At 32.6% G+C, this 144179-nt stretch overlaps 1 protein-coding gene across 6 annotated transcripts; it reads left to right on the top strand.

The window, feature by feature from the left end:
* Positions 1-49324: 49324 nt before the first annotated feature.
* LOC115891524 (sodium- and chloride-dependent glycine transporter 1-like) lies at positions 49325-142875 on the top strand. Of its 6 annotated transcripts, none has more exons than XM_030912007.1 (12): positions 85154-85285; positions 101825-101956; positions 102488-102642; positions 106176-106267; positions 112775-113042; positions 118045-118148; positions 139505-139742; positions 140580-140708; positions 141431-141631; positions 141693-141863; positions 141921-142017; positions 142073-142875. In XM_030912007.1, exons 2-12 carry the CDS (start codon positions 101851-101853, stop codon positions 142138-142140), a joined length of 1629 nt encoding a protein of 542 aa, XP_030767867.1. In that variant the 5' UTR covers positions 85154-85285; positions 101825-101850; the 3' UTR covers positions 142141-142875. The 6 variants fall into 6 exon arrangements, with proteins under 6 accessions (XP_030767863.1, XP_030767862.1, XP_030767867.1 ...); XM_030912006.1 differs by lacking the exon at positions 85154-85285 and adding an exon at positions 96664-96919 and having other exon boundaries at positions 142076-142875; XM_030912004.1 differs by lacking the exon at positions 85154-85285 and adding an exon at positions 96664-96919.
* The last annotated feature ends 1304 nt before the right edge of the window (positions 142876-144179 follow it).

The following is a 144179-nucleotide window of genomic DNA, read 5'->3' as shown; positions in this document are numbered from 1 at the left end:
TGAGCCACTCTGTAGAAGTTAAAATATTTTCCTGGAATACATCCTAATACATGGTTTAGGTTTACACTTAAACAAAATTCCTAAGTTTTTTTTATTAAAGTAAGAGCTACTTATTTCCAACGCACTATTGCCGAGGCCTCTATGATACGCCTCAAATGTATAGGGTGTACCATTTAAAAAATTTGGTTATAATAACTGTAGCATTTGACGAGATATACCATTACTTAAACTGAAGATCCGTAAATATTGTTAATAACACAGCAACCATTCAAATTATTTTTTAAACATGTTTTCCAATTAAAATCATACCACCCTATATACGAATTCAAATATTTTTATTTCCGAAGGACGTATCATTAAAATATAAAATCAAATTGCTTTTCCGCAAATTACGTTTAAAAGCCGGTAAAACCGAGGCGACAATTACGAAAGAGGGAGAATTTTAAAAAAAGAGCGATTTTTCGATTCCTTTTTCGAAGCCGAAGACGATCTTCGTCGCCGGTGTCAATTATTCCTCGCAGCCACCAGCCAAGAGCAATTTTATCAATAAAGCGCAGCGCAAGAAGAATAAGGCAGCCTCATTTGAAGGAAAGTCCTCGGAATAACAGGGAGTAAGAGTCTCCTTTTTAACGGATAAGGATCTTGTACGTAGTTCACTTATAATGATCTGCCCGTGATTCATTAACCGCGCACAGCTCATTAATATGGGCTAAAGGCGCGAAGGAGACGGAGAGAGGAAAAGAGCGAGATAGGGAGTCGCTGGAAGTCAGTAGCGGTGCAAAAACATCAGTTTAGATTTTCAGGTTTTTTCAATTAAAAAAAATTAATAGTGTTCCCATAGATATTTATTATAATTATTAGTAATATCCGATTTATTAAAAAAGTATCAAAATAATACATTACAAACATATTAAGCAGAACCGTTGAAAGGAGATTACTGGTAGATTAAAGATGGAACATCAACTAGTTTATATTCTTCGAGGTAGCTATCGGTCTGATCCAATGCCACCTTTTCAGATGTATTGTGGTCCTCTTCTGATCCTTAGGTTACATTCTCCAGTCTTTTCCTTTTCAAAGTTTAGCAACTTGAAGACATCCGTATAGCTCTCTGTCAATGGCCTATCATTGCCTATTACCGGGAACCGCACATTTACCAGGTTGTCGCAACGACATAAAATGCGTTCTGTCGTTTCTTCTCAGATTGACAGAACTTGCACATGGCTTTGTCCGTCAATCTCATTAGCTTTAGATACCTTTAGCTTACAATGCCTTGTTAGAAGACCCTTATACAACTTTGACTATCTTTCTGTCTTTGCTTATCAGGTCTGACGTCAATTTTGGAGAATGTTCTACTATGAACTTTTTTGGCTATCTCTGACCTTATGAATTTTTACAACTTTCGAGAGATTTGTTGGCCATCCATCGGTTTGTTTCCATTCTCGTGACTAGTCTTGCAACACCGTTGAAGGGTTCTGGTCCTATAAATGTCATTGATGAGCTTTGTTTGACCATTTCATCTACCTTTTGAGCATCAACTAACTACATGAGTAGTTTTTTTTTCACTTTAAACCCACTCTTTGATTGAATTTACAGAGATTTGATAACATCCCTTATCCACTGCACGTTAAACACGTTAAATATACAGTATTGTTCTTAAAATACTATAATTATTTACATAAAGCAAACAAATAAGTTTGAAGTTGTGCTTCGTATCAGCATCGGAGTCGCCATAGAGACATCTCTCGCTTTCAATTAACTTTATTTTATGTAGGTAAAACCTGAAACAACCGTGGCCAGAAAGAAATTGACTCATGGCATAGCTCAGTTCTTCATATTCTCTGTTTATCCAACACTCTAGGTACTTTATAAGTGTACTAGTTCATTTACTTTTCCCATTTCTGTTTTCACTCCATCTTTTACACCATATTTCCAAAACTCTATTTCGACTATCTTCCGCCGTTCTTCCTGAATGTTCTTGCCTTTCCATTCTTTGTTCAATTTACTATATCTATTGGGACCAAAGAAGGAATAAAAGGAAGATTGAGAAGCAAAGGCTCAGAATTTGCAGCCTCCTCAGATATTGTCCTGTATCCGGAACATACCCTTATGGCCAATCTTTGTTGTACTGCAAGAATTTGGCCTCTATGACTCCAAATCTTGTCTAAATATCTTTTTCAGTTATGTCCGAAAAGAACGTTTTCTTAACGAATTATATATCTATTTATGACTCTATTTGCTATGGCCCATTTTATATACTGTTTATCCAATAGATATATTCCAAAAACAAAAATTTTTTTGACAAGAGGCATAAAAAAGATTCCACAGTTGCATTATGCATCGTTAGCTAAATAGTAATAAAGTAATGAATAAACGAATTAGAATTAAATTATAACCTCCCGAAAAATGTATATACTTTAAATTGTTTTAAACTGGTTTGATAGTGAGTCTCACCATGTAAAACAGCACATATTTATTTATCATTGAAAATATGGCTGATACTTGTTCAGCCAGTTTATAAAATGCCTAGAAGTACCTACATAGTACATATTTTACAATTTTGCCAAGACATATACACTACATTGTCATTTTAAAATTGAAGCAAAGGCATAGAGCAAAGGTCAGTTTCTATAGAGACTACATTCCGAAACCTATAAATATTTATCAACTAATTACGGCCACTTGGAAAAATGACGAAATTGCAAATTGAATTGTTGTCGGGTCATTGTAAAGAATGGATTCGTCAAGCCGGAGCCGTGCGCGCCGTCCGTCTCGGTATCCCGAGGGCGAGAATGTCCACCGCTTTGTTAGTGCGCCCGATGAAAAACTTTTTCGCCGAGCAAACAGAGAGGCCCGCATACACAAAACCCTCTCGATAAAATGCCAAGCTCTCTTTTTACCGGTCGCTCCCACTTCAATTAGTTATAATGTGATTTGGTCCCTCGAAAGGACTTCGTTATATTTTGATGAGGCTGGCCATTCTTTTCCGCGTGGGGTAGAGACGTTTAGCAGACCGAGTACCGGGTTACGTCGAGTGCGTTGCCGCAGTTTTCGTATTTCTATAAGAATGTATAAACTGTATTTAACTAGGAGTTAACCTAACTTGGGAGTACCGAAAAATATAAACTATATTTTTCAAATTTCGAACAAAAATGTCCTAACAAAAACAAAACCGGAATTACCTAACCCTATTTCTACATGCAGGGCTTTGTAGAAATGGACCGAGAGAGAGAACGTCTCACCTCTGCTCCGGCAAGAAGAGAAAGCCAGAATGGAAAGCCCTACAACACCGAGAGGCAAGCAATGACGTATACCAGCTTTTCCAGAACCCCAGTGTAAGGACATCGTGTTAGCAAGTCATCAACTCCAGGGAGAAGCGCCATGGTCAGGTTCTCACAATAGGAATTGACCTCAAATGCAAGGAGGCAATAGAGAAGGAGAGATATATCCTCTAGTATAGATTCGGAACAACACTGGTATCAGGTCTAAGGAGAGATTAAGTTAAAGAGGTGGAGAAAATGGAGACAGATTCTCCAGCCTCCACCTTACGGATACTTAGCCGGAGACAAGCTTTTCCGCTGTGAAGGACACTGAGGGCCAAACCCTAACCGTAGGGTATGCACGCGTATACCCTCGGAGGAGGTCTACCTGGTATCTATGTCCACTTCTCGGACTAAGAACATGAGTACATTCATTCTACATTCTACATCCATTTTTACTATGAATATTTATTATCGATTTTTTTATGTTTGTAGTAAAAACCAAACTGTTTTTCAACATTGTATTTGGCTCGTTGCTCGTTGAGTTGATTTTTATGTCTATCTATAGATTCGGGTGTCAATAAAATTTTTAAATATTAATATTTTTAGAAAATCAAATAGCACATCATATAAAACTTTTAGGGTGCTATTCAGAACTCTAACCAGAATTGCTTTTCAACATTGCATTTCCTTCGTAAAGTCGATTTTTATGTCTATCTATAGAGTCGGGCATCAATGAAATTTTTAATTAAAGATATTTTTAAAAATCAAATAGTACGTCTTATAGAATTTTTGTGTGCTATTCAGAACTCTAACCTAAACTGTTTTTCAACATTGCATTTCCTTCGTAAAGTCGACTTTTATATCTATCTATAGAGTCAGGGGTAATAAATTTGATTATTTGAGCTAACCGTTCAAAAATAAATGATTTCCAAACAAATACAAGAAAAAGATAATACAAATATGTATTACGCTGCTGTTAGGATAGCAACTAAAAATCTATAATTATTTGCTTAAAAAAGACATTTATTTTGAAATGAAAACTAAACTGTGTAATAACAGAAACTAGAGAATACAAAGCCAGAAACTAATGTTCAATGGCAAACCCGAATAATATCATTAAAAGCTAAACAATCCTCTTGGAACATTCGTCTCTCGGTAGGGCAATTTCGACGAGCCACTTGACTTCGACAAACAACGGCAACCATTAATTATTAATCGTAATAAAAGAGTTTGTCACTGGCACAAGTTCAAACAGGTTTAAGCTTAATAAACGTAGGTACACAGTGGCTCCGGTCCCATAATACGCGCCTATCCTTGACTTAAAACTAGTAATTAAATTTAATGTAATCCAAACAGCAGTTGATTAGGTAAACATTTAAACCTAAAATAAATAGAAGAAAACTAAATTGCGTGTATTATTCTCGAAAAGGTAACGTTCCAAGTTTGTTTTCCCTTTCTCTCTCGTTCACATTCTATCAGTGTGTCGTTCTCATTCTAGCTCTGGTATAAAATCTATTGTTTCTGAATCATTTTGTTTAAGGGAAATTGGAAAAGATTCTCTAAATCAATGAGAATGACATGTCCTATGTATTTAATACAACAATTTTTAACTGTCATACACAAAAAAAATTGTGTGTGCATTATGTGCTCAGATTAGAAATGAAACTCGTTACTAACAGCTATTAAATTGAATGATTTGAAGGGCATGTTTGAAAAGTTTGAAATGTTGAAAAAGTGAAAAATTAAAAAATTGTAAATTAAAATTAATTTGATTCACTTTTACAAAATTTGTATTAAGGTGTCCATCTGTCCGTCTGAGGACTCCATTCGGGTATCTTGATCCACGTACCGAGTTTGGTTCCAATCGACCCATAATTAAGGAAAATCCTAATGATTTCGTCCATTTAGGGGCATCGGTTCGAAACTTCGAGGACGTCATCCTGTAGCCCGTCTCCAATTATACCGAAATCGACACCCATTTTTCTTCAATATCAAATCCTTAGTTCAACCCTGTTGAAAACGTACACGGAACATCGCGCGTCGTATCCAACTTTGCAGGGTGGCACCGTGTGCACCGGCGCTTTATCTATCGACTCTATCGACTTTTGACGTTTCTTTCGTCAAAACTAACTGTCACAGTGATACGTGTCGTATACGGTCAAGTTGGTCTCGGTCCAATCTATCGACATACTAATTTCATTTAAATCGGTCGATTTTTTCAAAGCCGTAGGCTGTCCTTACTCGTGTGTCGTGTCGCGGCCTTGAATTTTTACTCCCAGCGCGCGTAAGGACGTTTCAGTTCAATAAATTGTACTCGTACGTCATGGAGATTTATCAACACATACGAATAATTTGATAGCCATAGACATCGACTTGACGTCGAACTAATATCTAAAGTTGTTTTGTAATTAAAAATAAAAATAATAAGAAGATTCTTTAAAAGAGTCTGGGCCACTTTTGAAGGAAGGGAAATCTACAAAATAAAGAAAATATTTTTGGAAAACACGACAGCGTCCAGACCAAACGACAATTTAAGCGGCAAGATTGGCTGGCTCCATTTTAGTCGTGAAATACCCCTAGTTTTTGAACCAAGTTCAATGATAAGAAGTCATTGAAGCACCTACCTAAATTCTAAACTTGATTTAAATCTGAATTTACCCTGAACCGAGTATAAAAAACCGGGCTTAAGAAGTTTACATCCATGGATTAGGATTAGATACTCAATAGCATTATAGAAAAATATACGTTTGTTGTATAAGTCGTCTTCTTCTTCTTCTTGCAATACGGTTATCCCTGTATAAACCAACTACTTAAGCCTCCTGTGAACTGGATGTCCAACTCCCGTACCTCTTCATCTTTTTGATGACCTGCCAGGTGATCTGGGTGTGTTGGGTATTTGTGTTCGCGGCCATTTTGCTGTTCAATCGTGGTTATTCTTTCAACGTAGTCTTCCCAATGACACCTTCTTCATCTTCTCCACCCCACTATGTCTACTCTCAATTCCTCTATGATGTCGTGGTTTTGCATTCTACGTCTTAGTGTGGCTCCGCGTATTTTTCTTAACACTTTCATTTCTGTTCAGTGCATTGTCTTAGTTTTTGATGTTTTGACTAAGGTCTCTCTAGCATAGGTATGAACTGGTTTAACACAGGTCTTGTATATGCGAACTTTACTTTCCCTTGACATTAATTTATATTTCTCCATATGGTATCTCTTAATTAACCAGATATTCATACTGTTTGGTTTGCTTGAATATTTGCTTCGTGTGAGAGACATTCACAACCCCTGTTACGAGAGATATTCACGCCCAATTAATTAAATTGGGACACTTGGTTAGAGGAGAGGGTGGTAATATGGAACCCCATTTTGTTTTTCCTATACAATATTTTTATTTTTTCTATTGACAACAAAAACTATACATGAAGAAGTTTGTTGTTTAATGGTTGTTAATTACTGAATATGAAAATTAACATAAAAAAAGCTACTTTGGGAAAAAGTACCAGTTTTAATCAAAGTGCAATTTTCGCGCGGAAAAAAATATGCTGATAATATGAACCCCCAAAAATTTATCAGGATTTTTATAAAAATGATTGAAAATGACTACTAACATAGTTTTAGTTAGTACGTACAGATGACATCTGTAGTTTCATAATATAAGCAGGTTGTAGCCATATTGCCACCCTTTCCTCTAATTGTTCGGTTGTTAACTACGAGTTTGCATCTGATTAGTTCTTTCGCTTTCGATATCTGTATGTTAAGAAATTCGTTTTATAGATATTACGTTAGACGATTTGTTTTATAAGTGTTATGTTTTATTAATTCGAATTCCAACAACTTATACTATGGTGGTAAAAATAGCGTACGCTATTCTTTCCTTAATCTGGTGCTAATCTTCTCCATTTTCCGTTCGTTTGCTGCCGCCTTATTCCGAGTCCGTGCGACAGACAAGAAGACGAGACTGTCCGGTCTCGTGTCCACCTTGTTAGTTGTTCCTGCGTCGGGTTGCAATAACGAAAGGAAATAAGTTAAATTTGTAAGCTCGTTAGCGTATAGCCAAAGTCGGAATATTTAATGAGGCCTTTTTTACGAGAGCTACGAGATTTTTCAGTGTCTTCTTTTTTTCGGGAGGGTTCCGTGGGTCAGTTGATTTTAGTTTGTATGTCCAATAATTAAGATGTTTTGTATTGAGTTAGTTTTCTAGCTAAAAAAACTTTAGTCCGAACTAAAACACTAAATGATAATGAATATGTTTTAATTTATATTACCGGTATAATAAATATTTAAGATCCATTTGCTTGATCACTTTATTTTTAATGAGTTCAAGCTGACTATAATTTTCGTTAATACTTGAAATTTTGAAAACTTGATTAGTAATAAGAATGAACCAGCCAGCATCATTGAAAAAGAGAATAAAGGAACAGGACCTATATTTTTTAGATGTACGAGAACACAGACAACACATAACGTGATTTTTGTTCCCCGCGACACTCCAGCACTTGTTTCACACTCGTGCACCATTTGTTTCCACCACTTTCAATGTATGTGTTTGTGCAGCTGGAGTGGGTCTTCGAATATCGTAAACTACCAAAATAACATTAGGATGCATTGTTTAAAGACAGTAAATTTTTGTTGACAGGGTTTTTGGTTTATAATAAAATAAGATCCTTTAATATGCAACTTTAGATTGACAATTTGAAAGTCCAAAAACAGTTATTATCGGGCGTAGTCAATTGACAATTTTTTTAAGGATGTGTCCCCTAAAATATTGACTTACGCGTAATAGTATATAGTATGCCACTTCCCACTGTTAGCGTTCTAAACAGTACATGGAATTGGAAGTAGTGCAATCTAAAAGAACTGTCGCACTTACACCTTTAGATTCTTTGTGCATCACAATGGATATTATCTTGAATCAAGATTTCAACCATAAATATATCGGTACCAAGGACATAGTCCGAAACCTCGAGAGAGTGCTACTAATTCGGGGTATAAGATTTGTACCAGAAAGGGACTGGACAAAACAGAAGTATTTGCTAGAATAGAACAAGGGCGGAAGATTATAGGAGCACTGAATGGCATCTGGTGGGACAAAAACATAAGACCAGACACAAAAGTACATATTGGAAGATCCCTAGTGGAGTCCGTAGTAACTTATAGATGTGAAGTTTGGACCTTAAAAGCTGAACAAAAGCGTGCTTTGAATGCACTAGAACTCTTTCGAAAATCGACATCTATGAAACTATGAACCCTTCCTGGTCACAAACGGTACATTGCGAGACAGGAAATTGTAGAGAGAAACAAGCCCTATAACATAGGATACAACATTCTAATGAACAGTGCTTTCCATAAAATCAATAAAATGAAGTATATACGAAATAATGTACATGTTCTGATTTCTTTCGAAAATCGACATCTATGAAACTATAAACCCTTCCTGGTCACCAATAGGAAATATAATATAGAAAATAAGAATAGGAAAGGAAATGGTGGAGCAGTATAATGGTCAGCGAGGTTCCTTGACCTGTCGCCAAGGGATATTTTCCTTCGGGGGGCATTACTTGGCGTCATTTGTAAAAGTGAAATCAATACACCTCAATATTTACAACAAAGAGTACAAAATGCATTCGAAAGAATGAGAAGATCTGTTGAAAGATAGAAATAAAATTGACCGAAACATAAATTTCAGCATTTGGGAGGGTAGTAATCCTCTCGAACATGTACAACATTAGAAACTGGTTTGTAGAAGTTGATTTGTTTATAATAATTACGATTAATTTTACTTATATTACTAGACTGTTACATATTCATAATACAAAATGGTAAAAATAATATCTTTAACATACTGATCTGGATATTACTTATTTGAATCTTCCATTTGGCTAGATTTTCCTTATTCAATGTTAATTAGGCTTCTCAAAATTGTTTCGATTATTATAAAAAGGTTAAATAATTTAAAAAAAAACAGAGCCGCACTTAAAAGTAGTTTAAATAGTGTTGTTGAAGTGCCCAAAACAAAAGAAAATATTAAGTGTTAGGTTATCGTTGTACTCAGGAGACTGAATTATTTCAAAACCTGAAATAAAAAATGGAAGTCCGTATTTAAACAAAACAAGTTGGTCTATAAATCTTAGAAACTATTAGGTAGGTAATTGGAAAATTTGAAAATACGATCAGATATTTTCTCAAAAGTAAAGACAGGAAAAAATTAAATTGATTTTCCAAAAAATCAGACTTTTTCAAGAAACTCAGCAATCCTTGAAAATTTGGAAACTTTTTTGATGACATTTTGGAGAACATCCCAAGGCGCAACTTTGTCCTAATTTAACCATGTTCGTATCTATTACCGTTTCCGAGGTACCAAGACTCGTACCACGAATTTGTAGCACCCTGTATATAAGGGCAAAACATCTGCAATTCCAAAGAATCAGGATCACAGGAAATGATGAGTATAAGAAACCTTATATTATATTGAAGACTTTTAAATAAGTTTTAATTTTGGATTTCTATGTCACTTTTTAAAAACTTTAAAAATGTACTTATTAAAAAGTATATCAATTGTTGCCTGTGTATCCATTCACAATATATCCAAGTATGAAATTTGATATAGAACTTGTTATTACTGTTATGTTATGTTACTTATCTACCATAATCTACAAATAAAAAGAAAATTGTAATGCAACTTTCATTGCTATTTATTTTTTTTTGTATTTTCTAGATGGGCCAATTAAAATCCAAAAAGAGAAAAGACGAGTAGGTACATAACGACCGTTCAGAAGAATAACAATTTTCGTCGATTTTCCTGCCGTATTGAAATTTTCGGCCAATGAAAAGGTCAATGCGTTTAAAGTAGAAATAAGTGGACGCAATAGGCGATACAAAATAACGAGCATCTGAATATCTGCCCCCTCGTCTGGAAGTTTACGTAGCAGTAGTCCTTTTTAAAAAGACATATTATTTAGAAATGGCAGAATGGTCATAACTGGACTCCTAGAAATCATAGACGGAGGTAGGAACTCAGTCAGATTCATCCAATTTATATTTTTTAGTATTTTTTCTTTCTTTATAATATTTTTCTCTTTGCAAATAAATAACAAAATCATTGTCGTTCAAAGAATTAATGATGCGTCTCTTATATAAATAATCAACTTCATAATGACTTCGAATAAAATTGCATTCTAACTTATTGGCCATACAATTAATGAAAACTCAACCAAATCATACATTTAAAAGATTAAAAAGACAAGCCTCTTAAGATTTTCTGTAAAAAAGGGTGATGAAAATGTTTATATGGCCATATCAATGCCATACACTCCCATAACCAAAAATACGTAAAATCTAGTTAAATGTTGACAAGTCAACTCGCTAGAACAAGAGCATTTAAAAAATATTTTACATAGAATTTAAAAGAGTTGGGTTAATTTAAATTTAGTGCCTGTGTGAAACTTCTCATTTAAATGTTCGAATATTGATCGATAATCGAGGAAGCAAAAAATAATTAGCATTTTGAAACTATTCTATGGTAGACGATAAATTATCGATGGTTTTTACTAAACTAAAATATATAAATTTGAAAATAATTAATAATTTATTGAAAATACGGTTTAAAATAATTTATGTAGCTTTATTAATAAAAGCGGTAAATTTTATATTATGTTCATAAAATTTCGTCAATATATAGATCATTAAAAAAATATATATTCTTTTATTTTAATTTGTATTGATAAAGAAAACTGAGATATTATTTAATATTAATAAATACATAATACTTAAATATTAATTTTACTATTCCTCCGTAAACTCTTGTTAATAAAAGAACATTTGAAATTAGAAGACAAAACGTTTTCCAATGACAATTTTTCACCTTAATAATCTTCTAAATTTGAGATTATACCTTATGATTGAAAAAAAACGGCGTGTATATGAATTTACGTATATAATGACAGCGCCCTTAATTTTCAAGCCATCTCTGACGCAATTTCTCTGGCGCAATTCTTTTTTAGTATGGTATTTTGAAAAATATAATTTATTATATTTAAAAAAAGTAATTGTCTCTGATATACAAAGTTTATTTACACGTTTACGAGACGCCCTTCAGCTATACATTTGTTGAAAAAATCTATGGTACTGGGCCACTGTAACAAAAAAAAATAATATATTGTTTTATCAGGAGTAAAAATGATACCCTTTCTGATACGCTTATGATGATTAAAATATATATTTATGCCCTATTCTTTTTGATAACTGTTCCGCAATAGAAATGGTCAAGTGAAGTTAGAAGGACTTTCGTGTAAAGTGGACTTATATTTTTCCCTGCGCGTACTAGGTAATTCAACTTTTATTCATGTACATATAAAAATAAAGTTGCTTTTTCCTTAATGCCCACTTATATTTACACTGAAATTTTAGAAAACCATGATCTTCAAACTTTAACAGATTTGATTCCTGCCACTCATATATTTTTTACCAAATTATTTATTCTATTCTATTTTTGAAATATTTTTTGTGCTATTTTCAATTATTAATTTAAAGATTTTTCGAAAATTTATAAAAAAGCTAAAATTAACATATTCAATTAATTATTAACTTTTCTAAACTTAAATGCATTTTCATTAGAATTAAACATATTTTGTTTGGAAAAGTAAATCGTTTATAATAGCAATTTTTGGAGATCTCTTTTTTAGAAGGAAAGCTTGGCCGAAGAGCCTCACAGATTTAGAACAGCCGCAAATAAGAAAAAAATAGCCATGACGATAGACAACCTCCGTTAGGAGACTGTACTTCTTCTTCGTATGTTAGGATTAAGTCCTGTGTTCCTTCAAAGGCTCCCTAAGAACAGTTTTGATGATGAAGACCAGCATTCATACAATCGGTGGTCGTCCAGGTGGTAGAGGTGTGTTAGATCGCAAGAGAAACATGTGAAATACAGGATGCAGTGAGATGGTCAACAAACAGGAGAAGAGAGTGGAGAGACAGGAGAAGGAAGTGGATGTGGATAGAATGGCAAATAACCGGTTAGCGAAAATTGCTAAGGCGACTGTACTCGAAGAAAAATAAAATGATTCTTAGTTAAAATCCTTTACTGAAGGGCCTCAAACTCATGAAGGGACTCAAACTCATAGTCTTATGAGTTTGAGGCTCCTGCCCCTCACTAGAGGATTTTAACTAATTATTATGTACTCACATTGGGTCGCTGAACGCTTACTGATAAAATTATATTTTCAAACGTCAAAAAAGTATTAGTTTTTAGTTTCAATTTAACGCCTAGGCAAAAATACGAAAATATATTATTAAACTGACAAATTTAAAAAGTGTAACCATGGTTTCTCGATATATTGTCAAGACTTTATAGATGTCAACTTGGGTTTATATCAAATTGGGGAAAAATCATGTAAAATATAATTATTCTAGTAAATCAATTTGATGTCGGCCCGGGAGATCGGTTTGGTTTGGTTTGGTTTGGCATGCCATCGACCCAGGTATGGCTGTTGCCATCGACCCAGGTATGGCTGTTATGTTATTAAATAACATTAATAATCTACATATATATAAAATGCTAATGTTTATCTGTGTCGTCTTTACTGAAGTAACGACTTGCTCTAGAAAGTTGCTTTTTTTACTAAAAGATAGCTAATTGGCTCTTCTAAAAACTGTCGTCGCTGGATTTTTTGTTTTTCATTTAATTAAAAAAAATAAAAAGGTTTTTTTTCCTGATGTCGTGGCGGATGCGCCAGGCTTCAACTAGTTAAAATATAACAATCTCGGGTCGATAATCAAACGCAGGTCACCGAAGTTCGATTTCCTCATGGTCATAGCCGGGTTAGTGTAATCAGACTGTAAACTATTTTTTGAAGAATATAAAAAGACAATACTGAAGAGAGCGGAGTTAGTTGAGAGTCAGTTCAAGTGTTGCATTATGAGTTCATACTTAGTTCATACTAAGTTAATAGTTACCTCATAGTGAGTTGATAGTTCATAGTAAGTTGATAGTCAAATGATTAGTCAGAAGACAGTGAAGACGTTGAAGATATCCCTGTAAGTACTCCTTTCAGCATACCCTTAGCAAATCTTAGCATTTCCTGAAATTCTTCTTCTGATATTTTTATCCACACTGTGCATTTTTATTTAATAAATGTATATTTTTCTTTTGGTTGTTTTAATATGAAGAGAGAACCTGGTCTAGTGATCCTAGCGAACAACCCCCAAGCTAGGTCGCGACAATATAATAATTACTTACAAGATGTTACTTTTAAATTTTTTTATACTATTTGGAACATTTTAAAAATCTTTAAAATAACTTCATTGTTTTTACTCCTAACAAAACAATAATATACTATTGTATTGACTATAATTTCAACTATCTGAAATGCATCCCAATATCTAAATTTAATGAAATATCAGTATGGAATAACAGTTATTTTTTATACAAGACGATAAAATGGTATTTTATCGTCGACCGAAAAGATTAATTCACGAGCGATGAAATCGCGAGTGAATTAATTTCGGGACACGATAATGCAATTTTATCGTCGTGTATAAAACAATATTCTTTTCCATAGCGAGGTACGTTTTAAAAAATATTCAGAAATTTTTATTTCAAGGAATTTATTACGAGTAGAAAAAATATTGTGCTGAATTGGCGTTGGTTTCTATTTAATTTGACAAATAAATAAAACCGTCTCTTTAGTTATCAGTTTGGAGTCAATATTTTTTAATTCTCTTTCGTGTCGATTGCTGATTGAATTAGAGCCAGAAATGGCTCAAAACGAAATAAGTAAATTACCAGATATTCAGGCTGAGGCGACAAACGCCATATCCAAACTACTTCCATTTAAATCCCGAATAACTTATGAAAAGGAATACAAAAATTTTCAAAAATGGAAGCAATTAAAATACGTGCGAGAAGAAATAAAGTTTTTAACATTTCCTCGCTGTAAAGTATCATTTAATCTACCCTTGCGGTTAAAGTACTATTTTATCTACTATTTTTGATAGATATAAGGCAATTTTAACAGTTGCTATGGAAAAATGATTATAATTATCATAGTCGACTAAACTGGCAAAATAAAAAAGCGATTCGTTTAGAATCGGACGTAAACCGTCGATCGACCTCAAAGGTCCCCGCCCCCGGCCGGGTCGTCTTTCGGCAATCATCAGCTCCCATTCAAATAAAACTCTGCACTCCTCCCTTCCGCTGTTCAATCTAAACCGATTCAAGCCGATCCAATCGGCCTCGTTAGCCGATGCCGCCCCGAATTGTCGACGACAACGTTTAAACTCATCACCTCCCCTTGTCCTCCTACCCGTCGTGTCACCCCTTCATGTCTTAAATGCTCTCTGATCAACCCCTAATTTGCGTCTTGTCTCTCTTAAACAAACCGGATTAAGCGGCACAAAACGCTCACGTCACATAAATGTGCCAAATTCGCGGCAAATCTAATTTCCCTCTTCCCGGTGTTCGCCCGAAGGAGGGAACACTTGCTTGTCTTGTCGCTCGAATACTTAAATATTCAATTCGACGCGGTATTTCACCGGAATTTTATTAGATAAACGTATGGCGGGCGAATTTACGGGCTTTTTGTTTTACGGGTGAGGAAGACGATGCGATGAAATTCTAAATGAAATGATTGGCGAGCGGCGGTTGTTGTAAAATCGTCGGCCACATTGTAGCAGTGGTACTTTCTCAATACTGGTTGAATAATCAGATAATAAGATTTTGTATTTTTCGGATGTTTAAAATATTTTATAGTCTGGAAACTTCCATTCATACAACTCTAATTCCACAAATGTCAAATTCAAGTTAAAATTAGTGTTATTTAAATATCATTATTTTATTTATTCGTGTCAAAAGCGCTCCGTATAAAAAAAGATATAAAAATACTAATATATATAAAAAAAAATATACAAAATGTATTAAGACAAACAGAAGAAATGCAAAGATAAAATTCAAGACAGCTAGAAAAATAGAATTGTAAAAAATTAAAAATGTTATCAGATAAACAATTAGAGACATCGACGGAATTTCCTGTGGGCTGCAACAGGTCGTCGAGCGTACAAGGAACTGGACTCTAGGGGCAGCTATATAGATGTCTGGTGGTTTGTTCAATACCACATTAACATAATGTTGATAGATCTCTACGAAAATTCCACTTGGCCATCTTATCGTTCTGCCAATCCCACTTCTTAGTCTGTTGAGGGACTTTCATGTTTTCCATTGCAGCTCCATACCTGGCGGAAGGGATTCAGAAGGTGGGATCCATGATGCGATATGTGCATTTCTCAGTGTCCACAAGTTTTGTCGCGCCATCAATGGAGGTGCACCATCATCGACAGTAGTTTTTAGGAAGCTCTTTCTAGATTTCAATCTATTTAGGGGAGGTTGATGACCATGCAACGGATGAGCAGCGTTTACTTCCTTCTTATGTCTCTCTGTTATTGTTAGTGTTAATCCCTGCCAAATTGTAAAGTTTGTAGGTAGGCGTAGCCTTCAGGCATCATGATATTTGACATGTCTCGTTCAGGAAAATATCCACATGACTGGCATGAGCAGATCTGTACCAAACCGGGCAGGCATATTCTGCAGCAGTATAGCATAATGCAAGTGCCGATGTTCTAAATATTGTTGGTTGAGTACCCCATCCTTATTAATATTATTGCTGGCAGATACTTTGTTTTGTATTTAAACAGTGCTTCCTAAATGTCAGCGAACAATCCATCTCGTGTCATTCCATAGAACTTTTAATTTTCTATTGGCATATTTGTTACGTAAATGAAAAGCACATACTTCCATTTTAGCGGGATTCCGTTTTAGATGGCTATCTTGATAATAATATGCCGTGGGAGTGTGAAGTCCATTTGTTAGATGCCTTTCTATTGTTTCGAAATCTTTGACTTGAGATATCAGCGCCAGATCGTCAGCATAAATAAAGCTATTTTTGTATTAAGGGGATATGGCTGGTCGTTGCTGTAGATGTTGAACAAAGTTGGCGACAGAACACTACCTTGGGGTAGGCCACTTTTTTGTATTCTCAGCCGACTCTTCTTGCCATTTAGTTCTACAAAGAATCTAAGATTCTGGGGAAGAACTCTTACGAGGCTGGTCAAGCTGTAATCTTTCGTCAGTTGGTATAGTGTATCCAAGAATTATCGAATTAAATAATAATTAGATGGTATAAAATGGTAAGTGACAAGAACATAGCTAGATTGTAGATTGTATGGGAGGGGGCAAGTTAATCACCGACAGTGTCAGGGCTTTGACAAAATCCAGTACCTGAGACGGGTTTACAGAGGTTAGTTCTACATCTCCGAAATTAATCGCACCAAAGTTTATGGCACGAATAGTAGTCTTCTCTGTGTACTCAATGATGAGGTATTCTAGTGTTTTCCCATTCCATTGAGTTTTTAGAATACAGAATATGTATTCGCCGTTGTTTCTTAGCTTCAATCTACTGAGGTAGAAAAATGTGGGTCCATTTCGGTATAATTAAGGACGGGTTACAGGATAGCGCTCTAAATATTTCAAATCGATGCGATGCCTCTAAATGGACGAAATTATCAGGATTTTTCTTAAATATGGGTCGATTGGAACTAAACTCGGCACACGGATAGAGGTACCCGAATGGAGTTCTCAGACGGACAGGCAGGCAGACAGACAGACGGTAGTAAGAAGTTTCACTTTAAATATGCACGCACAGTTTTTATTATTGTGCGCCGCGTCGCGCCGCGCGCCGTGCCGTGTGTCCGTGGATGTCCACCTCACCCATTTTAAGAATAATTGTTCTATATCCTTATTCATGGTATTAGTCATTATTACACTCAATATATATAAGCGGAAATAACGTTTTCATTTTTTTGCTATGTAAGATTCTTGTCAAAATAAAACAGAGTTGTCCTTTATGGCAATGTCAACAAATAATGTGTAATTCTCAAATTCGTATTTACAAGTAAATTGAACACAAAAGAACTGATTTTAAAAACGCCAGATGTGTACCAAAACATAAAAAAAATAAGTTCAAAACGGGGCGTTTTAATAAACTTTTAAAATATGTTGATTAAAGAAAACGCTGCCGACCTCGGCTCGACTGGATTCAATTTGGGCTCTAAATTTATTATCAAACTTTGAACGGCTCACCGTTTCAAATCACTTTGGCCAAATTGTATGCATTCTCTTTATTTAAGTACGCGGGCTCGGTTTAATCCCTTCGAAATGTTATTGGTTAAATTTAGTAGAAACGCTTTAACATATTCCGGATGTCCGGGCTGAATTATTTTGCTTTAAATATGTCTGAACCGGTCTGAAGAATTATGTTGGTCGGGGCGCGCACACAGTTAGCATACCTTTAGTGCGTACACGTTTTACGAGGAGAGATTTAGTGCATAGTCGCGAAATTATTTCGACGTTTGCATTTCGGTGCGGTTTTGCCCGGTTTTAACTACAATAGGGTTATGCATAATGCGGTCGGTGTATTTGAGATGTGAATTAAAGAACAGCAAGCGAAACTATTCCAATCTTCTGGCGTAAATCGAGGAATTTGGTACTGTAGTACATTGTATTCTGAAAGTTATATATTACATTTTGCTTTCTGGAATTCTGTTAAACTGGTGAGATATTTAATGAACTGTACATAAATGCCTGTAGAAATAACAGATATTTCTACAGGCAAAAAGAAATTTGGTCTGTCGATAGAATGGACCAAGACCAACTTAACCGTGTACAAAACGTGTCAATGTGACAGTTAGTGTTGACTTAAGACATGTGAGCGACGGTGCACACGGTCCCACCCTGCAAAGTTGGATACGACGACGTTTCGTTTACATCTTCATCAAGGTAGGACTAAGGATTTGATATTGAAGGAAAATGTGGGTCGATTTCGGCAAAATTGGGAACGGGCTACAGAATAAGAACGATGCCTCTAAATGGACGAAATTATCAGAATTTTTCTTAATTATGGGTCGATTGAAACCAAACTCGGCACGTGGATAGAAGTACCCGAATGGAGTCCTCAGACGGAGAGATGGTTATTTTAATATAAATTTTGTGAAAGCGAATCAAATTGTTCATTAATTTTTAATTTATTACTTTTTCAACATTTCAAACTGTACTTTTTCAAACATGTCCTTCAAATCCTTCAATTTAATAGCTGTTAGTAAGCAGTTTCACTACAAATATGCACACGTAGCACACACACACAATTTTTATTTTATTCTCTCTAAAATGGCATGGAAATTCTGAAAAGGATAAACGGGATTAACCATTTTAGAACAAGCCAACATTTTATGAAGAATACATTTTTTTTTAAATTTCAATAAGAAAAGTATTTCCTCTTAGATAAGACAGAAAGCAGTAAATAGATAAATAAAACGTCTCTCTTATTTGACAAATTTTACTTACAAACCCTCAAAAGCATTAACTCCACTTAGTACAAAGCAACACAAAGCTCTCCGGAACATACGTTCGCTATTGTCATAATTATGAAGAACATCGAACCATTAGGACAATGCTATTTGTGACGAGCCGCTGGTTGGCAAATCCCGGCGCAGATAATGGGTCAGCCTTACGTTTAATTAATACTAATTGGTGTCGGTAATTAGTATTAGAAGTAAGTCTTTACAAAGCGCTTGGGAAATCCCGTCGGCGCGGGTCCGGGCTCTTCGTTAGTTCGCGGCGGCGCCACTTTGTCTCTGCCCCGTCCTTAATTTGCTAATACCTTTCAGTTTCCGATAGAGAACACACGCAATTAGGGAGTTTCGCTTCTGAAACTGTCCCGAAAACGTCGCTATTTTCCTCTTAATCCCAGCCGATAAAAGGGCTCAGAGAATAACGGGGCCTGCTCGATATTTCGCACAGTCGGTTGATTCGGCATCGTTTGGGATGATTTCGTTTAATTATTATTGTTAATTTTACGATATAGTTTTTTTGGCGTTGAAGAAGAACAAGTGTCGATCTTTTTCCAGCTATCACTTTTGACATACTTTTTCTTCAAACATTCTTCCATTTCCTTTTATCCATTACCGCGGTAAGATGTTTTGGAAAAGGTGCAGCAAATTGAACTATAACCATCATTACTGTTACCATCTTAGCGGGGTTTTCGAGAAATCTAGCTTTTTCTTTCAGTTTAGCGGAGAAGAAATAATTTAGCGGCTAGTGGTTTCTAAGCGTTTTCAATTTTTAATAAGAAATAAGTAAAACTGACGTATAAATTACTATTTACATTTTAAAGAACGATTTTTTTTAAAATTTGCACCAATACTCGCGTAATTATCAAACTAGCATAGAATCTTAAAGTACCTAAGACTAGAATCTGTAAATACATCTTATCACGCGATGAGAGCCTATCCAAAACTGTAAGAAATGAGAAACCATGGCAAAATTTCAATTGCAATATCACTCTTAACGGATTCTAGCTGTTATAGTATGGGGAAATTAAAATAACTTTGGTTGCACATCATAATACGACCACCAGCAAACTCCATAAGACGACGCATGGTGTCATTGATGACGTGCAACCAAAGTTGTTTTAATTTCCCTTTAAACGAATCTAGCGGGTAATCAACATCGAGAGTTAGCTAATCTGAAGTGTATTTGTTTCAGTTGGCGATTATCCTTTGCTATTATTAATATGTTGTTTTTTTGCCCTATAGTAGCCTAAAAAACTTCCCTTTTGTTTGTTTATTTTTAATTTTGTTGATCAAAGAAATTAATTTCCTTTGCATATCCCTTACAACTTTATTTCACCTTAAAGCTCTGTGTGTTGTGATATTTTTAGGCGAGTTTGAACCATGCAAAAAGTTGGCATCCTGTTATTTTGTACCTGTTGTCTTTTGCCACTTCATTTTATTACTAAGCCGTAAACTACCTAAAGCATCCTCTTCGAGTAAATTTGAGTAAATCTTCCTAGTAACTTTCCTTTTTATTGATGTATATGATCTGATCCATAGAAAAAGGGAAATCAAAAACTATAGCAGATATATCCATTGTCCAACATTGGCACACATTGTCCAAATTACTAACTAATATAATTTATCTCAGATAACTTAAAATGTAAAAAATCAGATATTGAAGGATTCAACTATCATGGGAAGCATTTGGTAAATTTATATTGAAGAACAAAATTATACCGATAAACCTAAAACATGGGGTGCATGGCATCTGCATATTCTCAGTGACTACACATAGACTGGAACCGCTAGCCTTAAATGAGTTAATGTAATGGTAGCAACTATGGCAGAATACGTAGTCTTTCCAACTTCCAATTATATTTGTTTAGGCTTATGTTCGACAGCAAAGCTTGTGCCTTTCAGACAAAAGGCTAAATATGGTAAATGTCTGTCATTCTTTTGTCCTCATCTTAACTGTCTTTAGCCTGCTAATAACGATAGTATATAACGGCCCTTCTGCCGATGAGCAAAGGGAAAGACACCACCTACCTGCTGAGCCCTATCCAGACTGAAACTCCAATGTAAGGACAACAAGTTGGCGAGTCATCCACTCGAGGAGGGTCATGGACAGGTCCTCACAATAGGAATTGACCTGAAATCCAAGGAGGCAAAAGAGAAAGAGGGATATATTCTCTACTATAGATTGAGGACAACATCGGTATCAGGTCTCAGGAGAGACCAAGTTAAAGAGAGGAGAAAATGGAGACATATGCTCCAGCCTCCACCTCACGGGTCCCTCAGCCGGAGACAAGCTCCTCGACTGTAAAGAACACTGAGGGCCAAACCCTAACCGTGGAAAGTTGTATACCCTCGGAGGAAGAACATCCGTTGTCAGAGGAGGATGGGAAACACTCTGTCCCCTCTAAAACGGAAAAATCCTTACGTATGATAAGTTATAGACTGTATAATGAGTTATAACTCAAGAAAGGGGACACAATAGATCCTTAAGGTTACAGTGATTATCCCCCTCTCCCACTAGTTCTACATTCTACAAGTATATAAAACTAAAATAAGTTTTAAATTTGTTTAATCTTTAATATATCAATGTCTAAAAATAATTCGAAAAATTCTGCAATTTATGATGAAAGCTAAACATATCGATTTCATGTACATGTTTAATTTGATTTAATTTATGAAATTTTAATTTATTTTATTCCACAAATATATCGAATTGTCATAAAAGTTCAAAAAAAAAGTAAACAACAATTATTTATTTTCAGTCTCCCTCGTAAATAGTAGGAGCGCACGCTAATACCGCTTCGAAAGCTCCGAAACTTTTTCCAAATTAATTTAATTAAAGTAAAACCCTAATTAAACCGAACGAGAGAGGGCTGGGGGCGGGGGGACAGGGGACCGTCGCTAATTAAATCCAAAAACAAAGCAAATTTCAAAAGGCAAAACAGACTCTTTGAATAATATAAAGTGAGAAAACCTACGACTAATTACGGTGAATGGCGAAACTATAAGAGCGGAGGAGAATGGGATACCTTAGATGTACGACGGACAGTGGTGGAGGAACCGAAAGTTAGTTAATAAAAAGATAAAAGGAATGAAAAAAAAAATTAACTTTATTACTGTTTTCTTTCTTATATATTCTTAATATATTGATTGTTTACGACAATAATTTTATTTGATTACAAATAGAAAATAGCGTAAAATTGAAGTTCCTTACCATGAATTTTGTCCCAATTAATTTATGGTAATATGTTTTATTATCCTTGTTTAGAAAAATTTACTTAAATTAGATTAGAAAGGACACAGAACACGTGTGTTCGTCTTGTATATCATATTGGACGTTACAGCCATGTACCTAACTACATCAAGAATTTAAAACAGCTAAAAATTAATAAAAAAAATTTCGAATCTTTTACTAACGTTTTTCCATCCATCAAGCAATAAAAAGGGCTCAATACTTAAGGTAAAAGTTGATTAGTCACAAAATGAACTCAAAAAAATATTATATTTCCGGATAAGTTTAGGGTTGCCAACTATTCCAGAGGACAGTGCTCTTTCTGATCTCACTGTCCTCTTTTCTCTCACGTATTGAAAAAGTCCACACCATAGACTTAAAATAAAATATAGACTACACTATTTACATCTCAACGCGGACAAACAACCTTTTTTGTACACATGTTTACTTCTGGGTACAGTCGACCGAGCCTTCCTCATCCAGCCTATGTTGTCACGTCTTTAATATTATCAATATTTTTTTTCTTGTTATACACATATATTGAGATATTAATACATTTTAATAAAGTAGGTTTTAATATTCCATAGATGTATTAAATATGTTTCCTTATACTACTAAAGTATAAGTCGGATACTGTTTAATAAGGATAAGTTCTTTACAATATGACAACACCGATTAGAGGCGAGGGAGCCTATTCATTCATTTATTACCTTGTAGTACGTGTCGCACGTGTGCGGTAAAGCTTTGTTGCCGCTATCTCCCCGGCTGTATTAACGCATTTTCTTAGCTTGTAGTCCTTAAGTGTTTATTTTATTGACTTTTCTGTTCAAAAACTATAAAATATGGTTCGCCAGTGCCAAATTTGCAAAGAAATTTGACTTAAATAATCCATTTAAGTCTTGAAACGACTTTTGACCGGTAGGCAACTCTCAATTTACCCATTGGGAGTCAGTGGCGTTGTTGTAGAAAGGCGCTTATTTAGATAATATTTTAGTAAAATGTAAAATCTGAATTTTTTCTTTTACATTACTTTATTTACTTACTTACATTGTAACAAAATCGTAATTATAACCCTGTTAATAATTAATAATGTTTTTATTAAAAATACATTCCGGTTTATTCTAAAATTATCTTCAGAATCTAAAATAACATACAAGAATTTTAAAATGATATTACATTATGAAACAATATTTTTTAATATACCGGGTCGTCTCAAAAGTGGCTCACCCCTATAATTTTTTTATTTTTTCAGATAAAAAAACAGATTTGTATGTTAGTAGGTATATAACATAAATTAGGATTTATTGACGTATTCAATTGTTTTTGGTCTCTTCCTGTTTCACAGAAATGATTACATCTTTTGATTTTTAAAGGCACCCTCGGTATATTGCTACTTTATTCGATAAAAAATGACACTCTGAATAGAATGACATATCATATGTCAACTTTTGACATTGTCGCTTAAAAACATATCCTATTTTAAATTTCAATCCAGTTTTTTTTCAATCCACTAAGTTAATCAAGGAGCCTTGCAAAAATAGTTTTGATCGTCTAATAGGTTTCGTGTCTTGTCTAGGCCGGTTAAAAGATGTACAAATCGTATTTTTAATCATACATATGTCAATTTTTTCAAATGGAACAAGGGTGACTCATTAGCATATTTGAAAAAAGCATTTTTTATGAATATATTGATACCACACACTTGGTATTTCGAGTCAAATTGTCGTTATGAACCGCGTGTTACAATTACAATTAAACCATATGCGAAAATGTCAAAAGTTGACATATGGTATCTCATTCTATTCAGAGTGTCATTTTCTATCGAATAAAGTAGAAATATACCGAGGGTGCCGTTTAAAAATTAAAAGTTATAGTCATTTCCGGTGAAACAGGAAGTGACCAAAAACAATTGAATGCGTCAATCAATCCTAATTTATGTCATATACTAACATACTAAATCTTGTTTTTTTATTTGAAAATATAAAAAAATTATGGAGATGAGCCACTTTTGAGACGCACCCGGTATAATAAAGACAGTACCGAGTTAAATAAATGTAGTTTTTATTTTCTCCACTTCCTATCACCTTCCTTGCTTTAATGGAACAGATTTATGTTTTCTTTAATTTACATAATAAGACATCACTTAACCAGAAAAAAAAAAATTACAACAATCATATTTTTTTCTCTCCCTGTCGCCGATTCTATTATATCTGTGGAATAGATCCTGTTTTGATTAATATTAGGGGTTGTAAATGTTTGACTAAAATTAATAATTTATTATTAATTTCAAAAATTACCTAATTTCGATTATAAAATTTCTTCTATAACGTGTATTTTATTATTTTTATCCTTTTTGGACTCTAAATTGTTTTTTCTAAACTTTTATTTAAAAAACCTGTCCTAAATCTTAATAAAATATAAAAAAGTTTAAATACGATATATTTTTAATTTAATTATAACTTCATTAAAATAAAAAAATTAACCGGCTATGATACGGAGAGTTCAGGTGTACTTGAGAAACGACAAACAGTGTTGTGTTTCTCGGCAGAGTCGTCAGGGAACGACCGTTACGACAGAGACAACCTATCTATCGCTCGTGTCGCACTCGTTATAACCTAAAACAATAACACAACAATAACAAGACAGTGTCTGACCGCATGTTCCAGCTATTTATGAATGAGATGCTCAGTCTATATTTTATTTTAAGTCTATGGTCCACACTATAGTCTGTCTAACAACAGGATTCCTCAGAGTGACAATTGTTTCTGTCTTTTAAATTCACAGTCAAATAGCATTTTCTCTCATTTTTTTATGTCTTCTGTCGAAATTCCCCGATTCGTAAGATTACATCATCATTGTTCAAGCGTTACTTTACTTACAATGCTAAGTTACCTATATTATCTTTTAAAATTCAGTTAAAAATATTTTCTGCTTAATTCAAATTAATTAAATTTCTGAACTTAATTAAATCGCTTACTTTATAGCTCTCTATTTTCCATTTTTTTTTTAATTTAAATTTTGCCCTCTCAGGGTAGCCCTATCTGTATTCCGCAACCTTTGGCAGTGTAGAAGTTTTATTTTTATTTCGATTTTTCCCAAATAATTTCTGAAAATATTGACATTACGAATATTTGGATGAAAATTGGTATTTGAGAGTTTTTTCACATGAGAAATTTGATATTGATGTCAATATGACTCCTATTTGTAGGGGGTACCACCCATATGTGTTTTAACTGTTTCGAAGAGTAATAACTTTTCGTTCATACCTGTATAAAACTACCGAGTGAAAAAATGTAATATAAAATAATTTCCGTGTTTTTTTACGTGAAAAATCTCTTGGTAGAAATCGCTACGAGCAACCGTTCTCAAGATATTTAGAATGGAAATAGTCAATATATGCCATTATTGACAAAAATAAACAATTTGAGTAGATAGTTATTTGACCGAAATTATAAATTTGGGAAATTTTTATTTTCTTAAATTAATCATCAATTTAGCTATTTTATCAAGAAACTACTTTTTTACGTAAAAATCGTCGTAAATGTCGTAAATTTATATTTTTTACACAGTAGTTTTATGCAGATATGGACGAAAATTAAACTATGTAGGTGGCGCCCTCTACAAGTAGGAAACATATTGACATCTAAATCAAATTTCTCATCATCTCGTTCTATTTGTAATTTTAATGACGTAATTTTTTTTTTTGAATTGTATGATTTGTATTGTACGATATTTTTTTTATTATCTGTATATTTTTTGTGCTTTTGTTTGTTTTGTAAATGCGTTGTCGATAGGGTTCCCAACTTGAGCATCGGCGATTATTATTTTTAAGCTTTTAAATAATTGAAACAAAACATTAAATATTAGAAATTAAAATATATTATGTGTAAATGTGATTTTTAGATCCCGGCCAAGGCAAAACTTTCGCCGGGACAAACTTTCTGATTCCTGGTTAATCCCGGCCAAACCGGGACGGTTGGGAACCCTATTTGTCGATGAAGCTATTTTGGCTTTTTCTACAATAAAGCGTTATTTATTAAAAAAATCTTCTAAATTTGACAGCCATTGGGAGCCAATAAACGACACCCTTAAAATTTATTTTGAATTTCCTATCTGCGATGAACCGATGCATAACCCTGTATAGATTTAAAGCATAATGATAATTACAGTTGAGGGTTGGAACCTTTGGTGTTACACAGCAAAATAAAAACACTAAATCACCACAATACACCAAAACACTTTTACTTTTACACTGGACGCGCGTTTCGCTAACCATGTTAGCATCATCAGCAGATGATTATAAACTAAATCAGTTTATAATCATCTGCTGATGATGCTAACATGGTTAGCGAAACGCGCGTCCAGTGTAAAAGTAAAAGTGTTTTGGTGTATTGTGGTGATTTAGTGTTTTTATTTTGCCATAATGATAATATTCACTATGACTGCTTTTGTTTCTCTTACAGATTATTCGTGAACATTGACTTTTATTCCATCAACTGTTTTATTCAGGTCATTTTTCCTTTGCCCCAAAATACGGTCAGGACAAGCGGCATTACCAAAGTCCGCGAGATTAAAATCCTCCGACAATCTAAGTACTGCTAAATTTTCGCTAGGTTTTTATTGGTTTTGGAGCTAAATCCGTTTAATTCTCTTATTTTACACGGACTTTCCGTATGTAAATCTGAAACAATAAGGCCTAATCCCGTCCTCAAGTGTAAAATAAACACCGAAAGTCGGCAACTTTTTCGGACGAGGAATTAATACGATTTGCGTAGCGGTGGAGAGGAGGAATTTCGAGAATTAGTTAATATTTAGAATACTTAATTAGATTAAGAGAGTTAGTTAATAAACCCGATTTAATTAGAGCTTTCGTTTTACATATAATTTATTATGTAAATTTTAGTCCACTGAAATAGGACATCCGTCGGCTGTAGCTTTGTTAATGACAGATCATAGGAAGAAAAATATTACCAGAAATCAAAGTTAGCCAGTGTGAAACATAACAGGAACACAAAATACCAATTTTTCTTTAAATTTTCCTAACTTAGGTAGGTATGTTAATAAGCATTGTATTTTTCATCTAATTGCGCACTTTTTTGCTTTGGACTATTTTTTTCGGTTTTCAAAAATAAAGTGGTCCAGGTGGAAGTATGAGTTCAATCTTCAGTTACCTGCGTTTCATTTCGTCAATCTGTGATTGTTATTATTATTGATATTAAAGGCAATCAAGGTCGACGTCATACAGGTAAATGATCCCTTCTTATCATAGAAATTCAATACGATGATGACTGCGCTCTAGTGGCAAACACGTTACAGCAATTACAAGAAATGTTGAACACATATACCTGGGCATACGAGGCTTTGGGTCTTAAGCTGAACATCGATAAAACTAAAATCATGTGCACTCCCCCGGGAGATCACAACAATGCTACAAAAATCAGAAAAGAACTATTGGAATATGTTGCGGAATTCAATTACCTCGGCAGTTTCATTTCGGAAAAGGCCAATATCAACTCTGTAATTCATCAAGGGTTAGCAGCGCCTCAACAGCATTCTGGAAATTAAAAGACAGGATTTTCTACAATCATGACTCGAGCACGAAAAACGAAACTTGCAGTATACCGAGCAATAATAATCCCCACCATATTATATGGTGCCGTACAGCCGACACACGAATGTATTAAACAAGTTGCAACAGAGACACCTTAGACGACTCTTAAGAATCAAATGGTTTCACTATGTCTCAAACATATCGATCCTTGATAAAGCTAGCTGCGAGAGCGTTGAGTTCATGATTACCAAATCCCGCTCAAGTTGGGCTGGTCATGTATGCGGAATGCAAGAAAACCGCCTACCAAAATATCTGCTTTATGGTGAGCTTGTAGACGGTAAGAAGAAATCGGGTGGACAACTCAAAAGGTACAAGGATATTTTCCACGATAAACATACAAAATCAGTGGGAAGAAGCAGCACACAATGGAACGCAATGGAGAAGAGTGGTAAACTCAGTGTACAGAAACAACCAAAAAGGAAAGAGGCAACAAAAGCAATGATATTTTTGAATGGCCGGAGCGTGGAAGAAAGATAACATCACGTATCGGGCTTAGCAGTCACAGAAAAGCTCATTTTTCTTTTTTGCCTTGCGTAACCATCTTTTTTTTACATCCATCGTTTACTGAAATTATATTTTACATAATTTTTTTTTCAAATTGATATAAACCTAAGTCAACAGAAGTCTTGAAAATATTATTAGCCTCAGCCAAAAAAAAATTGTAACTACTTTTAAAAAAATAATCTGAAATTAAGATCATAAAAGCAAGAAAAATATTCTTAATATTAAAGATATTTAGAATTCTTGTTCAGAAGATTAAATCAAATTAATCCCAGTTCTTTAATGAACAAAGCAAGAATATTGAGCAAACATTTCATGTATTTTTTTATTGAAGATACTTATAATTCTTGTCCACAACACACCACGCCAAACAAACTACGGCCTTCTAATAAAATCTCAAAAGAAATTAGCTCGCGATTGACCGACCTAATTCGGCTCCAATCAGTCTCGAATTTTCTCCCAATCAGCGAACCGCCCTCTCTCGTTATGTGACGAACATGTGAAAGAAGCGCACCCGCTCCAGCCCCCTGCGATAATTACACACGACGACGGCCACCCCACGACGAGATGAACGTCTCGTTAGAGCGAGATTAGCGCTGTGCGTGCCGCTGCTGTCTAATTTGGACACCCACCCACTACGCCCTCTATCCAGTGTGACCGGATTGTAGAAACGTACGGAAGAAATTAAGGATTCGGCCCTTCAATCGGAACATTTTTATAGTAAATAGAAATATACCTCTTTTAAATGCAGCTCATTCCAGTATTTAAGAGTTTATTATGCTGTACTGTTCGGGTCGCTCTCAGGGGTCGGGTAAAGCGGATGTGTGGCCGAAGGAAATATGTATTATACTTCAGAAATCTGTCTAAAGCTTGATTTTCATGCATCCGTTGTCCGACGATACGATGATGCGATATTAATTTTATTGATTGAATTTAATGACTTCGATTGCTTACGAAGTGTTGAGGATAGGCCTCTGTGGAGCCGTGTCAGATACTGGCTTTAGTTAAAGCCCCGAGACTGTATGATGAGTTATAACACGTTATAACTCAAGAAAGGGGAACACACAATTGATCTGTAAGGTCGCGGTGATGGTAAGGTCTGTAAGGTCCCCTCCTAAACATTCTACATTCTACGACAAATATTACATAAGGATATCATTTAATAATCTCATTTAATAACTCTGTGACTGACGTTGTTTACATATCTATTAAAGTAGTTGGCTATCTTAGGCATATCGCTATTTAGAACAATATGACCTTTCACTGTTGTTCTAAAGTCAGTAAACTCTCATCATAGGGTCAAAAGCTTCAACAAAAGACCATTAGAGACAATAATACATTTTCTGTTGGTTTATGTAATTATTGAGTACATGGGACTTCAGAGATAAAATACCCAATCATACAATACGAAATCAAACAGGAGCAAGAGATGTGGTGATATCTGTCTTACATCTTAAATGGAATTGGGCAGGACATGTGGTTAGGATGACAGATGGATGGTGGACAAAGAGACTTGTGGAATGGAGACCGAGACACGAGGCCTATAGAAGCAGAGGACGACCTCCTAGTCGATGGACAGATGAAATTAAGAGGGTGGCTGGAAACTGGATTCGAGTGGCACAAAATAGAAGGAAATGGCTAGAGTTAAGGGAGCCTTTTGTTCAGCAGTGTACGGTATAAGCTAAATGATGGGACTTTGGGAATTTATTAACCAAAAATAATAGTTATTCAAATATTAATTATTATTTAAGAAGTTATTCTTTATAACTCCCTTAAACAACAATTTAAAGTGCTTATAAATCGATATGTTTCAATACTTTCTTTGTCCCCTTATCCATATCCGTAATTAGGGTTGGCAGAAGCTCGTGGTCCCGTCGTCGATCTTACCAGATATTTATTTCTAATGCCTTCGTTAGTGTTTCGCATTGTCTGCCGCAAAACTTTATAATTGCTGGAATAATGAATCGGGGGATGGGGTCGCCGGTGATCGCCGGGAGGAGGTGGCATTAGCGATAGGAGGGCGGCACAAGATCAAAGAAATATAGATCCGAAGAGTCTGAGTAGGGAAGGGCGCGGGCATAAGGTAAAATCTCGTTTAAAGATTTCAGCTCGCTAGTAAAAATGACGGTTATGTTTTGCCGTTGCGGTTGAATTAAACGGTGCAGAATAAAAGAGGTTTGGTTGAAAACGGAATATTTGTTCCTGAAATATGTACAGTGATTTTTTAATAATCTCTCTTAAGCACTTGTTAAGAAATGTACACCGGGTGTTTCTCAGAAGTGGCTCGCCCACTATGACTTCTTTATATTTTCAGATAAAAAAACGAGATTTGGTATGTTACCTTTAAATAAAGACAACCAGAATTCAATTTAAGTACCTTTTTTAAATTTTAATATTAATTTTCTTGTATCACCAATTAGCGATTTTCTTGGTAAGTAGGTATCATAATATATTAGTAATTTATTGTAGGTGCAGATGAAACTAAAACCACATAAAATAAAAGGGTTAATTTTCAGAACAATTATAAACACAATAATATGTTTTTTTTTTATAAAATTTAACCGATTATATTACATATTATACAGGGTATCATTGAAATGGTGTAAAAGTCGGGGAATGATAGTGCTCCTAAAAAGAGTAAAAAAAGTTCCTATAAGTATAGGGCGGAAAATACATATTAAGGGTGTTAGGGACACTGAAATGGTGAATTTAAAAAACGGTTGTTTTAAAATTGTACGCTTAAAGAACGAGATAAAATTTCGAAAAAAAGTCCTCTGCCATAAATTTTGACCCCAAATTAAATGGTGATACTGAAAAATTATTTGGTTAAGCGGAAAGGGTAGTTTTTGCAAGGGTAGGGGGTTGTTTCGTGAATAACTTTTTTGAGGTTATTTTTTTTGCAACGTGGGTTCATTTTTTGAAAACTACATGCTTTTTCCTACAAAAAAGATACTCTTGTTGCACATCGAGAGAGATGGTTTTCGAGAAAATTGAAGGCAAAAGGTTTGCTATGACGGGTTGCTAACTGAGTAATCAACATAAACTTATGAAAGTTATGGCGGTTCAAAAGTAACCAAGTAGTTATTAAATAATTAATTGCAAAATCAAAATTTCATGGTTTTTCACCATATTAAACTATGGATTTTCAGACACATATTTATAGAAAATATTTTCCATATTTTTTAAATGAGGAATCATACTCTTAAATTTGGTCGTACACTTTTTATGCTCCCTGTATACTTCTCCATCTAGGAACAAAACCAGGTTTGAGTTGTTCATTAAAGTTGTTTTTAACGTGCACCTGTATCTTAGTAATAAACCCGGTGCCACCAGCGTAGAATCTATAATTACATCTTGTAAAGAATGCATATGTCATTAAAATAATAAAAATACGCTCAGCTACGTCGAAGCATTGGCTCCCGAAAGGTCACCTAAGTTAAGCGACGTCAAAAGATGCGACTGAATGGACAGGGACTCTCTGGAAACTTTGCCGAGCTGTTTTCCATTGCAATAATGTAAAATATATTGCAAAAAAATACACCGCCCATTCACGCCAGTTCGAGGCCGGATATTTCGTGAGTAAAAGTCGATTTAGACACTTGTCTAGTCGGTCAACTATTGACAATTATATGGCCGAGGACCGTGGTTCGGATTCCGCGTAAACAAAGTAGGCCTCGTCCATATTATCCCTAACAGCAAAAAGAAAACGTTCACTTAAAATACTTTTTGTAACAATGAAAATAACCGTAATATACAGTAAAACTGGTTGTTAGTTTCAGGCGCCATTACAGTTTACCCTGTAACAAATAAAACAAATTCGCCCTAGGTTGTTTCAAACAGCCGCATCGATACAAATGATTCGGTAAACGCAATAGTAGCAAAGTGCCCGTTAGCTCTTCGCTAAATGAAGACACGTACCTACACCACCTACCCCGGCGTCGGCAGTATGCAGATTTCGATCCGCCGATGATAATGACTTGGCGCGACGCGTGGACTACTTCTTATTGAACTAATTTGACCGCGGTTACTAAACCACCACCAGCATCGCTGCCGTCGCCGCTTCAGCTTTTGCAGTTATATTTTGAGCACGCCGCCGCGCGACCCTTAACGGGGAACTAAGTAAGGTTGCCGGCACTTAGGAAGCGCACCCCTACGTATGCTAACGAAAGCAGATCGCTTGTAAAGGCTGTGTTCAGAAGGGCTTAAGAAAATGACGCAATTGTTATTTAAGGATTGAATATTGTGTGACATTTACTTTCAAATCATACAAAAATATAGCATTAAAGAAATTTAAATACGCAATATATAACATATACACAAATTGCAGATATAGTACATACCGGGTATGTCTTAAATAAGTGCAAATATTTGAGTAGTATAGGGTGCTACAAATTCGAGGTACGATGCATTGGTATCCCCGTAACCGTAATAGATACGAATATGGTTAAATTAGACCAAAGTTGCGCTTTGGGATGTTCACCAAGATGCCATCAAAAAAGTTTTAAAAATTTCAAGGATTGCTGGATTTCAATCTCTATAGTCCAACTGTAGATGCTGGTGCCAATAAAGCTGCGATGCGTAGCCCATCTGATGTTGTGTGTGCCTGTCTTCTGACGTGTGCCCCCTGTTAGTTCTAATCACTAAAAAAAATAATACGCAAATTTTAACAAAACAGTGTAGTAATTTATAATATAATAATGTATTATTATTAATTTACAAATTAGGAAAATATGTAAGTGAACTTTTAAAACACCATTATTTTTTAGTTTAAAAATCAAGCAACAAAAATAATACTGTAACGTTTTTAGTTCGCTACATGTCTTTTTTATATATATATATATATATATATATATATATATATATATATATATATATATATATATATATATATATATATATATATATATATATATATATATATATATATATATATATATATGATATATGATGTCTGGCGTATCGTCACCGGATTCCGTATCGTTCAGGCCTGATAATTTATTTGGTACGCTTGGCGTAATTTTTACGTTCTCTAGTCTACAACCCTGTTATCGTTTCACTGCTCTGTGGAGGGCTGTCAAGATCGTTTCAAGGCGCCTCTCTGCGCTTTAACCTCACTTTTGGTTACTCGGCTTTGAGAAATGGCAGTTATTTAAATCTTGCTGTATAATCTGAATCAGCTGCTATTTCGAAGCTACAGGTAAAGATGAGCTATTATCTTTTATAGATTTGTTATTATTACTGAGTATTTTTAGGGTAGAGTTTTGGATTGGCCCACCTTAACTCGTATTTGCTTTTTGCTGGCACATTGGTGTTCTTTCGTTTTGTCCTCCAGAATGTTACATGGAAGAAAGGACAGTTTCTTTGTTTATTATTGAGCCCTCGGAAGTATTTCGAGGTAGGTTTATTGTGTTTATTATACCTGGGCAGGTTTTAAACACGAGTTTCATGTTTTTAGGGTCCAAGGTACAGACTGATTCCAAGGTTATGGTCCAAGTTACGGACTGTATCCTATGGTTGGATGTCCAAGGTACGGACTGTGTCCGGGGTACGGGCATTATCCAAGGTCTTAGTAGTGTTCCAAGGTACGGGTAGTGTTCCCATGTACAGATTTCCTATGGACAGGTGTCCGATGGACGAGTGTCCACTATACGGATAGTTTATCCCATGTATAGAGTGCCCCAGCGTGGATGTGGCGTAGGCCCTATGCTGCTTCGTTCCTGTTTTTAAGCCTAATCGATAGTTACGGCTGTATTAGTTCATGATGTCCTCATCCTGGCCCCTTTTGTTGCATTGGCCGAGAGACAGTACAGAGATGCAAGCCCACCTCAAGCTGTGTTGTTTGAAGCAGGATTGCCTTAAGAACGAACAGCTAAGTTTAGATTTAAGTTCTAGTTTTTATGTTTTAGATTTTCTATATTTTCAGCCTTAAAACAATAACATATATCTTATCGTACAGACTTTACCTTTAGTGGTTAAATTCCTTATGTCTGTTTAGTATTTAAAATATGATTTAGTTCTTAGGTTTCATTACGAACATATCTTGTTATAGTATTACTTTCTGTATATATCTAATGCGTGATTTTAAAGATGAATAACCGAAAAGATTCTAGAATCTGCGCTTGAAACATTTCAGATTTAACATCGTATAAAATATAACAATTTAAATAAAGTAATGCTACTTTTTATATATTTTCTATAGCTTTATCTATATTGTACTTTTCCATAGATGTTTCATTGAACATATTTAATATTATTTCTAACGTAACTTTCTTTGACATATAACCTCTATGATTATTAAAATTTTACAATGTTATTTACCATCACAGTCCATCGTGAATAAATATATAGTCAATAGTTTTAAGTAATATACAACTGTGTTTTCTTTCTCTGTACATGTCTGACGCCCAATATCTATTTTTTTTTTGTTTATTGTTATTAATTAGTTTTCTTTCCAGTGAAATATCTTATTCACGACTACTCTCCGATGAAAAGCTGCCATTCGCAGTGGTAGTGGTTTAAAAAACGCTATAATACATTTTAGATTATTACACATATTCTCAAATATTATGTAGGTAGGTAAAATTATATTTTCAGAAGTATCGTACAATAAAGTTCATAAGAAAGTTTCTTCTAAAGTATAAAGTAGTTTTAGTTCAGAAGTTAAAAGTTTTCAGTGCAAAGTGAATCAATAAAGTTAAAATTATAATTTTATGTAATACACCCATGTACGAAATAACATATCACAAGTTCTATTCATTACATATTTCAGATTTGTACTAGTTAATAATTTTATTACTATATTTGTGTTATAGACCATACCCTCAATATTTTTTTTTCTAGCTCTTGAATTTATACTAATTTTGGTGAAAGTTATGTTTGAATATTTGTTAAATTGGAACGACAATAAAACTTATTTTGTTAAAAATTATAATTTGCCGCTCCATTTACCGAGTTCTTTGTGTTCTGGTAATTTTTCGTGTTTATTTGTAATATAATATCCTGCCTTTACCTCAGTAAACATTTATATTTTGCATGTTACAATTTGGATTTGATTTTGATTCTTATCCACTGGTTGGTTTTACGATCACTGAGTGTTATATCTAATACCCTTCTATTCATATACTTTTGATGTACTTTCATCTAGTTAACAGTATCATTACTACATCTTTTTTTATTTATTTACAGTACATCTGTATAACAGCATTTTAAAATCATGCACCAATGTAGCATTCGATATTTTTATCGATTCGAAAAAACAATCGAAACCATACCGTGTGAACAGGCAGTCACTAATCGTTGACTTTACCAAATTATCTAAATACCTCTTTCTTAAAAAATAGAATTCTATTTTTCTCCAAAGGAAAGACAAGTTACATAATCCGCTTATTCAGATTTATTAGTTCCTCGGCTTGATCCTGGCCAAATATATATCTATATATAAATCCGTCACCTCCTCGCACTGATTAGGCCAAATCCCTTTATATTGACGTGCTCAGTTAAAGAAATTATCCCGAAGGATAGACGGCGTATGCCGGGCGACAATGTAATAGACCTCGGGATTATTTGTTCGACATCAGATTTTATCTTTTAAAAGACTCTGTCTCAGCTTTTCCTCTTTGGTAATCCTGGCGGTTTATCGCACTGCGGCGTACCGAAAATCGACGCCCAGGAAAAACTCGGACCTATCGGGGGAAACGAAGACACGAGAAGATAAATAAAAAGTGTTTTCATGTAATTTTCTTAAACTTCTTTTTTGTCAGATACATTTTTGCAGATGGCCACGCAACGCGTTTTCTTTCATCAGCTTTTCTGTGACTGAAAAGCTCGATACGTGATCTGTCTACCGCATTCCGGACATTCGATTAATTCGACGCCCTGTGTGAAGCCACATGGTCAAGAAGTGTATACTTAAAAATAATTCAGAAAATAACACCACCTGAGGAGTTTGGCAGAGATGCAGATGATTTTTAAGATGGTGTTATTATTACACAAAATAAAATAAAAGAAAAAACTTACCCACAATATTAAAAAAAGATACTTATGATAGATCGATGTAACTGTGACAGTTCTCTTTTTCGATACACACTTAACAAAAATACACTCCACTGTGCTGCTTGTACATGCTATTATAATAACTGCTTTTGTAAATACCTCTTCGTTGAATCCAAACGGAAACTAGCTTTCAGTGGTATTTCACTAGTAGTATTAAAAGATTTGCCTAACCGACAAAAATGCTTCAAGTTTCAGGAGGTATATATCTCGTCAGAAGCGAGAAAACACAAAGAACAAAGAAAAAAACTATTTAAAATATACAGGGTGTCTCAGAAATAAGTGCAGATATTTTAAGTGGTAATATATTTCGACTCCAGATATACGCCTGAGTTTTTTTTGCAAAAAAACTGTTGAAAATTTTAATTTTTTTTACATTTTCGGGGTAATTTTAAAAAACTTTTTGGTGCCACTTGTTTATTCACCTGATATTTCCCTACGGTGTATCTAAACCTTGCAGTGTTGCCACCTCCTACGTTATCCACATTCTATATATTTCTATATTTTTAAATGACAGTAATTTTAAATTTCTTTACAAAATATTGGAAATGTTAATTTTAATTTTTTATCATATCATTGCCCATTATTAATAGTTCTAGGAAAAAACACATTAATTATTTTTAGTGCGTGCCCTTTCAATGATTCAAAACACCTAACGGTAACCACCGAATATTATTTAAAGCATTAATTTTATGAGATTTACGAAAATGTTTGTTATCTGCAAAATAATTTTATTTCGAACTAATTGCAACGGCCTCGACAAGCGTCTTGATTGCTTTGGTTTCAACCTTTTTGTTTGTTTCCTTTCTTATTTCTTTGTTTTATCTTTAAAATTAAATACGAATTTGATTGCCATTATTTCTATCTGAAAATAATGTGTTAGAAATGAAGACTAAGACGATTATTAATAAGAAGAATTAAGAAGATTATTTTAGCAGTTATTATAATAGCACGTACAAGCAGCACAGTTGTTAAACTTGTAATGCATCTCTGTTAAACTCTTCAGGTAGTGTGATTTTCTGAATTAGTTTTAAGTATATAGGTACTTCTTAACCATGTGGCAACATAGGGCGTCGAATTACCTAAAATCTGGGCAACTACAAAGTAGTTGCTGATATCTGCCGGCGGTTCTGAAAATGTTGCCATTATTTTTTTATTAATTTTCGAAGTTAAATAACTCGGCTATTTTTAATTTATTTTAAAAATGGCGGAGAGAAAATATGTTTATTTTAACCAGACCTACCATCCCTTAAAATATCTGCACTTATTTCTGGGATACCCTGTATAAAAACAACTAATTGTTTAAGAACACTTGGATTGACGTCCTGTCAAAATGATGTTATATAACAAAGATATTATATAAATAATAAAAAATACATTTCCGCATTATTTTCACATGTTTGTAGGAACTTTTTTCATATTTTTTGATGAGGAATCAATAAGTATTTAATTAGAACTTTGGCCAGTTTATAACATTAGAAAATATTTAAAGGTTGCTATTAGATTTGGATTGGAGCAAATTAATTAAATTGATTTTTATCTCGTCAATGAGACCAAAATGAACAAAATATCAACAGGTAACTTTTAATCGGCATCATTAAACGGTTTACACAATTTTGCTAATTAGAGAAAAAAGTTAGTAGTGTACAGATTTTTTTTAGAAAAATATTCCAGTGATAACTCATATGCACGTGAATCTGTTGACACTTTTTAGCATTAAAATATGTCGCTATTATAGTAACCCTTGTCCTCAAAATGTCAATCTAATCACTAAAAGCACACGGAAGAAAATTTTAATAATTAGATTAATTATAATAAATCGGGAAAAAAATGAAGAACAACGAAACAAAGCAGAATCGGGCCTATGCTGAGGTAAAAAATAAATCTCATTTTTACGTGAGGAATCTCTCAACGAGAGGGCACATGTTTTGAAATAATAATACAATTTCACAAAGACATAGAGAGTACGTACAAATAGGGGCATATTTATATATTTAGGTTATTCTATATTATATTATTTTGTACTACAGAACGATAAAAATAATGATCCTACCACAAGGATACAGGTAGATGGTACTTAAACTAATTAAGGAAATATAAAATTTAAATCCGTTGTATTTGAATAATATTATATTGTCCTTGGATGGCTAGGGCCTTGTAATTGGCGGAGAAAAAGTCGCATCTATCCCAATCTGCCCCAAGGGCAGCATCTTCTATTTCCAGTCGCCTCGTGCTTGACTGGCCAATGCCGGACCAGCAGCTCGTTATACATACAATAAATATGGACTAATAGAGCACTACGGTACGTAAACATCGTTATTTCTGCCAGATATCTCCTCCAGGTGATCCGGACAAGTTTATCAGCCAGTGGCGTGCCCTTGTAATAAATTTTTCATAACCATATTATAACATATTCTAAAAATAAAGCTAAATATCTAAAAAAAAATCAAGTAATACAAAACATTTTGTATGTTTATATGTGGAACTACTTCAATGTTTATTAACATTTGTGAGTTTTCGATTTATAAGATATTTACACATTTAGAAAAATTTAATATTATGTTTTGAAAAAGCTTCATATATTCTAGAATATATGTTTCTTAGAATATATTATTTTGGAAAACACTTTAAAAACACTAAAGTTTATTAAAAGAGAATCATATATATTTTATATCTCTAGTAATATTTTTTTAAAATATTCTAATAAAATAATAAACCCTTAAAATATGCAGGGTGGTCCGAACTGTATTCCGAAAACTTCGGCAGCATATTCTGTAGATAAAAAAAGTCAAAAACTTCCTATAAATGTATGTCCTAAAATGGCTTAGTTTCGGAGATACAGGGTGTGGAAATTATTTTTTATTTCGATTTTTTCCATATAATTTCTGAAGTAACGTCAATATTTGGATGAAAATTTGCTGTCTGGGAGTTTTTTGAAATAAGAAATTTTATTTTGATGTCAATATGACTCCTACTTGTAGAGGGCGCCACCTACATATTTTTTAACTGGTTTGAAGAGTAATAACTTTTTGTCCGTACCTCTATAAAACTACTGAGTAAAAAAATATACATTTGCGACGGTTTTTAGGTAAAAAAGGTCTCTTGCTAAAAATCGCTACGAGTAATGGTTCTCGAGATATTTGGAACCGAAATTATCAATACCTGTCATCATTGACATAAATAATTAAACATATTGACTAAATAGTTATTAGAATGAAATATTAAATTTGAATTGTTTTTGTGCCAAAAGTTCAGCAGAAACTGTTTTATCATTATTTTTCGAAGAAAAAATTATAATTAATTTAAGAAAATAAAAAGTTCCCAAATTTATTATTTCATTCAAATAACTATCTACTTATGTTTATTTTTTGTCAATTGCTCGTAGCGATTTTTACCAAGAAATATTTTTTATGTAAAAAATCACCGGAATGTAAATTTTTTCACTCAGTAGTTTTATGCATGTACGAACGAAAAGTTATTACATTTCAAAACAGTTAAAACACATGTAGGTGGCGCCCCTACAAATAGGAGTCATGTTGATATCAAAATCAAATTTCTCATGTCAAAAAGCTCCCATACACCAATTTTCATGCAAGTATTGACTTTACTTCAGAAAATATTTGAAAAAAATCGAAATAAAACTGAAACTTCTACACCCTCTATCTTCGAAACTAAGCATTTAAGGACATACATTTATACGAACTTTTTTACTTATTTTTATCTGTAGAATATACTCCGGAATACAGTCCGGACCACCCTGTATATGACCAGCTTTATCATCTCAAGCAGGGAAAACATTCTATGCTATTATTTATTTAGTAATTAATATATTTAATTAATTTAAAAAATCAGATATAATTTTCCCTCATATATTATGATCATATTTTCTTGTATATACAGTATGTCCCCGGATTGTCTTTACAAGAGGGAGAAAACTTTTTTATTATTGACATTTTGAGTAAAATGCATTCTTCATAAACATGTTTGCTTGTTCAAAATTGTTCTAAAATGGTTGTAAAAAAAAACCATGAAGAAATCATGAAAATATGGTTTAAGTTTTTCTAAATCCTAAGAATCAAAAACCGTTTCTGTGGTAATATCAATACGATTTCATTCTTTGATAGATGATTATTATTTATTTTGATTGATGTCATATTCTTTGCTGTTGTTAAAGTATCATATTTTCTGATAACTATTATGACCCTTTCCGCAGCATTGAAATTAATAAATTTTGTGCTTCTCTAACATTTTAAAACAACAAAAAACATGACGTTAATTAAAATTCTATGAATAAAAATCTATCAAAGAATGAAAACGAAGTAATATTACCATAGAGACGCGAAATTCAACCATATTTTCATGCTTTTCTTAATTTTCTCTAAAACAGTATGGGAAGTATAGGAGTATAATGGGGTCCTAAAATAAAAATATGTTACATTTTCTCCGACAAGCTATACAGCACAATTTGTATTATAAAGGTCGCATCTAAAGGAAAGACAAGGGGCGTCATCAATATTTTGTCGGTAAGAGCGAGTAAATACTAACCACAAAATATGAACTGGTTGGAAATAAATAATGAAAAACTTTGTTAAATATTAAAATTAATTACCTACAAAATGTTTATAGTTTTATATAACTACCTCTGTAAAAATAATATTTTAATATTTTATGTTGTATTTAAAAACGAACAAAATAAAATACTAATTCTCCACAATATACCAAAACACTTTACTTTTGCACTGGACTCGCGTTTCGCTAACCACGTTAGCATCATCAGCAAATGATTAGAAAAGCTTTAGTCACCTGCTGATGATGCTAATATGGTTAGCAAACTTAAAACTCTTTTAATCGCCTGCTGAAGATGCTAACATGGTTAGCAAACTTGGGATGGTGCTAACATGGGTAGCGAAACGCGCGTCCAGTGCAAAAGTAAAGTGTTTTGGTGTATTGTGATGATTCAGTGTTCTATTTTTCTATTTAATACCAAAGGTTCAAACCTTCAACTGTAATAATTTAAAAATCAACTTTGTCCCACAGTCTGCACTTCCACAATTTTCAAATATATGATACGCCGCTGCCCTAACGTATGTAGACTTTATTTGCTTTAGTTAGCAGGGACTTTTATTGCCAATTATCTGCTTCAATACGTTAACTGGGCTGAAGGAAAAAAGTTTACACAGCATTATGATATAATTATTGCGTATCTATATTTGGAAAAAATAAGAACTTAAATATTACAATAATGTAGTAACGTATGATGTATAATGCAGTTAAAGCTATTGATAGCGTACATTAAAAGTAAACTTTTCAATAGCAGCTGTTAAAATTGCCTTATATCTATCAAAAATAGTAGATAAAATAGTACATTAACCGCAAGGGTAGATTAAATAATACTTTAACAGCGAGGATGGGTTAAAAACTTTATTTCTTCTCGCACGCTTTTTAATTGCTTCCATTTTTGAAAATTTCTGTATTCCTTTTCATAAGTTATTTGGGATTTAAATGGAAGTATAGTTTGGATATGGCGTTTGTCGCCTCAGCCTGAAAATCTGTTGGTAATTTACTTATTTCGTTTTGAGCAATTTCTGGTTCCAATTCAATTAGCAATCGACACGAAAGAGAATTAAAAAATATTGATTCAAAACACAAAACATCCCCCTTTAGAACTTCGTCTATCATGTTAAGAAATGAAAGTAAATAATATAGCGCCTCTCGTGTTTGTTCGCACTCAAAAAATTTCAATTAATGCCTGTATATATTTTTAATATATTTTTTAAATGTACATTTTTTTAATTGTAAAGTAATATATTACATTTAAATGGAATATATTACATAACAATTATGTCAATTACAGGATTACAAGCTTGTTTTCTAACATTTTTTAAATAAAACGAACTATAAAATTTCAATATGTTTATGTATATTTGTCGTAGGTATGAAAAAGTAAAATATAAAATGGACAAACGCTTACTTACATTGCAATAAAACTTCCACTTTTAATTTTGCAATCCAAACGCAATATTTCTATTTCGCAAATAAAAATATCCGACAACACTAAAATCACTGAAACTTCCGCGGCTGACAACGAAAACAATGAAAAATATAACGGCACTTTTTGTTTTGGACCTGCATATTAACATTACGCTGTACTATTATGTGTTTGTTGTTGAAATAATATAAAATATCTAATTATAACTTGTAAATTTTAATATTTTAACATGATTTTAACTACTTTTGACAATAACTAACTTTTTATCAAGATGACATTTTAGACGGTAACTGACATATATGTCATAATATTTGAATCTTAAATATGTATGTCAGAGATGTCTGTAATATAATTTAAATTACTATAATGCAACTTTATACTAAGAAAACATTTATACATTTACAAAATACAACAAAGTCTAATAATATAGTTTGAAAACAATGAATATTGAATTAAAATTGAAAAAGTTAAGCGCGACCCCTTGTGTCAAAATTAGATAATTAAATTTTCGCAATTTTTACACCATTTGATGACCGGTGGCGCCTCTAGTGTTTGTTCGGGCGGTTGGTCTTTTACTCCCGCTTATGGCCATTAAAGAAAAAGTTCTAAAGGGGGATGTTTTGTGACTCAAAACTAACAACTAAAGAGACAGCTTTATTTATTTGTCAAATTACATAGAAACCAACGCCAACCCAGCACTATATTTTTTCTACTCGTAATAAATTCTTTGAAACAATAATTTCTGAATATTTTTTAAAACGTAACTCGCTATAGAAAAAAATATTGTTTTATACACGACGATAAAATTGCATTATCTTCTCCCGAAATTAATTCACTCGCGATTTCATCGCTCGTGAATTAATCTTTTCGGTCGACGATACATACTATTTTATCGTCTTGTATAAAAAAATAACTATTAACTATTATCCAAAAGAAGCAAAAAACCAACAGAACCAGAGAAACACTTTTTGTAACAATTTTAATTTATTTCTATTTATTATCTCCATTCTTTAGCCGGTTAGAACCAAAATCCAAAACTACACCAATTGAGACTAATTAATCGTTCGGAATAAACAAGAATTTCTCGTTGACGAATAAATTTTATTCGAAATAATGGCGACGGCTTGACGACGGCAGAGGAGGCTGAACAAAACACAAGAGGACAGCTCTAACGAGTGTTAGTCGGTCTTTTGTCTGATTAGATAAAGGCATGCTTAAAACAACAACGGATACCTCGGACTAATGAAAGCCTTCCCTATCGTCTCGTCTCCTTCACCCTTCACGTTGTCTTTCAGGGGTGGCTCGTCTAAGCTCCCCTTTTATTGGTCTTTTTTTATTTCTTCCGTGTTCTATCTGCATTATTGATATCGCACTGGGAATTAGAACAGCTGCTCGTTCGGGTATTTAGCATAATTATTTGATTTGTGTGACATAGTATAGGTTTATTTATTTTTTTTAAGTTTATCTTTTATTATATGAGCCGATAAATCCATTTGTAAATATCTGTATGTAAAAAACTGTATATTTGTCTATATATTCGTTTTTATTATTATAAAAAAATAAAATATAAATAAAATAAACGAACGCTTGTCAATATACTCGTAATTAGCTAACGAAGTCCAAAACTATACTATGTATAATTAATATAGATAATGCCAAATGGCTAATGTTCATTTTTTTGGGTGCCTAATTTGTTTAAGCTTCACATTTATTTTATTTTATTTCTTCCGTTTTCTGTCTGCATTATTGTTATTGAACTGGGAATTTGGACAGCTGTTGATCCCATTATTATGAAATTGTCGAATTTATGTGACGATATCGTTTTTTAGTTAACGTTTAAGTGAATTTTGTAAATGAAAGTAAAATAAACCTTCAAATTAAAACTTTGTATGTTATTGGACAAAAACTGTTCGCGGTCAATAAACAAATCAGTCAAACAAGTAAGAAACATCGTTCGTGAATTCCAAAGTAAATCTGGAAATCAAAAACGCGCAAACTTACACCGGAAAATCGGGCAAAGTTAAAGGCCTCTCGGACCATCCGGGCCCGATATCCATCAAGTCTCGATAAAAATAAAAGCATTTCCGCAAAAAAATCGTCTTCCTTCGGGCAATGGCCATTACAAAACGCTCGCCAAGCAAGAAATGCGACTTAGCTTCCAATAGTCGCCGAAATCTGCTTGTAATACGGGCTCTAACATCCGACTCCGTACCGTGGAGAAAAACAAACGGATAGGAAGTCGTATTGGGGGGCGGGACGACCAATGATTGAATCCAGATTATCTAGGGAAAAAGTCAATAGCTTTTTATCGTTTATTTTATTGCCAGAAAAAAAATTGACCCAGTTTGTACCAAATGTACAAAATAACATATATTTTTATGCTAATAATCTTCTGAAAGTTTCAATTATGGTAATCATCAGTGAAGCTGATGACTACCTTACTAAATAATTGTTTGTTGATTTATACAGGGTGTTCCAGAAATAAGTGTGTAAGTAATTTAGCTGGTATTAGAGAGATATGGTAACGATGTGCGGTATTAACGGAGGCGTTATTTTGGCAACTATGATAGTTAAAGTGTCATAATAAGCGTTTGTGTGCCGCGCCGTGCGGTAATTTGACAGTTTCGGAACGTTATTTTATCAGTTGAGATACTATATTTTTTTATAAAAATTGGGATAACTCTTTATTGGGTTAAATTGTACTCTTTTTTAGACACACTTTCTTTTAGACGCTAATTAAAACTTGTGATATATTTAATAGCTGTTTTGTTTATAAAAATAAAGAAAAATTATGAATATAGATGCCCTTTTGATTGACAAAATCGGAAAACTAGGTTAAGGCTAAATTTTTAAAAATGTTTGAGCACAATCGTGAAAATCAATCAACGCTATTTTGTGTCGCCATAACTCAAAGTTCGACACGCAAATGTCAAAATAATGTCAGTGCTAATAGCGGAATTGCGGCAGTATTGGACTTTGCCATATCTCTATTATAGTTCGACACCAGAAACACGCCCATGAGTTTTTTGAAATGTTGAAAATTTTATATTTTTCGAATAATATTGAAAAACTTTTGAGTGCCGCTTGTTCAATTTCTGGAATTTTGTTTATAGTGCCTCGAGAGAATGCAATGTTGCCACCTCCTATGCTACCTACATTCTCTATGTTTATACGTTATAAGGTTACAAATTCACATTTTTAAATTTCTTCAATAAAATACTTCAATTAATTTTATTCACTGTAGTATTTTTAATCATTGCAGATTACTATTAAGTATAGTGCCACATTTACTATGTTTTAAATATCTGTTTTAGAGTTTAGTAAAGTGAAATAATAAAACTAAATAATGAACTATTATAGCAGCTTTTCAACAGTTCAGAATCAACGCGCCCTCTATTAGTTTGGTTAACTATTTTAGACAGTTTTCTAATGCTGTGGGAATGAACCTATTAGCTATTTTATTACACACCCACCTTGTCTAATGTATCTGTTTTTTTACATTAGGCATATTAGTGTGTGAGTAACCAAGTTATATGGTAAGACTAGTCAGTTGTTGATGTTTTTGAACTAGATTTATTATAAAGTTTAAGGAAGTATTGGATATACATCTACTTGAGAATAGAGTCATGTACTTTATGCTACTATTCTGACATTTACTCAAACTCTCTTGGTTTCAGATCTGACTATGATTGATATTTTGGATGGATCATGATTGCTGTGCTTGGTCTGGTTTGTGCCATCTGTTCCCTACAAGTGAAGAAGCAGAAATTAGCATACAGGGGTTAAGGCCTTTTTACGCTTCTGTGTACTATTATTATTTTATATAGAAAATCCTTGTTGGTCGTTTACATTATTGTCGTATTTCTACGCATATTTTTTATTACACCTATTGTAAACTCCCTGAACCCACCGCCCGCGCCGCGGCGCGCCGTAGCAAATATACGAGTTACAGTGCAATCAGACGGTTAGTTTTTAGAAAACCTTGAAAAACGCATAACAAGCCGAAGTATATTGTAGAGACAAAATTACTCTCATTAAACTTAACAGAATCTGATGTTTCAAGTTTAATGCCTGTTAACTAATAAAAATAAATGTTTAATAATAATTATAAAGCCCGTTTTATTAAAATACGAATATTTTAACGTTGTTTCACAAAGAACTAATCACAGACTCAGTACTATTATTTATAATAAATCATGATATGATTCGAACTTTAATTGTAACACTGTAGGGTACATCTAATAAAAAATTGTGGTTGGATTTCCAAGTTGGAATATCGTATCTATAATTAGTCAAGAAAACGATCAGACACGTTGATGGACTCCGAGATAAATCAGGAAACCGAGAGCCGTGTAAAAATTACTCGGAAAATCCGGATGGAGCGAGAACATCCGGGTCGGTCAGGCTCAAATATCCGTTCGGTCCCTATAAAAATAAAGATCGTTTCCGCAAAAAATCGCCTTCCTTCTGACATTGGCCATTATTAAGCGCTTGCCATGCAAGAAATGCGACTTAGCTCCCAATAGTTTGGGTTTCGAAGAGAAAAAAACGGATAGGGAACCGTATTTTGGGGCGGGACGACCAATGATTGAATCTAGATTATCTAAGGAAAAACATCAGTGACTTTTTCTTCTTTATTTTATTATGTCGCAGTAGATGTTTTGACTCGATTTTCTTGATATTGGAATAAGATTATAGGAGAACTAATAGTCTGAAGTTCTTTAGGATATTTATTTTCAATCGGAATTGCAATCCATGTAGTTTCTTTTGACAAAATACATTAATAAAGAAATTTTATATACTTATTGCTATATTACTACGAGTATCTACAGTATGTCACCAGATTGTCTTTACAAGAGGAAAAAATTTCTTATTATTAACTTTTTGAGAAAAAAACATTCTTCATAAAAAATATCACGTTTTGATTTTCACCCCAAGAAGTGTTCTGATGTTTTCCCATTTTCTCCACAGAATCTACATTTGCCGCTATTTCTTAGCTTCATCCTACTAAAGTGTTCATTGAGGAGATAATCTCCTGTGACAATGCGAAGATTGTTCATATTTACACTTATTTTATGTTATTTATTATTTATTCTACTACTGATAGTTGTATAAAGGTAGTAAATCTAGAAAAAAAATGTGGCAGAACTTCAATTAACAGTGAAATTATTGCGATTGATCGAAAAAGACTGTAAAATAATTGGTTGTGTAGTATGCGGTAGATCTCGGTCAAAAATCGAGTGAAATAATGGAATAAATTTTCGGTAAACCAATCATTTATGAAATTCACTTAAAATTAACTAATTATATATTTTTGCTTGTTTTCCTGCTTTTATTTTCTACTCGTCAAAGATTAGATGTCAAAGAATTTAGATAGGTCAATTTGCCTTACCTGCTTCAGTAGCATATCGTATCGTTTGTATTCAAAGATGTATACCATGACTGACCAAAAACTAGCTTGTGTTCATAACACATGTATGAACACCAGCTAGTCTGTGGTCAGTCTACGTATCTACCCTAGATCATGTATACTTACGTGGAAACTGTCGTAAACGTATTAACGACTTATTTTATCTTCTTTCTTTGTTGCACACGCGGTGCTTCTACTCTATCTATCAAGGAACTATCATCCAGACGCCAAATTTGAATATTAATTTTAAAAATTCATATTCGTAAAATGCATATATTTAAACAAGAAATTGAATGTTTACTGTCAAAAAAAACATAAAATTATATAAAAAATAAATTTAGCCACTCCGAACGAATATCAATATTCTTAGGAAATCTAATCAGAAAATATGCCCGTGTGCTATATTGTAAATAAAGTAGAACTGAATACTTTACTTGTCTATGAAAAGATAATTCGGGGTCCTTTATATTAGAACTTCTACACACCAAACATAGTCATTTTTACGAGTATTTAAAAAGTACAACAAAAAAAATAGAAATATAATTGCACAAACTTAAAATTAACTTCTTACTGAACACACTTGCATCTTTTACTATATAAAAGCGATGGATAAAAGAGTAATCAATAACATTTTTAAAATAAAAAACGCAAAAAACAAGCGTTTTTACAAAATGAAAATAAGATTATGACAAGATTATGACAATATGATGACAATGCAAAGTTGGTTTCCATTCTGGTTTGCATAATAATGTAAAATTTATAATTTTTATACCGTATGGAATTGTGATTATTTTGGAAATACGTGCAAATTTTAAAGCATGATTATCCGGAAAGACAAACCTACTGAACGTTTCATAAGTGATATAAAGAAGGTTTGAAAATAGTATGTCGTGATGTTGGAGACATCGTTTTTAATGCTAATCGTATTGCGTTTATGCATCCACGTAAGTATATATGATCTAGAGTACCTACTTTTTTGATAAAATGATTAAGAAAACTCAGTGTGCTGTTAAATTATTCTAATATATCAAAGCACATTTCTATGGGCAGTTTGAGGGTAGTAACGCATATGGTTTCGTGACTTGTATGGTATTTGTTTCTTACTGACTAAGGGTGTATTCCGTTGATTACCTTGGTTATGGTTTTATGTTATCGGTTTCCTGAAAGTTTTCTTATTACGGAACACGGTTCCTGAAAAATTCGGTTATAACTGTCACCAAACTGACCAGCGCGAGAAGGGGTTTTCTGGTTTTGTTTGTCAATCATTGTCATTTATGTGACAGAAATCAAGCAAGTATTGGAAGTTCGAGTGAAATTCTCATGTAATTTCTAAAATTTGTAATATTTTGTATTTGCATCCAAAAGCATTAACTAAATAGAATGACTTTTTAGGACCATTTAAACTTATCATGCAGCCATTGTTTCTTAAATTCAGGAACATTTAAAGAAAACATGAAAAACAAGACGACAAGTAATCGTGAATGTTGTGTAAGCTATAAAAATATAAATATTGATTAGATTTGTTTATTTATTATTGATCTGTTTTAATATTGGACCTGCAAATCTTCACTTGAGCTGTCTAACGAGTTTAACAGTATATTAATAGAGAACTTTTCAGTATTAAACTCCATTGAAAAGAAGAAGCAAACGTAAAAGTATCAGAGAATAGGTACATTAAAAATGCATAAAAGGTAAATTTTATAACAGAGTTATTGACATTTAGAAAACGTTAATATTTTGACGTTTCCAGTATTTTACCAAACCGTTCCGATGTTTTTCAGGAACCGTTCTTTACCGTAGTTTACCGGTCTGGTTCGCCTGGTTTTGCAACGCAACACAGCCTAAATAAACCACCCATGACACTTATATGTGTCAATTCGGAAATCCGTTTGATTGATGTATTGTCAAAATTTATGTCATAACTATTTCCAGGAAATAATTATACACGCATATTTAAAATTCCCAGTATTAATCACCCAAAATGGACTCAAGCACGAAATTAATTCAATTCCCGCCAGCCAAAAACCTTAACATACAACGCTGGGCTCCGGAAGAGATTGTTTTCAAACGCAAAAAAAGGATCTTAGAAGAAATTCGACAATATCATATATCGTTGCAAGATGCTTTACTGTTTAAACTTCGAAAATCGGTGTTTGGTGTTTTTTTGGAAGAACTCAATTCGCAGCAAAATCAGGATGCTCTTTTAAACCACGTTAAATTTGAAATATTAAATTATCAACTAAAGAACTATAACAAACATGATACGGATATTATTCAAGATAGGAATAAAATGTTAGGTGACTTTCGAGAGCTGATAAACCATGCAGTACAGACTTGCGATGTTATCGACATGAGTTACTTGGAGAAGAATCTTAAAATCCTACATTTAGATGTGTGTTTTGTATGTCTCTTTTTCGTCTATATATTTAAATCTAAGTAAATATCAATTTTAGATTAAAACTTTTGATTTCACAATTAAGAATTTCCGAAATATTCAAGTTTTAACACTTTGTGGTAATTACATTAATGATATTCGTGGAACAATGTTACCGAGAAATTTAAAATTTCTTGAGCTGTATGATAATTTTATAAGTAATATAACAAATTTGGTAAAAGGTGCTCCAAAATCGATATGGCACTTAGGATTGGGAAGGAACCGACTTACCAATGGTAAGTAAATTGTTTTAAATTTGTCTATGTCATATATTCGTTTTTTACTCAAATATATTAGAAGAGTTTTATTTTTTCAAATAATATCAACAAGCTAGTAGATTTTTAAAAATAATTGTTAATAGACCTACAAGGTGGTTCAAAGATATTTTAAAATTAAACTTTTATATTTTTAAATGGCATAATATATTTATTTTTACTCAGCAGATTTGCCATTAAATTCCATTTCAGAAATATCATGTCATTTTTGTTTCATATAAAACAGTAACTCAGATGAATTATTAGATAAATAGTGCAAAAATTATAATTTGTGTTTTATGCTATGTTTGGAATTCATATGATGTTTCTATACCGGGTGCGTCTCAAAAGTGGCTCACCCTTATAACTTTTTTATTTTTTCAGATAAAAAAACGAGCTTTGGTATGTTAGTATACGACACAAATTAGGACTTTTGATTTTTAAGTAGCACCCTCGGTATTATTTTTTATTTTATTCGATAGAAAATGACACTCTGAATCGAATGACATATATCATATGTCATATGTCAACTTTTGACATATTCGCTCAAAAACAAATTGTATTTTAAATCTCAATCTAGAGTACCATGGCTGTGTTAAAAACACAAATTTTTAATCAAGGAGCCTTGGAAAAATAGATTTGATCGTCTAATGTTTTTAGTGTCTTGTCTTGGCCGGTTAAAAGATTCCCAAATCGTATTTTTAACCATATCTCATTTTTGTCAAATGGAACGAGGGTGGCTCTTTAGCATATCTAGAAAAAGCATTTTTTTGCGAATAATTTGGTACTACACACTTGGTATTTCGAGTCAAATTGTCGTTATCAATGGCATGTTCCAATTTCAAATAAACCATATTCGAAAATGTCTAAAGTTGACAGGCTATGTCATTTTAATCAGCCTAACCTAACCTAACCTAAACAAATAGTATTTTTAATCATATATGAATTTTTTCAAATGGAACGAGGGTGGCTCATTAGCATATTTGGAAAAAGCAGATTTTACGAATAATTTGATACCACACACTTGGTATTTCGAGACAAATTGTCGTTATGAACTGCAGGTTACAATTTGAAATAATTCTATTCAAAGTGTCATTTTCTATCGAATAAAGTTAAAAAAAAAACGAGGGTGTCATTTAAAAACCAAAAGTTGTAGTCATTTCCGGTGAAACCGGAAGTGACCGAATTGAATATGTCAATCAATCCTAATTTATGTCATATACTAACATACCAAATCTCGTTGTTTTAAAAGATTACAGGAAATGAAGTTTGTCCATCAATTACTTTACTGAATTTTTCAAACGGCGACATTAAAATTATTGAAATGAACTTAAAAAATGTTATTTAAAAAAATAAAAATGTCATTGTTGGTGGTAATATTATTCTGTGAACTACTGTCAATTCGATCGTGGAAAAATGTTGTGTGCAACATGTGCAAAAGGCATATTTGTTGCACTCAGCGTGATTGCAGCTCTCGAGCTCATGCGTCGTGCAACAAATATGTCCTTTTTGCACTAGTTACACAAATTTACACGCCTTTATTATTAACTTTAACTATTTTACACGCCTTTATTCCTGAGACAGGTTTCCTGTATAGGACAGTTAACAAATTATATCCCTATTATTAATAGTGAGATTCTAGTATGTTTTGTTTTAATATTAATTACTGTTATAATTGAAGAATTAATTTCCAACTCATAATAGGAGAAAATTACGTGTGCATTTACCGACGATGCGAAAGGAAGACACAAATTAAAAGATGCGAACGCGAAGGTGCAGCCTCGACGGCCGGCTCTAATCTCGCTGTCGGGAGAGGCGAAATTAATAAAAGACTAATAGCAAAAACACAAAAGATAATTAATATTTTAAAATTCAAATTAGTGTCGAGACTGTTCGAGAGCAAGTGGTAAACAGTTTTGTTTGCCCGAAAGCTAGGTCATTAATCAAGGGAGAGAAAGAGCGAGAGAGAGGCTATAGGGCCGAAATATTAGAGGCATCGCTCTTAAGCTTTGTGTCAAGTCTAAACAGGCCCATATTGCTTTTCCGGTCAAACTTCAGTGATTTATATAGCGTCAGGGGCTCCGACACAATTAGAAACATATTAGAACCTCCACGTATGGGCGGTGGCCCTGTCAGGATTGTTTCTGCACGGAAGGGTGGGGACTTGCGAGCAAAGTCATTGTTTGCAAGTTTGCGGTCCTATTGTGAGCACTGTTTCTATACGCCACTTAAAAATGAAAAATGTTTTTTTTTTCTTTCTAGGTTAATGATGATTCCTGTATTTCATATTATATTAAACTCAGAAATTGATTGATAAATTAATTAATTTGATACATCGTTTAACCATTTAAATATTACAGGGGGTAGGGGTTCAAATTAATCATGGTCATGACCTGATCATAATTTGAAAATACTTAGATAATAAGTGAAAATAAAGTGATCTCTCTTGAAAACTCTTCTACAACTTATTTTTCTAGCTACCAAAGACGCATCACATAGGATTTCTTGTAATTACATGCTCTGATGAGAGAGTAGGCGACTTCTCGATATATATTAGGATTATTCAAAGTACAGTTTTAATAATTTGCTGATGATGCTAACTTAGTTAGCAGAACGCGCGTCCAGTGCAAAAGTAATATGTTTTCCTGTATTGCTGTGAATTCGTGTTTTATTTTCCAGTTGTAACACCAAATGTTCCAAACCCGAACTGTAATCTTGTACTAGATGAATAAACTTAATGTGATTTATAATTGCCTTAATAATAAAAAACAAAAACTATAATAATTTTCCTACACTGGTAACGTTTTTCTTCTTTAACGAGACCTCAGTGCGGAACTCAGAACTCGAATGACCAGATGCTACGTCTTCTCTGTGTTACTCTATGGATGTGAGAGGTGGACACTGGATTCACAGACCGAAAAGAGAATAGAAGCCTTCGAAATGTACGGGTACAGACGGATGCTGCGAATCTCATGGGTACAAAGGATCACCAACGATGAAGTACTCCAGCGCATGCAGAAACAAAAAGGGATAATGAATACCATCAAGGAAAGAAAAATGCAATACTTGGGTCATGTGATGAGAGGTGATAGATACGAAATACTGCGCCTCATAATAGAGGGCAAAGTGCAAGGGAAAAGATCAGTAGGAAGACGCCAGAACTCATGGCTAAAAGATTTAAGGAGATGGTTTGAATGCTCGTCTGCGGAAATCTTTCGGACTGCAGTTTCCAGGGCCACAATTGCCATTTGAATCGCCAACCTTCGACAGGAGAGGGCGTGATAAGAAGAAGAAGGTAACGTTTTTGGAATCGTCTGGTGAGGAAATGTAGAAAACGAAATGATCAAACACCTCTGCAGTTTGAGGTCATCTTTTGGGGAATAATTTTCAGAACCCGACAGAAATAAACACTGGATAGCAAACCCTTTCAACGCAAATGTTTCAGATATCAAAGGCTTGATAACAGTATAGGAAAATCAATTAATATATTCAGCTTTAAAATATAATTTAAAAGAAACTTCTTTATCAAATTTTTGGGTGAATTTAAATTAAGTTTAGAAAGAAATATCAGAAGAAGCACTGAAACATTTACTGCTTTTCTCATCCACACCTCTGTGAAAAGACATTCTCTACTCTTGTATACATTAAAAATAAATAATACAGAAACAGATTACAATTGGAATACGATTTGAGATTGCATCTAAGTAACCCGAATTTTACTAATTTAGTTGCAAGGAAGCAGCACCAACCTTCACATTAATACAGTACTTTTAATTTTTATAAAAATGTAATTATTTTTTTGTACTAAAATAATTGGTCCTAAAATTTCTGTTTTTTTTTAATTAGGAGGGTCCTTGAAATTGTGCTTGATTTTTTAGGGCTCTGTGAACTAAACAAGATTAAAAAACGCTAACTGATTCTAACTGATTTACTCCTCTAAACTGTCTGACTTATTAACGCATTAACTAACCGCTCCCTCTTCAACATACTCCTTTATATTCCTCTTCTCGTCGCAGTCATCTACGGGTGAGTCATCAAAAAATGTACTGTATATTTCCACTGCTGATACCTGCGACAAACTTCGCCTTGAATTTCTCATGTTATGTCCACCTTGTTTAATTAATAATGGTTATAAAAAGAAGCATGTCTAGATCGACGTTACGCAAACGATTTCCTTGGGTTTATATCGAATTGGCTAACTGACACATGATCTTTTCCCATATTGATATAAATCGAAGTTGGTCTGGATTAGTTATTTTAAATCCTTTTTATCACTACTTGATTTAAGATATTTATGATGTTTTTTTAATAGCCATTTAGCACTAAACACTCGGCATTTAAAGTAACTAAGTGTTTTAGTGTTCTAAAGCTGCGTATAAATATGTCGAGACGAGTGCGAGAGACACCCGAGACGAGTCAACCTCAAGCGGATTTGAGGTTGACTCGTCATATTGGGACGGGGTCTGAGCTTCGAGCCGAGCCTATGCCCAGCCGGACGGCGTTGTCTCCGTTTTTTCCGGAGCCTTTGGCGAACCATCAAAAGGATTGGGGCGTCTATTTAACCAGTGGCGTATACACCGCGGCTCCGCGGAACAATTGCGTCGAGTCTCAAGGGTCTCGGATTCCACATCCCATTTTTATATAAATATAAATATTCTTTCCTTTATTTGTAATAATGTTAATAATGCATCCTAACTAGAAAGATGCAATTTTGTCTTCTCTAAAATAGTATAGGTAAGTTAGCCAAAGTAGGTAAATCTCATATACAAAGATTTATTAGTGATTTCTTTTATAAAAACATGAAAATTTTGTGAAAAATGAATAAACGTAATGAACTTTTCGTCGAGTTATTAACGGCTCAAACGTAAATTATGCGCTATTTCTGCTGAACGGAATTAAAGATGTAAAACAAGCTTCTTTACATATAGGATGCATAGAAGATAAGAGAGGCAAATCGAGTGTGTTGAAAAAGGTGGCCATGCTCTCAGAAGTTCCTTACGGTACTTTCATAAATAAAGGGAATCGACAAAGAAAGGAACGATTCGATATAGAAAAATTCAGAAATTTGAACTATCCAGACTACTAAGAAACTTAATTTAAGGCAAATATGAAAATAATAAAGTTCCCGCCATAGAAATAATTAAAAAATACTCTCCGAGCTTTAAAAAAACCCTGTTCAGAAAGCACATTACGGCGAAGGTTTAAAAAACTGGGAATTAGATTTAAAATTATATACATAATAATATTTTAAAAATTATTAATAAGCGTGCTGCAATGATGGAAAGCCATAGAATAATAATGTAGCGAATTGAATACCTTGAAAAAATATACAACTTTAGAAATGAAGAAATGCAGATATATTATTTACAATATATGTTAGTTATTGGCATTTAAATGTAGATTTAAATTAATAATTTAAATCTTAATTACTTAAATTTCTAATTTTTCAAATAAATAAAGTCGAATTAGGTCTTATCTTACAGCGCTTTCAAATGGAACGGAGCGTCCGCGACTTCGAGCAAGTACCATGGGCTTATATGAACAATTTCACCTGGGTCGCGTATGCTCCGTCCGGATGAGCTATCTTGAAAAAACATCCGGGCGGACGCTCTGCGCGTACGGTCCGCTCCATCTGAAAGCGCTGTTACTCTATTTAAAAATTTTATAGATATACAAACCACATACAAAATATATTATTGAATAAAATAATTAAAGACTCAAAAAAACGGCACTGGCAGAAGGCTCCGCCGCCGCCGCTGCCGTGCCGTTATCTCAGTCGGCGTTCTCCAGTTTTTTTAATGTAAACAGTTCGAATATAATTTAAATTTATCATGAATTCCTTTAATTTATCTAGCTTGTTTTTTTACCTATTTTGAAATTAAACAAACATATACAGGGTGTTTCAAAAAACATGTTCCATCTCTCGTGGGGAAGTTCCTCACGTAAAAATAAGATTTATTTTTTATATCAACCAATCCAATTCTGCTTTGATTCGTAGCTACAGGGGGTTAAAATAGGATTCCCAACCGTCCTCTATTCCAGAAACAGTCCTCTTTTTGATCTGATTGTCCTCTTTTCTCTCACGTATTGAAAACTTTACATACCAACTTCAAAATCTAAAAAATATTCGTTTATCGCCACAATGCTTTAAAGAATTGTTAATCTGTGTCTTTTATGTAATTTTATGTTTACTTTTTGGTAAATTCTCGACATTTGAGCGACGTTTCAAAAATGTTTCACCTGTGCCTTTTTTTATCCTCTCGCCCCTATTTTTTATTTTCAAAGTTGCCAACCCTAGGTTAAGTGTTTTATCATTTTCTTCCAAGTGCTTTTAGTAATTTGAGATCGTTTGATGACTGATTTAGTTCTGATCCGGGTAGTTTTTTGTATAAAACAGTGCCAGTCGATTTTTTTCGTTAAATGCGAATAAGAAAATATCCTGATTATATTTTGGCCTTATCCCTTATTATTTTTATTTACAAGCGATCTTAAGTTTATAACATATACATATATTTTATTTAATTGTTAACATTAGGGTAGTTTTACCAATTGTGTATGTGTGGAATTCCACTGATATGTGTTTTAAGTTGTTTGTTAAATTTTTAAAATTTTTTGATTGTATTTTGCTCTCTTAACTTTGTAGTGTCCTGAAGATGCAAATAAATTTTGCGAAACGTCGACAAATTTAAAACATAGTACTTCTGTTGATTTTTTTCGATCCTAATCCAATTAAAAAACACATTATACCTACTTAAATTTATTAATTAATTTTTTAAAATATTCAATGGTATCGAATAATACTTTAATATATTTATCAATATTTTAAAGTATCGATACTTTATATTCAATACAACCGATACCAAAATATCAATACTGCCTCAGTATCGCATAGCCCTATGAAGAATTTTGTGGGTTCGTCAAAGGCTCCACTGAAAATGGATAGCCGCGAGACAACGCCGTTCGACTGGGCAGGGACTCTGCTCGAGGCTAAATCGCTCGGCTCGAGGCTATAATATGACGAATTCCGCTTGAGGTTGACTCGTCTCGTCCTCGTCTCGGCATATTAGTACGCCTTTTGGAAAGAATTTGCTATAGCCTCGTTTCATACTCGTTTCGGGTTTGTCTCGTACTTGCCTCGGCATATTTATACGCGGCTTAATATAATAAAATAAAAACTGATTAATTTAAAGTAATATTAAGGTGCGTATTCATTATCCGCACGAACGAACGAACGAACGAACGAATGTTCGCTAGTGGTATGGACGGGGACCGCACGATAGAACCGCACGAGAAGACCGCACGCATTTCTTCATTCGCGCGCCAGTTCAAATCGTCAAGATATTGTTATAAACCTGTTTTTTTTTTGTTTATATACCGTCATTGAATTATCGCTAAGCAAGTTACTATGGAGCAGTGCATAAGAGTCGGGCTAGGAAGCGAGAGACCGGAGTTCGAATCTCGGCCGGAACATCACTTTTTATTTTTTTAAATACTGTTGTATTCTATAGTTTATTTTTGTAGTATAAGAAAAAGAATTATTTATTCTGTTATTTTTAATCTCCGTTATTAATATAAATTGATTGTTAGTACAATACCTCATTTAATATAAAATAATATTCTACTTTTTGAAATGTATCGGGCCCTAATTGTACCTAAAAGTAATATATTTTTAGTGATATACCATATTGTAAACTATTTAATATTTTAGTCACTTAAAAAGTTAATTTGCATTGAATAATTGCCTACCATTAAAGGAAATTTGAGCTATATAATCCTTGATGGGCATATTCTGGGTATGCAAATACTTCCTTTAAATTTTGGGTGTCGTTCAACCGATTTATTCTCAAAACCAGAAACTTCTACATATAAAAAGAAGCAGAGGTCACTAATTATAATAAACTTCACCCTTGGTATTACTTCCACTAATTATAATAAACTTCACCCTTAGAATTACTTCTATCACAATTACAATACGTTCATCTGCATTGGCATTTTCTACTTTTCGATGGGAAACAATAAACTTCCCAATATTTTTTAAATGATGTAACAATTCCTCTTGTGGTTACTTTTCCATAGATATCCTCAACTCTGTCCTCATGTGAATTCAGAGGCAATGAAAATGAAAATTATTTACCATAAACATCGCAAACTAAAAACCTAATAAACAATTTTATACCGAATATAGAAATAAATTCAGTATTCTTACCTATCGTCCAAATCCATGTTAATAGATAATTATTATTTTTAAATATATTTTTGGAACTGCTGGTTTTAGTAATTATTAAATTAAACGAACTAAAAAGTCTTAAAATAAACAATTCTTAACCATAACCCCAAAAATTGCAGATCTCCTGTCAACTTTCTTTATTTTTTATTTATTCATTATTTTCCTAGTGACGTCACAGGTGGTATGCGCGAACTGAACGAAATTGGAGCCGCTATCGATCATACCTTGTATTCTTTGTACCATGACGTCTAAACGCCTTTGATGTACCGACTCGAAGCGGATGGTCGAGCGCACGAACGAACGAACGGCCGCATGCGTTCGGTCCCCATCTAAATATACCGCACGTTCATTCGTTCGTTCGTTCGGATAATGAATACGCACCTTAAATCTGAAAGCGCACGCAGGCGAACGCCTTTGATGTAGCGACTCGAAGCGGATGGTCGAGCGCACGACCGAACGAACGGCCGCATGCGTTCGGTCCCCGTCTAAATATACCGCACTTTCATTCGTTCGTTCGTTCGTTCGTTCGTTCGTTCGGATAATGAATACGCACCTTTAGTCACAAGGAGTTTTTATATAATTAAATAAAAAATTATCAGCACTAATTAATAAAGGAAAATATACGGCAACAAACGAATAAGCTCGAATTACGAACTGACGCTAACAACAACAATAATAAAAGGAATATTAAAAACAGAAAACGTATCCGTCCCATTAGAGAGCTAACGAACAAAAAGCAAAAATCCGTAGCGCGGACATTGCCGTGTATATATGCACACACGCGGCACGGCTGTATAAATATTAATTATAAAAAGCCGCGAATGTAAACACCGTCATTATATCAAATGTCAGCCGGGGACGGTGGACAGTTGGGACAAAAAATCGCGCGGCCATTCGGTTTTATGCACCGTCGCGTCGTCGACCGGGCCCCAGAAACAAGGCTCGCGGGGCTGACAAAACGAGATAAAAGTCGCCCCTTTGGGGGGCGCGTAAGGGGGCCGGTAATTAATAACGCGCGGGCCGCGGCGCCATTAAATCACCCCACCCGGTCCGTTTATATACCGGTTGTTGGGGTAGAAAAGGGGGCTAATAGTCCAGCGGATTTCCTCACGTCGAGCAAATGCATTTCTCTCGTTCCGATGACGCGGTCGTGCTTGGACTGTATTTTTTGGAATATTTGGTTAAGATAGTTAATTTAGATAGAAAAACACGTACAGGATGAATCAAACTTGGCGCTTTTGGTTAATACCAGGAAAATGCTAAAAAATGCAAATTTCGTTGATTAAATACGAAAGGAACTTACTAGGGATTTATTTATTTAGAACAACACCGGGCAGAGTTTTTAAATACCCAATATTTACGTTACTATCAAAACCTGAAAAGAATATTTTGTGTTCACATACAACCTTTTTATAAAAAGAATTGGAGTGGTCAGAATTAATGGATCAAGTTCAATTTCCTACTATTTTAAGATAATCGTCTTTATACGTTTATAAAATATTGTTTTTTCCAGTAGAGAAATGAATATACTTCACGTATTAAGAATTCAGAGCTGTAGCCTGTTTTTGTTTGGTTTCTGAATATTCTGTTGACTAGTTTCAGAAATGGACTGGATTAAGCCCATAAAATTTATCGCTGTGCGCGATTTTAACCCACGAAACAAAGTCTGAACCAATGAATTTGCACCAAGTGAATCAGATTATCAGCCATGTCAAACGTCTGATTCTATCGTTTCTGAAAGTAGAGTTTGATTTATCATTATGTTATCAATAAGCTTTTTTTCTTACAAATACTTTTTGGAAGTTTTTTTTTTATTTTTCGTATATATAGAAGAAAAATTTTATCATTTCGTATAGACGTAACGTAACACACTCTAAAATGCAACACATGAAAGATCTTCTTTATCTCGTTTATATACCATAATCTTTATAAAAATCGAAGAAAACATTATTAATAGGCAATGTGAAGTCAACAAATCCCTTAATGACGAAGAAGAATATACCGATAAACCAATTTATATCTAAAATTTCAAATATTTTCAGAGATAAAATGCTTCAAGTTCAGAAAAGTATAAAAAAACATTCTTAAAAATGATCACAGTTGTATTTTGAGTTACTTTAGTTTGCAATTATACAATTTAAAATATATTTGTGTCAAATTTTCTTCTCCAGCTTGTTTTATTTTAATTAACTAACATCAAAAAACTTTAACTCTTATTTGCTCCATATTTATCTTCTAGGACATCATCCAGTTCACTCCTGGCTGGTGAACCCTTCAAGTATATCTGCTTGTTGAATAAGGTAGTTCCGTATGATCGAGAAAAAACGGTGTCAACGATGGCTATGAAATGAACATCGATGACATTTCCCATATAAATTTTCATATAAAATGACAGCGATCTCCATTTTATAGCCATCGCTGAGGCCGTTATTTCTCGATCATACGGTAGAATTTAGAATGTAGAATATACGGGGGGGGAGGGTTAATGAGAGCGACCTTGCCGATCTATTGTGGCCTCCTTTCTTGAGTTATAGCTCATAATAGATTCTCAGACCTTTGTCAGAACTTACTGTTCTCACGGAAAAAATCAAGGAAAATCTTTGTTTTTTCTCGGTCATAAATTCTGAGAAATTTCTTCGAATGCCTTAGACCGTTGAAAGATTCCCATTCCAGGTTACGGATGGAGTGTTCCAGGTTCTTGAGGTCCTCTTTAAGTTAGCTCCTTATCTATATAAATTGTTTGCTTTGTCATTGCCTTCTATCCCTTAGTGGCATCCGGTAGTTTCTTTGGCTAATTTATTCAGCTTCACTAGGCATTCTCTGACCATCTTCGACTTCATGGTTACTAATTTGATCGCTTTTAATGCTGTTTGACTATTGGATAACATGGTTATTTCTTGTTTCCAATATTTCCTATCTAAGATAAATTGTACGTATTTTTCGAGCATAAATTTCTGCCTGAGGGATGTTGGGGTAGGTGCCCATTGGCTTGGAATATTTAGTTTCAGGCCTAAATACTTCTATCCCTGTTCCTGCTTCTATCTCTATTCCTGCTTTGGTTTCATCAGTATACCACGTTACGGTATAGTCATTTACCTGCTGATTAAACATTTCTCTGTTCCAATCCTTTTTAATGATCAATACTATAGTGAGATGGTTTTCAAAGTTGTACGTAAGAATGTACATGTTAAATAAGTTACTACAATAAAAGTAGACCATTTTTTTACATTTGACATTCACTGCTCCAATACACAATTGTTTTGTATTTCCTAGTAACTGTTAATATTAACAGGAAACACAAAATTAACTGGATTTTCGATTTTCACTGTAATATATATAAATATTTTTCTTATAATAATAATCTGACAATTAGCAGTCAACAATAATTAGATTTGACAGGTGTTTTTGAGGATTCTGTCGCTCTTTAGAAAGAAGAAATAGCCACATTTTTGCAGCTTTCATCATTTTCTAACTGCTTACCGATACGCAAAAATACACCCCGCAAAGCTCTCTCCCTAGCGGGTCGCGGGGTTGGCCTTTTGTCCGACAAAAAACACAAGAACTCAATCAACGCTAATTCACCCCATCGACGACGGGCGCGATACGGCTGTCTTATATATTAAATAATAGAGGGGGTTGCACGGGGAGCTTTAATATGGAACACCGGCCAAACACCGTTTTCGTTTCAGTCCGCTAATGACACACACACGCGCGCACCAACACACGGATACGCTGCGCCGTCATTACTCATCATTTCTCAATTACGCTAATTACGACGGACCGGGCTCCATCTCGCGGCCGCCCATAAATTTTAGAACGGCATCAGTCGCTACAGGTAACAACTCAGAGTAACAAAAATACTAACCAGAAACTGCTCCTAACCACAGTTTTGGGTAATACACTACAATTTTCCAAGCTGGACTAGGTACATTAGAACTTCGATAATTCTGACATATCGGAATAACAAGTGTATAAGATGCCGAAGCAGCTTAACTGGCATTGCAAAAAACTCATCGCAACGTTCTTAGAATATTTTGAACGGGAAAGCGGTAATAATAGCTCTTTATGTCCATTAAGTGCTGTTGAGGAGTTTTGTTGATGTAAATAGTAACTCTTTATACAGTTATTCACAAAAACCAAGAAAATATACGGGAAGGGTGTAAACTACCTCCACCCTACATAAATTTGAGTATAAATATTTGGCAATACCACTGATGGCAAATTTTCTTTTCGTAAAATGGACCATCTAGTATTTACTATATTTTTTGTCTCTTGTAAAAAACGCTATATCGCATATTTTTTTTAAAAAAAAAATTTGGAGAATTTATTTTTTCAAAAAGCAGACCTACCAAATATACAGGGACTCCCAATATTCCTTGGACATAAAACAACTACGTATTTTTTGGATCAAAATAAGTTAATTGCAAATAATTTACTTTCATACAAAAGTGCTGCATTTGTCCGTTAGAGAACATCAATCAAAAATAAACCCGAACGTTAGTTAATTTAAAAATTATTATTTTATTAAGGTTTTTATGAAGCTTATTGTCAAATATAATTTGAGATACTAATATAAAATTCCATATTTTTGCCAACTAGATTATTAGATTATAATATATTTTATGCTCCTCCATAGCTTGATGTGACAAAAAGCATTTTTTGGAAGTCAGCTTTGGGAAAATAATTTTTTTCCTCAAAAATTATGCACAATCTACAAAGATTTTTTATGAATTATACTATTACAAAGCTACCCTAAACATTAACCTAAGAGATCTATTTATCACTCTGCGGGTTCATATGCGGATTCATATGAGGCCTTTTGGCATTGACCTTTTTTTAGAAAAGAAAAGTGTATAGAGTCGCGGATACGTATGCGTTTTCATGCTAATATATCCCTTTCAACACGGCTTTAAAAAGCAACTGTCACGAATAACAGTAGCATCAAAATTTATAACTGAAAATTTTAGCTGTTTAAAAAAACAAACCAAAAAATATATCCCAACTTACTAAAAAAGGATTAATTCTTTTGAATATACCTTCCACATATAAAAAAAGTTAAAAAAGTAAGGAACTTTTTAAAAATAAAAAATAACTAGAAATAACACAATTAAAGCAAATTGTCACCATTATAACGTTATATGTAGTATTTCTGGCTTATTAATTGTTACGTTTTTTAATTTATTTTATAAAATTATCAAAATAATGAGAAAATAATATAACATATTTAAATTTTTATTTTATTAATTATAAACTGGTATTTTAAAGTCAATTATGACAGACAGCTGGTCAATTAAAAAGCATCATATAAAGGCGCTAGCATTTTTCGCAAATATTTTTATATGCTTATTATTTTGCATATTTTGTATTAAAATTTTAGATAAAATAATTGGATTTTGGATTCCATTCTTTTTCCATTTTTAGTTGATATAACATTTTATTTCATAATATATTTAATACTAGAATTTATCATGAATAATTTCTGATCTTTATTAATTTCTGGTTACAGAACCAAATAATAATGAATTACGGTATACTAAGGCTCGGCATTTCTGGTCTTGGGTGCCGATTTTCGTGTGTATGAAGAGTACGGTCAACACGCTTAATAAAATAAGATACTACTGAATATACAGGGTAGTCCGAACTGTATTCCTATATTAAGTTCGTATAAATGTATGTCCTAATATGCTTACTTTCAGAGATACAGGGTGTGGAAGTTTCATTTTTATTTCGATTATTTCTAAATAATTTTTGAAGTAACGTCAATAGGTATTTGGATGAAAATTGGTGTCTGGTAGTATTTTGACATGAGAATTTTGATTTTGGTGTCACTATACTCCTACTACTACTACTACTTGTAGAGGGCGGCACCTACATGTGTTTTAACTGTTTTGAAGCGTAATAACTTTTTGTCTGTACCTGTATAAAACTGCCGAGCGAAAAAATATACATCTTTGTGACTTTTTACGTAAAAAATATCTCTGTAAAAACCGCTACGAGCAACCCTTCTTAAGATATTTAGAATGGAAATTGACAATACATGTCATTATTGACGAAAAATAATATATACATTGAGTAGATAGTTATTTCACTGAAATAATAAATTTGGGAAATTTTTATTTTTTTAAATTAATCATAAATTTTTCTGCAAAAATGATGATAAAACAGTTTCTGTTGAACTTTTGTCACAAAAACTAACTTCAAATTTATGATTTCAGTCTAATAACTATTTAGTCAACATGTTTAATTTATGTCAATGATGACAGGTATTGATAATTTTGATTCCAAATATCTGGAAAACCATTACTTGTAGCGACTTTTACCAAGTGATCTTTTTCACGTAAAAAACGTCGTGAATGTATATTCTTTTACTCAGTAGTTTTATACATGTACGGACGAAAAGTTATTACTCTTCAAACCAGTTAAAACATATGTAGGTGGCGCCCTCTACTAGTAGGAGTCATATTGACATCAAAATCAAATTTCTCATGCCAAAGAACTCCCAAACACCAATTTTCATCCAAATATTGACGTTACTTCTGAAATTATTTGGAAAAAATCGAAATAAAAATGACATTTCTACACCCTGTATCTCCGAAACTAAGCATTTTAGGACATACATTTATACGAACTTATTTTTATCTGCAGAATATGCTGCCGAAGTTTCCGGAATACAGTTCGGACCACCCTGTAGACAGAAAGCAAGTATTTTTCCAGGCGCTTGGAATCTAGCGTCAAATTAAGTGATTATGTAATAAATACTTCTTATTTTTGCTCTTTTCGACTTACTAGAATCGTATTTTAAATTTCAATTTTTCAATTTTTAATCAAGGAACCTTGGAAAAATACACTTCATCGTCTAATGTTTTTCGTGTCTTGTCCTGGCCCGTTAAAAATGCCCAAATCGTATTATTAATCATATCTAAATTTTCTTCAAATGAAACGAGGGTGGCATATTTAGCAAAAGCATTTTTTTACGATTAATTGGGTACCATACACTTGGTATTTCGAGTCAAATTGTCGTTATATTTATGGCTATGGCACTCTAAATTTAAATTAAAATTTAAAATGCCATTTTTTAAATGAACATGTCAAAAGTTGACATATGCTATGCCATTCTATTCAGAATGTCATTTTCTATCAAATGAAATAAAAAATACTAAGGGTGTAATTTAAAAATTAAAAGTTGTTTGACTTGGTGTTCTAATAATAACTCAGTCGATTTCCTTATGGCAACTCAGGACTCAGACGACTATACACTACGACTGGATATCTGTTTATGAGACGGATCAGCCCATTTTTTTTGTGTTGTGTATGTGATTGGCGATAACAGCTGCCTGACGACGCGACGGATATATCTCGTCATATTAGTAGCAAACCAAACCAAACCTTTGGTAATCAAGTGCTATTTCGAGTTTTGTTTGTCAGATCGAAGAATCCAGCAAAATCGGCCTAATGATGGAAATAATTTCCCCGAAACCGGTCGTCAGATTGTTGTCTAATGAACTTAATGCAGAAATTACCACACTTGCCTTTCAATTATTTTTTTAACTTATCTATTTTTTACTTCCAATTTCTTTTTTCTCTGTGTACTATTTTATTTTACATAGAACCCCAATTTGTTTGCTCTTAGCTCCATCTACGGCTACGTAGATAAAGCAAGCTTATTAATTTAATTAATTTCCAAATGAAATTTGTACGAACTGATTTTACATTTATACATTTTAGCTGAAAATATGTTAATAATCATAAATTCTCAAATTTTACTAGACACGTGCAAGCGGCCCATTGCTCTCGAATTATTTGAATAATCTCATTATTATTTAAGAACTACTCTGTATAATTATTGCATTAAAACATCGACATGTTACTGTAAAACTTCCTGGAAGTAAGCGGAATTCCGCATAACGCCAACGTTAATTCGAATTTTCCACCAATTATGCAGTACACTGCCGCCGACCGCCACGAGACACGTCTCTAACTTTAAATCATTCCAGGGGCGTCCAAAGGGGACGCGAGAGGGGGTCCGAGGGAAAGGGGGGCGGTAGCTACGGTGTGGCCCTTCCCGAAATCCAATTTCTAATTAATCAATAACTCACACACATACACCACCTCCACCTTAGGGTTAAGCCCTGGCGCTTTAATTAGAATATAACTTTGATTTATTATGTATGCCGAAACCACAGTTAAATGATTAAAATTTAATTAACGCTACCTACTTACGGAGCAGCAGTATCGGGATAGAGATGATATATTATTATCTATTTCGACTTGGTGTTCTAATTAAAGAGACGGGCTCTCAAAGGACCGCCGGTATACACAGATAGGATGTCGTCGGGACGAAAATTAAGATAAAACAAGCGGGATAGGGATAGAAGAAAGATAATTAGTATGGGGGTGTTCTTCTTGGAAGTTCTACGAATGTTATATAAACAAAACAGGTCTTTTCTAAATGTATAGATATTAAATTAATGATAATTGTTTACGTCTAATCCTTCATACCGTATGATCGAGAAATAAACACGGACTATAGTGCGAGGCGGACTCCGTACAAATTTATGGGTACATATTATAAAGAGTTCCGGAATCGCATTTTTTCCGAGGTTTAGTTTTCAAAACGTATAATTACTTATAGAAAATTGTAGTTATACTAACAGTTCATACTTAAATTCCCACACGGTTAAATTAATTCAAAATTTGGACCGCTATCGATTTATTCAGATAAATACAGACTTTATTTGTGTTGGTGTTTTTTTGGAGTAGAAATAACTTAATAATTTTTGTTTATAATGCAGGTTAACAACAAAGGTATGAACTGTGAAATATTATATAATTTTTTTATATTTAATTTTCACTATTGAAACACAGATTTAAAAAAAAATAAATTTAAACTTAAGCAGGCTTTAAAAAAATATATACCCTTATATACCTGTCATTTTTTGTATATCACTTGTAAAATTATCCTAGTTTACGTTACCATTTCCATTCTTTGCCCTAAAGTGCCCGTTTCTCAAAAATATATTTTTTTCTAGATACGTTACCTGCAATTCAGAACAAAATCTTATTTGAAGAATGGGCTGCTAATAAAGATAATAAAATCAGTCAAATAATATCGAAAATAAAAGTCCTACTTAATTTGGAAAACTTTTCCAATGATCTAGACCAACAACTGCAAGTAAAATTAACTTTTTTTGTATGAAAGTTGAGAGGTGGTGGAAAGAATGCAATTGAACTCGCAGTAATTTCGAAAGAAGACATGCAGAATGGTTAGAAAACAAAACGTATTTTGAAATTCCATCCTTTTCAAAAAACGCTGTGAATCTAAAGCCGCAACCAGGTTCTAGCCGTTGCAAAGCCACAAAAATCGTTTTTTTCAATAATACCGATAATACTGTAGACCCTTCTTTTTCTTTAGATTTTCCTGATATATCTTTAATTGATGAATCAAGTTCCGATTCAGAATAGTTTCTTAGCTTTTAACTTTAAATGCGTTTGTGCAACTTTTTTAATTGTGTAAAGGCTGTATTCCCCAAACTCCTTTTCGATAAATTAAAAAACTTAACAAATGAGGATATTGTTAGTTACTTACTTCCTATTTTTTTTTTTCAATAAATTTTATAAAAATCCAGGCCATTCCATCATAAGTTATTTTTTTATACCTACCCTTATACTAGATACTTTTGGGTTCAAGTTAAAATTCATGTGTAGATCATATACCTAAATTCAACTGAATAATCGATCAATTTGATTAACTGCTAAATCCATACGATTTAGTTTAGAGGGGAATGGTTTATTTTTATCTTAACTTTTTGTGAACTATCTATAATATCAAACTACCTTAATATTGAACAAAAAATCGACGGGCACAACCATTTTTTTATGAAACAAAAACCTGAACTTCTAAAAAAATTATGCATTACTTTACGGACACACTGTATACTCCAGCCGTCGCACCAAAACTTAGAACCCCCTTTGGAAAATATAAGCCACAGACAATTATTAACAACTATTACTATTTGTTTTTAAATTCCACTTGATGTAACCAGAGTTATGATTTTTGTCCTGCCGTGCTATACCTATAATCGGAAGACTGTCGTCGTTCCTTGCATAAAGATCCTGTTGTTATAAATTTTGATTCCCTTGAAAGTGTCAAAATATAGATTTTTGTGGCATAAACAGCCTTATTAATTTCCGTTATAATGGTACCCTATATCTAGTATTAAAGTTCCGTTTGTTCCTTTTTAGGTACGAAACTCTAAAAAATGACGTCAAAGACGGCTGGGGAATGACGATCGATAGTAATTTTTGCCGAGGTTAATTTCTAGACGTTATTTACTAAAAATTGGCAAAAAACTTAACACAAACTTATTAACTTTTGTTAACACAAAAATTAACACTAATCATAAAAATATTAAAGAAGAATAGAACGTTTCCGGACACATAAATCTATTTCCAAATAGTTATTTATGTAACTAAACTGCCCGTCAAATTAAATACCACACCGATTTTTTTACTCATTTTCAACTAGTTGTAACTTTGAAAAAAATGACCCGCTTTTGTTGTTTTTTTTTAGCATATTAAAGATCGTTTTTCGTAGATTGACTTGATTTTTCTAAATTTTGTATGATATTTAGTTTTTTATGACATACAGGGTGTGAAAAAAAGGAATGCAATTTTTCTAATTTTTGTGTTGCTGCCATTTTGGCAAAAAAAATTAACTATAATTATAAGTTCTGGGTATAGCTAAGGCTAATATCTCGGGACGTATTTGGAATTTTTCCGATAACTCATCTGGAATAAAAGATAATCAATTTTTACTATAACTTGTATTTTTTCTACCTTTCTTAAGAGATATGCTAACAAAACTGAAATTAACTTTAAAATTGTAGGATATTCGTTACATTTACAATGTGAAATTAAAAAAAATGATTCAACTAACGCAGTTTAATACAGGATCTCGTAAAAATACGACCAGCAAAAAAGTAAAATTATTTTTTTAACCTCATGGGCTGTTAAGTTCAGAATATTTTTACTATATTAAGCTCTTAAGTCACGCATTTTGAGTGAGTTAAGAACTTCTTAACTCACTGACGTAGATAAATATGATATGGACAATTATTTTATTTAGAAATGTTTATCCTTAACATTTTAAAAATGCTATTATTCGTACAACAAAACAGAGGCAACCGTATGTATATATTATCCCGTTCATTCTTAAATAACGAGAGAATCGAAAACGTACGACACGAACAAGCGAACGCGCACTCTTTCGCTGCCCCATCGAATGCAAAAGCAATTTAAATTTACGACGCAGCATCTGTCCTTTCGGCAATTGAATGTCGTCTTTATTATTTCAGTATCAATTGCGGCCAACCTTCTTCCAGCGACGGTAATTTTTCCCCGAGGTCTCGGACTGTCCGTCCTCCCCCGGTCTCTGGAAGACGCTCAATAATGCAGGACAAAGTCCAGGCAGTGCTGGACAGGGGTTCTCAAGTCAGACGCGGTCCCTCAGTTTTTTTTTCTGTTTCCATTGTTTTGTAAGAAAGAAATAATAGTATGTATACAAATAAAAACAAAATCAGAATCTGATAAGTATCTATAGTTCTTATGATATACTTACTCATCATGGCTGAGCACTGTCCATAGAATTGATCAATATTAGTAATCTATCTTTATACAAAAATAAGATGATACAAGAGATACGTGACGCAGTCCGTCCCAATCATAGTTCATGAACCGACCTAGTTATTATTTTACTATTATATATTGCAAACAATTAATTTGCTGACATTACATTACATGTTATTGAATATTAGATATACCTATTCACTTTATGATTAACTTTCGTACAGTACGCAGTTACTTTATATTGTCAAATTATTAAATTGTAATTTTCTTGAATAAAATAATTTTTTTAAAAACAAGTTAGTTACAATAAAATACATAACTCAAGTAACAGTAAGGCCATCTTCCGGAATCATATTTTTAAGAAAAAATATAATTTATAATTTAAAGTTATTTTTTTCTAAATGCCCTTAAAACATATCTGACTTCATCTGATTTTAGGAAGGGGATTTTAGGGGTATTTTTCTTTACTGCTAAAATCCTGCAGGTCAGAGACCCCGTTCAGATGACTCCCTGGAAATACTCAATGTTTTATTAACTCAACTAACTCAAACTCCGCTAACTCACTTGATTCTGAGTATTTGTAGCTTCTTTAACAAAACACTTTTCAATAAATACTGGAATGAATCAATCAATTGCATATGAAGTAAAGAATCCTTGCAGTACTTCAATTATGTATTTGTGTTCACTACCTGTACATTTATATCAGCTTCAGTGATAATATCATCATCATCATCCTCAGCTTATTCAACCATTTCCAATTATGGTGTAGCCACCCTCACATATTTAGATACTCTCTTTGTAGTTGGGCCCATTGTTGTCTCTTGTTGGCTATGCTGGCCCAAGTTATATCTGCTAATTTTCTAATATTATGGTCCCATCTCAAGTTTGGTCTTCTTCTAGGCCTCTTAATTCCTTGTAAATGCTGTAATTTTTGTAGTCCATCGGTTTTCCGTCCTTATTGCTAAGTATCCTGCCCATTGCCACTTGAGGGATTTGATTCCATTCTGTGGATGATTCTGTCATTTGATTCTGTGGATGACATCAATTACCTGGGTCCTTTTGTCGTATCCACTATATTCTTCTACGATCTCTCTTGGTTAATCCCAACATATATCATTCCAATGAAGATTGTGCGACTTGCACTTTCCTTATAGTGTCCAGATTTCGCATGCATACATCACTAGTAGTACACCATGGTCGAATGTTTTCTTATTGATAAAGTGGCATTACATATTTGAATATGATTGAGTTTCTTCCATAAGTACTCCATGGTAACTTAATTTTTCTGTTGATTTCTGGTGCCTACCATTTTTTGCAATTGATGGCTAACGTCACGCACGCTTATTGCTTATTTGTAATAATTGATGTCACCTGCAAATCATTATAGAAATCTCTACCTACTCAGCCTACTCAGCATTATAGAAATTCAAAGGAAAATAGTGGGAAAAAGGCATATTAATCAGTAATAGCAGTCTCAGAATTAAGACCAGCAGATTTATAAAAGGCAAACAATTCTTACTTTTGGGTTGGTATTTACATGCATGAAAGTATATCACATAGGGATATTATTAAGAGTGAGAGAAATGGGACGGTGTGCTGTGGCAGCGTTGCCACATTTCTCCGACACGCCTTTCCCTATCAGGTAAAGTAAAATCACGATCGCAAACCGCTTATTAGATTCTCTACTGATATGTTGTTCAATGAACTAAAAATATTGGATATTCGACAGATATATTTCTATAACCTTATGTCCTTCTTGTTTCATAATAAAGATCTCATCAATAATTTAGAACATAATTATAATACACGATTTAAAGCAAATTTTTCAATAAAAACAACTAGATCAAATAAGACGATTGGTCAAAGGAGTTCTTGCTATCTTCTGTCGAGAGATCTTATTGTTATTCTGCTGATTTGTGTTGTTCTTTAGAAGTTCTACTTGAATTATTATTTTTAATATTTACTTTATTATTTTTATTTGAAATATAATTTAGACAGATTACTGATCAAAATTACCTTCTAGACGAGCCGCGCCTGTCCAACCCAAAACACTACCGGCCGAGAGAAACCGAACCGGTCAATTTTTACACCACGGGGGCGCTCCTTAATGTTTCAAGAGAGGGAGGCGGGGGCGACCCCAACGGGGGGACGTCGCGGCGACGGGCACCGTTTCTCAACGTCCGACGTCCATCGATTATGCATATGGAACTAATAGGGCGGGCCGGCGACGGACCGTTTTAGGAAATTGCGGCGTTAAAGTTTCATGTCGCTGTTTTTATTTGGCCTCGGGGCGGACGAGAATGATGAGGTCCGTAGGGGTGGCGGTAGGTGACGGGAGCTATGACCGAAGAAGTCACGCTGGAAATTTCGAATCGAAGAAATGTAGATTTGTGGGTATGAGATGATTTAAATTCTAATATCCATATACAAGATACGTGTTGTATAATATTGATAGGTTCCATATACTGTGAGGAAAAGTTGCACAGGTGAACGTTGGAGTAGAATCAACAGTTGCTTGTGGGTCCGACATGGCTAGAAGGTATAGATGAATCTCCAGTTTTGTGTAATTTAGTCTCAGTTTTAATTCGAATTTCATGATAATTGGGTTATTAAGTAGTAACAAGAATTTAATTAATTAGGAAAGAATATGTCTGAGCATCCTAGAAGTACTAACTATTAGTTTCATATATTTTATTATTATATTACACTATGTCAAATTTACCCATTGTATTGTATTTGACTAAGAGTGGGTCCCATAGGGGACCCTCCACTGAGGCCGCGAGGGCCTATTGTGACTCAGTTTCTACAAGCTCTAATTTACAAGAGCGTCAAAGTTCATCCTCAAGACCCAGCCTCTTAATATAAGCCGTTATGTCTGAGGGCGATATGTCTCCTAGGTCTGATAGGTTTAGCATGGGTTTGCCAAACATCTCAAACCTGGTCCTGCTCCCAGCGGGGCAGGTACACATAACGTGCTTCATTGTTTCATCATCTTCCATACAGAGTCGGCATTCGGCGTCTTCCACCAGTCCCGTCCTCTGTAGGTGAGATCTCAGCCGGCAGTGGCCCGTGTACACTGCAGTGAGCACACGCGTGCCATTCCTACCGGCCTTTAGGAGTTCTCCTGTTCTATGTTTGGATGGCCCTGCTAGGATTTTCTTGGCATGTTCCATTCCGGGACTGTCATTCCAGTCTGTTCCATCTTATGATATCCGTCTGTTCCATCTTATGATACTGTCATTCCATCTTATGATATCCGTTTTAAGTGTCCAGGTTTCGCACGCATAGGTCATGACTGGTAACACTCATTGGTCGAATGTTTTCTTCTTTAGATAGAGTGGTATTCTAGATTTAAATACGACTGAGATTCTTCCTTAAGTACTCCAAGCTAACTTAATTTTTCTGTTGATTTCTGGTAATAGAGATCCCGAGTTGTGTATTAGTTGTTCCAAATATATCTATTCTTCTAATATTTCTTCTTCTAGCATAGTGTTATTTATTAGATTTTCGTTGTAAATTACTTAAGTTTCTGCTAAATTCATTTTTAGACCCACTTTATTGCTGGCTGTATTTAGTTGATAAATTTGTGTTTGTAGTTCTTCAGGGCTATTGGCAATTAGGACTATAAATAAACAATATAAGAAGATATTCTCCATCAATTTTTAATCGGTTGTTGGTCCATTCCAGGTGAAGGAAGATTTCTTCTAGTGCTGCTGTAAACAGTTTTGAGGATATCGCGCCTCCCTGTCGTACTTCTTTCCCAGTGGGAAAGTTTATATTTTAAAAATATTTAATTGGTTGAAAATATAAATTAAAATTGGATCTTGGCAATAGAATTAGACAAAAAGAACCAAAAATAATAAAAATTAACTTAATCATTTTAAAGGTATACTCTTTTATACATTATAATTGTTGAGAAATTGAAAAAAATAGACCAAACGTGTATTTTAATTAAATGCCGTATTCTAAAAAATCGATACTTCACGATGAGTTTCGAAAAAAAAAAATAGTAGAACGCAATTAAAAAAACTTTTGTTTCAAACAACAAGTAATTATAAAATATCGAAAAAAAAACTAATTTCTGAAAATTCAATTAAATTTTCCAGCATCGCCCCGAATGTTTCAATTTTTTCCAGCAACTAAATAATTTTAATTAAAAAATCCATTTACAATTTTATAGGGCGAGCATAAAAAGTGGAAACGGAATGATATATCAAAAGCCCGCGGAATATATATAGGACCAATTATTGTTATTATTAATTAAAAATAATAATTGACTTAAAAATCGATAAAGCAGCATAAGTGCATTATAAATACTCGTATTTTACAATCGCTTCGATCGGACTATACCGTTTTCATATTTTCCGATTTTAATTTTTAAATATCGAGGAATATTAAACTATATATTGAGAGTGCTTTTATTTAATAATAATAAAAAAATATATATATATATATATATATATATATATATATATATATATATATATATATATATATATATATATATATATATATATATATATATATATATATATATATAAAATATACTTAATGCGTGATAGAATAAAAACCATATTACAGTAGGTGTAAAAATAGAATTTCAGTTCTAGTTGCACTGTCCTTTTCACAGTGACACTAACAGCTGATAGTGAAGTAATTGAACTTCTTAAGCATTAAATCTATACCGTTGGCATTTATACATTCCGTATATGTATACGGCACCTAGCACAATCCCATTGGTCAGATTTGAATTTTAAACCAATTAAACTCCGAGTGCCATTCGCGAGTATGGAATGTAAGACAGTGCCATGCGCCCTTACGGAATGTACCTGGTAATTATGCTTGCAGCAGAAAGTAACGCCTGGCTATAGCTAATCTTGCCAGAGTAGCTGTGGCTCCGTGACTGAGGTCATCGCTGCGTAAACGAGAAGTCCGTGGTTCAAATCTCACGCCGGACCATAACTTTTTTATTTTTTTCCAACTGTTTTTATTTTTTAAAAAAGCTGTAAATATTTAATAGCAAACAAAATACGGATTGCGTTGGTTTCACTCTTTTTGGTGAGGTTAGATTGATTATTTGGTGGAGTTAGTTGCGTTGGTTAAGATGATTATTTGGTGGGGTTGATTGCGTTGGTAAGATTAGCTATTTGGTGGGGTTGGTTTGGTTTTGGTTGGAATTCTCTATAACAGAGCGTTAATAGCAATGTCTAAGAAACATTCCGTAAGTGCATATGGCACTGTCTTACATTCCATACTCGCGTATGGCACTCTGGAGTTTAATTGATTTAAAATTCAAATCTGACCAATGGGATTACTAGGTGCCGTATACATCTACGGAATGTATAAATGCATACCGTTGACATATTGGACACGGGACATAGGAAATCCCATGTAAATTTTGAAAAGGTAAAATATTATCTCACCAGATAATTTTATGCAAAAATTGTATGAGACTTTTTTGAAGAGACCCTAAATTTATACTTTTGTGTAGAATTTCGTTTTATTAGGAATAGTCATTTAAAAGTTATTTGCAAAATCTACTTTCAAATTAGTAAAATTTATAATACGGCCTAGAGAAAGCTACAATAATTAAAATACTAGCAAAAATGTGATTGTGTCATTGTCAAATTCAATGTCACATTTTGTTTACGAAAATTTAAAGGTACCAATAGTCTAACAGCTAGCAACGTTTTCGAGAAAGTATTTTAAGACGTCTGGCTCTTTGATATATCTTTTACTATGCTCTCTGGAACAGCATGCTGCCGATACCCGTTGCGTTAACTACTGCGCATTGGCAAAAGATCTTATATTTTTTATTAATTTAGTCGTATAAATTTTAGTTAGAATTTCCGACCACGAACAGATGATTCAGAGTTTGAATCCGGGTCAGGTCAAAACCTTTTTTATTTTATTTTCGTTTATATTCTGATAGTAAAGTATTAAATAATTCTGGTAATTAAAAAAAATAAATATTTAATACTTTACTATTAGGATATAAACGAAAATAAAATAAAAATCTTTGTCCTGACCCGGATTCCAACTCTGAATCATCGGTTCGTGGTCAGAAACTCTACGCACTGCGCTATGGAGACATGGTCAACTTATATTCAATACTAGAATTTAAAGGACTAATAAAAATATAGGATCTTCTTTCAATGCGCAGTAGGGAACGCAACGTTTACCAGCAGCCAGACGGGCCGCATGCTGTTCTAGAGAGCATAGTAAAAGATATAGTAAAAGATAGCCAGACTGTGTTAGATATGTTCGTAACTCAGTCTCCGGAAAACTTACACCGAATAAGTCAACAGTTTAAAGAATAATCCAGAGGTTTGAAACTAAAGGCACGGTATTAAGCACATGAAAGTGTGAAGACAAAAATAATTGAACGGGAAGAAAACAGCAATGACTTGAATATGCTTCCTGTTGAAGAAAAGGAAAACATTGACTCCATTCTATTTGGAATACAGTAGAAAAAGACCACAGGATCTCTCGCCGAACTATATCTTCCTGTGGAGCACACTCCAAAAACTGTCTTTATGGACATATCAGAAACAGAAATTTAGATGAACTGAAAAAGACATCTCTGTGGAATGCTCAAGATTCTCTCGTTATCAGCTTTGTATTGTGAGGGTATTTGGGGTATTGTTTCGCTGTAAATGGGGGATTATGGAAACATTTTATTAGTAAGTATAGTTTAATAAAGTTCCTCTAGTTACAAGTATTGTTAAATTATTGTGGATGAATGTGGTATGAACGAGGCCTGCGAGTGATCGAGTAATGAACGGCAAACAATTCTTTTGTAGATGGTCATTATTTCAGTTCAGAAAAAAAATTAAGAACACTTTCCAAACGACATAAATTCTTGTCAACAATTAAAAATGTGACATCGAAGTTGACAATGACAAAATCATATTTTTGTTGGTATTTTAAATAACAGCTTTCTCTGGGCCATATTATAAAATTATAGTATTTTGAAGGAGATTTTTGCATAAATAACTTTTAAACTAGTAGGTATTCCAAATGAAACGAAATTATAGACACAAATACAACTTTAACGCCTCTTCAAAAAACTCTAATACAATTTTTGAACAAAATTATCTGGTGAGATAATATTTGACTTTTTCAAAATTTACATGGGATTTCCTGTCCCGTGTTTCGATGCATCACACGGTATTATAAGAAACATCAATTGTTTGAAAAATTACCTCTTTTTCCTAAAACTATTTATAACTTTATATTTATTTCTATTCTGACATTTAACAACGACTTTAATTATATCACGGTCAGCAATGACCATCAATGTTAAAATTATAAGTGATATAGTAAAAAATCTTAAAATGAAATATCCAAATAAGATGAAATAATGTCGCTTCTGTTTGGTTTAATTGATTAAATGGTATTGTATCTATGTGTGCGGCAGATTAGTATTATTGGTTTAAAATTTTCAGATTAAATCTAAATTGAACACAATAAATATATCCATACGTTCGTGTTTAGATATAATTTAGATTAATTATTATTGTGCATTTCTTGCGTTTCTCACTCGTATAATACTCTACTTATTTGATATGAAATGTTTTGTGTTCACTGGGTTTCTCGTAGAGAACAACTTGAAACCCATTGAGTATGGACCAAAGAAAAAAAGCAGTGCATAAGAAAAAAAGAATTGACCAAAGATGATTGATAAAATATATAAAAGAGATTTAAATCAAGACAAACTAAAGCAAAGTGAGCTTACAGCTAGGGAATCTTGAGCTTGCCAATGAAAAAATTGTAAAAAATAAGTTCAACCAGATTTTGGATATAATGATACTTTATTGTATGTAAATGATAGAAAGTCATGAACCTAAGTTAGATTAATGATAGGTAAATAAAAGTTAACATAAAAAATACATGTGTACATGGGGCTTAATGCGAACAATTAATTCCTCATTAAGCGCCTGTTTTGTTTAATTCACTCTTTGCATGCCTTTACCACTTATGTAGAAATATAATAATAATAAATAAAGAAAGTACCGGTTACGTACTTTAATCACTGTTTTCGCCTACGAATTGTTTAATACAAGTTATTAGTAAAATAATATACGTTATATTATATGATTTGTGCACACATACATACATACAGGGTGTCCCAATATACTGTAGACTTAGAACTACTACGTATTTTTGGAATCATATTAAGTTCATTATATACAATTTACCTCCATACAAAAGTGCTTCGTTTGTCCGCTAGAGGTCATCAAACTTTAAAAAAGAACAAACACATTTTTTCAGATATTTTAAGAAATCGACATGTATTATAATGACAAATTAGAAAAAATACCTTTCTAGCCTATAATATGTTTGTTTCGAACTTAAAATTATAAGCCAAGTAGTACTTAAATATTTTAATTTCTTTTGATATATCGGTATTATGCGGAAGTGCCATACACAGAGCAGCAGTTATTGTTACTCGGCGCGGCCTACTATCTACTACCTACTATCTAATTTTCTTATTCGGCTTGGCATGGGCTTCTCGAAAATATATAACACTCTATATTTATTTTCACTATTAACCTCAACATTTCAAATTTTTCTTAAAATATCCACTTATATTTTAAGAAAAATTTGAAATGTTGAGGTTAATAGTGAAAATAAATATAGAGTGTTATATATTTTCGGGAAGCCCATGCCAAGCCGAATAAGAAAATTTAAAAATATACAGGGGTTTCTATTTAAAAAACGTAAGTATAGTTAATATCTCAAAAAATATTTTTTTCGAAAAAAGTCTGACTACGCCACTGCTTTCTACACAGAAAAGTGCCTTTAGAATGTATAATTCATTTTTCCGTGGTGGCTGAAATAAACAAACTATCGAACATCTTCAAAAAGTACAAAATTTGAGAATCCCCCTGTAGCTTCGAAACCGATCAAGATAGCCACGATCCGTTTGCGCCATTGTAATTTTTTCAAAAAAAGAACCCGAGACTGCAATATCAAAATTTGAATATTTCTCACGGTTTCCTAGATACCCTATAGAAACAACCAAAATGGTCTACCCTGTACGTCATTCAATTTTTACAAAATGTGCAGATCAGGGGCCACATTTAGCTATGCCGCCCCGGGCCGCCGACTGGCTTAGTCCGCCACTGACCTCTAAAACCTTTTTTGAAATTATTCTAAAAATTCAGACAAAACAAACTCTTAGTTTCAAAAACAAGTTTTAAAATCTAAAAATCATTTTTAGACAGCCGATTCCATCTACTGTACAAGTGTAGAAGATTTTACCACTTAACGAACTTGGATTTGTCAGACAACGACATCTGTAGGCTGAGTCCGTTACTAAACGATTTGAAATGCCTGGGATCTGTACGAAGTTTGCAACTCGAAGGAAATCCATGCTGGGCAAGTTTTCGATTATATTTTACCGATATTACAGAACTCTTTGTTATACTGTCTTTTCCTAACAGTTCCGTTTTTTGTTCAGAGAGGGCAGCAGCAATTCACAAATTTAAAATTAATAAGTCTGGCGGGAATTTTACGTACAGGGTGACAATATTCTAAAAAACGTAACAATCTTTATTTTTCAAGAATTCATACTATTTGAACTCAAAATATGCACTAAATTTCTAGTTTTTTTAACGGAACACTGTAAAGTTATACGCTCAGTGAGTTTATCATAAAATTACCATTCCAAAAGTATACCAGAATTTCTTACTGAGTGGTTTCCCAAATATGACCATTTTTGGACTAAATCTTCTGTGCATTTAATGCTCATCCAAAATTACCAAATCCAAATTATTTGTTTTTTAAAGTTGTAAATATTTTATATTGCATAGTACCTACATAGTGGTTGAGTAAAACATATAATATGTTTTGTTATGTATTTTATTCTACTATTTTAAATCGAACACCCTGTATTTTATGCAATGCATGTTCGCGGTTTTTATTTATATACTTGTTTTGATAAATGTTTATATGCTAAGATATCATTTATATAAATAATTTTCTGTTTTATAACAATTATTTTCAGCTGCATCGGCACAATAAATCGTACCGTATGATCGAAAAAAAAACTGCGTCCAGTTGGCTGGGAAATGACGATCGGTCACATTTCCCATAAAAATCTACATATAAAATGACAGCAATTTTCATTTCATAGCCATCGCTGACGCCGCTTTTTTTCGATCATACGGTATTTATTATGAAATTCGCCAATTAAAAATCTCATTATGAAATTAACTACGATTAAGATGTCTTCAACATATTCTCAATTTTTATTGCACACATTAAATGACAAATTACTTCTAGTAAAAAAATTACTGGAAAAAAAACACGACGTCAGAGTGGGCATAGAAATGACAATTATATAAATATAATATAATTTACATAAAAAATGGCATCCATTATCATTTCCAAGCCAACTCCCAGGCGTTTTTTTACGAACGTTAATTTACGCACGCATTATTTATTGTTTCACCCCAAAATAAGTTATAAGAAAATAATGTATATAAAGTTTACAGGCCATGGTTGATTACAAAAATAAAATACTAGACGTGCTTCCAAGATTGTATTACTTAGATTCAACAGAAATATTAAAATCCGATAGAGAAGAAGCGACAGATAAGGCCACAGAAAGTCTTCCGGAGAAGAAATCAACTGATATTGTATTTAAGTGCTACCGTATCATTGGATTACCGGAGCCTCCTAGAGATGTAATAAGTATACAAATCTTAATTAACTCGTAAAACGCATCATGTGCAAGGAAAATAATTATCTATATGTCGCAGGCGTATCGAATAACTCGGCATTTTGTAAAAAGACTAGGCATATTATAAAACGCCGGCGTTTTTAACAATAGAAGGATATTTTGCAAAGATGTGTTTTCAGTCGCTTTGCAAAATGCCCAATGAAGATTGGAGAAAACATTTTACGCGGAATTAGTTAAACTAACCTAAATTTATCCAACGATATTTCTTGAACTCCTCTTTCAAAATTAGAAAATAGTGGAACAAAATAGATAATTCCGTTAAATGGACGATTATTATAAAGATCTAAATTCATTTTTTTCTAAAAAAATAAAAGTTCCAAAAAAAGAAAGCAAAGTTCCACAAAGAGGCAGCCCTGTACACAGAATCAAATCAAAGAGTATAATAATTAAGCGAGATAATATTAAGGTTTTAATTAGTGATGGGAAAAACCGATTAATTTCAATAATCGAGTACTCGAGTTTCAAGCGATTGCAATAACCGAGTGATCGCTCGAGCGAAATATCACTCGTATTTAAAAATACGGTTTTCACCCGTCGCTTGTTGTAAGTACTCGTTAACGCCAGGCAGTAAGTTGCGTGCGCAGGGCACATATTCTTTCGGTGACTGATTCTCTTTGTTACTGATGTTTCAGCTCTGGTTTCCGCACCATATGTCATCACTGGTCGTATGCAGGTTTTGTATATTCTTGACTTACATTCTGTACTCAAATGTTTGTTTTTCCATAAGGGATATTTAAGATGCCCTGATATTGCGGCAGCTTTATTGGCTTGTTTCCTTACTTCTTCTTCCAGGAATCCTGAGCTTGTAATTTTGCATCCGAGGTATTCGAATGACATTATCTGATCAATAGTTTTGTTTTTTATTACCGATTTGCACCGTAGAGGCTCCTTTGTTTTATTATTTTATTAAATTTATTTTTTGTTCAACCTTATTTTTAGTTCTTTTAACATAACTCCTTGTTATAGTTCCGAATGCATTTTGTACTCTTTATTGTAAATGTTAAAATGTGTATTGATTTCACTTTTACAAATGACACCAAGTAATGTCCCTTTAGTTAGGTATTGCATTTGATTTTCCGTATTCAATATTTTACCCCACGTCATTGTTAAGTTTGAAAGCTTATCAATATTGTAACGATGAATAGATTAAATCTTAAAAAAACAGAGCCGGACTTGCAATTAGTGTAAATAAATTATGTTAAAAGGTCCGAAACAAAAAAAAAAAAGTGTGGCATATCATTGTGCTCAGGAGACCGAGTTCTTTCAAAATCTGAAATTAAAAATGCAGGTCCGTATTTAGAAAAATTAGTACCACTGTATCTCACAAATTATTAGCTAATTTGAAAATCTAAAAATACCATCAGATAGCCCTAATAAAGTGGCAATGAGAATCTGCAATTAGTTTTTTCATTTACCAAAAAGTAATGCCAGAAAAAAATAAAAATGGTTTTCAAAAAAATCCGTTTTTTTTTCAAAAAACCCAGCAATCATTGAAATTTAAAAAAAAATTGATGGCATCTTGGTGAACATCTCAAGGCCCAACTTTGCCCCAATTTAACCATGTTCGTATCTATTACGGTTATCGTTGCTCGTACCTCGAATTTGTAGCACCCTGTATATACAGGGTCCGGCAATAGTGCTTCGGGCATTTGTAGCTCCTAGAATAAAAAACCTGGGAATTTTGGTTTAGTGCTAACCTAAAGTATGTACTAGGATGTATTTCAGAAAATATTTATATCAGTTAAAATTTTATTGTCTAATATTTTATTAACTTTAAGCTGAAATTTTAGTCAAAGAATGACCAAACTATACATCTGGAAGTAAACTTTCCTCTATTAATTGAGGATCTACCGGAAGGCCAGGATGAATCTATAAAATCTGAGAAAGATATCCAGAAACAGGAAGAAACAACTAGTATCAGTATTGGAAGCAAAAACGGCAAGAATGAAAAAAATGAAAAAAAGGAGAAAAAAAGTAAAGAGAAGAATGACACAACTTCTATTGCATCTTTTGCTAAACCGAAAGGCAAAAAAGGATATTACTCGGGTCCAAACGAATACAGTCCGGGCTTTGAAAAAAGGAACAAGTGGTTTAAAACAGAACGTGCCAAGTGGTCAAAAGTAATAGAGTTCCCACCAGTCGTAGTGCCAAATTTGGGAAATAATTTAAATTTAATCAGAGATACATTTCGGAGCATAATACCAGTTCGATTGGTTTATTTAAAAGTAAGTCAAATACAATTTTATTTCTATAAAATTGTTAGGTTGTACATGGTGTTCCATTTTTGTTGAAATCATACAGTATCTCCGTTATTAGTGAAGATAGAAAGACACGCTTTGCACTTACTTGCTATCCTACTTTTTTTATCAAACGGAAGATGCTGTAAACAACATTTTTGTAACCCTCTGCGTTTTTGAGCTTCAGGATCTTTTTGAAAATTTTGCAATTTGGTACAACCCCGTATCTCTGTTATTATGAAAAGTATCGAGAAGGTGAAAACTGTCTATTGTAGAACTTTTTACGTAGAATACAGTGGCGTAGTATGTTATTCTACGAATATAATGCTTTTGAAGATATGAACTAATGTCATGTTTTCTTAAATGGAACACCCTATATATTTATAAATTATATGATCTGCCTTGCCATAAGCTTCTCAAAAATATATATCACTCTATATTTATTTTCACTATTTACTGCAATATTTAAAAGTTTTCATTAATAAATCATTTTTGTTAGTAGGCCATGATTAATAATAAAAGAAACTAAAGAATTATTAAAATATACTGGTCTTAAAATATACTCTGTCTTTTGTTTTATTTTGGGAGCCACTGATATTTTTTTATATATCAGGGAAGCTTAACTCTCTAACGCTATTTGTAAATCTTGGAAGTTATAATACCGAAACTTTTAGAAATTCCCTATAGATAATTTACGGGAAATATACATTCAGCAAGATTGGACTTCCCCTCACAAATGACTAATTCCCAAATCCATGAACTGGGATTCATACGATAGCACCCCTGATCCCCGTGTTTGTTCGTTCTCGATATCTGAATTTAGATATCTTAAAAATATGAAATACATCGTGGCAACTACAGCAATGTCGAAGACCTGGAAAATGCTATCAGGCAAGCTTTTAGATCTTTGCAAACCCATCCCGTTATAATAAATCCCATTATAAAAAACCCCAGCAAAGACCCCAGCAAGACGGATCATATGATTTATAAAAATACAGGGTGTTCCACTTGAAAAAACATAACATTAGTTCATATTTTTAAAAATATTTTTTCGTAGAAAAACGGACTACGTCACTGTATTATACGTGATAAATTCTACAAGAATCAGTTTTCGCCTTCTCGATAGCTTTCACAATAACGAAGATACTGTCCCAAATTGCAAAATTTTCGAAAAGACCCTGTAGCTCAGAAACGAAGAGGTCTTTGAAAATTTTGTTGGCAGCATTTTCGGTTTGACAGAAAAGTGGGACAGGTTTGTACAAACCGCATCCTCCTATCTTTACTAATAACGGGTCACCTTGTACATGGTGGCTGATTTTCGATGCTTTATCAGTTCTATGGTAAAACATGTTAGTATCTTTTGTTTTTACGTTATTAGTTTACGGTTGTAGTTTAGCCACGTGTTTAAAAAATAAAATACCATACAGGTTGATTTTTAATGCATAGGCAAATTACTATTCTTTATTGCCTCTTTTTAGAATGGAAAAATCGTTTACTATACTCTACCTATTAAAAAGTTATATTTTCAATATCTATATCTGATAAGTATCCTATATGAATACATTGAAGCCAGTTTTTCAATAACTGAAACTTTCCTTTTAGAATAATCTTCTATTCTACCCAGCTTATATTTTCACAAATGTGTTCACAAAAACACAGTCTTAAAACATTTTTCTTGTAAATACCTAGGTGCCTGAAAACATAATATGGTATAAATCTTTTTATCACTGCAGAACCTCTGTATTTCTAAACTAAAAGAAAATATTCAAAGTTTTACAAAAATAAAAATAAAATTATTTATTCTTTTGTAAAATGCCCGTGCATATGATATGTCATTCCATTAAGAGTGTGATTTTCTATGGAACAAAGTAAAAAAATACCGAGGGTGCCATTTAAAAATCTAAGTTGAAGTCCTTACCGGTGAAACAATTCTGATTGAAGAATATTAAACTTTAATAATAGTGTCTCAAATACTAGGTAATTACAAATATATTTCCTCAACAATCATTTTAGACAACTCTCAAAAAAGAAAAACCAAAAGGAAAAAAAGAGAAGCAGCAGAAGGAGAATAAAAAGAAAGCCAAAGCCAAGGATAATAGAAGCTATCAAAGCAATAAGAGCGAAGAATGTGAATCTGTTAAGGTTGATAACGAGAATGCCGAGCAGACGGAAACTATATTAAAACAAATCACTTTGACTAGTTTCTATTGCGAACTGAAGAGCGTGAACTGGAGTGACACCAGTCTCGATTTCTATTGGGCGGATCATCCAGACTTTGGGGATAGAGCTTTTAGAGTGGATGGATCTTTAGAAGTAAGACACGAAAACCATTTATAACTATTTCTACAGGGTATTTCAAAAGACATATGCGATCTCTCGTGTGGATATTCCTCTCGTAAAAATAAAATTTATTTTTCATATTAACATAGGTCCGATTCTGCTTTATTTTATAAGTCTTCATCTTTTTTCGATTTATTATAATTTTCTTCCTTAGTTTCTTAAGCAATTCGAATGAAATTTTGAAGGTAAAAGTTACTGTAAGTGCGACATATCTTAATGGTAAAAAAGTGTCGACATATTCACTAGTGACGTGCATATAGGTTATCACATTTTTCTAAATGAATGTGTGCGCCACTAACTTTGTTTATCTTTTGTTATCATACATGTTATTATATAAAATTGTGTAGACCGTTAAATGCTGGTTAAAATTTGTCTCTTGATATTTTGTAGATTCCGGTCTCTTTAATTACCTAGGTAAACTCAATTTAATTACCTAACTTACCTTAATCCAATTATAATACCAACCTTTAAAAAAAATTCATTAACTTGCCAAAATGTTAAATAATTACTCACGATTCCTCATCAAAATATATAAAAAAAATTCTATAAACATGGGTGGTTTAAAATAGGTCTTTTGTAATTCTCTTAAATACCATTATTTTTTGGTGGAATTTGCTGTAGTTAGCATTGTACATCAGTGTAATAAAATTTCGTAATACACTGCATTAAATAAATAATTTATTAATTTTAATTAATTTTATTGTGATTAATGAAACTGCGTTTATTTTATCAAGGAGATCGAGAGAGACAAAATATCAAGATACAACTTTTAATCGGCATTAAATGACCTACACACTTTTGCTAATACGAAGAAAAAAGTCAGTGGCGCACATGATTTTTTAGAAAAATATTCCAGTGATAACCCATATGCACGTCCCTGGTGATGTTGACACTTTTTCAGCATTAAAATATGTAGCACTCACAGTAACTTTTACCCTCAAAATTTCGTTTAAATCGCTAAAACACTTGTAAGAAAATTATAATAAATCAAAAACAATTGAAGACTTTAACCTACTGTAGCTACGAAACAAAACAGAATCGGATCCATGTTGGTATGCAAAATAAATCTTATTTTCACATGAGAAATCATGCTTGTAGTATATGACAGAAATTAGGATTGTACCCTCAGTATGTTTTTACTTTAATCGATAGAAAATGACATTCTGAATAGAATGACATATCATATGTCAACTTTTGACATTCTCGCTTAATAAAAAATCGTATTTTAAATTTCAATCTAGAGTGCCATGGCTACTACCAGAGTGTCAAAAATACTAATTTTTAATCCAGGAGCCTTGAAAAATAGATTTGATCGTCTAATGTTTTTAGTGTTTTGTCCTAGGTGGTTAAAAGATGCCCAAATCGTATTTTTAATCATATCTCAATTTTTTTCAAATGAAAGGAGGGTGGCTCATTAGCATATTTAGAAAAAAAGCATTTTTTACGAGCAATTTGATACCACACACTTGGTATTTCGAGTCAAATTTTCGTTGTGGCATGTTATAATTTAAAATAAACCATATGCGCGAAAATGTCAAAAGTTGACATATGATATGGCACTCTATTCAGAATGTCACCTTCTATCGAATAAAGTAAACAAATACCGGGGGTGTCATTTAAAAATCAAAAGTTGCAGTAATTTCCGGTGAAATAGGAAGTGATCAAAAACAGTTGAAGATGTCAATCAATCCCAATTTATGTCACATACTAACATACCAAATCTCGTTTTCTATCTAAACAAATAAAAAGTTATAGAGCCACTTTTGAGACGTACCCGGTATAGACGCATAAAATATAGTATGCGCTAATAATCTAGTTGGCGAAAATATAGCATTTTATGTTAGTATCACAGATGATATTTGACAATAAGTTTCATAAACTATAAATTAATTATTTTTGATTATTTTCTATAGGTAAATTGTATGGAATTAACTTATTTTGATTCAAAAATACGTAGTTGTTTTACCGTCCATGGAATATTAAAACTACCTGTATATTTTGTAGCTCTCTTTAAAAAAAAAATAAAAAAATCAAACAAGCGATATTCATACACTACTGACCTCTACAGATGCCCGAGCACTACATTTATTTATAACTGATTGGATTAAAAATCCCTCTTTTATTTTTCGTTTTAGAGTATTCGGTTTTTAAAAATTATCTGCTCCGAAATTCATTATTTTTTCTCAATTTTTGACATACATTTTAACTTTATGTTCTGATTTTTACAGGCACTCCAGTACGATTTAACAGCAGCAAATACCAGCAAAAAATCGAAACTTACCAGAAGCAGTAATCCAAACGACATTGTTATCACGCCACCTCTCCCTAAAATCCTGACATGTCAAGTTGGATTTGGTTTGAACAGAAATTAATTTCAAACCCTTTTATTTTCGTACACACTTAATAATCATTCAGGCTGATCAAATCGAAAATAAAACATGACCTGACATAATAAAACAATATGGTGAAACCGCAGACTTTGTTAACGAGTCTGGATAAATAAAAACCAAATGAAAACAACAAAAATAACTCATCCAATCAACACTTGAAATTAAAAAATGGAAACAACGAAAGGTCGACGAACTTGGATATAAAAAGAAGTAACTAAAATAAGCGAAAAAGTTTCTGCTTCCTGATATTTCAGAAGGTTTTTTGCATGTGACGCTAAAGCAATAAATTGGAAAACATCAATTTTGCAGCGTTTATGAAGAGCAAAGAATTGCGAACAAAAATATTTACTTTAGAGATCCTAAGTAAATCTGTTGACCAGGTTAATACCCTTCGATCAAGATAATTTGTGTTCATTTGTTTACGTTTTTATGTTCTATTTAACACAATTACTTTTCAGTTAATACATATTTTCTTTATTTGCTGTTATGTTTTGAATATAATTTTAATAAAAATATGTTGTAACAACAGAAAAAGTTCATTAAACATTATTCGTTAAAAGTAACTAGATACAATTTGGCGTTTTCCAACAATTTATGTGTTTTACTTAAATTTTATTTTTGTTTTAATTGCAAACAAAAATGGCGTATACCGACTGCGTCTCAAAAGTGGCTCATATCTATATTTTTTATTTTTTTTTTATTTTTTTTTAACAAAAAAAGAGATTTGGTATGTTGCTAATATATGACATAAATTAGGAATGATTCACGTACTCAATTCTTTTCGGCCACTTCCAGTTTCACCAGAAATGACTACAACTTTTGATTTTTAAATGGCACACTCGGTATTTTATTACTTCGATAGATTTGAACGAACTTCGACTTTATTCGATAGAAAATTACACCCTGAATAGAATGGCATATCATATGTCAACTTTTGAGACTTTGATGTAAAACAAAACTGTATTTTAAATTTCAATCTAGAGTGGCATGGCTGTGTTAAAAACACTAATTTTTATTCAAGGAGCCTTGGAAAAATATATTTGATCGTCTAGTGTTTTTCGTGTCTTGTCCTGGCCGGTTAAAAGATGACTAAATCGTATTTTAATCATATCTCAATTTTTTCAAATGGAACGAGTTTCACACACTTGGTATTTTGAGTTAAATTGTCGTTATGATCCGTATGTTACAATTTCAAATAAATCATATGAGAAAATATCAAAAGTTGACATATGATATGTCATTCTACTCAGAGTATCAGTTTATATCGAATAAAGTAAAAAAATACCGAGGGTGCCATTTAAAAATTCCAGTGGAAATTCCATTTCCGGTGAAACCGGAAGTGAGTGCAAACAATTTAATACGTCAATCAATCCTAATTTATGTCATATACTAACATACCAAATATCGTTGTTTTATCTGAAAAAATAAAGTATTTTTTTACGAATAATTTGATACAACATAATTGATATTTCGAGACAAATTACCGTTATGAATCGCATGTTGCAATTTCAAATAAACCATATTCGAAAACGTCAAAAGTTGACATATGATATGTCATTCTCTTCGGAGTGTCATTTTCTATCGAATAAAGTAACAAAATACTGAGGGTGCTATTTAAAAATTAAAAGTTGTTGTCATTTCCGGTGAAACAGAAAGTGACTGAAAACAATTGAATACGTGAATCAATGTTAATTCATGTCATATAACATACGAAATCTCGACTTTTATCTGAAAAAATAAAAATTTAGAGGGGTGAGCCACTTTTGAGAGACACACCCGGTTTTCATAACAGGTAAACCATACAGTCGAAAAAAGAATTGGCTGGAAAATCAAGTTGTCAGTGATTTTACATGTCAAACTTTATGTGTTAATATCACCTTGACGGCGTATTTTTTTTATTCATAAGGTATTTGGTAATTTGGACCGATATTTTTTTTCGTTATCGATGAAAAGGAAGAGAAGCTTAAATAAATATTTCGTATATAGAGCAAATTATTTTAGCAAAAAATACAAATACATTGGTCTTATTCATTTTTATACTAAGATAATATAGAAAAAGGAAAAACAACAAACGAGAGAAAATATTAACTTATTAAGAGTCTACATGGATCTTTATTAGTACAAGCATCATGTATGAGTCTGCTACGAGATACAGAATTTTTTACAACAAATTTATCTAAAAACCGTATAAAAACGTATAAAACTTATGATCTAAAAACGGAAATACACGGTTCAATTCGTTTAAGATAAATGTTCAGTCAGATTGAATGAGGTGTATGTATGAAATGTGTTGGATATAATTGAAAGATCCATTGTGTTGAAAAATTTCACTGAATCGCAAAAAGCACCATTCGATTGGTTAAATCAAAAAAATTGTTCAACTAAAGTGAACCGTGAATTTACGCTTTAATCCTACAGTCCGTCCTTGCGCTGGGTATTTTAAAACCCTACACGTTTGTTTTACTTAGATATATTGGTAAGGGATGTCAAAATTACATGCCCTCTCTTGTATTCTTTAACAGTAGTCTGTAGATGAGTATACTAGCAGATCGTATCACAATGACGTCATTAAAATTTAAGAAATATTTCTTTTGAATGTCGAGGAGCTAATAAGATCTACTAAAACAGACGATATCTTAAAACATTTTATGTGCAAAAATGGGCCAAAACTGGCAAAGGAAGGTCTCATGTTAATCATCATCAAATCAAATTTTTGTCCCGGAAATCATGAATCATAAACCCATGGAATGCCCCAAGTGCACTAAATTGGATATGTAAATTCTATAGCTTAGCAAATAAAATTTAGTTACAATTTACAATTTTTTTCAATGTCTACAATTGTTTCAATTTAAATTAACGGGTATATTTTACATAATTACTCATAATATGACATCCATATTATTTTCTTTCGCATGTCTTTCATCAAAAATTTCTTGGGGTATTAAAATAGCCGACGCGAGTAGGTGCTTACGTAGAATGTAAGAAGACGCCAGTAACTGTCGGTTAAACGCAGTTGTTAAACACTATCAATAAAATTGTTCTATGAAGCTTCATTCCGAACCTGGCAATTAGTGGAACAAATTAGTGGTTTCAATTACACTTTACAGTTTTTAGTTTATATCATTCACAATGTCTAAAAAACACAATTAAAATTAATAGAATATCCTAGTAACAGCTTGCGGTAATCAGTTATGTATCTCCATAGAGAAAGCCTGATATTTAGCTTATAAAACAATAAACTTTTGATTTCTAACCACATTTTCTCTTGACGGATGATAACGAAAGGCCAAAATGACATTCCTCTCAACATTTGAAGTATAATTAGTGGAAAAGTTAAAAGTTTGGAAACTTTTTCCACTAATTGAAAATTCCTACCACTAATTTTGACGTTCTGAATGCTTCCATTCAAATTAGAGGAACAAACTTCTACACTAATTGAAACCACTAATTTATTCCACTAATTGCGAGGTTCTGAATGAGGCTTAATGAGGCTTATTCTTTAAAATAATTCTCGTATTAAAGTAAGAAATGTTTTATCGACCCTTGCAATCATCGGAGCTATCATGCACGACTTTTATTCTTTGTATCCACATAGAGAAACAAATAGTCAATCCAGTCCTTGTCAGAATTTATATGTTTAAGGTATTTTCATTTAACATCTGTGATGATCCCTACATATCCTTTAATTGTCATCCGATTGGAGTTAGTTGCAGTGGTTTTATCTAAAATTTTGAGGAATTAATATTTTTACAGAAAACGAACTCGCTATGAATGCTGTAGCTATTCATGAGGAAGAAGAGGCGATTCAACCCTAAAGAGGAAGTTAGTACATTGTTGAAAAAGGAAATTGAGGCAGAATTCAGTACTCGTTCTCAGAAATTAATCAATAATTAAACTAGCGATGGGAACTATCGAATGAATTAGACTATCGAATGGTTAATGAATGAATTATTTCAACTATCGAATGGTTTTATTCGAATAAAATCATTCATTCATTTGTAAACTAAAGCATATGTGACAACTTCGCCGTGCGACTAAATGGTTATCGTTGAGCCACGACTATCGAATGCTTTTGATAAATGAAATTTAGTATTCGTTTGGATTTTGTATGCGTCAGTGCATTATTGGTTCTTCCAAATTTTTATAACTTCGCCGTATAAATACTGTGCTATTTTTGCGTTTATTAAAATAGTTAAAATACTAAAATAGTAGTTATTTTTTAATTTTATTTATTGACGATTGTGTGCATGTGCAGGTGGTCAAAATTTTTCCGATAATTTGTGTGGTTTTCCGTAGTCCGATCTTTCAATTATTTCATTTTATATGGTATATGGTTTATTTTTTAATGGGAAATTTTGAGAAGTAGAAATTTTTAAGAGAGATGAGATGAACTTACAATTAATTTTAAAAATACATATTTGTATTTTAGATGTTTTATTAATACCTATGAATTAGTTGGAACTTAATAATTATATTTAAGTAATGTGGTTAAATAAATGGTTATCGAACTCAAACTATGGGGTGAGAAAATTAAAATGAAAATTTTACACGTACCAATTTAAAAAAAAGTTAACGATGTTTGTATTTTGTTTATGCTAATTCTCTTACATGTAGTTTTTGCGAAGAAATATTTCATTTATTTTTTAAAGTAAATGCTAGTAAAAGTAAATATAATTTTTAAATAGTAATATAAAGCACCTAATATAAATAATTTTGATTTCTAATTTTTTATTTATATTTTCCTTCCATTACACCGCATGCTTAGAAAATTAATAAATGTTTATATTTCATGATTTTAAAATTTGTTGTTAATATAACAAATTGGTTCTGTAATTATTATTATTTAATAAACCAACGTTGCCAAAAAACGACTATATTATTTTTAAATAGGATCTAATATAAATAATTTTGACATCTAATAAAATTTGTTGTTTATATTTTGCTACTACTTAAAAAAATATTTATATTAAATGATTTTAAATTTTGTTGTTAATAGGTATAACAAATTATTACTGTTATTATTATTTATTAAACCAGTCTTTGCTTAAAAACATTAAAAATAATTTTCCTACATCCAAAATAACAAGTATTATTGCAGTGTAACAACAGAATATTAATAAAAAAATGGAGAATATATAGACATACTATCCCTAACTAACTAAAGCCAAACAATAATATTCTTTGCTAATATCAACTAATACAAAAATATGGCAACAGCGCCCTTCATAATGTATTTTCTGTGTAAATACTAGCACCTCAATAAAAAAAATAATGTGTCCTTATCTATATATGACTCCGCAAAAAATCAAAGATGCCGGCTTCTTTCATAGCATTGCCACCGACCGCTTTCTCGGAAAAAAACCTACGTCGCCGGGCGACAACTAAAATTCAGTTATATAATATTTTATTATAATCGATCCTGACGAATAAATGAATTTCATAAATGAATGAATTTTATAAATGAATGAATTTTATAAATGAATGAATTTTATAAATGAATGAATTTTATAAATGAATGAATTTTATAAATGAATGAGTTTTATAAATGAATGAATTTTATAAATGAATGGTTTTTGCTGCCGAATTACTAGATTACAATATTTCAAGGCAGATGACGGATCTATTCGATAATTTTTATTCGAATAGTTTTCAACGAATGTTTTCTTACTAACTATCGAATTATTCGAATGAATTGCAACTATCGAATGTTTCGATAGTATTCATTCGATAGTTCCCACTACTAAATTAAACCAAACTCTATGAGTATTATAAAATATGTAAAAATTGTTGTTATATGCTCCTTAATAATGTAGAACCCAATCTAAGGAAAGGAAGTACTCTTTTGGATGTGAAAACAACAAACTTTATTTGAAGGGTGGTCAGTGATCAGTCAAAACCAAAAATAATATCTTTCAACACTAATTTAAATGATGATTGTACGGACGCTGAAAGTTAACATCGGTTACAGAGCTGGGCCTGTGTTAAAATCGGTTACATTTTCACTGAAATTAAACGCCACGACCCACTTTTTTATCATAACTGGGGCTGTGTGACGGAACGGAACTCAGACGTGACTGACATGTGTGAATAGATCTTAAAGATTTATTTTGAGTAAGAAGCTATATGTTAATGTTTGAGATAAAAAAACGAGATTTGGTATGTAATTATATGATATAAATGAGGATTCAGTGAAGTATTCAATTATTTTCGTTCACATACTGTTTCACCGGAAATGAATACAACTTTTGATTTTTAAATGCCCAACAAATATTTGAAGTTAAAATTACGTTTAAGACCTGACTTTTGGAGTATCGCCGGTAAAACAGAAAACTTTTATTTTCTTTGAGTGACAGTTGACAATGATATTTTATGCTAAGTTCGGTAATTACATCTTCGAGCAATCCGATTAACTTTTCACAGTAATCATGTGTCCTAAAATGAGAATATTTATTGAGAGTCACGTGACATGTCAAATTTTTATCCTTTTGCTAGCCGATGCAATTACCGAACTGGCCTTAAACTAGAACACTAACTAACTAGAAAACCAAATTAGTTTTCTTTGCTTATTATTTGTAAAAGTTTCGTGTTTTGGGATTGTGAGTGTTATTATAGAGGACTTTTTGTTTTTATCGCACATAATGGACACGTTTAAGATTGTGGCGGTAATAAAAATGAAACGCATTGAATATTCTTTCGTTCCCCACCAGTGGGAACAAGGTAAAATGTGCTATGACGTAATAATCCCTCGAAAACTATTTTAAATGGAAATCACCCCGAGGAAATGAAAAAAGGTAATTTTTAACCTGCCGTATGTTTGACTTTCTTCCAAGTCAAAAAACTAAGTTACTTTTACCTTTGAAGCATAATAGCGACTTATGAGGTCGAAATAAATTAAATTTTCAACCTACTTTGAACTCCTCCAAATAAGGTCCCATTTAAAGTTATTAACAACTAAATTTTAACCTAACTTGAAAACCAAACAATGCCTTCGACCCCCGAGACAAATTTGAGGTTATAATAAAGTAACATTTGACCTACTTTAAGTCCCTGTAGTCTTAATGCCCTCAATAGGTTATCAGTAACTAGATTTTAACAATGCCAGCTAACTCGAACTTTGCTACTTTTCAAAGGCATAATTTTAGGTTATTATTAACTAGTTTACGACCTCATTTTTAGATTCCTCGCACTTTATTCCCTACAAGAAATTTATTAAGTTAAATATAAGTAAAATTCAACCGAATAGTGGTTAATTTTCCGTGGTTAATGTTTTTTTCTCCTTCTTATGCTACTTGGGTGGTACCTTTGAATAAGAAGACTAAGGAAGGAGCATATCAAAAATCTTAGGTACACCGCGATGGGCCTCAAATATGGCCGACTTAAATTCCGGTTTATCAGTGTCGTTCTAATTTTATTTAAAAAATGTAAAACTATGATGTAAGGTAGACGTGGGGTAGACTCAATAATTTGTTGTTTTATTTTACGTTGTGAATAAATGTTGGTAGTTATTATGAAGTCAAATTAACGTATCTAAATTCTTTGACATCTAATCTTTGACAAGTAATAAATAAAAGCTAAAATGCAAGAAAAATATATAATTTAGTTAATTTAAGTGAATTTCATAAATGATCGGTTTACTACACGTATGTATATTATATAGTCACTTACTAGCGAAAAGTTGTTCCATTATTTCACTCAATTTTTGCTGAGATCTACCGCACGCTACACAACCAACTATTTTAGAGTATTTTTTCGATAAATCGCGATAGTGTCACTGTTAATTTAAGTTCTGCCACAATTTCCATCTAGATTTACTACCTTTATACAACTATCAGTAGTAGAATAAATAATAAATAACATAAAATAAGCTCCGTAAAGACTGACAAATCCACAAAATTTCAAATCAAATTCAAATGTGTCAAATGAATCGTCAAACAGAACTGTCAAGGATCCCCACCCTAGAGAGCTTTTATGGTGGTTTTTCCGCCCACCATGCATGAATACATGGATAGCATTATGCTCCTTCCTTAGTCTTCTTATTCAAAGGGTGGTACCCTCGGTATTTTTTTGCTTTATTTGATAGAAAATGACATTTTAAATAGAATTACATACATATCATGAGTCAACATTGACATTTTCAATTAAGAAAATAGCACTTAAAATGTAAATCTAGACTGCCATGTCCATTAAATGTAACGACAGTTTGACTCAAAAAACCAATTATGTGTATGCCTTTTCCAAATATCCTAATGCCTCTAATCTCCGTTCCATTTGAAAAAATTGAATTATTACAAAAAATACGATTTGGGCATTAATAGTTTTAACACAGCCATGATGCTCTAGATTTAAATTTAAATAGATAAGTTTTTAATTCAAAATATCAAAAGTTGATATATAATAAGTAATTCTATTCATAATGTCATTTTCTATCATCTTATAAAGGTAAAAATTAGCGATGGCACTATTTAAAAATCAAAAGTTGTAGTAATTTCGGGTGAAACAGGAAGTAATCGAAACTAATTGAATACGTCAATCAATACCGATTTCATCTTCATGCCATATTATATTATCATACCAAATTTAGTTTTTTCTCAGAAAAAACTAAAAATGATATAGGAATAAGCCACTTTTGAAAAACATCCAGTATGTAAACTACAACTCCAAGTTAAGCAACGTTAGTGTAAAAGTTAAAAATAGTGGATATTGCTTATAACCAAACTTTGACAACCACCATCATATATTTCTTGTAACAAATTTATTAGATTATCATTTTACCAGAGTTACTACTCATTTTAGCTATTTATTTCAACGATCACCTTTAAGAAACAAAGTTCAAGATACTTTCAACTATTCCTCCTCCTTTATTATATACTTAAACCAGATTAGATCATTATTAATTCAACAGCAGACATCTCATCGTAAATAGAACACTTTATTTATTCCCTCGGTCGCGTTTAGGCAACAACGTCCACACTACGCGGATTTTCTCGAAAACATCAGCACAAACCCGAGCCGGTTATTGCTTTAAAAATGACAAATAAGTCGAACGATGTCACGACTAATTGGCAATATAATGGGAGTGACGCTGGCGAGGACGCCGGCGAATGCCGACGTGAAAAATGGGCCAACAAGACCGAGTTTGTGCTGTCGTCCTTGGGCTACGCTATCGGAATTGGAAATGTATGGAGATTTCCGTATTTGTGCTATCGGAGCGGAGGTGGTGAGTACGACAAAGCGAGACCCTAGCGTCAATTTGAAGGTTTTAGTTCTATAATTGGCTCCACTTATACTCGACTGTAGAAGGTTTGAATCGTTTGAATCAATTTACTTTTGGTCAGATATTCACATATACCTTTTTTGGAAAGTATAATAATTGAACTGTATGGTTTCAAAAATTAAGTTTCAAAAAAATTGAGATTTGTTAGTTTGTTGTGTACCTTTCTATATGTGTCTTTCTAAATTATTGCTTTTGTGTTGTGCAACATTTTTCTATGGTTAGGCAAATTTGTTTATAAGTAATGAACCACTAGAGAGTTTGTGGCATTTTACAAAAGTGAGTATTTTTATTAGATTATTTTAGAGGTTAGGAAGAATATATCAATTCAATGAGAACCTAACGCTAGGATTCCATGGTCCGTTATATTATACAGGGTGAGTCTTAAATAAGCGCAAATGTTTTTAGGGCTGGTAGATCTCCAAAATAACCGAGTTATGTACTACCTACTGAAAATTTCCAAAAAAGTAATTTTTTGCTTAAAATTTGAGAACTGGAGTTCTTTTCTGGATTTTCTTTCTTGTAAATTTAAACTACTACCTATGTTGCCATATTATCAAGAAATTACATTTTTTAACTAAAAACATTTTCAAAAAATTTCCAATTTTCAAGTTTTTTTTTCGTAAAAAAATCTCATATAATCGTGTTTTTGGCGTTGAAATAAACTACCCCTAAAAATATTAACACTTATTTAAGACTCACCCTGTATGTAGGGCCGCATTAAAGTCTAGACCAGCACCAAATAGCACTTCGGTTGTGTCATCATGTTCATGAATACTGTTTATTTGAACTATTTCAAAATTTGCATAAAAAAAACAAAATAGAAAAATGCAAACCTTTTTGTTACATGCTGTGTCATGCGAATTCTGTAGCATTCAAAACGGAAAACTTTCAATATTTCAAAAACAGAGATACATACAGATATTGAATGTGTCTACATTTTTGGATGGAGAACACAAAAATCTCCAAGAACTCAAAGGATGCGCGGTGTTATGACCTTTGAGACCTTTAAATAATCATCATCAACCAACCTGAAGTGTCCACTACTGGACGTAGGCCTCCCTCAAATATTTCCACTCTCCTCGGTCCTGTGCCACTTGGATCCAGTTTTCTCTAAATCTTTTTAAGTCATCTGACCATGTTGTTGAAGGTCTGCCTTTACTTCTGAGAGCATCCTGTCTTGGCCGCCATTCTAGTATTAGCTTGGTCCATCTAGCATCCGTTCTTCTGGCAATATACCCAGCCCAGTTCCATTTGAGTTTTTTTGAAGCATATATATAGCATCCGTTATTCATGTACGCTGTTTTATAACTATATTGGGTATCTTGTCTCTTAGAGATATACCAAGCTCTTTCCACAGCTCGTTGAGCTACACGGATTTTTTCCATGGACTTTTTCGTCAGTGTAAGTGCAATATGTAAGTACTGGCATAACGTACTGATGGAACACCTTCCTTTTTCAGCTCATTGGTAGATCTGATATATATTATTATATTTATTTATTACTTAAATAATAAAAAGAATATAAATTGTATTCACAATATTGACCAACAATAAATGTTTCCCTTTGCAACGGTTGTTAGGACTTTCCGTTAATCCTGTTCTAAAGCCGAGGACAGACCTAACGAATGTTACCGTTTCTAACAATCAACCCTTTCCTCTTGCATTTCGCTGCGAATGCACGTCTACACCTGAGAAAGATTTCCTCGCGTATGCTAACATCTGTCCTCGGCTTTAGATAATAGTAATAGTCTCTCCATGTTAAAAATTCTCTATTTTCAAATTTTTTGCTCAAGATAATATTATTTATTGTCACAAATAAAGTTCTGCAGAAATATTAAGCATTTTTTACTTCATAAACTGTAAGTAATTGACTTTGTTACTCATGTTACTGATCCCTAGATGAACTATTGATGCTATTTCCAAATTCTCCAAATAATGTAGATCTCGTACGTGTATTCTATATTTTTTACTAGGCATATACCAAAGGATTTACAACCTAACGTAACTAGAGTACGAACCAACTAAGAACATGTCACGACCTTGATAGAAAACGATCGCCTTCTCTCTTGGGTTCTAATCTTGGACGCGCCAGTGCAAGAGAGAGACAAACGATTTCTAAGTGATGACGCTCGTAGCATGTTCTTAGTTGGTTCGTACTCTACATTATAATCTAACCTAACCTAACCTAACCTTATTGCCTTGCAGAATTTATACATTTTGTAGGGACCAGTTAGACCTACTTTAATATTACTCAAATTTCCTACTAAAATTAAGAAATTGGCGCTTATCCTCTGAACCCCTAAGAGAAAGTTGACTATAAGATTGGTGCTTCTTTAACATTATTTTAAAACAGCGAAAAATATGAAGTTAATCGAAACTAATAATATCCATCTATCAAAAATTGAAAATAAAATGATATTACCATAGAAAAGCGAGTTAATTTTAACTTAAAAGGAAAATTTGTATTATTGAAAAAAACTATATTATAATTTACAGTACAATATTGAAATCTGACTGTAGTTTCTTATTGTAAAATCTCTTGTAAAATCTGTCTCAAGCTCTTTTCAGACCGATGGTAAAAAAATTCGGTAATAATGAAAGCTTTTCTAAACACTAGTTTTCAGATAAGTAGAGGTCAGCTAACCGGAAGATTTTACGGTAAGTTGTAGCAGCCACCCTTAATAGCATTACTCCCAGAAGGTTACTGAACTAATTCACTTCCTACGTTACTATGTGTTTGACAGTTGGTTGTAAAAAACAGGAGATAGCACTGAATTTATTTTCTTTCGGATAAAAATACCACGCATGCTACGATCAATAGGTTAATTAGTACAAAAGTTTGCTTTTTAATGAGGAAAGTTTAATGTGAAGTCCAGTTTAAATCCCGTTTGTGAAACGAGGCAGTAGAAATAAAAATCGGAATAATTATGTTTAATTAGTTGCAGCTTGTTTTTCTGTAACACGTTTTAAGCTTTTAGAAATGGCAGGCGTGAACAAATTAGAGCTTTATTATAAGTTATTTTCAACATAGACACAAATAAATTAATTTTTCAAAAGAATCGGAGATGCTAACTTTAAATCTATCGTTTGAGATGGTTTGATTTAAATACCCTTAAAACTAAACAAGACTGTTGCCTGAATATGTAGGTGCAGTATGATCGAAAAAATCATCGGTATCAATTTGGCTTGAAAATGACGATAGTTGGCATTCTCTATACCGGTTGCGTCTGAAAGGTGGCTCACCCCTATAACTTTTTTATTTTTTAGTTAGAAAAACGAGATTTGGTATGTTAGTATATGACATGAATTACGATTGATTGACGTATTCAATTGTCTTCGGTCACTTCCTGTTTCACCGGAAATGACTACAACTTTTGACTTTTAAATGGCACCTTTTGTATTTTTTTACTTTATTCAATAGAAAATAACACTCTGAATAGAATGACATATCATACGTCAACTTTTGATATTTTCGCATATGGTTTATTTGAAATTATAACTTGCGGTTTGTAACGAAAATTTGGCTCGAAATACCAAGTGTGTGGTCTCAAATTATTCGTAAAAAAATGCTGTTTCCAAATATGCTAATGAGCCGCCCTCGTTCCATTTGAAAAAATTAAGGTATGATTAAAAATACGATTTGAGCATTTTCTAACTGGCCAGGACAAGGATCAAATCTATTTTTTCAAAGCTCCTTGATTAAGAATTAGTGATTTTAACATAGCCATTTCACTCTAGATTGAATTTTAAAATATGATTTTTTTATAAGCGAGAATGTCAAAAGTTGACATATGATATGTCATTCTATTCAGAATGTTATTTTCTATCGAATAAAGTAAAAAAAAAATACCTAGGGTGCCTCTTAAAAATCAAAAGTTGTAGTCATTTCCGGTGAAACAGGAAGTGACCAAAAACAATTGAATACGTCAATCAATCCTAATTTATGTCATATACTAAAATACCAAATCTCGTTTTTTCATCCAAAAAAATAAAAAAGTTATATTGGTGAGCCACTTTTGAGACGCACCCGGTATAATATTGCATATAAAATGAGGGGAATCTTAATTTTCAAGCAAACACTGTCTTTTTTTTGTGATTCTTACTGTATTAATAACATCAATGAAATTAGCTTTAAAAAAATATTAATTTATGAATTGTTTAATAATCGTTGTTATATAGGGTGTTAAAGTGGAGAATCGGTGATAAGATATTTTTTAAATTTTGATTTTTACATAAAGGCATAAATTTACCGAAAATTTTGTTATTAAATAAAAATGTAAAATAATGAGAAAAATCGAACATTTTAAAATTAGTTTTGTTAATATACAAGGACAAAACTAATCTATTAATGTTATAATGTAAATAATCTAATAAAAACAACACATATTTTAGAAACGTCTAGGTTTACTTATTTCACTAAGATTTATGAAAAAAAAATCCTTTGCCTCGAGTACAGATACCGCCCCATCGTGGAAACAGTTCGAAACGAAACAAAATTTAACGAGACAACAAGAAACGCCAAAAAAATCCCCCTACGCCCTTGTCCGCAATTTTACGAATAGTTTTAAGGTGCTTTCAAGAAACGAAAGTAGGTCAAGACAAACCGAAATAGGCCAAGACAACCGGAGATAAGTTGAAACGCGACAAAGTTAGGCGACGAACAGGTGTATTAAACTTAAATCAATTAAGCAATATTGTTTTATAACATTTCTACTGACATTTATATTCTAATAAGTTTTTCGGCAAATGTTTGATGTGTTAATGTTGTCAATAATAGCAAAATAATAAATAAAAATTGCAATAATTGGCCAGTGATATATATTACAAAAATCATATTCCTGTTTTTTAGGGGCTTTCCTGGTACCGTACTTAATAATGCTGTTTTTCTGTGGAATACCCCTGTACTTTCTGGAAACTAGTTTGGGTCAGTTTTCCAGCAGTGGATGTATTACTGTTTTCAAAATAGCTCCATTATTCAAAGGTATTTATACTATCAGATTAAAACCAAGTATTCTATTTTATATTAATAGATAATGACCTAATAACAAAAACAACTGAACACAAATTTGGTTTATGGGTAATATATTTAATTTATAATTCTATTTATTGATTATGTATAGCTATAATTATCTATCTTTAACATTGCACAACCATTGATTATCCAATGTTGTATTCTATTAATCGTATTAAATAGACGTAAAAAATAAATTTAATAAATTCAAATTTAATATTTCAATAATTTTAGATTAATAGGAGTAATACGCAAAATAAAATTTTCACAATACATATTATATGTAACGTTAATCCCAAAATACCGTAAATATTTTACTTTAAATTATATACAGTGTGTTTAAGTTAACAGGACACAAAATATTTCAGATTTCAGAAACTTTTATCGTTTATCTTTCGTAAAAATTTGGTTCAATTTAATTTTAAAATACATTTATATTTTCTATTATATTATCATTATTAACTACATATTGTTATTTAAAACAATTATTAAAATTTCAAGGTGCCGGAATTGCCATGATAGTAATCAACATTATAGTAACGACGTACTTCGTAACACTCTATGCATATCCGCTCTTATTTCTGTACTATTGTTTCCAATCCACCTTACCTTGGTCGAGATGTGACAACTCCTGGAACACTCCAAGCTGCATTCAGGTAAAACTATTTGTTCCTTAAAATCACTGAATAGAAATACTAAGAAAGGAGCATATCAACAATCTTATTAAAACTATGAGAGGGTTTCAACGGTTGTTTTAATATGCCTGAATTCACTTCCACATGGTCAGTAGCGTTCGACGCCTGTCTAACATATTAAATTAAAAAATATAATGAAATAGAAAATATAATTTACTGTCTTTTGGTGCCAGTATCTATACTGAAAAGTGTTTGGCGAATAATTTAATTAAAATGTGTGATCTGAAATATGTTTCTTTTTAAACATTCTTTAGCAAACGATTTTATTCACAGTTCATGCGTTAATACATACATAGATAATAGGGTAGTTTGGAACATGTTTGTTAATAATTTATTTTTAAATATAATTGTCAAAAAAAATAACATTCATACCAACTAACGCTGTTTCAAATATTGAAACCAGCAAACTAATTTCTTTTTTTAATAGATTTCTTTGTCATGATACGTAATAATTTATATTTTATTTAAAAAAATATATTGTTTTTTTTTTCATTTTAACTCAATTTTTCTTCTTTAAATATAGGTAATAAAAATAATAGCTGTAGTTTATTTCAAACTCTTCCAATAAATTCAAAGAAGTAAGATAAAAAATATACAGATAGTGATCTCACAGTCAACAATAGGTTTGTTCCAACACAGCAGATAATCGTTCTTTGTACGGTTACGCTTGTGCGCAGTAAAGAAAATGCGCTCCAACAACGAAAGAATCGTTTAGCGAACGATGTCTTTTGCATTCCAACCAGAATTGTAATTATTCGTGAACTGGATTCGGAACGGTAACTTCAAAACCAGCCTAACAGCAGGAATGAAAGGAACTGACCTGCCTGTACCTCTACTGATTGTTTTTCATTTATTTCTTTGGCTATTTTCTGTTTGTAATTCGGTGGTTCCTCAAGTTTTATTTGGTATTTATTGTTTTTGCGCATATTTTAAATAAATATTTTTATATCTTTTGACTAAATACCCAATCCGTAAATCATTAAAAAACAAAATTCGATATTATATCGAAAATATATCTAACCTAAATTAAAAATTAGGTTATGAATTTTATTCTAAAATCAGTTCAAAAATCGTTCCAACCTGCACTAATTTTGGTAGAGTAATAGAACTGTTCAAGTCGCCACATGCGTACAAATCCGATTCCAGTAATCCCAGTTATCGTTCTAGAACGGTACAAATTTCTGTGTTGGAGCAAATCTTATATTACCCTACAATTTCATTATTCCATGGTATTTCCTTTATAAGATAAAAAATAAAGACTTTATTTTCCTGCCACCTTTGTACTGTGTATCCAGTACAGGCTGATTTTTAACACTAGGTTTATACAAATTGAATCTTAAATAAGTGCAAATATTTTCAGGGCTGGTAGATCTCGATAAAATAAATACATTTTCTCTTTACCGTTTTTCAAATAAGTCTAAATTACTACTAATTTTTACTAAAATTTTGACTTTTTGCTAAAATTGTGAAAACCACTGGATCTTTTCTGCGTTTTCATTCTTGTAAATTTAATCTACTACATATGTTGACATATTGTTAAGAAATTATATTTCTTAACTAAAAATAAAAAAAATAGACGTGTTACTGGGATCAAAAGATAATACCACTAAAAATATTTGCACATTTTCAAGACTCCAAACTACACTTTTTCATTAACAAAGGAATCGCCTTGATTTATATTTTCACATTTGTTTTCAAAATCCTGTATAATTTACTTACTAGAAAAAAGGAATTCACTATTTAATTTTTATAGTTGAGGAACGTTTTTACTATGTACCAATACCAATATAACTATTTTTTAGATATCCTCACAAGAGAATCTCCTTAATTAAAGTACTAACCCATTTCACAATACCTTTTCAGATCTATACATTAGGGTGAGCCAAAAAAACTAACCTATGGAATCAACAAACACTAAAGCTGATTGATTTCTGATTGAGAATTGTTTTTTTTTCACTTTTCAAAGCTTTCAAATATACGAATTATTAGATTGAAAAAAATTACTCTCAGATAGATTTTTTAGTAAATTTTATGCTCTACAAGAATCCGCAATGTGTGTGTCAAACTACTTCCATTTAAATCCCGAATAACTTATGAAAAGGAATACAAAAATGTTCAAAAATGGAAACAATTAAAAAACGTGCGAGAAGAAAATAAAGCTTTTAACCTATCCTCGCTGTTAAAGTATCATTTAATCTACCCTTGCGGTTAAAGTATTATTTTATCTACTATTTTTGATAGATATAAAGCAATTTTAACAGTTGCTATTGAAAAAAAAATATTTTAACGCCTAGGCATAAAATCAAAGCAATTTTACGCCTAAGCATAAAAGTTCGAAACTATATTATTAAAACGTGCTAGAAGAAAATAAAGTTCTTAACCTATCCTCGCTGTTAAAGTATCATTTAATCTACCTTTGCGGTTAAAGTACTATTTTATCTACTATTTTTGATAGATATAAGGCAATTTTAACAGTTGCTATTGAAAAAAAAATATTTTAACGCCTAGGCATAAAATTAAAGCACTTTTACTTCTAAGCATAAAAGTTCGAAAATATATTATTAAACTGACATAAAGTGTCAAATTCAACGAGCGTGACCATAGTTTCTCGATAGATAACTAAAAAACTAACCTATGGAATCAACAAACACTAAAGCTGATTGATTTCTGATTGAGAATTGTTTTTTTTTCACTTTTCAAAGCTTTCAAATATACGAATTATTAGATTGAAAAAAATTACTCTCAGATAGATTTTTTAGTAAATTTTATGCTCTACAAGAATCCGCAATGTGAATTTTTTTATCGTAAACCGTTTCAAAGTTATGGTATTTTTAATTACAGTTGAGGGTTGGAACCTTTGGTGTTATACAGCAAAATAAAATCACTAAATCACTACAATACACCAAAACACTTTTACTTTTACACTGGACGCGAGTTTCGCTAACCATGTTAGCATCATTAGCAGATTATAAACTCCACGTTCCTAGTTTATAATCATCTGCTGATGATGCTAACATGGTTAGCGAAATGCGCGTCCAGTGTAAAAGTAAAAGTGTTTTGGTGTATTGTGGTGATTTAGTGCTTTTATTTTGTATTATTAATGGGAAAAGATTTTTTTACGTGTTATTTAAACGGAAAACTTTGAATGTTCACCGACACCTTTTAAAAGTGAACTAAAAATCCTGCGTTCCGGGGATATTTTTTTCTCGGTTATTAGGTTCATTTTAACCCATAAATTTCATAGGTTATTTTTTTTTTGCTGGCGCTACTACATATTTTGCATAAAATAATTAATATACAATACAAAATTGACAAAGAGACATGAGTAAACTAGAGCAATTCTAATTTTTTATGCAAAAATCGGTTTCGGTTGCCATGATGTACTTTTTCGTGTCTTAATGTTTGATTATAAAAATAGTAGATATTTGACCCCTTACTTGGTTCTTTTATTGAGTGCTGAAATCTTATTTGTATATCATATTTTTCTTTTTTAGTTAGATTTGACGCAACATATGCTAGGAAACCAGACAAAAATGGATTTATCCAATTTAGTTGGAGTCAAAACTTCAGCGGATGAGTTCTTCAAGTAGGTGTTAAAGTTAAAATGTAGAAGGTTAATCCCCAATTTCCGCGAATACAAAGTTAAATCTTATCGGGATTTATGTTGCCTAATAATGCCCCCAAGTCGTACACACTATACGGTATTATTTAGTATTTGCATAAACACGTTTGAATTCGTAAACTCCGCTTGTTCCGCTCATCGTTCAGTGTTAAACTTCCACACTTAAGGGCTTCGCTAAATGAAATTTGCTGTAGAATAATTATGCAGATGGGACCTGAGAATTTGTGCTCAAATGAAATCGATTCGAGGTTAAAGGATATTACTTATAAAAGTAAATTTCGTTTATAGATGAACTTTGTGAGAACGACTTTAGAATTTTGTATGAGTTTCTCTCTCTCTCCAGTCGATTCGATTTTAAACGTCGCGTCGGTAACCAAAATGTGTTTTTTTTTCAAAGGTCACAAAAGTATTAATTTTTGCGACGTGATTGATAATATAAATAGTTATTTCTTATACAAGACGATAATATGGAATTTTATCGTCGACCGAAAAGATTAATTCGGGAGGAATATTCAGAAATTATTATTTCAAGGAATTTATTACGAGTAGAAAAAATATTGTGCTGGGTTGGTGATGGTTTCTATGTAATTTGACAAATAAATAAAGCTGTCTCTTTAGTTGTCAGCTTTGAGTCAATATTTTTTAATTCTCTTTCGTGTCGATTGCTGATTGAATTGGATCCAGAAATGGCTCAAAACGAAATAAATAAATTACCAACAGATATTCAGGCTGGGGTGACAAACGCCATATCCAAACTACTTCCATTTAAATCCCGAATAGATAACTTATGAAAAGGAATACAAAAATTTTCAAGAATGGAAGCAATTAAAAAACGTGCGAGAAGAAAATAAAGTTTTTCCTCGTCTATCCTCGATGTTAAAGTATCATTTAATCTACCCTTGCGGTTAAAGTACTATTTTATCTACTATTTTTGATAGATATAAGGCAATTTTAACAGTTGCTATTGAAAAAAAAAATATTTTAATGCCTAGGCATAAAATTAAAGCACTTTTACTCCTAAGCATAAAAGTTCGAAAATATATTATTAAACTGACATAAAGTGTCAAATTCAACGAGCGTGACCATAGTTTCTCGATAGATAATTACATCCAAGGTATGACTTTTAAATCTTTTTATATTTGAAAAAAAAAATGGTATGCCCTGGTCTGTATGTTAAACGTTTAGCCTCACCACAAAAAGTTTCATTTTTACTCCTAGTAAAACCACAGCTTACTCATATATAGACAGCTAGTCAACTCACAAAGATTTACATGGAACCCTTCGTACCTACTTCGATACTCGCTTATCTTAACGCAAGTGCGATATCGATACACGATCGATACGAGAAACACATCAGAGTAATATTAGTAGTATGCATAAAATTCTATAAATTTTAATTTGTATTCATAGTTCTATTTATCAATAAAAACATTTACAATTAGGTATATAACGTAACCCCTATTATCAGTACATATTTTGCTAATGAGTTTATTATAACACCTTAAAAATTTATGTTAAACCTAGCAACGTACCTGGGCACATCCGGCTGGAAATCTGGAAAAAACTACAACAACTGTTCAAATTGTTACTGCATTTTACCACAACACAGCAACTTAAAATTCGCCCCTTTTGGATTAAAAGAAGTTAAGCACCCAACGAAAAGAACACACTACAGGGTGGCGCACCTCATCCGCCTCGGTTGATTATACGAAAACGAAAAGATGTAGAAACAAAGTTTTTTATGGATATATGTATGGAGGCAATGTGCATAATTTAAAATTATTTTCAAATGTATAGGGTGTGTCAGAACTAAAATCCACACCAAAGTTATTTACCCGGTATTTTATTTCATTTTTGGATTCTTGGGGTTTTGAGGTTTAGTATGTTTAAATGCTTTGGTTTTTGATATATTTAAAGTTATTTAAATATGCATGCTATAATAAAAAAAATTGTCAACACCCTGTACATTACTTAGAGTTAATTCTTGTACTGTCTTTCAAGCCAGAGAAATAAACTTTACCAAAAAAATAATTGCTTTCTGAAATGTATACAGGGGTATCAAAAATTACTCGTGTATTTTAAATATACATTTTACATAAAAACTTCGTTATTTCAAATACAACACTATGTATTTTTTTAAATAAGTCGAAGTAAATTTAAATGCTTCTTCAAACTATATTAGGGTTTCCTATACCTATCTGCTAGCAATCAAGATGGGTGGGGTCGCCATGTCAATTTGCTAGTGACAGTTAGTAGCTATTTTCAAATTCGACATTACTTTATGCACTTTATTTAAATTTATGTTAGTTTATTTTTATTTAATTTACGTACAATAGTTTAATAAGTAAGTATTTATCTCGGTATTTATTATTGTATCAAGAAAAATCAAGAAGTAGTTCTTTGATTTATATTACGATGACTTGTAGATATATTGGATTTTGCATAAAAGAACCAATTGAGGCAAATTAATTTTCTTGACTTCCGACGACAGGTTTCTGCCTAATCGATTTTTCATATACCACACTATCAGCTTTGCGAAATTGGAAAAGTAGTTTTTTAAAGGAACGCTTGGTCAAGAAACTTCCTACTTGTATTTGGATATCTTTGAGGATAAACCCTTCAGGCTAACAAGCAAATGTCCTCTCAAAATAATTAATTCTATTTATCCTATAATTAATTATATTTATATTTTTAATCACTAGTAACATATCCATTCCTTCCGCCAGCAGACACTGCTTTATTTTTCTTGATAAAATAATAAATGCTTACTTACTAAATTTATTGCAGGTAAAATAAATAAAAATAACCTGTTATAAATTTAAATAAAGTCCATAAACTAATATCGATTTTGAAAATAGCTACCAAGTGTCACTAGGAAATTGCCATGGCGACAATGGCCATTTTGATTAAAATTTTATTGAAAAATCGTTTTTTATTCAAAATCTGAGCCAAATAGGTATACGAAATCCTAGTATATTTTGAAGGAGCATTTAAATCTGCTTCGACTTATTTAAAAAAATACATAGTGTTGCGTTTGAAATAATGAAGTTTTTACGTAAAATAAATATTTAAAATTGACCAGCAATTTTTGATATCCCTGTATACATTTAAGGAAACAATCAAATTTTTTTAGTAAATTTTATTTCCCTGGCTTGAGAGTCAGTACAAGAATTAATTCTGAAAAGTAATGTCAAGGTGTTGACAAACTGTTTTATTATAGCATGCATATTTAAATATCTCAAAAAACATAGTTTTTAAACATATTAACCCCTAATAATAAATGCCTTATTTTATGTCCAAGAATCCAAGAATGGAATAAAATACCGGGTGTTCCATAAGAAAAAATATAACTTTGGTATAGATCTTAGTTCTGACACACCCTGTACATTTCAAAATAATTTTAAATTGTGCACATTGCCTTCCCACATATACCCATAAAATATTTTGTTTCTACATCTTTTAGGTTTCGTATAATCAACCGAGGTGAATGAGGTGCGCCACCCTGTATATGAGTTTACTCATATTCAAATGTATGAGAGAATTTTGAATGATTCTACTACAACTGTTGTTAAATTCCAATAAAATTATATATCTAAACGAACTTGTGAAGAAATTTTTTTTAGATCCACTTACTTTTCCATAAAAAGGTCTATCATCTCTATAAATAAAATTGCAGATAAAGTGAGGATTCCCCCCTGTCGAAGAAAAAATAATATTAATTTTACTAAACACAATTATATCCGTATAATTTATCCTAATATTAAATAAGTTTTGTTCAAACCAGTATTACAAAGAGAAGTAGATCTAGTCTGTGGGCAAAGTTGCGAGGCCATCAGTGATTTAGAAAATATTTGATTTCCTTGATTTCCACGATCGAGTAGAGAAATATCCGATTACTTACACACAAACTATTAGAATCAATATCATGCGGTAGAATAGAACGGTTTCCGTATAATATTCTCATATTTACTTAAAGTTGTTCTATTTTATCAGATTCATTCTCGGATTCATAGCTTCCCAAATTCATGTCATTAATCTAGAGCAAAATAAACAGATTTATACATATTAAAAAGGAGGACATTGGAATTGCTCGAGACATAAGAATAGATCATTTATAAGATATATTTTTGTTTTAAAAATATTTATTATAAAGTATAACAATAATATCGTTCTAATAATAGAACAATCCCTTGGGAGTCACGCCATAAGATAACACCTGTACGTAAAATATTCATCTTATGCAAAAATTTACTGGGTTGAGAATACATGGATACTCGATTACTTTATGGATATGTACTGGAAAACAGGTTTATCTAAGTAACAAAAACCACTTAAGGTTTCAAGAGATACATCTACCTACCTACGCTATTCAAAACATCAAAACAAAAAAGAAACAGTGTTAAAATATGAAACAAAAAAACAATTTTAGCACCCTCTTACTGATATGTCATATATTATCACTTAATATTTAATGCATATAAGCTCAATTGATATACACTCAGATGCAAAAAACGCAACGGAAAAAAAATCGTAATTTTTTATTTTTAGTTCAATTTCCATGATTTTTTTTTGGAAAACTGTATATTAATATACCAACTTTAATTCTTAACCTCAGTTTTGTATAAACTTTAATACTGGACTTTATTATACAGGGTTTATCAAATGGTGTTTTTTAACCTAACTTTAAAACAACCTGTGCAATAATTTCGTGAAAGAATTTCCCTAAAACATTGGTTTTTCAGTCAAAACCATGTCTCCCAAGCATTTTGTTTTTGTCACATGTTAACTCATACCTTGGCTAATTTTTAGTAGCGGAACAAACTTGCCACCTACAATTTGCAATTTTTTCAGTTATCATTAATTTTTGATGTTATTTTTCAATATGAAGAGGTGGTTTTGGTGACTATTGTCGTAACGTCATCGTCAATATTACGCTGCATTGGATACAGTCCTCGTTTAAATAAACATTAATAACGATAACGGAACTAACGGTATTTAGGAAAATATGTAATACTCAGTAGTATATCTATAATACTAAGTAGTATACCAACAGAAAAAAAAAACATGTAAAAAATACACTAATACTTTGTATTGCCTTCCTTAGATGCTACATTTTTTGACAAATTTAATTTAACCTTAATAAAAATATAAGTAAAATAGCAAAATCGTTATGGAATTGAAAATATAAAATGACACCAACGTATATCCGATAAACGGAGGCATGAAAATGCAATAAATTTAAAACTGCGTTATTTTCTAACCAATCAAAGTCTTTAAATTCTACCAATAAAATTAATATCGTATCAACGTATCGTCGGACAACGGATGCATAAAAATCTAGCTTACGTTCGGAAATTTTAATTATTTTTTTATTTATAAAATAATGTTCAAAGATTCTACTACTGGAATGAAATAACAGGAAACTACGCATAACAGGATCATAAAAGAGAGGATAACTAAGTGAGTTAGTGAGTATTCAGTTGAAACAACACTTACCAACAATTATTGGATTCTGATTCTCCATGTCAAGAATAATAATTATTATTATTGCATATTGCAAACAAAAATAATAGGGTTATGTTATGAAATTCCAAACAAAAACAAAAAACCGATCGATACACGCACGCTTGACACTTTTGACAGTCCCGAAAATAATCCACAAAGCGTTCCAACGTTGATACATTTTGCACCGTCACAAAACTATTCGAAGTCAGCGCATGCTAACAAAGTGCAAGAAAACCGATTCGAGTACGATTTCGAAACGATCCTGAAATGCTGATTGGAACAAACCTATCATATTGCGTGATGTTACCCCATTCTTCTTTAAAGGCCAAGAGAAGTTTATTTGATGAAGCCCCCTGGCCAAGCATTTCCCAAACGTCGAACATGATGGGCAGTTCATAGTAGTAGATGGTTTGCAATAATCACCAAAGCCGCCTTGTCATATTGAAAAATAACTACAAACAGAAATTATAACTTAAAAAATAGCAATCTACTGGTGGCAAGTCATTTCGCTCCTATAAATTCACCAATGTATGTGTTGACATGATCCAAAAAACAAAATGCTCAGAAGACATGGTTCTGATCGAAAAATAATGTTTTAGAAAAAAAATATTCAGGAAATTACTACACAGGGTGTGTTTAAATTTAAGGTAAATAAAAAACAACCATTCGATAAACTCTGTATAATTGTACAATAAAGTCCAGTACTAAAGTTTATAAAAAAAAAGTTAAGAATCAAAGTTGATATTTTATACATAGGGTGAGTCTTAAATAAATGCAAGTATGGAATTTTTTCGATGATACGGTATTTTCAATAACAAATCTAAAACTAACCCCATACTAACCCTCTCGATTAACCGTCATATAACTGTCATAAAACATGTCAGTATTTTTACCTATAAATTATTATATTCCATACAAATGCAGCGACACCTATACACTAAAATTTTAATCTCTTAAAATTTCCAGCCGAGAAATTCTTCGCATATCGGACAACATCGATGAGATAAACGAGATCGTTTGGCCTCTATTCACATGCAACACCCTAGCTTGGATAGCCACTTACTTATGTATGAGCAATGGCGTCAAATCGATCGGAAAAGCTGTCTATTTCACTGCGACCTTTCCATTTTTGATTCTCTTCGTGCTGCTGGTGAGAGGTCTCACCCTGCCCGGCGCCATGAAAGGCATCTACTTCTATATTTACCCGCAGTGGGACCAGCTGACAAATTTTAAGGTATAATACATATTGAAATAAGGCAGCGGATGTAATGGGTTAATAGTTATTTATGTATCAAGGGAATTTATAAGGGTGTTAATTACCGAGGGCAAACTTTCTGTCCTAAGAACCCGAGTCATATAGTATATCACCGAGTCATAATAAGTGCCCGACGTTATTAACATTTTATAATTCCCGTGGTACATAGGTAATTTTATTTTTTACTAAGGGGTATAGCCGGATTAATATGGGAAATCTGCCCCCGCGGCATTTTTAACTCGCACTCAGGGGATTGAATCAAAATAATTCACCTAAATGTTTAGCTCTAACTCAAACGGTTTTCGAGATTTTCAAAAAAAAACTGTTGCAGCAGGGAATGTCGATGAAACTCTTCTCTTGTAAATTTATTATAATCATTATGATCATTATGTTTAGCTTATTCAAACATTTACAGCAAAATAAAACACTAAATCACCACAATACACCAAACACTTTTACTTTTACACTGGACGCGCGTTTCGCTAACCATGTTAGCATCATCAGCAGATGATTATAAACTAAAGTACAATCTACAAGTTGAGCGTTTATATACTCAGATATTTCAGTTATACCTTGTAAGATTATTGTTAACCTAGTAAGATTATAGTTGTCAGAGAGACTCAATAACATTCCATTCAGTCAACATTTATTATAACTATTCATATACATATATCAATCTAGTATTGGCCCCCATTGAATTGTAATTGTCTCTGAAATTTTGAGAAATGAGATAATTGAGTGAGACGACTGCTGAGTTAGCTATGATTGTTGTAACTCTTGATTGAGTAGAAGAGGCGACTTGAATTCGAAAGAGGAAGGATATACCTACATAAAAATTAGTTAAAAAAAGGAAATTGAAAAAAATTCTGTACGAATTTTAAAGAATTAATAGATTATGAAACCAAATTTAATGAGAATTTTAGATAAATATTCTATAAAATAATTTTGTTTATAATTAATAAAAACTATTGTTTTTGTATACACCTCATTATTGCTTTTGTATACACCTTAATAAGAACACCAATTAAAAAAACATACACATTGGAGAAGGGTTATGTTTGTGCAAAAACAACAATCATTTTACGACAAGACGTTAGTCAACACGAGAAATTATCTTTGAGAACAAATTTAAATTTTGACTGAATTTGGATACAAAAACGAGGTTGATATCTAAAATCAGCAATGTGGTATCTTTATTGCTACTAAAGAAGTACCTACACTATTCAATTTATTTTTATATATGCCTATATTTTTTCAATTGTTTTTTTTCTATTATTTGTATTTAGCAGTGATCTAAAGAAGAAACCGTACAGAATAAATAATAAGAACGAAATAATATTAATTTAGGCCTAGCATCTCAGTAACATATAAAAGAAATAAGACTCATACAAAACATTGATCAGCCGGTATTTGTTTTAATTTTCGAATGCATAGAACTTTTAACCCTCCCCATTCATCGGTCTCTCTGTCCCTGTCTCTCATTAGAACTAACAGCCAATTTAAATTCAGTGGAGTGCGAGAGAAAAGGAGAAATGGAAATCACCAGCGCAGCGTTCGCTACCTCGAAACAATCAGATAAAGGAACCAACCCGGAAAACTGTCTCCATATTGTTTTAACTGCAACGCGCCGAGCAATCTTGTTTATTTTAAGATACGTTCATTTGAATGAAAATTGTTTCGATTAGACAGAAATACATGTTCTGTTTGTCGTCTCCCGTGCATCCACCCACGTGTTAATTTTAATTGGAAAGTTTAATTTCAAATTGCCGATAATTATTAATATCATGAGTTATAATTAATTACCGTAGTGAATTTTTATTGACAGTTTATCACCATACCACCAAAAATATGTCGTATATTAAAGATACATACCGGGTGGTATATCGACGTTGTAAAGACAGGAAATCCCATGCAAATTTTGAACTGTTCAAATATTTGTTTCCCTGTTGATTTTACAGCGGAATCGTAAAGAGGTTTGTTAAAGGTCTGCATATGCTAAAATACATGACAAATTTGTACAATTTTTGGAAAGCCCTTTTTAACTAATTTAAGAAAAACTGCATTCATTTTTAAATTAAATCTGAAAAGATAACAATACAAAAGTAGGCAAATGTCATCATACTTTAAGTTGTCAACCTATGAATGAATGCAATTTATATTGTGGTGTATACGCATACAGTAGTTTCCGAGATACCGTGTTCCCGATAAATATTCCTGGTATTTTAAAACTTGTTCGAGTTAAACATAATCTAAAGGTTTAGGAAATATAATTGGATATTGACAAAATTATAAATTGGCAACTTAAGGTATGTTGGCATTTACTTGGTTTTGCATTACCTTAAATCAATAATCCTTAAATCAATAATTTCCTTAAATCACTTAAAAACGGCTTGACCAAAATTGTTCAAATTTGGCAAGTGTACCCAGATCCTTAAAAATCTATTTAAGATTCTGCTCTGAAATCAATAGGTGAGCCACTATTCGGACAGTTCAAAATTTGTATGGAAATTTCTATGTTTTCAACGTTGATGCACCACCTAATATATGCACCATGTGTATAACAAAAGAATATCAGGTTGCCACTGATTTAAAAAAAAATATCAAAGAAGATCGAACATGATTAATATAGGAGAATGATGATAATAATTCATTAAAATATAACAACTTTTAGCACATTGTCTCTATTTAAAGTATTACTTTTAAAAGCAGTGACTTCTGACAGACTTGCTAACTGTTGTTAAAATCATAGAATTTCCATATAGAATCTGCTTTATTATTTTTTCCCACTTAAAATATACAGAAATTAGAACTAACCTATATCGTTCTATTCTGATTAATTTTATTAATATTATTTTATAATCTCGTCACGAAGCCTTAATTTAAAATTATTTTAATTTAATTTTTTATTACCCCAATATGTAGGTTACATTGTTAATTTCTATAATAATTAATAATTTATTTTCAATGAAAATGTTATAATATTGGGGGCGTATGGTGTTGTATTTGTGTATTGCGTCTATCAAAAATATCACCAGATTTTAATTAGTTATTTTAATACAATATTTAATTGTTTATTTTACAAGGATATAATTGCTATTTGTGAAAAGCAGGTTCGATATTCTTATATAGTCTTATTACTTGTCTCTGTCAAGCGTTTTTTTTTGGTGGGGGAAATTTATATTCGAGTAAAGATCCGCTGGGAAGTGTCCTTAGATTACGCAAAGGCCCACCTATGTCGAAACACCGGTTCCTGATACATCACCGAAGTTCGGGAGGGGGTTTAATCACTGCGACCTTACAGATCTATTGTGAATCATCGAAGTTAAGCGACGTTAGACGATGTGAGTGGATGGACAGGTGACCGTCTTGAAACTCTGTTGTGCTGTGGTGGCTACTTTGATTCAGGTTGGTCAATACCTGATATCAATACCATTCGGGTTGGCGTACAATAATTTTACGATACACTCATTAATTTGCTGGTTTGGTTTTGCGTTGAGGTTGAATAAATGTTAATAATTATAAATATGTTCCAAAGTATAGTATATCTAATAAAAATAAATAAAGCAGTTGTTTTTGCAAGTATTTTTTTAAAAATAATAATATTTTCTAATGAATAAAAAGTGAAAGGTGTTTGCAGTATCAATATGTAATATTTGGTTGGTTGGTTTCCCCATTACGGCAAACAAACATAACTTTTTGTAATTTTCAGTTTTTATTATTGGCACCAGTACGAGAGCTAGCAACGTTGGGAAAACAAGTATTTTAAGAAAGCTGCCTCTTTAAGGTATCGTTTACTAAGCTCTCTGGAACAGCATGCGGCCCGTCTGGCTGCCGGTAAACGTTGCATTCCCTACTGCCTACTGCGCACTGAAAGAAGATCCTATATTTTTATTAGTCCTTTAAATTCTAGTATTGAATATAAACCCACCGAGTCAGGGCAAAAACTTTTTTGTTTTATTTATTTTTTTTTTTCGTTTATATTCTGTTAGTAAATTATTAAATAAATCTGGTGATTCTAATAAAAAAATATTTAATACTTAAATTAAATAAAAAAAATAAAATAAAATAAAAAAGTTTTTGCCCTGACCCGGTCTCGAACTCTGAATTTAACGGACTAAATCAAAAATATATAGGATCTTCTTCCGATGCGCAGTGGTGAACGCAACGGGTATCGGCAGCTAGATGGGCCGCATGCTGTTCCAGAGAGCATAGTAAAAGATATCAAAGAGCCAACTTTCTTAAAATACTTTAGACTATAGATATGGCAAGAAACATTTTTATTATAAATATTTCTATTATTAAGAACTATTATTGCTCTCATATATTATAAAAAAAACATTGAAATAAAAAAAATTCTACTTTAAATTTATTTATATTTTAAGTTTTGTTACCTTCTATTATTTACGTATTTTCTCCCAAAATCGAAAATTTTATGAAAAAGGTAGAAATTTTATGTAAATTTACTATTTAAATTCATTTGACTGCTTTTTGATTTGCTTGTTATAATCAAAATTTCTCATATAGCTAATTAAAATTTTAACAAGATTCAAATAAAAGCCTCAATATTAAATTGGCATTATTTAATAGCTGATAGTTCCTAATCTAATAACTAACTTTTAGTGATTTGCTGTCGCTTTAAAGTTCTATAGACCTAAATTATTAAATTATTGCTCTAAATTAGAATTATTTTGATGTTTCTGTGATTATTGTATATTGTTCTGAACAATAATTGCTCAAATTATACATTTTTTATCAAAATAGTATGGTAAAATAATACCCATACCTATTATTACACTATTTAATTTCTATATTTGTTTTCTTACTCTCTTGCACATAATTAAAACAAATTAAAAAAAGTGATACTAGATTAAACAATAAATTATTTAAAATTTAATATTCTCTTGACATTTTCATAAACTTGGAAAAATTGGAAATTATTGCCTCAAAAAATAAAAACCTAAAAAACTCATTTAACTTTTAGATTTGGTGTGACGCAGCTGTACAATTATTTTTCTCCCTGGGTCCAGGATGGGGTGGAATAATAAATATGGCAAGTTACAACAATTTCCACAACAATAACAAACTGTAAGTAATTTCCTGCACATTTTAAACTTAACAGTTTCAACAAAATATGTCAACAATTTGGAATTATATTTGAATTAATATTAATTGGAAAAATATAATGGTAACAACTGACATCAAAAATATACATTATTGAGTGTTCTATTAGTATGCACTTTAGACAGATTCCACTAACTGTAAGTAATTTTCTGTACATTTTAACCCTAACAGTTTCAATAAAATATATCAACAATTTGGAATTATATTTGAACAATATTAATAGACAGGGTTCCGTGCTATCTTCACTCCTATTTAATTTATACTCAGAAGCTATTTTCCAAGAGGCTCTGAAGGACGTGGAAATGGGAGTCAAAGCTAATGGAGTGTGAGTAGGAGATATTAGCCGATTGGGCTCCTCCACATGCGCAGTTCGCTTGACCTTGACATATGTGGCTTTCAAACCTCCTTGAGTGATTCCAGAAAGAACCTTGTTGTGAGACCTTAAACGACCTTTAAGGTTGACTTTCAGATGTATTTGAAATGCGTTTGTGTACCCTTCACAAGGACCTTGATGTATGATCTTGAAAGACCAGATGTCTTTGGAATGAATCGTGCGTATCGATGCTCTTAGGAGAATATGGGTGGGGGGGGAGGTCTTATTTAAACTCTGACATGCCTCTACAGAATCTTATTGTAACGTATATATTTTTGGTGTGTGCAGCATTGTATAGGTTGTAATTATCTTAAACTTAAATATTAACACTCTCTTCACTGCTTCAAAGTATCCATATAAACAAAAGTCATGCTATTTTTCAATCATGAAGCTATGAGATATTGCTAAGTAAAAAAAAAATGATTTTCCATACTATTAGCACATTAGAACTCCTACCCCATTACTTCTTATTTATAATTATTCAATTCAACTTAAGAGAAACATATTTTTTTCTATATTTCTTTTAAAGGTATATTTTTTTTACTTAATGATATGTTGAAAAAATAGATTATGTAATTATGAAGTGCATTCCATGTTTTAGTACTGTGTAAGCATTATTTTAGTATGACACATTAGGAAATTATAAATACACTATTACATGAATAATAAATTTACTTTAGGAAAAAACAGTTAAATAATTTTTTAAGGGTTTTTTTTTTGGTTTGGTTTAAAGAAGAATAAGAGCCAGTTAATATACAATATAAGTAGAAAAAAAAGAGGTAATAAAAAATACAAAAACAATATTTATTTAACAAAAGGTAGTTAGAATACATTTTAAGTAAAAATAAATATACCTATTTACAAAATGACAATTATCCAACTTAAAACTAGTATAAAACATAAGCATCTCCAAAAACTCTATATCTGAAGTGAACAAATTTAGTAGCAAAAAAAATAATATATTAGGAAAAAAAGCTATTTATACATAAAAAACACCATAATAATTATTATTTGGTAGAGGGCGGAATAAAAGCCAGTTAACATATAATATAATTAAAAAAAGGGGGGGGTAACGAGAGAACAGAAAAACAATATTTATTTAACAACAGATAGTTAGAATACATTTTTTTAAGTAAAATAAGTATACCTATTTACGTGTGAACACTATTTTTTACAAGTGAACAACACAACGTAAACTGCTAATTAGAATCAATAAAAAAAAGTAAAAAAATGAAGATATCCATAAAATTAAAAAGTATCTGAAAATATTAAAAAACATACTTTATAAAAGTCAGATAGTACACAAGTTTAAAAAAAGTAATAAAATATTTTTTTCTTTCATTAAAATAAAAATCTAAAATAATTGGGCTACATTGTTATCAGATATGAGAATAAAAAATAATACTAAAACAATAAATACACTATTACATGAATAATAAATTTACTTTAGGAAAAAACAGTTAAATAATTTTATGAACTAAGAAAAAAGAAGGGTTTTTTTTTTTGGTTTGGTTTAAAGAAGAATAAGAGCCAGTTAATATACAATATAAGTAGAGAAAAAAGAGGTAATAAAAAATACAAAAACAATATTACATTTTAAGTAAAAATAAATATACCTATTTACAAAATGACAATTATCCAACTTAAAACTAGTATAAAACATAAGCATCTCCAATAACTCTATATCTGAAGTGAACAAATTTAGTAGCAAAAAATAATATATTAGGAAAAAGCTATTTATACATAAAAAACGCCATAATAATTATTATTTGCTAGAGGGCGGAATAAAAGCCAGTTAACATATAATATGATTAAAAAAAAAAGGGCAACGAGAGAACAGAAAAACAATATTTATTTAACAACAGATAGTTAGAATACATTTTTTAAGTAAAATAAGTATACCTATTTACGTGTGAACACTATTTTTTTACAAGTGAAGATATGCAATATAATTAAAAAGCTGATATAAAAAAAAGAAAAACAATATTTATTTAACAACAGGTAGTTAGAATGCATTATAAGTAAAAATAAATATACATCTACATGGTTAGAAAAAAGTAAAACATAAGATAAGACAAATAAAAAGCTACTGAAATGTATATGTTATCTTAGTCCATTATAACTGAATTTTGTACATTACACATATCTACATCTGCATCACAAAAATCCTTAATATCTTTTTTTTCCGATTATTATCAATGGGAAGACAAAACGTTTTACCCGCTTTGTTTCATCGTTTTCGAAGCACTTTCGCAATACACCTATACCGCACACACACACGATTTGTAATTTTACAACACGTTTCTTCTATGAAGTACTCAGTCAGTATTAGTTGAGTCGCCTGTCATGGACATTTTTTTCGCACGCACAGGTTTAATCGAATAATGTCCACTGTCACACGCTCGTTCTACATTTTCCGATAATAATATATCGTTGGAAACTATAAAATCTTACTGCTTCTCGGTAATGGAACACTTTTTGAATCAGTTAGTAGCACACTATCTTCGAAGGACTATCTCCAAGGGTCTAACTAACGGCTTTACCTGATTTTTAACCACCCCTACTTAGGACGTAGGTATACCGATCGGCCCAATCCACATATATTTCTTCTTAACGGACGGGTACCATGAGGCGATAGAAACCTTTTTTTTTACCTATCCTTTTTAGGACTTTACAGAGTTGTCACATAGTTTTTCAACTAAAATATTTTTTTTTTATTATTAAGCAATATACAAATACATTAAACTGTTCAAATCACAACAGTGAAGTAATTTTTGTTTTTAACAAATTATACGCATATTTTTTCCCTTTTTTTAATAAGATGAATCTCTAACAACTCTTACTTAAGACGTAAATGATGAAGCATATCGCTTTTATATATCGCCGTACAGATGCTTCGAGATAAAATAGATGAAAGCGTATAAGTAGTAAAGTCCTATCTGTAGATATTAGTTTTAATCGAAAATAGAATATGTAAATGCATATAACTGTGTCCATAAATTCTTACGCATTTGTGGTTTGTCAATGTTTAAATTTTTATGTATTTTTTTTTGTTAACATGTTTTAGAAAAGCTTATTTAACTGTAATTTATTTTTTTTTACTTAAATAAAATCATTTTTTTTTCAAAAAAATCTGTGTGTGTTTTTTTTAATTGATCATATTCACATCTGAATTTAATACTTAATTAAGATAATTCCTACTAAAAGTTAAAGAGATTATGCTATTATTCCATAGATAGGATTTAAACTAAACACTTAACAAAGCTACCAAACATGAACTGAGATCACTGCATTTTATTGTGTAAGATAAAAAAATAGAACAAAGAAGAAAAATAGTTTGGCAGTCGGTACAGCTGCAGACAAATATATCTTATTCTTAAATCAGCAATAATTACTAATACAATTTAAAGAAAAATGCACATTTTCTTAGAAGCTATTAATTTTTTTAAGTTAGAAACTCTGAACATATATATTAGTGTGTTTAGGTCTATTAACAAAAAAAAAACATTGATTAAAAAAAAAAGATAGCATTGTGACCCAACAACTCCTTTTAGCTACTCCTTTTAACTTCTCATTTTAAAGAAAAAAAAATGCAGATTTTCAAAGTTAATGATAACACTATCTATATATGATTTTCTTCTGAACTCTGAGCATATATTGATGTATTAGGGCTGTTAAAAAAATAATAATAAAAAAAATGTATTAATAATCTTTATTTACACCCTTATCGGGGGTTGAACCAAGGACAGAAAGGCAAAAATCAAAACTATTAGCGTCGTATAAGACGTATAAGTAGCGCAGTTAAAATTTCTTGGAACGTCTAAACCTGAAAACACCTGCCCGGCGGATGGTCCTTACCTATTGTAAAATTGATTGTTTGACGTTGAACCAAATTTTGAAAAATCAGTAGCTTAAGTATCCTTTTAGTACCAACTTCCCACATTATCTACGCCAATGTAAATATTCTTTTGAAACTGAAACATCTGTCACACCTGAAAACGTTCTCTGTTGTAAAATGGGTCGATAACGAACCGAACCTTTTTCTTTTGGCTGACAATCCACCCTCGCAAACACCTGTCCGACGGGTGGTCCTACCCTGTTGTAAAATTGATTGTCGTCGAAATAAGCTTTGAAAATTCAGTAGCTTAAGTACCATCTTATCCACTTATCACATTCTCTTCGCACAGGTAAATATTCTTTTGAAACTGAAATACCTGGCCAACGGGTGGTTCTTATCTGTTGTAAATATGGGTCAATGTCAAATCGAACCTGACCGCCAACGAGACGATTTTCAATGTAGAGCTGGTATGACCGCTGGCAATATTCCACCCCTTTGTAAACTGATTGATATTATTAGAGAAAGAAAAAAGAAAATATTTACATTAAATGCTGAATACACGGTAATTTTTTTTAATTTAGGAATATGTATACTTATATATAAATAAGTTGTTTAATCAAAAGTTTTATGGTCAAGTGAACTATTCGATGATAAGTAATTCTTTAGTCCGGGGTTCAAAGCCTACTTGATCGTAAAACTTTTTTTTATTAGTAAAAAAAAAGCTGTATAAATATAACTAAATATAACTAAATTATTATGCGCATGTTTGTTAAGTATTTTTCTAGGAAAATATTTGTGAAACGACTGTGAATAGCTCCCTACTGCAACCAGTTTCAATATTCCAATGTCGAGAACATTTAAATGGCAACAATGTTACATCTTAATATCGAGAGTTTGTGTGCGTTCAGGGGGCACAGCGGCTGACCGGTCGCTGAAACTTTTGCTAAGCGGCTGACTGTTTTTTTGTGTGTAAAAAGAGACCACTTACGCAACCGCTAACCGTCCCTGAACGCGCCCTTTAGATCTTGATGTTAAGGACTTTTTAAGGTTAAAGTATATAACCGAACATTTAAGATACACTCTGTTTAATGTAACTTTACCCTTGAAACATATTGAAGAATAATATTCAAACCGCATGCATCAGGTATAGGGAGAGTTTGTAGTGGGGTGTTCGTGTATAAAAAGTAGCTCAACAGTATAAATTTCATTAGTTTTCCTAGCGAGAGATGTCCGAACATAACCTATTTAATACGCAGACTATAATGGCAAATATAATTTGTGATGATATCGATTTCCAACTTGAGAGTGAAGAGTTTGATCGCATATTTGCGAAAGTGGTGGAAGAGGAGAAGAAAAAACCAAAAGTGAATATTATATCAAATATTCAGGTGGTTCAGCCTAAACCATCTCCAGTAGGGGGTAAAAACAAACAATCCGGATCAAAGTTGAAGAACATACTGAAGGGGGAGACACCTTATAAGAGAAAAAGTGGTGGTGAAAAACGTAATACTAAGTGTAATAAGGAAAAACAAGAACAGCAACCTCACCACGAGCTGCTCCAACAATTGCAGCAAGAGTCGCAACCGGTTCAACACCCACAGCAGCAGCAGCAGCAACAGCAAGAAGAGCAGACTTTCGACGACTACTTGAGTGAGGAAGAGCGAAACCTGTTCGCCCAAGTGGTGCGAATAAAAGAACAGTTCTTGGACGAATTCAAGCAAATTGAATTGAGTGTAGTGGAAGCGCGAGAAACACTTGCACTACAACAACTGGAACTTCAGATTAGGGAGGAGCGTCTAAAAAAGTGTGAACATAGAATGAGGACTATATTAAGTCTCTTAAAATAATTAGTGTATTGGTTAAGACAGGAAGTTGTAATTATAGTATTTTTTTTTCAAATGGTTTAAAATAAAGGCTATTTTACAATAATTATTGTGATTATTTTTTTTTTTATTAGAACAAAAGTAAATACAAATAATACACTTATAGATCACTAGTGGGTTCAGGGTAAGAACTAGACGAAGGAAGAATGCGATGTTGCCATAGGCTTGAAAAATTCCTAGTTATTCTATAATACTGCATAGTATGCGCAGAGGGTGTAACAGTGGGGAGATCGGCTATAAGATAGAGTTCCTCATACGTTATTGCATTAGTCTTCAGATATTGCCGAAGAGATAAAAAACATGTCTTCTGTAAATGGTGAGGAAATATTAAATTCCCTTCCGGACTGCGAAGATCCGAACTACACAGTGATCTTAGATTTTGAAGATCTTGTTCAAAACGAGAGTGGAGACAATAGGAAATATCAAGAAAATGAAGAACAATCAAGAATATCGCAGAAACAGCATTCGCCCGGCTCAGCTCTACCAAATTTAAAGCGAATGTTGACGATGGATGAAACTAATACTGAGAGGAGAAGAAAGAAAACAGTATCTTCATCATCATCAACAACAATTGCTACATTGTCGGGGTCTTTATCACATCGTGTCGCACCATCACCTGTGGAGAAGCTTGGTTTGGCGCAACACATCCAGATATGGATGAAATCCTATAGAAAAAATCAAGAGGATGGTGCAGCCGCGGTGGCAAAGGCTGAAGCGGCAGTGAAAATGGCAGAGGAAGCCCTAAAGCGAGCCAAATTGGAGCTTGATGCTCAAAAGAAAAAAATGAGCATCCAAAAATCTCAAAAGGACGCTTTAGCGGCAATGTTTATTGAAAATTAATATTTTTTTATGTATAAGTGTAATTTTTAGTATATTTTTTTTTTGTTTGCAATAATATATATTTTTTTTGTATATAGTAATGTGTATAGTTTTGTATAATAGTATTGTAATAGTGTAATAGTATTTTGTATAGTTAATAAATTTATAAATTAAAAATTTTAAATTTTTTTCTTGTATATAGTTAAAAATTATAAAATAGAATAATCTGAGAACAATCTTATTATAAATAAAAAAAATCTTAGAACCCCATATATATTAGTTTAATTTATTTTTATGAGATATATTCTGTAGATAAAATAAAAGAAAATTACTTTTTACTTGTATATAGTTAAAAATTATAAAATAAAATAATCATAGAACAATCTTATTATAAATAAAAAAATCTTAGAACCCCATATATATTAGTTTAATTTATTTTTATGAGATATATTCTAAAGATAACATAAAAGAAAATTACTTTTTTCTTGTATATAGTTAAAAATTATAAAATAAAATAATCTTAGAACAATTTTATTATAAATAAAAAAAATCTTAGAACCCCATATATATTAGTTTAATTTATTATTATGAGATATATTCTATAGATAAAATAAAAGAAAATTACTTTTTTCTTGTATATAGTTAAACATTTTAAAATAAAATAATCTTAGAACAATCTTATTATAAATAAAAAAATCTTAGAACCCCACATATATTAATTTAAATTATTTATTTATTATCGGAGTTATATTCTATATATATTTTTTTCTTTTTATATATTATATATTATATTTCTTTTTATATTTCTATAGATAAAAAAAGAAAATTACGTTGGATGTTACTTTTGCAAAAGAAAGCCTAACAATAAAAAAAGTAAATCTTGAAAAACCACCCTTACTGGGTTATCGGGGATTGAACCAATAACAGAAAGGCAAAAATCAAAACTATTAGCGTCGTATAAGACGTATAAGTAGCGTAGGTAAAATTTCTTGGAACGTCTAAACCTGAAAACACCTGCCCGACGGGTGGTCCTTACCTATTGTAAAATTGATTGATTGACGTTGAACCAAATTTTGAAAAATCAGTAGCTTAAGTATCCTTTTAGTACCAACTTCCCACATTATCTACGCCGATGTAAATATTCTTTTGAAACTGAAACATCTGGCACACCTGAAAACGTTCTCTGTTGTAAAATGGGTCGATAACGAACCGAACCTTTTTTTTTTTTGGCTGACAATCCACCCTCGCAAACACCTGCCCGACGGGTGGTCCTTCCCTGTTGTAAAATTGATTAACGTCGAAGTAAGCTTTGAACATTCAGTAGCTTAAGTACCATCTTATCCACTTATCACATTCTCTTCGCACAGGTAACTATTCTTTTGAAACTGAAATACCTGGCCAACGGGTGGTTCTTATCTGTTGTAAAAAATGGGTCAATGTCGAACCGAACCTTTTTTTTTTGACCGACAATGACAGTATTTTCAAGGTAGAGTTGGGACGACCGCTGCCAATATTCCACCCCTTTGTAAACTGATTGATATCCACCCTCGCAAACACCTGCCCGACGGGTGGTCCTTCCCTGTTGTAAAATTGATTAACGTCGAAGTAAGCTTTGAAAATTCAGTAGCTTAAGTACCATCTTATCCACTTATCACATTCTCTTCGCACAGGTAAATATTCTTTTGAAACTGAAACACCTGGCCAACGGGTGGTTCTTATCTGTTGTAAAAATGGGACAATGTCGAACCGAACCTTTTTTTTTTTTTTTTGACCGACAATGACACGATTTTCGTGGGGGTTCAAAGCCTACTTGATCGTAAAACTTTTTTTTTTTTTATTAGTAAAAAAAAGCTGTATAAATATAACTAAATTTATTAATATAACTAAATATAACTAAATTATTATGCGCATGTTTGTTAAGTATTTTTTCGGAAAATATTTGTGAAACGGCAACACTGTTCGGGAAATAAATAGCTCAAAGCTCACATTCTTGGGATCAGTAACCATCATGTCAGATTCCTCTTCGTTTGTATTCAGTCTAGAAACTGAAAGAGTGGAGCGCCCAGCGTCACCCGACTCGAATTCCTCGGAAGAAACCGAATTTTTTGAGGAAGGTCAACGCATCGAGATTGACTTGGAAGAATACAATCAAGAAACCGATTCGGAGGAGGACACTTTACCTGATTCCTCAAGTTGGTGGACTCCATGTCAACCACCGGACGAATTAGCTGGACCAGCTGACAGCTCTTGGATGTGGGTTCCAGAAATCGTTGAGGATGATGATGACGATGGAGAAGCAGACTCAACTACCCCATAAATAATCGTCGATCCACTAGATATAATAAAATCGGTTCTTTTTAGAACCACAATAAGAATTATAAAAAAAAAGAATAAAAACCAAATGTATTTATATATCTATTTATTTTAATAAAACTTTTTACTAGACACTAGATCGATAATTAAAAACAACTTAAAATTAAAAAACAGGTTTATTCGACACCGAACTATTTAATATATCATATAAAAAAATTATCGTGTAAAACAGTAAACCTTAAAGTTAAAATACAACTTGGTCGAACTCGAACAATGTAAAATGTTATAATTAAAATAACAATAATGCACTATTAAAACATTATTTTTTTTTTGTGTCAAAAAATTATTCCTTAACATTAGAATACAGATTGGTTCGACACCGAACCATTTAAAATATTATAATTAATTATTGAGTCATGTATTATTAAGGCGTATACTTTTGTGTCTTTTGGAAATTTGCTATCTCGTGTTTGGAACTCGATTTTCACATCTACGGTTGAAGATTTCACATTCTCTGTCTGGTGAACGCAATCGACTAGGAATACTGGATTTTTTGTGTATTCGCCGAAATGCATCATAGGATCATTAAATTCGCGTCCATAATAGCTTCTTTGGAAATTTTCATAATTGTAATAGGCTGCAGCGTACAGTTTTTTTGTAAAATCTAGGTTCCATCTCTCGTAAGGGAAAACAGTTGAGTTAAGATACACTCTAATATCACTAACGTTGGCAGAAGTAAACTGGGTTGCGTTATTCTTAAAATTTTCCGAATTATTATTATCTTGAAATCCGATGATAATATAACGAGGTTTCTCCAAACTTGTGCTAGTTCTAATGGCCCAAACATCTGACGAAGTCTCTCTTAAAGCAGGCAGTTCGTAAAGGTCCCACGTTCGAAAAGTCATATGAATATTTGCACTATTACTACCTTTATTGATACGAGACAATATTTTAAGTTTTTGTCGATCTTCTGGGATTATATGGCGAATTTTCCACTCAATTTTATTAATTTTTATATTAGCTTCCACTTCACCAATATAGCAATTGCTAAAGGTACGAGCGATTATTATAATCAATTCCTGCTTTACATTAAAAATTCCCTTTGTGTAATCTTCGGCAAAACCCATTAAATATTTTAAAGGTAATTTACCCGAAAAAATATTGCTGGAGAGATCTAAAATATCTTGTTTCTTTTCGTTTAGACCCCAGCCACATGTTAGAAGCGGTTTGGTATGTGCGGTACCAAAGGAAACCATCGTTTTTAAAGCTGTAGTTATCCCAGGTTTTCTGACTGCTGCAACTTTTTCACCACCCATCTCGTATCGGATTTCATCAAAAAGGAAAGCTAGTGAATTATTTGATAAATAACATTTTTTAGTTGCGTCGGTAGTCTCAAATGTGCCCTCAATGTAGATATAACTTTCGGATATGTCCAAAATAATATCCTGAAAATGAACTGGAATTCGAATTTCGTCGGAATTTTGAAATTTTGGAGATCCATATGGTTTATACGTGTGTTCTTGCAAGCTAACAATAGAATTATCGAGAATAGGTTCTGTAAAAACTTCAATTTTTTCGCTAGTTGTCATCATTTTGATTGTTTACGTACTTTCAATCCAATAAATTGTAGAAATTTATAATCTCTGGTAGAGAGTCGTGGTAGACGTCCTTCACACCTTAAGTTTGGTTTATAAATGGATTCTGGTTTAGGTGGTCGCTTGCTTTTATTGGGATACGTTGCTAGTCTAGAAGAAAGCACAATTTGCGGTTGACAATTATAGCGGAAGCCCATATTTATGTCAACTTTTTCAATTCCAGCTTAACTATAATCTTTTCTTTTTGGAAATTGATCAAATCACCGTTGTCATCCAAGATGCGTAGTGTGATGTTATCTAAGAACTGGCGCCCGTCTGGTCTTAATGGTAAATAAATAGGATTTGAAGGCTCCTTTGTGATTTTAAAGCCAGGCTCAGATTCTATATCGAATTCGAACAATATATGGCATTCGTTTGAATTAAGATATGCTCCCGAAGTTATATTGCTATCTACTCGTATTATACGTACTTTCATAATGTCCACTTGAAATGTCGATTCGTGTTTTATACCATTTTTTAGCAGAACACGACCAAATCCGAGCATTTTTCCGACACTCTTTTCTTCCGTGAAGTCGATTATATATTTTGATTTAATCTCACATTTTAGTGTGTTGTTGTTGGCCAACAGTGAAAATAAATTATCCTCGTTTTCTTTAGTAGACTCCTTTAATGCGGTGAGCATAGCTTTTTCAATTTCGTATATTTCGTAAACACCAGGTGGAATTATCATATTTACAGATTTAGATTTTTCGGTTTTCTTATAAGAGAAACGATTGTTACTTTCGTCTATGTTAAAAATTGAGTTGTACGTATAGAAGCCAACAAGTGCAAGTCCATATCTATCTGTAGCATTCAGTTCTATAGGTGGATAAAAGTTTGCACTTAAGACGCTAGAGCGTCCCGTTAAGGTAAATGTGTAAGACATAACTGATGGTAAATTAACTTCAACATGGTTTTTATTGTTGTTTGCAGCATTTTAGTGGGTTAAAGCTGAACCGACGTTTACCTTGCTCTATTTTTTCATTGGTAATATTTACATCCCTCATTTTACAATAGCAACAATATAGTTTTCTAGGTGTTGATACGTCACTCTCTTCTTCTTCATATAAATTGTTGTATTGTTCACTAGAATATTGATACTTAAGGATATCAATGTCGTTTTTCATGTGTTCCGGTAACTTATCCCATACTAATGCAATTTCATTCGGTTTACAGGTAATCATAACTTCTTTTGGCATGTTTTCTAACTGTTCAGAAGTTAATTCTAGTAAACTACCATGGCGATAGTAGACTTTAAGCGATAAAGCCATTTTTTTATAATGATCTCGATCCATCTGAGGTGTCAAAGACATATTATGATTCTGAGAGAAACTTTAAACACAAATGTCCGCACCAGACTGTTCCAAACTTCTGTTGACGATCGTATGTATAGTAAATATTAGTGGCAGCTTTGGAACCTCGTCGTAGATATTCTAGCAATTCTATAGGGGGTGATAAATTACCAAAACTGTCATAGTAAATAACTTGTGAATTTACCTTTTTGTATGCCACCCAATGTGTCCCTAACCCCTTGCTACTATCTAAGTTAACAATAGCACATTCATAGCATTTTGGACCACGCCATGGAAGAGTATCCCTCATATAAACCCCTCTAAAATTTGGTATTTTCATTTGAAATGCATACTTGCTTATGTCGATATTGGATAGTGGTCTTTGGGGCAGGGATCCTATGAGTTTTTTGATTTGTTCATAAAAAGTCCTAAACCTGATCGGTATGGTTTTAAATATATACCATTCCCCTTTGAATTCAAAGTTAGGCGGCCGCCTGTCTTTTGAGAATTCTCATTTTTTGCCGTCTTTATAGCACGAACGATACCTCCAACTCCTCCAGCCAGTGATCCCAAAGCTGAAAGACCGGCAAATATTGGTATTAATGGTAATAAGCCACCCACTTTTGGAATAGGTATTATTCTAGGAGTGCAAATTCTTCTTTTACCACCGGATTTTCGCAAGAATTTCCGTGCTGCAGCTAAGGCTATTCGAGAAGCGTTTAGAATGTCTTTTTCAGCAATTTTTTTACCTCCGGCTTTGCGTAATTCGGCTTGAATCGGTCGTCTCAGCGCTTTTCCAAAAGCAAGTTTGGGTAATCTTTTACGTTTACGCACACCTTTCAAAGATTTAGCTGGGAGTCGTTTTCCTTTTTTGATACTTTTACCCTTATTTGATCTCGCTCTATACCCCATCCCAAAGCGTTGTTTTGCCTTCATAATATTTGTTACTAACCAAGCTGAAGCTTTTTCACTTGCAGTAGAGTCCTTAGATTTAACTCTCTCCCAAGCACGTTGCTCAAGTTCGCTATCTGCTTTATGACGTTCACCCAAATTATTAAGATTTTGCGAATATACTATATCGTGTTTCTTACAAGCTGCATCCAAGGGGTTAATACCTAAATCGCCCCTCGCTAGACGCTTTTTTAGTTTTGTACCGGGTCCACAGTACTGATATCCGGGAAGATGTAACTCAAACGGTAACTTATTAATTAACGAATTAACTATACCACTACCAGTTTTATTTGAATATCGAGAGCGTCCAGTTCGTTTGACGAGCGACATCTGAATGAACATTAAACCCAGGCGTTCACTTTAATGTACCTACTATTTTTTTTATTAGAAGAAAAAAATGAAGATTGTAAAACTTAAACAGAAACTAGATATCGAAAATATTGATAAAAAGGTGGGGTCCAGTTACACTTCAAAATATAGAAGGCGTCATGGTCCGCTACTCCCTTTATCGATTCGTGGATTGTTAATAGGACCATCAAACTGTGGAAAAACTAATGTTATGATTACCTTACTTACTCATCCGTTGGGATTGTGTTTTGAAAATGTTTACATATATTCCAAGTCGTTGTATCAACCGAAATATGAGTATCTGCAGAAAGTTTTTACACCTATTAAGGGTTTGGGTTACTACACATTTAGTGATGCAAACAGTATTTTAGAACCATCTGATGCTAAACCAAATTCTATCTTTATATTCGACGATGTAATGTGTGAAAAACAGGATGTTATACGCTCATATTTTAGTATGGGTCGTCACAATTATGTGGATTCATTTTACCTAGCCCAGACATACTCACGAGTTCCCAAACAATTAGTGCGCGATAATGCCAATTTAATTATTATGTTTAAACAGGATGAAATGAATCTACGTCATATTTATTCGGACCATGTTTCGCCTGATGTAACATTTAATCAATTTCAAGAGATGTGTGCAAAATGTTGGAACGATAAGTATGGTTTTTTAGTTATCGATAAAGATAGTGATTTAAACTCTGGAAGATATCGTGTAGGGTTCGATAGCTATATATTAATAGAGTAATCTTAATTAAAGCTCATTTGACAACTAAACGATATAGTAGTAGGCCACAGCCAAAATGAACGAGGAAATTGATTTGAAACGCAAATTAGTCGAAGCTACAGATGCTGTTCGAAAAAAATTTAAACAAATTAAATCTGCAAGCGTACACGATAAAATTGAATTGGAGAAATTTTACGAACCGATTAGTACACCGTTAACATCTATATCCAATGTTATTAAAAAACAAAAAAGTTTGAAACCAAAATACGATCAAATAAGTATGGGTACATCAACTGAAAGTGTAAGTACACCCACACAGACAGCATTTACGGAGCGTGCACCAAAAGAAACGTCAACTCCATTGATAAAACCACGGAAGCCTCTCTGGGATGAATCGAGTATACATAGACACACGCTTGATGAAAGGTTTGTTACACCACCACCCTCAAATACTTCTGCAATGACATCTAGTGACTACTCAGTGGAATCTCCGGACAGTGTAATTCAATCTTATCTAAACGAATTTACGGCTAAACCATCTTTATTTGACAATATTTATGGGGTTCGACGTGAAAAGAAGAACAAATATGTGATGTATATGGGTAAAATGGAAATACGTTTTCCACCCGGTAATGTTGTTCTTGTGGACAAAAATAATAAAATTAGTGAATTTCAAGGGAACTCTGAACTTTACGACCTACTTTTCTTGAGAAATCCACCAGCATTGGGTAATGAAGGTGAAATGGATCCCGAAGTTATCGAAAATTATAAATCAATTTTGCAGTTGACAGAAGCACCGTATACAGACTATAATAAAAAGTATGGGTTGAGAGCTACAAGGTGGAGAAAGTATACAAGTATCATAAAACCTCTAATGCAAGGAACTCGATTAGGTACTGGGATTCAGAAAAATAATTCAAAAGGTAGCTTACCCCTCCAAAAACGTGTCATTTCGGAAAATGTGAATTATGTATATTGGAATAAACCGAAAGAGTTAATAGATCGTTTACGATTACTCTGGAGTTCAAAGATGGCGGGACACACCGGACATGATAACGAAATAATATCTATAATTGAAGAACTCCGGGAAGAACGAATAATTTATTAAGAAAAGCAAGTAGCAATTTTCATCAGTTCTCCAAGATACGTCTTTTAGAAATATGGAGGTTAGCCCTGAAAAGTTAAAAATTGTCAATGAACTTCATAGACCTGCTAGAAAAAATTTTCCAAGGAGGCGTACAATAATTAAGGGATATAGCGATTTGTGGCAAATAGATTTGGCTGAAATGCAACAATATAGTAGTGAAAATAATGGTTATCGTTACATATTAGTGTGTATAAATTGCTATTCTAAATATATGTACACTAGACCTGTCAAGAATAAAACTGGAGTTGAAGTTACCAGGGCGATGAGGGATATTATTACAGAAGCAGGGTATGCACCAAGTAATCTACAAAGCGACCAAGGAAAGGAATTTTTCAATAGAACTTTTCAAGCTATGGTTGAAGAATACAATATTAATCATTATTTTACATTCAGTACCAAAAAAGCTGCAATTGTAGAACGAGTAATAAGAACACTTAAGAATTATTTATATAAGGAGTTTTCAGCTAGAGGTTCATACCAATGGCTACAACTTTTACCTACTGTAACGAAGACGTATAATAATAAGAAACACCGCACCACCCAAATGAAACCGGTTGATGTTAATCCTAACACACGTATTGACGCTTACAATCACATAAAAATTGTACCTAAAAAATTTAAATTTCGATTAGGTGATGTGGTTCGAATAAGCAAATTCAAAAGTATTTTTGATAAGGGATATACTCCGTCATGGTCAACTGAACAGTTTAAAGTTGCAAAAGTTAACATCACCCAGCCACCGACATACATCCTAGAATCAGTAGAAGGTCAACCAATTAAGGGATGTTTTTATGAGGCCGAATTACAGAAGACAAAGTCCCCGGGTATTTATCTAGTTGAAAGAATACTGCGTAACCGACAGAAAAATAAAGTTAAGCAATTTTATGTAAAGTGGTTAGGCTTTCCATCCAGGTTTAACTCATGGATTGATTCTTCTGATATTATTTAAAATTTATAATATGTTTACTTTGTACTATTAAAAAATCAACACATTTTTTTTTAAATCGTATTTTATTTAAATAAACCTACATTTATTACTATATTTTTTTATTTCACATTTGCCAATATATGTTCAGAGATATCCGTCAAACGCCTAGTATCCTTAAACTTATTCAGCTGGTCTTCCAGAATTGCAATCCTCGTCACGTATTTGGGCTTATTGTGTTCTATCTCAGATTCCAACTTTGCCAATATTAGAGTCATAAAATCCTTAGTTATTATACGAGTATAAAGGTCTTGTAATTTATGTATTTTATAATCTGCATATTGCATTGTAACTGCATCAGCCTTATCTATTGGCTCACTAAGGTTTATTATTCGTTTTTCTTGAATGTTATAGTCGCCACTGGGTGTTAATTTATATCCAATTCCGGGTATGCTGCGCAACACTTCAACTGTTTTATGTATTTTATCATCTGCATATTGCATTGCAACTGCATCAACCTTATCTATTGGCTCACTAAGGTACATTCTTCGTTTTCCTTGAATGTTATAGTCACCACTGGGTGTTAATTTATATCCAATTCCTGGCATGCTGCGCAACACTTCTACAGTATCATGAATATTCTTACGACCGAATTTATCAATTGTTTTGTTAGTCGCCATCTCTGAACTAAACTGTTTTCTACGGAAGTACTATTATTATATGAATTTATTATTAAGTGGAGTAACACCCCCCTGTTGTTCAGTTTTAATAATATGATTTACTCTTTTTTCTAACACGATAATCCTTTGGATGTATTCTCGCGTTTTTTCTTCCACAGTTTTTTTTATCGCGTTCATCATTTTCTCTTCCACATCATTATTCAATATATTTGCAAATGCTTTGTTCAATTGAACAAGTTCCTTGTCAATATATTGTTTTGTTATAGCATCTGTCTTATCTCTAGGATGAGCGACATTCGTTAAACGTTTTTGAGTTATGTCGTAATCTCCACTGGATGTTAATTTAAATCCTATTCCAGCAGCACCACGTATTGTACGCACTTTGATATTATTTCTTTTGCGTCCAAACTTGTCAACTGTATTGTTAACAGGAGCCATATTCAACTATAACTAAAATATTTTCAGTAATTGTTCTTATTTATATAAATATATATAATAAAAAAAAACAGGGTGATAGTAGTAGTACATATTTATTGATGACGTTTTACAATTTGTTTTTCATGGTAAATATATAATGTGTAGGTATAAAATGTATTAGCCTAGGCTAGCTGCTACATCGACTTCCATGTTATCTACTGTGTCAACATCGTTCGAGACACTACTGGTTCCGTCTTTTTGTAATGCTGGATTGATGGTTGCAGAAAATGTCTCTTCATAGAGGAGATATTTCTCAGAAATATCATCTGGGATATGTGGAATTCTAAGTAAAAAACTTCTTAAATCTTCCTCCACCATTTCAGAGCAAAATGTATCCAGACTAATGCTACCATACACATACTTTTCACACAAATGTGCTCCAATACGATAGTTTATTGAGGTTTTAAGGTATTTAATATATTTCTCATCATCATCATTGTCTCCAAGAAGATTTAGGAATTTCAGGGTGTCGCCACATATTTTTCTCAATTGTACAGCTAATTTATAAACGTGTAACATTTGGCCTTCATCATATGCATTAGAATCATACTTTTCAGTGACAACGTCGCACATCTTTAACAAGAATACATGTGTGAGTATTCAATGAATGTAATTATTACAAGTTACTTAACATTTTATTACATTTTTTTTTAATATTATATTAATAAATGTTTACTCCAACACACCAAAATTAAGGAGGGCTCTAGTATTTCCACCAGCTAATACCGAACTCTGCCCTAAATAACATAAATAATATTTATCATCGAATTTATTTATGAGCTGTACTAGATCATCTGTGAAAGTCTGAACAACACGTTTTGGTAGAAATGATTGGAATGTTAAGTTACTTGTTTTATCGTGTAATGTTGCTAGAATTGTTTTTCCAAAACGTGTTGTCATCGACACCATATTTTTAATAATATATATTTTTCCCACTGTCAACGATGATATGGATTTACGTTCGACTAATTCAATTTCTTCAAGCTTTTTATTAATTTGTTCAAATGTATTCTTTGAAATACTCATTTTAAAAAAAATGTAATAAATATTTGAAAAAACTTTTACGCAATATACCTTCAAACACTTTTGAATACACCACACAATGTTTCTTTGGAATGTATACACACGACTTGTTACTTTACAAGAGATTCTATATCTGAATACGTTTCCATGAAAGTCGCTTTATATACACAATGTTAAACTACCCCCCACCTTGGCAGCCTAGAAGAACATTCATGGTGACTAATTTCAAAGACATCTGAAAGTCAATCTTACAGGTCGTTCAAGATTGTCCATCAAGCTCCTTGTGAAGGGTACACAAACGCATTTCAAATACATCTGAAAGTCAACCTTAAAGGTCGTTTAAGGTCTCACAACAAGGTTCTTTCTGGAATCACTCAAGGAGGTTTGAAAGCCACATATGTCAAGGTCAAGCGAACTGCGCATGTGGAGGAGCCCAATCGGCTAATATCTCCTACTAGTGTGGATTAATAATATCCGCTACGCCGACGATACGGTCTTAACCTACAACAACTGGTCAACAAGGTAGGAGAACAGAGCAAAGCAATGGGTTTAAACATGAACATCAATAAAACCAAATTTATGATAATATCCAGAAACCCAGATGTCTTTATAAACTCCATCCTAACATTTAACTCAAGGCCCATAGAAAGAGTAGATAAATTTAAGTACTTGGGCATCTGGCTTTCCGAAGATTGGACTTAAGACAAGGAAATTAAATGTCGCATCGAACAAGCTCGACAGGCATTTTTGAGGTTTCGAAAAGTACTTGTCTGTTCTGATTTTGACCTTGGCCTTAGATTAAGATTCGTAAAGTGTTATGTGTGGTCGGTGCTCCCTTATCGGAAAGTTGGACACTGAAAGCAGCTATCATCATAGAATCCTGAAGATACCTTGACGGCTAGATGAAGAAGTTTTCAGACGTGTTGAGAGAGAGAGAGAGAGAGAGATAGAGAGAGAGAGAATGTCTTGGCTGAGGAATATTAGACAGTGGACAGGGCTACACTATGTTCAGTCGTTAATACACTAGAGACCTGCACGGGCCGATTTTTTGTAGCCCGACCTGGCCCGGCTCGCGAAGAGAAGTAGGTTTTGTAAGCCCGGCCCGGTTTGTGGAAAGTTAAAACTTTAAACTAGTCTGGCCCGGCCCAGCCCGGCCCGAACCATTAAAATAAAATGATCAAAATAAGATAACAAATATACGTATGTATACGCAAAATAAAAAAACGTAAACAGAAACAGCCTTAAAATATCTGTTATAATACAAGATGTCTCAAGAACATGTACAGAAGCAAAGTTGTGTTTTTTTAAAGTGCAGAACCGGCCCAGCCCGGTGCCCGACCCCTATTGACAGTTCGAGACCGACCCGGCCCGAGGCCCGGGCTTGAGGCCCGTTCGAGCTACCCGGCCCGTGCAGATCTCTATAATACACACCGCCGGAACAGAGAAGCAACGGAAAATGTTATCGTAAACATCCATTAATGGATCTGCACTAGAAGAAGAAGAGTATTAATAGGAAAACTATTATGGTAACAGCTGGCATCAAAAACATACATTATTGCATGTTCTATTAGTATGCACTTTAGTAAGCTTCCAATGTTGAAATATACTACTACTACTACCGCCATTACCCGCTGACGAGTATTTGACACGCATAAGAAGATGGTTACGAAAAGCGTTTTCTTTCATGAGCTTTTCTGTGACTGAAAAGCCTGATACGTGATATTATCTCTCTTCCCTACTCCGGACATCCTAAAAATTCATTGCTTTGTTCCCTCTTTACTTTTTAGTTATCGCTGTTAACTGAGTTTCCAAATCCTCTCCACTGCATTCTATTGTGCGTCTATTCCCACTTCATTCTGCATTCCTTTAAGTTTTCGTGGAAAATATCACTATCCCTTTTGAGTTGTCCACCCGCTTTTCTCTTATCGTCTACAAGCTCACCATAAGAAGAGATTTTCGTAGGCGGTTCTCTTGCATTCTGCATACGTGACCAACCCATCTTAAGCGGGATTTTGTAATCATGACTTCAACGCTCTCGCAGCTACCTTTTCCAAGACCGATACGTTTGAGACATGGTAAAACCATTTGATTCTTAAGAGTTATCTCAGGTGTCTCTGTTGCAACTTGTTTAATGCGTTCATGTGTCAGGGGTACGGCACCCAGGTTTTGCTTCCATATATCATAGTGGGGATTATTATTGCTCAGTACACTGCAAGTTTCGCTTTAGTGCTCAAGTCATGGTTATAGAAAACCCTGTCTTTTAATTTCCAGAATGCTCTTGAGGCGCTGCTAATCATGTGCTGAATTTCAAAGTCGATGTTGGTCTTTTCCGAAATCAAACTACCCAGGTAATTGAATTCCACTATATATTCCAATAGTTCTTTTGCGATGTTTATAGCATTGTTGTGATCTTCCGGGGTAAGCACATGATTTTAGTTTTATCGATGTTCAGCTTAAGGCCTTAAAACCTCGGATGCCCAGGTATATGTGTTCAACATTTTTGTAAATGCGTTAACGTTTTCGCAACTAGAGGGCCGTCATCAGCGTACTGAAGTTCTGTGATGAATTTTGTACGTTTTTTTGCCCGCGAGTCTTTTTATGTTGAACAGACTGCCGCGCCGTCGTATCTGTATCTAATGCCCAATCCTCTCTTCTGCAGTTAACTCTTGTGAAATATATCAAATATAATGAAAATATCTTCTTAGACGCCTATAATTAAAAAAAAAATGTAATTTTACGGTTTTTGAACCATCAAAATGTGAGTGATGTTTGAATTTTGTTGTATTTATTACTAGTATCTCTTAATAAGTAATCACACACATGTCTATTTTCTTAAATAATAATATACACCATTAAATAATAATATACACCATTTTTTTCCTTACAGTGACTCCATAATAATTCCAATATGCAACAGTGGCACGAGCATAGTGGCCGGATTTGTCGTCTTCTCCGTTTTGGGCTATATGTCGCACAAGACCGGAATTCCGGTTTCGTCGGTGGCTACCGGAGGCCCGGGGCTGGCGTTCGTCACCTACCCGGAAGCAATCAGCTTACTGCCTTGGTCCAATTTGTGGGCGGTTTTGTTTTTCCTTATGATTTTCTTTCTCGGGCTTAGCAGCGTGGTAAGAATAACAACATAATATATTTTAATTTTAAATACATCAAATTTATGACCAATAATGTTTCATGTAAAGACAGTACAGGGTATTACATTTTCGTGTGTTGTATGCGGTTTCTGATTTATGAGTAGCGATAACAAGATGCAGTTTTCACGTTAGGTAAACTACTACATGCTTTTTTTTTATAAAACTAAAGCTAAATACAGATTTCTTCCAGCCCTCTTAGTTCTTGAAATACAGTGCGAATTTGAAAATGTTCTGTTTTCTCTCTCCGTATATTGGAAGATAACCAATGTACGGAGACATATAAATTATCGAAAAGGTGAAAACTGAGTCTCATAGAGCTTTTCACGTAGAATCCACGTGTGCAATTATTTTTTCCCTGGAAGCAATATCTTAAGGTGGGTATTCACTTGCAACAAAACACTTCGAACGAATCAAACGCGCCGCGCACTCCAAACAATCTGCAACAAAACATTTTCCGGGCGCGCTCTGAACGACCTGCAACAAAACATTTTGCGCGGAGCGTTCCGCCTGTTTGCGGTGTTTGCTGCGTTCCCACCAGTAATCCTCTGTACCTTTGCTTTCCAATGTACAGAGTGACATTCAAAATATTACCACCCCCCTGTAATACAGCCTTCACTGTTTTTATATTTATTGGTTTTATTAATTTTACTCTTTTTTTTTCTTTTTTACTTTTTCTTTACTTAAGCAAAAATTAGTCAAACCGACCAACATAAGATGCGTTCTACATTTTCGGTATCTCTTCTAAAATGCAAATATTTATAAGAAGGCTTGTATTATGACCAACATAATAGAATATATATGGTCTTCTTTCAGTTTGTGTCTACAGAAGCTGTTATTACTAGCATAACTGATGAATTTCCAATATTAAGGAAATATAAGTTGTTTATAGGATTTTTCTTGTGTATCGCTATGTGGGCTGGATCTACATTATTTACTACTGATGTAAGTGAACTTTACTATTTATTATTAAGCATATATTTAAAAACAAGATTTATATAAAATTAAATATAAAGATTAAAGAATTAAAATTTTTTATTTTTTTAAATATTTCTTAATTGGCGTTTGCAACAATATGTTATCTATATTTTAATATTATTTTCTGTTATTCTCTGTAAAGCATATAATATTTTCTCCTAATAGTAGCTTTAATTTTAGAAATTTTACTAAGTAAATATTGTCCGTTTTTATAATATAATATTTTGTACAGTTTTCAAATATAAAATTAGTTCGTACCAGCTCTCTCTATTCCTCAAATGACATACCTCCTTTACTTTAATTTCTTATTTATTTTGGGGTATAAGAGTTTAAATTATATAACAGATTTTGCAAGAAGAATTTTAGGTGAGATCCATATAAGGGCGTACGCTTCTTGTTCATTAAAAATTCTTATGAAATTATAATAATTAAATATTCAGAAACTCAAAGTTATTTTAAAATAATCTAAGTGATATGGTTTTGAAGAAATATTAATATAAACATTATTAAACTAATTCTATATAAAGTCTTAGGATTATATTAGTTTATGCTTAAAGATATATTACTATAATTATTGTTAAACTTTTAATTATATATATTTTTTTTAATATAAATGTGTGACTTTTTACATAAATTGATGAAGTATGATAAAATTATCATTAAGGAACTTTTTATCACATCTTTTACAGAGCGGAATATATTGGTTATCCCTACTAGATTGGTATTCCGCATCAGTTACTATAATATTGATCTCAATAGTTGAAGTTATTGTAATAGGATGGACCTATGGCGTCACAAACTTCGTTAGTGATATAGAATTTATGGTTAAAGAAAAAGTATCATGGTTCTGGATTGTCAGTTGGAAAGTGACTACCCCACTTATCCTAATTGTAAGTTGAACATTTGATAAACCTTAAATATACTTGAAAATAAAACCCTTTTACTCTGAAGGCTATGTTTATAATAACTATTTCTTATAACACGAGAATATCATATAACGGCAAAGAGTATCCGGACTGGGTAGTTAGTATTGGATGGACATCGTGTTTTGCTTCTATGGCCTGGATTCCGATTTGTATGGGTTACCATTTGCTATACAAAGAAGACGGAGATCTAATTGAGGTGTAACTATTTAGTGCTTAATACTTCTTTGAAATTACAGTTTCTAACTTTTAATAGAGGATAGGGGAATCTATAACGCCTAGTCTAGAATGGGGACCTGCTGACGAGAGAATTAGAGTACATTGGCTAAAAAATGTTGTATTTAAAAGAGCGGGTAAGAATATATTTACGATATAAAAATGATATTATTTAAATCTTTTTTCTTCAAGAAGAAACCTCCCTAGTCGAAATTGATCCAATTCATCAACAGTTCATCGAATTGACAACTACAGTCTGATACAGCATTAGAAATAAGACTAGACTGCTGAAAATAAATAAGCTCTTATATTAACTTCAATACTTAGGCTAAGCGCTGACATGCAATTTCGAGTCGGGCGATTATTATATCTGCCAACTAGGCATCTCCGCTTCCTTATGCCGGGACCACACCAAACTGTGCAAACCAGGCGACCTGTGATGCTGGATGCCGGCAAAAGTCAGGTTGCTAAAATAATTAAAAAGTTGCGGCAACCAAAACCCAGCGACACGACTTGCTCTGCTCGAAATGCTTACAGCCGAATGTCGGTAAAAAACGAATATTGAGCAACCGGTAGAGAGCAATTTTCTGCTATCCACTTTTCTTAAACTTATAAAAATCAGAAAGACATATATTAAAAAAAACACTTCTTAGCTTAGATATATTTAGTAGAAGATATAATAATTTTCTATTTGAGATTAAAATTGGTTCCGGTGCAAATAAGTTAAAACCTTAGTTAAAAATATATGTTACAAGTTATTTGGATGTTGGATGGCTATAGTTACACACCGACTGTTTGATCATAATATAATATGTGTGCGTATCTCCATAAGAAATTATTTGTTTAAATTCTGCAACTAAACAATTGGCCGACTAGAAATTGTAGGTTTGACCTACCACCTAGACTTACATTTCCGACATTATATTTTTACCAAAAATGAAAAAGATACCACTTAACTTAATATGTCTATGCAAAATAACTGAACAATATTTAGTAATAAATAATATACATATAGTACAATGCTCTCTCTAATGTTTTATATTATATTGAAGATACTTTGTTAATATATATTTAAAAGAAATTAATTTTGTTTTGCATTTTAATTGCTCAGTTCAAATTCTTCTTAAGTATAGAATAACAGGCCGTCTATTTTAAACAATATTACCACATAAATAATCTGTAGTGTAAAGTAGGACACTAGAAAATTTAATCAACACGAAAATTAAAACAACTTGTATATTTTGATATTAATTACATATATGTAAGTGGTAGGTTTCCCTTTTAACAAGAATCTTCTACGATACCTGATCTAATTTTAAGAAATAAATTTCCGTTTGTTCTTAGTTATATACGGATTCCTTACCATCGTATAGCTTTCCAGGTATAACAATAAATTAATTTTGTTATACAATTTACTGTATATAATATTAACTACTATACTGCTAAGGCTACATAAAATTAGATACATACTCGACATTTACAGCATTTATATTTTTCTTTTGTAAACATGGTTAGCTTTTTTCTTATGCAGGATGCATAAACATAACATTTTATCGTAATAATATATTACGACGTTTTTGAAAAATTTGTTTCAAATTATTCTCTTAAACGGCCTTTACACTATGCGAGAACTCTTCAAAATGGGTTAAGGTCGTATATCGTGGCCCAACTTTGTCGCATTTTGATTCATTTCCAGTTGTCTTGACCCACTTCAGTTTGCCTCGACCTACTTTCGATTCTTAAATGTGCCTAAAAACTACTCGTGAGAAGGGCGTGGGGGGATTTCTTTTTTTTTGCGTTTCCTGTTGCCTCGTTCAATTTTGTTTCGTTTTGAGCCATTTCCAAAACGTGGCGATATCTGTACCCGAGGCAAAGGATTTTTTTTTCATAAATCTCAGGGAAATAAGTAAACCTAGATGTTTCTAAAATAGCTGTTGTTACGATAATGTTTCATTACTTACATCTCGTTTTATGTTGATATATATTCCTCAAAATTAATATTTGAACACGCGTTTATAATATGTAGAGTAGATATTTAAGAACAAAAATTTTCACTCAATCTGCAGGAATATAATTACAATATGTTTATTATTAATTTTATTATAATGAATTAGTATATCAAATTTTATCTGTTATGTTTGTTTACGCGGCCTTAATTGATTAATTTAACAGTAGTATTGCTTGATGAGTAATATAGGCAACATCATCAATATATCGAGCTGATTGGGAAAACTATTGATTGGCCCGATGTCAATAAAAGATTTTTTTATATATAGTAATAACATAGAGTGTTGTAAGA

Source organism: Sitophilus oryzae, unplaced genomic scaffold, assembly GCF_002938485.1.
Source record: "Sitophilus oryzae breed Bouriz unplaced genomic scaffold, Soryzae_2.0 scaffold_1184_pilon_pilon, whole genome shotgun sequence".
Lineage (NCBI taxonomy): Eukaryota > Metazoa > Arthropoda > Insecta > Coleoptera > Curculionidae > Sitophilus > Sitophilus oryzae.
The sequence above is the reverse complement of the archived record's forward strand: the minus strand, read 5'-3'. Positions and strand labels throughout refer to the sequence as shown.

Excerpts from the sequence above, each read along its gene's own strand:
- LOC115891524 (XM_030912002.1), top strand. The coding sequence starts at position 49,427 with ATGGACTCAAGCACGAAATTAATTCAATTCCCGCCAGCCAAAAACCTT. Across the intron at positions 79,370-80,487 it reads TCGAAGGAAATCCATGCTGG|GCCATGGTTGATTACAAAAA; the intron begins GCAAGTTTTCGA and ends TAAAGTTTACAG. Across the intron at positions 85,286-87,540 it reads GAGTGGATGGATCTTTAGAA|GCACTCCAGTACGATTTAAC; the intron begins GTAAGACACGAA and ends TGATTTTTACAG.